This window comes from Gopherus evgoodei, chromosome 9 (genome assembly GCF_007399415.2).
Source record: "Gopherus evgoodei ecotype Sinaloan lineage chromosome 9, rGopEvg1_v1.p, whole genome shotgun sequence".
NCBI classification, from domain to species: Eukaryota; Metazoa; Chordata; order Testudines; family Testudinidae; genus Gopherus; species Gopherus evgoodei.
Genome location: NC_044330.1, coordinates 33214961 through 33322053, shown reverse-complemented (window position 1 = coordinate 33322053; position 107093 = coordinate 33214961). Strand labels below are relative to the sequence as shown.

Sequence of the window (107093 nt, the reverse complement as noted above, 5' to 3'; positions counted from 1 at the left end):
AATCTGACTAGGTGTTGGGCTGTAGGCCAACTTTCTAGACACACACCAGGAGTATTGCCTTAGCTCTTCAGTCCATGATACAGGCTCCATTGTGATCAGAATCACCATTTCAGGTTAATATTCCCCTTGCCGGTCATGTCTCCAGCCAGAGCTGTAATTAAGCATTTTAGCACATGGGGCTAGCAAGCATATTTGTGCCCCCTCAAGGTGATGAGTGGGGTGACATACAAGGTCACAGCCACCCCAGATTTCTGCCTTCCATTTATAGACTATCAGTGTTGGAAGGGACCTCAGAAGGTCATCTAGTCCAACCCCCTGTGCAAAGCAGGACTAATCCCCAGACAAATTTTTGCCCCAGCTCCCTCAATGTCCCTCTTAAGGATTGAACTCATAACCCTGGGTTTAGCAGGCTAATGCTCAAACCACTGAGCTATCCCTCCTCCTAGCACAGAGGTTTTCAAACTGGAGGGGGTACCTCACTAAGGGGATGCCCCCCACAGTTTGAACATTATTGTCTCCTGCCAAGAGCAAGGACATAATATCAAAAACCACTAGACAGATTTTTCTACCAGTTACACCTATGGATGTTTTTCTGTACTGTCACAATTTGCTACTTCCATTCTCATTGGCCAAGGGATAACACATTTTGATGGATGGGTACATCTGTCACAATTTCCTACCCCTGGACCAGAAGATGGGAAAGGTGAAAGGTAGCACAGGGCATCAACCATCCATCACAATTTGCTACGCCTAGACCAGTGGATGACACAGGTGAGAGGTAGCAAATTGTGGCAGATGGTTGACACATAACCATGGTGCACCACACTCAGAACGAAGCACGTGGCACTGGCCACTGTTGGAAGACAGGTTACTGGGCTAGGTGGACCTTTGGTCTGACCCAATATCGCCGTTCTTATGTTTAGTCAAAATTACACTAGATTTTTGCCTTTGAGAAGGATTTAATATGAGATAGCGTACTGCCCATAGTGAATATTTGGGAACCAAGTTCTACACACAAATAGTGACATGCGAAAAAGCACTAAGAGCTTGATTGAAAGGCAAAATAACAGTTCAGAAAGGCAATCGCCATTGGAGGATCAAGTGAAAATTAAGACGTTTTGATACCAGGCCAGAAAATCAGTCAGACTGGAAGCCACATGATCCAGCAGAATATACTTGTGCTATAAAAAGAAAGAAAGAAAATTTAGAATTTAAAATTCCATATTAAAAATCACAGTAAAAACATAGGATGCGCTATACTAAAAATACAGATGTCTGGTAAAACTACTAGCAAATATTTACTTATAAATATTTTTAATGATTATTTGCTATAAAATATAAATTAAATAGCACAATGACATCCATCTGCACAATGTTAAAGGTAAATGATTAAGTGTTAAGAGTAATGAGCGTAATAAAAATAACATTTAAAAAAGTAAACAATTAGGTGATTCAGTGAATCACAGCTGCAGATAAGACAAATTTGCAAACTGCTAGGAAAGACTTTATGCAGACAAATTAACTCACAAGAGATTCTTTTAAACAAAATTTGTGAGTTTTTGGGGATGTATGTAAAATATTTCACTGAATCAAGTCTCCTTTATCACCTCAGCACGTTATATCAGACAGAGAAGAGCTGCCATGTCAAGACGACACCTTGTGCCTTTAAGGACACAGCCCCAGGGAAGCGTGTGCTGAAATGTACTGTCCTGTGAGAAAGAAATGAGATGTCCCTCTGCCCCTACTCTATCTTTGCAAAGACAGTAGCTAACCCCACTTTTATCTCCTCTGCCCCTCCCTGTGCCAGGGTTTTGCTCTCTGCCAGCACCTGTACCCTTGGACTTAACCCCGGCTCCTGCTGTTTCTTCCTGATTTTGCCCCTCAGCTTCCCCTGCCTCCAGCTGTTTGACCCCACTGGCAGTCAGTTTCTGCCCCCTGCGCAGACTCTGCCATCTGCCCAAAACTCCTTTAACCTCTGTGAACAGATTTTAATCCCTAGTGAAAGAAGCAGCTACAGCAGCTGTTACTAAGCATGCTCAGTATGAGCCAAGCAGTGCACTCAGAGCCCTGCCTGCCTGCCATGGTCCTAGCACTAGGGTGAGTCTGCTCCAGCCTGGCCTGTGATCCTGCACCCTGAACTCTGGCCAACACCGCTGGGCCTGATCCTGTGGGGGAGTGGAGCTGATGCTGCTGGGCCAGGTCCTGCATGCCATCCCATTTTTGCATCCCCTCTGGCTCTGTGCCCTGAGCTGCTGCCCTGCCCTAGTTAAGGCCCTTTCTCCAGCCATTAGCTGTTTCTGGGCAGGGTCCCTTTTCCCATTCACCTCTGAACAGAAGTTTTAAGTCTATCCAGCCTCTTGCCTTATACTGTGATGGCCCCAGAAAGCCAGTCTACCTAAAGGCTACCAGCTGGACTGTGCTTTCTCTCTGAGGACACTGACAGTGTTTTTACCAGTGATCCTACAGCTCTGTCTCAGCAGAGTACATTTATTTTAAGGACAAAAAGAAGCAGACTGAGAAAACATAGAACAGCAGCAGCAACAACAAAATAACCACAACAAAAGTTCCCTTGTGTATGCTAAAACCTTACTAGAGATCACCCATCAGTCTTAGGGGCCCAAGTAAACCAAAGTCTTTCCAATCCTCCTACAACAGCTGGACACCCCTCCCCCGCCCCCTTTGGACAGAGAGCTCTGTCCATTTGCTTAATCAAAACAAAGGCTCCGTGTCAGTTCAAACTCAGCTTTTTATACCAAAGCCCCTTCTTTCTTTGAGTCTCTGGAAAACCTAGTTTAAATCAGTATATGCAAATACTCGAGGGGGTGGTGGTTTTCTGGAGCTGTTTACAACCTCCAGGGTAATCACCCCCCACCTCCACTGTTTAAAGTTCCTGGAATAGCTGTGGTAACCTTCTCCCATGGAGTAGAACACATTCATACATAAACCAGTCATACATTTAAAACAACGGCTTCCAAAGATACTGCATGGGAGTGTAACATCTATCTCAGCCAGAAACAGAGGTGGCTGCCCCCTAGCAACTATAAGAGCCTGTCACAAAGGGCTGCTCTACACCCACTGTTAGTGCCTGCATAACTATTTTGGTTGGGAGTGTGTGGGTTTGTTTATTTTTTCCAAAGTAGCTATATCAATATACCACCTAGAGTGATTGCAGTTAGAACAGTATAAAAAGTGACTTGCAGCAATACGTTATTCCCTTTCCCGTATGTGATTAAGCTATACCTCCTGTGTAATGCATGCATACTGAGGGTATTGTACTGTTTTTTTTAACCAGTACAGTTAAAGCGGTACAACTTGTATGTATACAACAAGACCTAACACAAAGCTACTGGGCTTCTTTTGCTCAGCTGGTAGAAAAAAAAACGGTTACCCACCTTTTTGTAACTGTTGTTCTTTGAGATGTGTTACTTATATCCATTCTATTTTGTGTGTGTGTATGTTCACCTGTACAGTTGTCAAGAGATTTCTGCCTTAGTAGTATTCATAGGGCCAGCTGCAGTGCCCCCCAGAGTTGGCATGCTCATGCAGCAGTATATCAGGCACCACTGGCCCTACACCCTCTCAGTTCCTTCTTGCTGGCAACTCTGACAGAGGGTAGGAGAGCGGGTAATAGAATGGACATGAGCAACACATCTCAAAGAACAACAGTTACGAAAGGCTAGTACAGGGGTCGGCAACCTTTCAGAAGTGGTGTGCCAAATCTTCATTTATTCATTCTAATTTAAGGTTTTGTGTGCCAGTAATACATTTTAATGTTTTTAGAAGGTCTCTTTCTATAAGTCTATAATATATAACTAAACTATTGTTGTATGTAAAATAAATAAGGCTTTTAAAATGTTTAAAAAGCTTCATTTAAAATTAAATTAAAATGAAGAGACCCCCGGACCGGTGGCCAGGACCTGGGCAGTGTGAGTGCCACTGAAAATTAGCTCACGTGCCATCTTCAGCACCCATGCCATAGGTTGCCTACCCCTGGGCTAGTAACTGTTTTCTCTTCTTTGGGTACTTCCTCATATCCATTGCATGCTAGGTGACTCACAAGCAGTACCCTCAGAGTTAGGCTCGGAGTTCACAGCTTAGCAGCTTGCAGGACTGCCCAACCGAAACCAGCATCATCCCGGGCCCCTTGAGTAAGTGCATGGTGGGACGTAAACGTATGGACAGACCAGGTGGCTGCTTTACAGATGTCCTGGATAGACACTTGGGCCAGAAAGACTGCTGAAGAGGCCTGCACCCTGGTAGAGTGGGTGGTGATGATCGCCAGGGGTGGCACCTTCGTTTGATCATAGCAAAAACGAGTGCAGGCAGCGATCCAAGAGGAAGTCCTTTGAGCGGCAACCTTTTATCTTGTCAGCTACAGAGACAAAACTGCATTGACTTAGGGAATGGCTTGATCTTGTCCATGTACAAGGCCAAAGCCCTCCTGACATCCAGGGCATGCAGCCTGCACACCTCCTCCAACTTATGCAGCTTCAGAAAGAAGACCGGTAAGTAAATGTCTTGGCTCAAATGAAACTGAGAGACTACCTTGGAAAGGAAGGCCGGCTGCAGTCTCAGCTGGCCTTTGTCCTTGTGTAAGGCAGTTTTGAGGTGAGCAACCAAACCTCGGATACCCGGCAGGCCAAAGTCACTGCTATCAGGAACGAAAAAGGAGAGAGCAGGAAGCCAAAGGCTCAAAAGGGAGTCTGTGAGCCGCAATTGCACCAGATTCAAGTCCCATGGAGGCATGAGATCCCTAATGTGAGGGTAGAGGTGCTCCAGACTCTTAAGGAATCTGGCCGTAATATCCTAAGCAAAAACCAACCTGCCCTCGAACAGCAGGTGGAAGGCTGAGATGGCCACTAGATGGACCTTGACAGATGAGAGAGACTAGCCCTGGAGCTTGAGATGCAGGAGGTAGATTGAGCTGCAACAAAGCTTGCTTGGGACGGACACCTTTAATTCACAATCCGGCAGGTGAACCGCTTTCACTTGGCCAGGTAGGTCGCTTTGGTGGAGGGCTTTCTACTTCCCAGCAGGGCTCTCTGAACCTCGGCCAAACACTGCTGCTCCTATGCATTTAGCCATGCAGCAGCCAAGCCATCAGATGCAGCGCTGCCAGGTTCGTGTGCAGAAGACTGCTGTGGTTTTGGAACAGGTCCGACCTTATCAGCAGCTGGAACTGGGTTGCCACCGAGAGGTCCAGTAAAGTGCTGACCCAGTACTGGCGTGGCCAAGCTGGCGCTATGAGGATGACCTTCGCCCTGTCCTGCTTGATCTTTATGGGGATCCTGGCCAGTAAGGCACCAGAGGGAAGGCGTACATCAGAGCCCCTGACCACAGGAGCAGGAAGGCAAAGGCTTCTCTGTCTATGCCCCGAACTGAGCAGAAAACATGACATTTTCTGTTTTGCCTGGACGTGAACAGGTTCACCCAGGGAGTTTCCAACTTCTGGAAGACAGAACTGACTACTTCCGGGCGAAGGGACCACTTGTGGCGAGATGAGAATGTCCTGCTGAGGCGATCTGCCAAAGCGTTCTTGGCCCCTGGAAGGTGAGTGGCTACAAGGTAGATATTTTGCTGCGGAAAGAAGTTCCGGAGCCGGAGGGTTTCCTGGCAGAGGGCAGATGACCTGTCTCCGCCCTGCCTGTTGATATAGAAGACTGTAGCTGTGTTTTCATCAGAACCTGAACCACTATGCCCTGTATATGAGGTAAAACGGCTTGGCAAGCTAGTCGGACTGCCCTGAGTTTCCGGACACTGATATACAGAGAACTATCGTGTACTGAGATTGCCCAGGTAGGCTCCCCATCCCAAGTCTGAGTCAGCGACGAGGCTGAGGCCACAAAGGGAACTCCTTCCAGCACTAATGTGGGATCCTGCCACCAGTTGAGAGATGATGGTATGCTGTCCGGAATCCTGACCACCCAGTCCACGTGGTGCCAGATGGGGACATAGACTGATGCCACCCACATCTGTAGGAGTCTTGGGCAGAGTTGTGCGTGCCAGACACATAAGTTCATGCCGCCATGTGACCCAACAATCACAGGCACATGTGGATGGTGGTGAGCAGGTGGGCTTGCAGGCCTGAGATGAGGTCTCCCATAGCTTGGAACCAAGTCTCGGGGAGGAAGGCTCTGCTCAAGAAAGAGTCGAGAACTGCACCCAATAAAATCAATGCACTGCACTGGTGTTAGGGTTGACTTCTTATTTATTATCAGCCCTAGGTCACAGCAGGTGGAACAGACCAGACTGAGATGCTTCCGTACCAGATCTGGGGACCGACTCCTTATCAACCAGTTGTCGAGGTATAAGTAAATTTGGACTCCTAGACATCGCAGGGAAGTGGCCACTGGCGCTAGACACTTTGTGAACACTCTTGGGGCCGACGAGAGGCCAAAGGGCATTGCCATGAATTGGAAATGGTCCTGGCCCGACTGAAACAGAGGCAGTGCCAATGCCCTTGGAAAATGGAAATATGGAAGTATGCATCCTTTAAATTGAGGGTGGTATGCCAGTCATCCAGATCAAGAGAGGGAATGATAGAGGCCAGGGAGACCATGCAAAACTTCGACTTTTTCAGAGACTTTTTGAGGCGACACAGGTCCAGGATAGGTCTATGGCACCCTTTTGCCTTCAGAATTAGGAAGCGGTGGGAGTAGAATCCTCTGCCTTCCATGTTCCGAGGAACCTCTTCCACTGTCCCAAGGCGCAGGAGGTTTTCGACCTCCTGAACAAGGAGTTGCTTGTGAGAAGGGTCCCTGAAGAGGGAGGGGGATGGGAAGGCTGGTCACCTATAAAATTGCAGGGTGTAACCCGAAGAAACTGTATCGAACACCCAGCAGTCTGTTGCTATACGGGACCACATTGACTGGAAAGCGTAGAGGTGATTGAGAAAGGAGGAGGATAGATCTGGTACACTGGCTGGAGCCATCGTCCTCAGGTGCACCCTCAAAATGTCTGCTTTTGGCCTCCCTGATTTTTGGGAGGGTCAGGCTGCACTGCTGGGCAGGAAGACGATGAACAACATCTCTTAGGCACCCTACCCTTGTCTTTCCTCCTGTAGCCTGACCTGGAAGCCCCCAGGACCTGGACTGTGGCAGAGGAGGCAAGAGTGGAGGATGGAAGGCTTCCTAGACTGCTGAGGAGTATGCCGGCTCAAGAAGTGGAGGGTGACTTGGGAGTCCTTAAGCCTATGGGGCCTTGAGTCAGTTAGCTTGAAAAAAAGCCCTGTACCCTTGAAGGGGAGGTCCTGGATTGTGGCCTGCATTTCAGGGGATAGCCCAGAAGCCTTGCAACCACAAGCTACACCTCATGGCCACTGCTGACGCAACCTGGCTGTCAAGTCCGTAGCATGCCAGGTCATCTGGAGGACTCCCCTGGCCACTGCTGTGCCTTCGCTCACTAACGCAGTGAACTCTTTCGCATGATCCCGTGAAATGATTAAAGGAGTCCCACAGGTTGACGGTATAACGTCCCAGCAGGGCCTGGTGATTAGACACTCCGAACTGCAAGCTGGCCATCAAATAAACCTTTTGACCAAACAAGTCCAATCTCTTAGCGTCTTTATTCTTCGGTGTTCCGCTAACCTGTCCCTTTCGTTAACTGTGGAGACAACCAGTGATGCCGACAAATACTCAAAGCCCTTTGCAGGGACATAATATTTCTTTTCCATCTTCTTGGAAGTCAGTGGAATAGAGGAGGGAGAGAGCCAAATCATTGTAGCAATCTTGAGGATCCCTGGGTGGACATCCAATATGACCCATGCTTAGGGGGTGGCTGAGATGACGTTGAAGAGGTAGTCAGCCTCTTCAGCGACCTCATTTTCAGGCCAAGGTTTTCCGCCACCCGTTTAAGGAGACCCCAACTCTCAAGCTGGTAGGAAGCAACCGGGGGGGGGGGTGACAGACTGGTATCTTGCCCCCAGTAAGTCTCAGCGTGTTTCGCTAGCCCCTCCCTCCCCCCGCTGAGCCAGTAGCAAGGTCCTACATCGCCATTAGGGCCAGGGCCTGGCAGAGTGGGAGAGACTCTGGCTATTAGGCCGTACTGCCCTGCAGCCAGGGGCAATTCTATAGACTCTGGCCATTAGGCTGTGCTGCCCTGCAGCCAGGGGCAATTCTATAGACTCTGGCCGTTAGGCCGCGCTGCCCTACTACCAGGGGTGTAAATGCTCACAGAGGGTCTGGTGCTCCTTAAAGACATCCGCGAGACTGCTAGGGTGGGATGGCCCTGTGACCGCCTCGTCTGGGGATGATGACGAAGACTGTACCTCCTGCAGGAGGGTGTCGTCCACTTCCTTTGTGGGGAGGGTTTCCTTGGTGCCGGGGTGCAATACACCACACCGTCCTCTGCATTGGTACTGCATTCTGACTGCAGTGCCATGGATGGCTTGTCTGATGAGGCAAGGGAGGGTTGGGAGTATTGGACCGGCATGACGAAGCACCAGCATCCCCCTCAGGTTCCAATACAGCCATTTGGGAGGCCACTGTCCCTGCTGCACCGGTGCCATGGCCGGTGCCTCCTCAGTCTCCAGCACTGGTGGGGAGTTGCCCCTCCTCGGCTACGGGCTGGTCCGACCCTGACCGTTGTACTTCCGGCAACCATGGTAGGGCTGTCGAGGCCTGGGTATGTTAGCTGACCCCAGTGGGCAAGCGGCAGAGTGACAATGAGTTCATAGATTCATAGACTTAAGGTCAGAAGGGACCATTATGGTCATCTAGTCTGACCTCCTGCACAATGCAGGCCACAGAATCTCACCCACCCACTCCTGTAACAAACCCCTAACCTATGTCTGAGTTATTGAAGTCCTCAAATCATGGTTTAAAGACCTCAAGGCACAGAGAATACTCCAACTCCCATGCTGCAGAGGAAGGCGAAAAACTTCCAGGGCCTCTGCCAATCTTCCCTGGAGGAAAATTCCTTCCCGACCCCAAATACGGCAATCAGTTAAACCCTGAGCATGTGGGCAAGACTCACCAGCCAGACACCCAGGAAAGAATTCTCTGTAGTAACTCAGATCCCACACCCATATAACATCCCATCACAGACCATTGGGCCTATTTACCTGCTAATAATCAAAGATCAATTAATTGCCAAAATTAGGCTATCCCATCATACCATCCCCTCCATAAACTTATCAAGCTTAGTCTTGAAGCCAGATATGTCTTTTGCCCCCACTACTCCCCTTAGAAGGCTGTTCCAGAACTTCACTCTAATGGTTAGAAACCTTTGTCTAATTTCAAGTACTGGCGTTGTAAGTTGCCAGAGGCCAGTTACATTTAACCTTTGCTTAGTTTTTCCCCAGCCTCACATCTGTCTCCTGCTGCCCAATTTCAGATCTTCTAGGGGAGAAAAGGAAGTGCTCTTTTATTCAATAATGAATTATTGATGTGTGTGATGGTCCTCTCTTGATGACGGTGGTAGAGGAGTATCACCTAGCAGTTAGGGGTTTAGGGTCATGATGTGCAGGCAGGTTGTTGATAGGGAAGCTTAGGCCCTCTCACTTCACTGGGCTCTGACCCAGAGCCCTTTGAGCGCTATCAGTGCTTTGACAGCCAGGGCTGCTTAAGCCCAACTTGAGCAACTTCCTATCACCTCTGCCCCCTGTGACTGTCCCAAAGTCACTATCTTGGTTTAGGCGGTGCGAGGGATGTCTGCTCACTAAAAATGACCCTTCTGGCATCTGTTGTAGCAAGGTTGCTCTCCTTTCTCTCTCAAGCAGAAACTGCATCCTCTGGTGGTATGGCCCATCCTCTTGAGCCAGCTTAGTCCAAGGGCTTTTCCCTGCTGGGGTAGTTCAAACAAATAAAAGGGGATTAACCAAGTTGAAAGTTCATATGAGAAAGAAAGGGGAATGCTTTCCTCTCAGGCTGTCTCTACAGCAGATCCTCCCTTCCATCAGGGAGGGACCTTTAGGCAGCTGTTTAGGGAGAGATTTTGCCTTCCCTCAGCATTTCTTCCCTGGAGCTGCCTGCTGCAGGTCTGCGTTCTTCCCTGGGCTGCCACCAAATGAACTGCTCCCCTGCCTTTTAACTCCTCCTCCAGTTGGTGCATTTCCTACAGGTGTGGTGCGGCACAACTGGCTGGATAGTTTTTTAACCCCTTGTTGCCTAATGTGGAGTTTGTATACTCCATCGCACTCTGAAAGAGAACTCAAATATTTGTGTTATATTAACATCTTTCTACCATCTCTAAAATAGCACCAGGCTGAAATCTCCCTCCCTGCCAAGATTTGACTCTTCTTTGTTTCTGGGTGCTCTGTGTAGAGAATACAGTATTTGCAAGTGCAACAACCACCCTCCGCCCCCTTTTTTGTTAGCTGATTGTATACATCAATACTGCTGTAAGATTCCTACACTGTCTCTACCTCATATTTCATAATAATTTTACAATGCTATACATACTTCATGGCAGTTATTGGTTACGGTTTTTTGGCACTAATGGGGCTTTTAATATCACAGATGCCACAAAATCCTCAGGTGTCAGAACTGGCAGGTTATTCGGTGGGTAAAGTTAAAAGCTGATATACCTGGAAGGTCTGTTGATAGCTTTGTTATATCCCTGTGGAACTTGCTTCCTGTTTACACTTGTAGGGCCAGTTTCTTTCAACTTTAAAACTTCTATTTACCATTGCTTCTAAAGTTTCTTAATTTTATAAACTTAACCCTGTTTTAATGGAAACAGTACTTACCTTTGAAAGATGCAGTATCAATATAGGCTGCTCTTGGAGTTGAAGAGATACATGCTAGCCCCATTCAGAGTTAGGAGATAGTAAAAGTGATAAGTATTTTTTAATCTAAAAATTTGAGTTCTGGTATATATTTATATATCTATCCTAGGTACAAAAATCTATAGTTTTCCTTTAAGGGAGAACTCTATCTTCATATGGTAATTTCGATGTCACCAGAGATCGGTGGCAGTGTTCAGCGGATTGGCAATGGGAACCCAGCTATCTACACCTAACACTCAGCAAGCGGTGCCAGTCTGTTGAGTAGGTCTTCATGCTGGGGAACGTTGGCGTGCCCGTAGCGATCCATACCAGCTCTCCAGTGACCAGTAATGGGGCTCCTGAGACCTGCATCTTGAATTGCCGAAGCGGTGCTGCACACTCGGAGAGCGGCTGGGGTGCTCGTGGCACCGGGGCTGCAGCGACAGGCACATATCTGCCAGTGTGTGCGATCGCCTCTTCTAGTCTGGGGACTGACCCTGGGAACTTGGATGGGCGGGCTGATCCATGCCCGAGGCATAGTGGCTCTGCACAGGTGAGCACTGGTGGGACACTCCTTGAGGTGAGAAGCGGTGCCACACTGATGGGGACTGTTGGAAGGGTCCCAAGGTGGGTTTGCCCCTGGAATGGGGTACCGCTGTAACCGGCGTGGATGGCACTGGTAGGGACAGGATATACTTAGTGGCCTGTAGTGCCTCTTGTGTAGACAGCATCGCCAGGTGCTGAATGCCTATGCTGCTCTCCAGGGTGGCGGGTGTGTCCTGAAGTGGACTAGTCTGCTTGGTAGGAGTTGGGGCCTGACCTCCGTCCAGATGCAAAGAGCCACCCCTCGTGGGTCTTTGCTCTCCTCCAGCACTCTCCTTTCCTTTATGGGATGAAGAAGGTTCCCGCTCAGCCCTTCTTTGCTTTCTAACCGGTACCACGGAGGTGGATCAATGACGGCCTGTGGACGGTGCTGGAAGCGCGCTCCGCGCTAGGAGAGGAATCCAATCTGGATGTCTTTGATGCCGGTGCAAGTGCCAACTCCATAAGGAGCGCTTGAAGACGAACGTCCCTCTCCTTCTTGGTCCGAGGTTTAAAACTCTTACAAATGCAACACTTGTCACTCAGATGAGTTTCCCCCAAGCACCAAAGACAGCTACTTTGGGGGTCACTGACAGGCATATTTTTTTGGCAGCAGTCACAGGGTTTGAAGACCAAGGAGCAGGGACTCATGCCTCATGCGTAGGCTAAATCCCATCGAGGACTTCGAACTAACACTAACTACGCTAAGGGAACTAACAACTTTTAACAACTATATACAGCAAAAAATTTCACAATGAGCAATTGAGAGAGAAGCTTGCTGAGACAAGAGAACGTTCCAGCACCATCACTGGCGGTAAGAAGGAACTGAGGGGAGGGGAAGCTAGCAGTGCTCCTTATACCACGGTATACACACGCCACTCCAGAGGGCACCAGAGCTGGTCCCCTACAGATACCATTAAGGGAAAAACTTCCGGCATTGGTGCATGTGGTGAGCACACACACCTACAATGGAATGGACACGAGTAATCACTCAAAGAACCACCAGTCATTTTTTTTATATATATCTGCAAGTACCTGAACCCAGTCTCTTTCAACACTTCTCCATCCTTGATGGCTCTCGTCAAGTCAGGACTCTTAGGTGGCCATTATCCTAGCAGAAGGATTGTCACCCGGGTTTTCAATCCTCATATCTGAATCATGTGGGCCAGTAAAATATTCATAAACTTGAATATGGCATACCAAGTTAAAATATAAGTACAGATAAAATATAAGTATAGACTGGAAATATTTGCCATTTGTGCTTTATGACTGAAGATGCCCGATTGATAAAAAAAAAGTAGAAATTACATAAGCTTTTCAAACTAAAGAAAAACCTATGCCTAAGGAGGAATCTAAAATTCAGTAAACAGTAAGGAGTGTGTGAAAAGCCTAGCATTTTCAAATAGAGGTTGATGTAGATGAGCTAGTACAAAGTCTTCACTGCTGGAACTGAAGTAAAACTAACATAAATTAATGAAATGAACTCCAAAGAAAACAGTCTGGAAAAGGGGGTGGACTTGGAAAGTTTGAAGTTAACTCCAAACCCACAATCTTCTTATACACCTCTACCCCAATATAACTGACCCGATATAACACAAATTCGGATATAACATGGTAAAGCAGCGCTCTGAGGGGCAGAGCTGCTTTACCATGTTATATCCAGCAGCGGGACTCGGGCAGAGATTTATAGGGCTCAGGGCTCCCCACAGCAGCTGGAGCCCTGGGCCCTTTAAATCACCATGGGAGCCTTGGCGCCGCTACCCCAATATAACATGGTTTCACGTATAACGCGGTAAGATTTTTTGGCTCCCGAGGACCGCGTTATATCGGGGTAGAGGTATATTATTAATATACAGGCATAGCAATTTGTTATGGATACATATTTCTGACAAAAAATAAAATAGATAAATTTGAGACCAGAGTCATACTAATAATCTTTGTTTGAAGTATCTCAATGCAAATTTTATTCATTTGAATCCTCAGTATGTTAAAAATCTATTCTTAAAAGAAGCTAAAAGCAAGTAGTCCACATAGATCAAGAGCTAAAAAGTTTTAATTTTTTAAAGAGTGTTAAGATTGGAATACATTTTGCAGCTGAGCGACTCCTGACAAAAAGGGGGTATAATGAAAATTATTAAAGACTCTTAGTGATAGCTAGATGCTGCTATAAACTGTAACTATGTTATATGCATTATAATTTGTATTCCATTTTTTAAAAGAGTAACACTAAAGTATGTCTTCAAAAACAAAGTATGTTTGGCTCTGCTTTAGCACAATATAATTTAATAATGATGGCTTAGAAAACATTAATACATACTTTAAAAAAATAGGATACAGTATGTAATTGCTTTTAACTGCTATTTGTATTAATTAACAACAGTACAATATCACCGACTTTTATTACAAAATTAAAGATTTGTTGAGCAGCATATCAGAGAAAAACTGTTGGCTATAAAAATCATGAAATGAAATGATTTCATGTAGTACTGATCCACCATATTTATATTTAGACTTAATATAGTGCCTAAGCTCTAGGTACTGTACAAACCAACACACACCATGCACAAAAAACTGGTTACAAATATAGATTCTGTCTAGTCAATTAACATGTAACATATTAGCTCACAGTCAGCAACACATATCCATACATAAAGTACCCATATTAAATGAAGTCCACCATAAGTGATAAAATCCCACATGCAATCACCTTGTTCATCCAAGAAATGCCCATTGAAATAGAGTTGCCTTGCAGCATGCCCTGAAGGTTAAGAAATGCAGGCTTTTTCAAGCCAAAGGAAGGGAACTGAGTTCCAAAGTAGAGAACCCTTCATGGAAAATTCCCTGACAATAAGAAAGACAGCTAAATTCTGCATTGGGTTAAGTTTGTAAGTGATCTCAAAGTGTATTCCAATGCAGAGCAAATTATAGTAATCAAATCTCCATTTGACAAGGCAAACAAGAAGCATCTTTTGCCACATCTCCCCACCTTTGCTCACCATAACTGGGATAAGCGTCCTTAGTCCCCACAGACCATCAGTCATCTTATACTCCACAAATGGCAGTGGCATTCAAGATTCTTGTGGATCCTCACATCACCAAAGGGACATGGGTGCTGCAGCTGATCAACAGGTATAGCAAGGAGGATATGATGGGTCAAAATGCAGTAGTAAGTAATCTAACAGAAGTAGGGAGGATGTGTAAACTCCATTAAAAAAGTGTTGATTTAATTTTTATTATTCTATAAATTTGAAGGTTTCATTAATACGGTCATTTTAAAAAAACGAATTCTTCCATTAGTATGATGTCTGGTTGTACCAATTCAAGGAACGTTGTACTGCTTTTGTCCAATTATCCATGGCAAGTTTGTATTCTCCAGAGTCCCTTTGAGGCTCAAAAACAATTTCAGTTCGCCTCAGTTTCTTTAGTTGTTCTTTGTCAGTCCAAAACCCTGTAAGTACAAAGTTAATCCTAAAGCTTAACTGCAAATATTGTGTTGGGAACAAATCCATACAATTGAACAATAATTACACTTAGGAGCATGGTGAAGATAATCAGGATTTTCCTAATTCATCCCAGTAACTTTCTTTATAAAGTAGGTGAATATTTTACATTCTGAAACAATTCCAATAGAATCCATTTAACTGAAATGCTGAGAGTGTATCTACTTAACTGTGATGGTTTCCAAGGAACAGATTTAGTACATCAATGTTCATTTATGTTCTGTCAAGATTAGGAAAATGAGCAAGGGGACAATAGGCCTCAGCCATGGGTGGCCTCTCAATTAGGAGGGACCAGGGGAACCAAGGGCAACACTGGTCATTTTCCTGCTTTCTTACTTAAAAGAATAGATAAATGGCAAATCATACTTCATGTTGCCTACAAGACTATGTAAAATATGCAAACAAACAGTTCACACCTATAAATTATATACTGAAGGGCCCTTTGTCTACTTCAGGCTGTTTCCTTACTCTGTTTTATCTGCAGAATAAGTCTCACCTTAATATATGATTTTAAAATATTGTAATGTTTTGTACTAGGCACATTTTAAAAGCCATTTAATAACACAAACAGCCATCAACAAAATATATTCCTATGGACCTCCATTAATAAAGACCATTGCTTAATAGACACATTTTGGTTATCATTGGAGCCTGCTTAATTAAATAGATTGATCCTACTTTATTAGAGCTGAATTTTTTCTAACAGTCAATTCACTTTATACTATCCCTTTTGATTATTACTGTCAAAATCTGAAGAACAAAAGAGGATTTTCTAAACTTATTTTACACATTTAGATTGTAATCCTGAAAACATACATGTACTGTATAATTTAAACTGACATCATTGGGACTACTCATGTGCATAAATTAACCAAATACATAAGTGTTTGCAAGACCAGGGCATTAATTTGTGTAAGATGCACTGTCCCATTAAACTGGTTTTATATATTTTGCCCCATCCTCTCTCCCCTCTGTTCCATCACACACAGATGTACGAATGAAAAGCACAATTTTATCTTGGATTTCCACAATGACAGTGAAACTGGTTAACTGAATATTTAGGGACAATTTATTATCAAAAATTAAAGAATGACAAAGTCATGTACAAGTTCTGCTGATCTATTCGTAGTCTTGAACCGTATGCATTATAATGAGAAAAAAAGTCAGCAAATATTTAGATGGAAAGTTTTTCAAAGAATACACATACCTAAAGCAAGACCTGCTAGAAAAGCAGCTCCAAGACAAGACATATCTGTGTTTACAGGCTTGTCTATCTTCTTATTAATTAAGTCAGAAGTCATCTGCATGATAAAACTATTGTTACTGACACCTCCATCAGTGCTGTGTGGGAGCAAACAAAGGTAAAAGGTTGAATTTAATAAAAATATTTAGCATCAAATGTTCAGAAACAACTTCTGGGTTTGCATACAGATACAGAAATCTGTCTACTACATTGTCCATTTTATGTGTGAGCAGAGTTACAGGTACATATTTTGAGGCCAGGATAAGTCCTCTTGGGGAAAAAAAATACAGCCTTTGAAGTCTGAAAAAAATAATTTGAAAAAGCAACTTGTATTTTTAAGATTTTAACACAACTTTGATTTCAGCCTCCTAAAACAGTACAATTATAATCCTGATTGAAATGTTAAGACTTATGGTAGAACATGGCTTTTACATGCTGTAGCCTGAATCACAGAACATTCAAGAATATCCTTTAGGAAGTTCAGTAAATTCAGTTTATGTTCAAAGAGCTAGAGAGGTACATTTTCTTGTAATTAGTGATTCTTTATTGGTGTTCTAGCCTATTCATTCACAGTTGCTGCCTTCTGTAGAAGCATAAGAAGTAGGCTGCAATCTCTCCATCTCCTCTCTTTACTTTCTCCTAAATGCCTTCGTATCATAGGCGTTGTCTACAATAATGAGGTAAGTTGATCTAAGTTATGCTAGTTACGTAACTTAAGTCAACGTAGCTTAGCTCGACTTACAGCAGTGTCTACACCACACTATGTCAATAGAAGATGATCTGCTAGTGATATAGTTTTGGCCATTCGTTGAGGTGGAGTACTGAAACTGATGGGAGAGCGCTCTCCCATCGACTTACTGCATCTTCACCTGCTAAACTGATACCGCTGCATTGATCGCAGCGGTGCCAAGTTAGCCCCTACCAAAGACAAGCCCTGAGACCTTGCTTTCCAGCCAAGGAAAACAGGCATTTATGAACATTGACCCTGTATTAGCTGAAGAGAGTTACTAGAGTTACAAGGCATTCCTTCCTCCAGGAGCACCAGGGAACAAATAATTAAACTATAAACAATTACCGACACTGTCACACAATGAATTACTATACCACTAGACTGCCATACTGCCAATTGCTTAGCCACTTTCCTATTATTGACACTTATAGTTAAGGTTGCCCAATACTTCCCATTAAAAGACCTTTTTTAAGTTGCTATTGTCTGCAGGACTTCTGCCTCATTTGTTGCAGAAGTTGGAAGATGTGTAATGAATGAGGCAGGTGGCTGCAGGAAGAGAAAAGATGGTATCCTGGTTAAGGCAGCTGAATGCTGCACTGGAGAACTGGATTCTACCCCTGCGCTATCCATATGGTCATACATAGAAGCTGTGCAGGGCTGGAGTTACTATGTGATGATGGACAAGTCACCTAAATGTTGTTGGTTGCCCACTAACTGCATTCCTCATTTTCTGGGCGTCCAATATGAGACACATGGGAGCCAGGTGAGCACTCAGATCTGCAACTTAAGTCGATGAACTGTGCTTTAAACATACAATATGCTATAAAAATGCTACCAATTCTGGAAAATATTTACACAGGGAAATTAACAGGCATTAGTATACCAGTATAATTATACTGCTATACAATTACTCTTGTGGACACTCTTATTTGGAATAATTGCAGCCTTTTTTCAGTTTAGCGTATGCTGCTTCAAAAAGGAAACCCAAAAAGCAGTCAGTTATTCCAAATAAGTGTTTACAAGAGTAGCAACAACAGTATTATCATGTTGGTATAGCAACGTAAAAATTCATTTTCTGGTGTAGACAAACCCTCAGTTTCTCATCCATAAAATGGTGATAATACTACCATCTATTCTCACAGAGGTGCTGTCAAACAAATTCATTCTTGTTTGTGAAGTACATCAGATATTATGGTGAGAGCATCACAGAAACACCCAGGAGGGATTTAATAACTTTGTATTCAGTGTAGGTTTGAATGGTGTGCTGAGGCCACACACAACGAGCAGGTAAAAATATTGAATTATCATCTCACTTAGTGAATGAAGCAGAGCTGCTATTGAGAAAATAGTAAAATTGTGTAATTAAAGACTATCATAATATATACACACAAGAGGGGGTGAATTAAGGTTATACAGGCAACCTTAATTATGGCAGATAGTAAAGCAGAGAAACTGCCCACCAGCATGGAAAGGGTTAAAAAGAGCCTTTGGGTCCAGCTAGCCCCACCCTGTTACACCTGCAGCCAATGCCAGGCTGGAAGGGGAGAAAAAAGGAGGGAGCCTGGCTCACTCTGCGGCTGACTTGCAAAGAGGCAGGAGCAAGCTGCTTCCCTACTTGAGGGAAGGATCACTAGCTTGCCACCCAAGGCAGCCACCAGGAACCAAACACTGTATTCCTGGCCAAATGAGATGGAGAAAGAGGACTAGGAGCACCTGGGCCTAAGAGGAACCTGGGTGACTGAAGCACAGAGACCTGGGGGTGGGGGTTCTGACCCCACGGAACTTAAGGCTGCCTTACCCAGAGGAAGCTGGGACTGTAGTAGGATGTTGTCTAGGGTTCATAAGGGGCCATTACTAGAGACAAGCCACCACAAGAACTTGAATTATAGGGGCCATGCACCAAACTCAAGTGGCAGCAGTAGAAAGTAGCCCAGGGCAGTGGACACAGACTTCCCGCTGGGAGGTCCCCTACTAAGGGACTGACTTACACAGAGCCCTAGGCTGGGAGCTGGTAGAGTGGGAAGGTCCAAGTCTCACAATCCTCTTGCCTTAAAGACTGACACACCTATGCCACAGAAGTGGGGAGCAAGAAAAGCACTCCAACCACTAGTCCAACTAGTCCTCAAAACTCCCTGTTGCATGGCATTTCCTAAATTGTGAGTGCCTGACTTTGCAATCATAATGTTTTTCTAATGTAGGGTTTTTCTGTAATTTCCTAGGTTTTTAAAAAAGTAAAAAATGAAAATAAAAGAAATTCCAACATGAGGAACAATATGATTCATCAGCAGAATTACATTCTTCATAGCCACAGCACAGATCTCTGCCATTTGAGCAGCAGCAGTAGGTTGTCATGCTCTATTTGAGCAGCTTTTAGAGGGAGATGAGGCAAACATTTTCTCAATGGGTTTCACAGCTGTTGGCTGACAGCAGAGAAATGTGGAGACAGAAATTCTGGGCTCTATTTCAGGATCTGAGGGAAGTATACTGTCGTGGTTACAGATCCTTCTGTCCCATCTCCTGCCAAACCTTAACTCTTTTTCTCCTGGCTCATCTGGCCTGTCCTTGTCCATGTCTCTCCCCACACACACACCCCAGCTCCTCATCCCAATCCCCATCATACCTCAACACTGTTACCCCACTGCCATGTCCCCTTTCACCACCCCACAGACCCAGCTGCTCATGCTGTTTCCTCCTCCTTGCTGCTTGGGTGCCTACAGAGAGACCACTGAGAACACAGAAGAGAATCTCTCCCTGCTCTCAGTTCCTGGGTGCAGCACAACAATGGCCCCTGGCTGCTGAAAGGAGCAATTTCACAGAAAGTTCTACTCATCCTTCAGAGCCTTAGGATAGAGTAGGCCCAATACAGATGGATTCTTTGGTAAATTTGTTACCAAACATTAACCAGTTTCTACTGAGCACGTGTGAAATGAGGTTTTCAAAGGCTCACAACCTGGACAAATTTGGACAAATTTTCCTGGAGATTGCAAAAGGCACATCTCTGACACAAGAATGATCCCCTTGCCAAATTTCAACTCCTGCTCCAAAGCGAAGAGGTCCTACTGGAGGGGTTCCCAAACTTTTTGCCAGCACAACCCCATTTTAATTAACTATTTCCTTCTAGAACCCCAGACAGCATGAAGGAAGCCATTCTGACAAGCAAAATGGTGTCCTCCACGTGTCTTGACCTGATGCACATGGTGCTTGTGAGGTCATGCTGTATAAAAGATGCCATTTTGCTCTTCCAAATGGCTTCCTCCATGCTATCTGGAGTCCTGGAAGGAAATTAATTACTTGAAATGGGGTAATATGTATGGTATGTGTGAGGTCATGCTGTGTGGAGGATGCCACTACAGACCAGAACCGTGTCCCCCAAGCATCATAACCTGACCCCCAGTTTGGGAACTGCTGTAATACAGTTTCTCTATGAAAGAATTTTTAACATGACCAAAGCAAAGTATTTTCTCCTAACCTCATGCTCAGAAGTTACAAAATTTTTTGCTGAAAAATTTAGTCTGAGGCAGATAGCCAGCATGGAAAATTTCAGCTAAAATGGTTACAATTAGGCAAAATTATAAGAAACTCAAAAAAGGATCTTATGATGGAAATTGTCAGGCAACCCCAGTTACAGGTGTCACTACCCGGACCCCGTGAATACTGCAGAGAAAATTAATAGAACAAAATTTGTTCTGACTTCTATTAAAGTAAACCTCTGAGTGAAAGTTCAACACCAACTCATACTCAACAATGCAGATTTAGAATCCATATCACTTTTGAAGTTACGTCAACAGGAACGCTACACTTACCAGGAATTGAATAATAGCCCTAATGGAATGTTCACAGAAAGACAAACTGAATAACAAAGTTCTAGAGCATGTGTGTTTTACTTGAACTCACAAACACCAAACAAAATTTATGATTTGTGATATTAAAAATAATACAAACATACCGAATATTTGTAAGTGGAACCCGCACCTCTTTCACAATGGTATCATACAGCTGTTTGTTTCTTTAAAAAAAATTTATAGAAATTAATGTATTTATACATAATGTGTATTCTAAAAGCTGTTCAATATCTATACAGTATGCAAGGAGATTATATGACAAAATGTGACAGCAGTTTTGTCAAAATTGCCTTCGACAATTGACAAGTTCCCAGCATGGACTGAATGATTAAAAAATAAACGGAGACTGGTTTCTGTTATACACCATTATGATAGTAGTCAGGTGGCCCATCAGGATCAGGACCAACTGTGCTAGGCACTGTATAAGGAGATATGGTTCCTGCCCCAAAGTGCTTACAGTTTATTTAAGGTAAGTTAGAGCAGGTGGATGCAACATAAAACCTTAAGAACTGGAAATAGAAAAAAACATTAACCATAGCTTCAGCAAAAAAACCCAGCACCAGCTGCTCTTTAAAGGGAGACCGTCAAAGCTACAAAAGGGAGGTTACTTACTGTAACTTGAGTTTCTTTGAGATGCATATATTCCACACCTAGGTATGCATGCACACCATGCACCTGAGTCCAGAATTTCTTCAGTGTCCACTGACCCGCATGTATACAGTAACTCTCCTCATGCTCCCGACCAAGGGTATAAGAGGCAGTGCTGGTTAACACCCCTCCATTTTCTCTTCTTACAACAATCCAAACAAATCTGAAGCAGAGGGGATGGAGGGTGGGTAGTGAAATACTGACAGAAAACACTTTTCGAAGACCCTCCACTTACAGTAAGTAATCTCCATTTGTTCTTTGAGGGATGGTCCCTATGGTATATTCTACACATGGGTGACTGTCAAGCAGCGTTCTGACTTGAGGAGGGTCCAAGGAAACTGGCAGCAGTTTTAGTACTGCAGATCTACGGCTGCATCCACCTTTGCTGCTTGAGTTAGAGCATAGTCTGACGTGAAAGTATGGATGGAATTCCAAGTCGCTCCTCTGAAGATATCCTGCAGTGCCCTTGTGGTGATATGCTCAGGAGGGGGAAATTGCTATTTCTGTAGCACTGCAAGATGCATCCTGAAACCCATTTAGAAATCCTCAGAGGATACAGCTTATCCCTGCGACCGTTCTGCCAAGGCTCCTGAGACTTTTCTTGGATTTGGTGGGCAGTGAAAATCATGTCGGTTGTCCTGTGGGATGGTCTAAAACTGCACTGAGATTCCAGCAATATTTTCTCAGCAAGGGGAAGTAATCAGACAAGAGGATACAGGCAAGAAACTTCCCTGCTGTAGATAGCAAGGCAATGCCTTGATAGTTTCCACACTCCAACTTATCTCCTTTCTTAAAGATTTTAACAATGTTGGCATTCTCAGGTCTCACAGAATCTTCTTATTATACCAGATGTGAAGAAAAAGTTTGTGGAGCATCCTTACCAGCAAAATCAGGATTTTTACATGGCCTTCATCAATTTGACAAAGGCTCTGGACTCAGTCAATCATGAAGCTCTGTGGAAGTTGCTGGCCAGATTTGGCTGCCCTCCAAAATTTACTAAGATCCTAAGGCTTTTTCATGATCAGATGACTGCCACTGTTCTCTATAATGGCCTGGAGACAGACCCTTTTGTCATCAAAACTGGAGTTAGGCAAGGATGCATTATCGCCCCAATTCTGTTCTCCATCTATGTAGCAGTCATTTTGGTCCTCGTTAAAGATTACCTCCTCAGTGGAGCTGACTTTCAATAGAATAGATGGGCAGCTTTTTCATCTTCGATGTCTCCATTCAAAAGTATAAAGTTCACAGAGTGTCCATTACTGATCTTCAATATGCTGATGACTGTGCCATCCTCATGCACACTGAGGCTGACCTTGGATCCACACTGATTTTTTTTTTTGCACAAGCTTGCCAACACCTACAACTCTCACTCAATATTAAGATGAATAAAGTGCTCCATAAACCTGCTTCAGGCCTTACACTTGACCTACTACAAATCATCATCGAGGAACAGACTTTGGAGACAGTCAAGCACTTCTGCTACATCTGTAGCCAGCTTTCTCAAAATGCAAATATTGACAGGGAGATCCAGCACAGGATCCAGTTTGCGAGTGCTTCCTTTGGGAAATTGTTCTGACACATTTTCATGGACCGTGACCTACCAAGACACCAAGATGGCTACTCCTTTATGGATCCGAAACTTAGGTGACCCATCGACACCACCTCAAGAGTTTGCAGAGGACCACCAATGATGCCTTCAGAAGATTCTTCGCATCAAGTGGGAAGATTGCAGCACTAATGCCAGCATCCTCACTGAAGCCAATGTCACCAGCATTGAAGCAATGATCCTCATGCACCAACTCTGCTGGGCTGGACTTTGTGTGTGGATACCAAACTCTCGCTTACCGAAACAAATGCTCTACTCTCAGGTCACACATGGTCAGAGATCATGTGGTGATCAGAAGAAAAGCTACAAAGACACATAGAAAGCGTATCTCAAGAAAAATTATGTGGATATCACAAGCTGGGAGGAGCAAGCCACCAACTGATCTCAATGGTGCCACATCCTCCGTCAGGCAGTGGTCCACTTTAAGGAAAAGCATCTTGCCTTTGAAGCTGAAAAGAGAGAGAGAGAAGGAAGGAAAAACAAACAAAATCTTTCTACCAGCAGGTAGCTGACCCACTAGAAAAATGTCTACTGTGGGCAGATCTGTGCTTCCAGGATTGGACTTCCAAGTCATCTCAGGACCCATATGTAAATCTGTGGTAGAGATCATCCTTGAATTGCGAGATCGCCAATAATGATGATCTGACAAGACAACAAAGAGTCTTGATTTTCTAACGGGTTTTGTTCTCTGCAGGTAGAATGCCAGAGTATGCCTGACATCAAGAGAGTGAAATCTCTTCTCGGAACAAGCATGAGGTTTTGGAAAGAATACAGATAAGTGTACTGATTGACGTGGAACTCAGACAAAACCTTGGCAAGGAATTTAGGGTGTAATCTAAGGGAAATCTTCTTGTAAAATTCTGTATAAGCAGGGTCTGACATCATGGTTCACAGCTCACTGACCCTTTTCACCAAAGTAATGACTACTAAAGAATGTCACCTTAATGGGCCGGCGGGTCATGGCACATGTCGCCAATGGTTGAAGGGTGGGCCCGAGAGTGTTTAAAGGACAAAGCTAAGGTCCCATTGAGGTGTAGGTTTAGTGACCAGGGAGAAGGTCCTGATCAAGTCCTTCATAAATCAAACTGTGATCAGGGGTATGAAGATAGAACAACCTTCCACCAGTGGGAGAAGGCACTAATTGCTGTTAGGTGTACCCTTAGTGAACTGAGGGCTAAGCCTGCGATCTTTAAGAAGAGGAGCTAGTCTAGGATAACTGGAATGCCCACAGTATCAAGTAAATGCTGGTGGCAATGCACCCAGGCCAAAAATCTCTGCCATTTAGCTAGGTAGCAGAGTCTAGTAGAATCCCTCCTGCTTTGGGTCAGAATTTCCTAAACAGAGGCAGATGCTGAGTGTTCTATCTCTAACGTCCATCCAAACACCAGGCTGTGAGGTGGAGTGAGCTCAGGTTGAGGTGCTTGATTTTTTTCCCCGTACTGAATTAGGAGACCTTGAAATGCACAGATCCTGATAAGGGGACATGTGGAGATTGTCAGGAGCTCTGTGAACCAGAATTGTTTGGGACGGTATGGTGCTAGGAGGATGATGATGGCTCTGTCATGCCTATGACTTGTAGTCATAGGGGGATGGGAGGAAATGTGTATCTGAGGCTGTCTGTTCTGGAGAGTATCACCTTGAGTGTCTTGGCCTCTGGCTTCTCTGGGGCAATACATGGGAAGCTTTCTGTTTGTCTGGGATGCAAAAATGTCCCCTAGCAGAGTCCCTATTGTGTGAATATGGTGGTTAGGACTGTGTCATGCATCTCCCATTCGTGGTCTGCAGAGAAGCTTCTGCTTAATCTGTCTGCCAGGGAGCTCTGAACAGCCAGGAGGTATGTGGCCTATACAGTGATGACCTCTCATACACCAGTTCCAAAGTCTGATCGCTTCCAGGCAGAGGGGACAAGATTTCATTCTTCTCTATTTATACAGACCACTGTGATGATGTTGTCTGCCATTATTTGTATGTGGAGTGAGTGTGTAGAAGGCCTTTCATACCAGTCAGACCACTCTTAGCTTCAGTAAGCTTATATGTAGCCTAGACTCTCCTGGCATCCAGATACCCTGATCACTGTGGCAGTCCAAGTGTGTGTCCCTACCTGTGAGGGAGGCATCTATCATGATGGTGGCCGTTGGTATGGAAGAGCTGAAAGGAGTTCCTACCATGACTTTGTTCAGGTTGGATCACCAAGCAAGGAAGGTGAGAACTCCAGAGGAAACGGTGACTTTGGAATTGATGTGATCCCTATTTGGTCAGTAAATCGAGTGGAGCCAAGCTTATAGACACCGCAAGTAGAGTCTGGTGAAAAGTGTCATGTAAGTGCATGTGGCCATGTGGCCTAACAAGGAGAGACACTGATGTACTGTAGTTCAAGATTTGCAGGTGATGAGAAAGATCAGGCTGCTCATCGCATAAAATATGCCTGGAGGGAAGAAAGCTCTCGCAGAGACTGAGTCTGGACATGCTCCTATAAAATGTATTGTCCTTGCAGGTGACAAACACCTAAGGTGGCAAGGAGGCTCTGAAGAAACTCTGTTGCTGGATATGACTTCTTGGAGAGATCAGTCTACCAGGAGCCAGTCGTCCAGGTATGGAAATACTTTATATCTCTGACATCTCATCTGGACCGCTACCACTGGGAAAACTTTAATGGTAGCTCCCACGGGAATCAATGCCAGATGTCCCTGAGGAGGTCATAACTGGAGGGGTAATAATGCCTTGTCTGTCAGGGGTCCTGTGCCTTTGCAGAGATACTGATGCAGCTATCTCCTCCGATTCCAAGGATGGTTCCATTGGTTGGTACCAAGGTGCTCCTGCCTGATGGATGGAGATGGGATCTCTCCTGAGATAACGGTAACGGTTCCTCCCCTGGGATAAAGGCATCTCTTAGGAGAGCAGGGCCAGAAGAAGTGGAGACTGCATATAGGGAAGGAAGATGTCCTCTGGTGTTACAAAGGTCTCCCTAGAGCCCAGAGTCTGAGGAGTTCCAACCGACACTCAAAGATTCTGGTTTGTCTGATGTGGCCTGATGGTATTTGTATTCACAATGATGAATCCGGACATGCTCTCAGAGAAGGGACTGGAGAGAGTTTATCTTTGCCCCCTGGTTACCACAGTTACCAGCAGATCCTTGTTTTTCTGGGCCTTATCCTGCAGCCTAGGAGTCTTCACTGGAGCTGGTTCCGTCCATATGCGACATCTCACCCAACCTGGACTGGCTTGGGAAGGAAACAAGTTTCTTCTGGACAGTCTGTTATGGGGGATCAATCCTTCTGCCCAGGCTTGTGTTGGAGGAGAACTGCTAGTCAGCTAGTACAGGGGGTCTCGCGGGCTTGAGTCAGACAGAGCCTCCTCCATCAGGGACTTTCTCAGCTAGAGCTCTTGGGCCTCTCTAGTTCTGGGTGGGAAGGATTTACAGATAATAAACATCACGGAGATATGTGTCTCATCCAGACACAGTAGAGGTACCAGTGATGCTCATTGCTGATTGAGGAAGAGTGAGGGCAGGAGACTCACTTCTTGAATCCTGGGACCCTGGGCATAGTCCTGGGATCAGGGAGGATGTCCCTCCACCTGGGGAGTGGGGGTGGGGATATTCTACTCTATACTAAACTATATACTATCTAGAAATCCTAAGCTAAAATATAAACTATTTACAATTAAATTTTACAGATTCTACCACAGTGGAGGAGGACACGATTCCAACTCAGGCCATGTGGTGATAAGTAGGAACTGGGAGGCATCAACCCATATTTCCTCTTACACCCATGGTCGGGAGCACAAGTAGAGTTACTGTGCCTGTGCAGGTCAACGGACACGGCTTTGAAGAAATTCTGGACTTGGGCACACAGCGCACATGAGTACCAATGTGTGGAATAAACATACATAAGGACCGTCACTCAAAGAAGTAATTTAACTTACCCAAATAGTTATAGGGAAAACCATACATCTCAAAGGAAAAGATATATTTGAAACTTTTTTTGCCAGCTCTTTGGATGAGATTTTCAGCTTTCCATGTATGCAAAAGACACATATCCCAATTCAGCAGCTAACATATCTTCTGTGTCTCTCATGTATTTTTAAAATGCCTATCACTATGTTATATAAACATGGAGGACCTAAGAATTATCCCAGGAGCCTGCAGCTTCATGCCTACTTAAAATAGATTGAGAGTGAAAAGAGGCTTACTTTCCACATAAAGGGAGTGAGGAAACACAAGGGCAAACTTCTGGCAGAAGACAGATTTTGGACATGCAGAGGAGCCAAGTCCATTTTAATTTGAGAACTGTTATGCTGGGTCAGTTGTTAACAAAAATTGTGCCCCTTGATAAATATACAAAACTTCCTGTCAGTGTCAACTAATATAAACTACCACAGTTAACATTTTATAAATTGCTAAGTCCATGCATTTATGTAACAAGTGATTATCTGACTTCACACACTGAGTGACCAAAATACAGAATAATTAGATGAGAGGAAAACAGAAATCCTAAAGATAATGAATTAGGAAAGACTGCACTCAATACCTAAAAGCGATAGATTCCAACATAGCTCGTATAAGATGATTTCTGGTAGTGGAAGGTTTCAGCCCCATAAAGGAGGCACATGCACAAGGGTCATTCACAGGAACCTAAAATAAAGGTTTGACAATAAAATTAATTACTGAGTTATATTTGTAGCATTTTTAAAAAGGATACAAGTAGTAAGCAAAAATAACTTACACATGACAATTACAGGAAGCATAATGAGAAGAAGAAAATTAAGACAATATGTAAGCATTGGACAGTCGTTATTTTGCCTATATTTCAGAAAAATCAGTTTTCAAATCAGTTTCTTTCAGTACCAAAAAAGTTTTCAATTATTGCATTTATTTTTCCCCCCAGAATTCTATACACTAAATATCACTCATTGGTACTACCTATTAAAAATATACATAGAGTACACATCAACTTAAGTACAAGTATCTTAGATAGAGTACAGTATTATTAAAATGGGGGGGGGGCTGGAGGGGGGAAGAATTCACTGACTTTCCCCAGACTTTTTGTACAGAAAAAAATTAATATAATACAATAGCCCTGAAGAGGCTAGTCAATTTAAATTACATAACATAATTGCACTAATGTTTTGAATGGCATAATGATGCAACAAACACACTAATTCTGGCTGTCTCATAAAAAAGTCATCGCCTTTTGTAGGATGACTGGCACATTGGTTTTTGCATCCATCTCTGCTTCACTGTTTTGGTGGATTTGAGTGACAGAACGTCACTCTACTTGCCCTTAAATGCATTAAGACAATGTTAAATGTTTTTTCAATTTAAAAATAACACAACATTTTAAAAAACTTTACAGGATTTTTATTTAGTTCCTATACAGAATTCTGAAGCAGCCCTAATTTTAATCATATTGTGACTGCAAAAAAAATGGAAGACACCAACAAAAAAAATAAGGAAGTATAAATTACTTTAAAGTAAAAATATAAGAGTATGCATATATGGCGGAAACTGGGAATGCACTAAAGCCCAATCCTCACAGGTGCTGAACTCCCAAATATTCCCACAGACTTTGATAAGAGTTGTTGATGCTCAGTATTTAGAAGGATGTAAATGAAGTGACAGCCCAACTCCCAAATGAAGGCTAGTATGTTGCACGCTGAGACTCAGTTCAGAAATGAGTTATGTTTAAAGTCAGTAAAGAATATATTCAGTTCTCCAGTGAACAACCACCTTTTCCAACTTGTGGAATGTTTAACCCAACTATACTAATAATAAAAGGTTCCTTGTTGACAAGCTTGTAGATTGTCAAATATAAGCAACTAACTAGAAAGGAAAGGAATCATGATATATATTAAAGGCAAATGTCTAGAGGACCAGAGTTTTATTCACTTTGTTTAAAAGCTTTATTTTCATTTTTATAACATATCACACATAATATATATGTATGACTTACACAAACTACAGAATGAAGATAAGATGAGGGAGTGATAATAAATGAAGGAAATATTTTAAATTTGTACAGCAGGAATACTTCTGTCCCATGATGAGAAACGCGCCACATCATAGAAATGTCATCCAAGTTAAGAGGGGAAAAGCCTTCTCCTCATTCTCATAATAGGAACTGTCAGAGAAACATTTGACTATCTAGGAAATGAACACATTGCCTCCATAACATGTCCAGCCCCTGCTATCCTGATATCTACGAAACCTAACCAAGCAATCAAATTTAGATTACTGGAAGACAATTGGAGCTAACCTGTACAGCAGGGTAGACATGTCATGGTTGAGCTCCAGAAGTGCTTACTCCATGTCAGGTGCCTACTTCGTACCATATATCTATTCTCTCTCTCTCTCACACACACATACACACTCACACACACACACACTATAGCTATAAAGAATTCATGATCGTATGATGTGGTATAAAAAGTTGTTTAGGAAAACGTTGTTGCTATTTTTGAGCCAACACAGCCATCACGCCTGAGTAAGTTTCTCAGTCATCCTGATTAAGTGATGATCAACCTGTATCATCATGTATTCTGTATGTCATATGTTACAGAATAGCTATTTTAGAAACATTTAAGAGTTGTTAAAATAATTCATTTCTTTCTGTAAAGTCACAAGTCCAACTGTACAAGGCTTGTAAGGAGCCATAAAAAAGTCTCTAAAAATTGCCTAAACTAGCATTTCTACAGTGAAAAATATCATGACTTTGAGATCTGAAGCCCTTCTTGTGCTGGGAGTTCTGGATCCTAAGAGATCTTTTATTCAGTGGTGTGGAGTTCCCATTTCGGCAGGGGTAATTTTGGGGGGGAAATGGGAAATTGCAAAAAATTCTTGAGAAGAAATGAGTTTTCACACAAGTTGATTTAAGAAATTTGTAAAATGTTGGGAGAAAGCTCCTATCTAATTCATTTTAGATATTTATATGGTATTAATTGCAGAGAATAGGACGACAGGGTTCCTCAAAAAAACATTAGTAGTGATATTTTAAAAGCATATAACGTTTAGGCCTTAAACTATCTGGCAGCATCCCTTTAAGCTTTGCAAGTGGGTAAATATAAATGTTTGGTCTACTCTACAGACCTATAATTGGTACAACTATGTCGCTGGGGGCGGTGGGGAAGGAATCCACACACCAAGCAACATAGTTATACCGACCTCACCCCCCATGTAGACAGCGCTATGCTTCTCCTGCTGTCATAGCTACTGCCTCTCAGGAGATGGATTAACTATGCCGACAAGAGAGCTCTCTTACATTGGTGTAAAGTGTCTTCATTAAAGAGTAACAGCGGTGCAGCTGGATGGAGCATTTTAATGTAGACTTGCCCAAAGCAGAACACCACCTCTTATCACATCAGTTGTATCTGCATGCAGGCCATCCTGTATTACCCTTTTTGGCATTTTAAATAACAACTTGCAATTTCTTTTGATTTACACAAGTATCAGAAGACATCTAAACTAAGCTGACGCTACCAACAGCCTCCAACATAACTCCCAGAAGAATCTCCATACAAATCTCAACCTCCATCGAGTCTCTCTCTCTCTCTTCAAAAAGAGCCTGAGTAAGATAGGTGTGCTACATAACATGCTCTGAATCTCAGCAGAGCCACGCAATTCCAGACCAAGTGAGAAACAGGTTTTATAGCGAGGGACCCTCGTAGAGAACACTCCAGTACCAGCAACCGGTGTTAAACTGAGAGCAATCCAACTCAAATGTCTCTACTGACTAAAATGCAGCAGTAGGCATGGGGACGGAGTTAGTCTCCCAGGTAAAAAGTCCTGAACCACTGAGGGCTTTATAGATCACAAACAGCAAGTTAAACTTCACTTCAACAGGAAACTAGTGCAGATTATAGAATTCTAGTGTCATGTGCTCCCATAAATCCACCTTCAGAGGCTATATGCTTCAACACCTATGTTTTCAGGCTGATTTGAGGTGAAGCTCCACATAGAACACACTTAACTAAACCAGCCTTGGTGTGACAAAGGCATGAATCACTGTAACAAGGTCTGCATCCAAAAGAAACAGCTGCAATCTCGCAAACCAAATGCAGATGGACAAAGTATTCTGGGACACCAATGATATGATAATCCAATAGCTACTGAGGATCCAATCAATACCACTCAATTGTGAACCCAAGTCACAAATGGCATGCCCACCTGCATTACTAAAGGAGGAAGTGATAATCTTTGTGTCTCATCTTGCAGCTCCTCCCCATACTTCTTAGTGTCACCTCAATCTTAATTGGGCTGAATTTCAGCCAACTAGATCTAATTTATGCCCCAACAATATTGGGCAGGTGAACAATTGCATTGACTGGGTCAGAAAGGACCAAGATATAAAAATGGGTTGTCATTAGAGTACTGAAAACATGACTGCCCCATAATTCCTCACTAATCTTTCTAACAAGCCCCTACCCACATGGAACAGATTGGGAAGACAAGTTGAAATCTTGTTGAATTCAATATGACAAGATCTTTAAGGAGGAGAATCAGCTCCCTCACAATACCCTCTGCGACTATTCAGCCAGGATAGAATGGAGACAGTCAAGAGCAGCAACATCCACTTCTGCTGCAGTCAAGCTATCAACTCTCCACAATCAACAGTATTGAAAACACCCACCATATGCAACAATATCAACACACACCAGATCTTCACTCATTGATAAAAAGAAATCTAACAATGCTGCCAGTGCCATTTCTATCCCATACCCAAAGCCTGTAACTAGATCATCAAGGGTCTAGGTATTTAGATCCTCTGAGAACCATCTCATCCCAGCCTTCTCTACAACTTTGACGAAGAATTGGAGATGTGATAGTAGCCGATTGTCAATGCCAACCGTGGATTTTCTGATCAAAACCTACATTATAACTGCTTCCTTAAGAAAAGCTGGTACCATGATGTCTCTAATATAGGCACTGACAATCTTCACCAGTAACAGACCCAGTATCTCCCTGCTGGTCTTTAACAGCAAGGAAGAAAAGATGCATGTTGTGGAATTAAGAACTCCCAACATCTCTAGTACTTGAGTAATACAACCCTAAAAATTCATAAAAGATTAAGTTTGTGTCCTCCTCAAGATTCCTGTCTGCAAATACAAAAACTTAGCAAGAATCCATAATATTTTACCCATAATGGAAGGAACTCAAATAAGCCACCAAATGAAGGCATCTGAGGGCTTGTCTACATCACAAAGTTGCAGCGCTGGTGAGGGGGTTGCAGCGCTGCAACTTAGGAGGTGTACACATCTGCAGGGCATCACCAGCGCTGCAACTCCCTGTTTGCAGCACTGGCCGTACTCCCATTTTGTCTCGGGTGTAGAGGATCCAGCGCTGGTGATCCAGCGCTGGTAATCAAGTGTAGACACTTACCAGCGCTTTTCTTGACCTCCGTGGAATAAGCACGTATCCCAGCATACCTGAGGAAGCCTCTGGTAATCAAGCAGGTCTCCTTCCCCGGTTTGCTCTCGCGTTCCCCGAACCCCCGAGCAAGCAGGTCTCCTTCCCTGCGGTTTGCTCTCGCGTTCCCCAAACCCCCGTGCAAGCAGGTCTCCTTCCCTGCGGTTTGCAGGGGGGTTCGGGGAACGCGAGAGCAAACCGCGGCAAAGCTGGTCTCCTTCCCCGGTTTGCTCTCGCGTTCCCCAAACCCCCGTGCAAGCAGGTCTCCTTCCCTGCGGTTTGCTCTCGCGTTCCCCGAATCCCCGAGCAAGCAGGTCTCCTTCCCTGTGGTTTGCAGGGGGGTTCGGGGAACGCGAGAGCAAACCGCGGCGAAGCTGGTCTCCTTCCCCGGTTTGCTCTCGCGTTCCCCGAACTCCCGTGCAAGCAGGTCTCCTTCCCTGCGGTTTGCAGGGTTCGGGGAACGCGAGAGCAAACCGCGGCGAAGCTGGTCTCCTTCCCCGGTTTGCTCTCGTGTTCCCCGAACCCCCGTGCAAGCAGGTCTCCTGCCCTGCGGTTTGCTCTCGTGTTCCCCGAATCCCCGAGCAAGCAGGTCTCCTTCCCTGCGGTTTGCAGGGGGGTTCGGGGAACGCGAGAGCAAACCACGGCGAAGCTGGTCTCCTTCCCCGGTTAGCTCTCGCGTTCCCCGAACCCCCGTGCAAGCAGGTCTCCTTCCCTGCGGTTTGCTCTCGCCTTCCCCGAATCCCCGAGCAAGCAGGTCTCCTTCCCTGCGGTTTGCAGGGGGGTTCGGGGAACGCGAGAGCAAACCGCGGCGAAGCTGGTCTCCTTCCCCGGTTTGCTCTCGCTTTCCCCGAACCCCTGTGCAAGCAGGTCTCCTTCCCTGCGGTTTGCTCTCGCGTTCCCCGAATCCCCGAGCAAGCAGGTCTCCTTCCCTGCGGTTTGCGGGGGGGTTCGGGGAACGCGAGAGCAAACCGCGGCGAAGCTGGTCTCCTTCCCCGGTTTGCTCTCGCGTTCCCCGATCCCCCCTTGAAGCCGCCCAACAGCGCTGCAGTGTGGCCACATCTAACACCACTTGCAGCGCTGGTTGCTGTAAGTGTGGCCACTCTGCAGCGCTGGCCCTATACAGCTGTACTAATACAGCTGTAACAACCAGCGCTGCAAAATTGTAGATGTAGACATACCCTTAGATTAACTAAGCAGCCCATTTCTCAAAATAAATCAAGATCTTGTGGACACTCTGGTGGAAACAAAGAGCCCCTTTCTTTGCCTTTTCCCAGGAGTGCTTTAGAGATGGGAGTAAGATAAGGAGGCTGAGATTCTGCTTTTTAAAAAATAGACTGTGGGAATAACAGTGTGGGGTGGGATGGAGAGGAAATGGAGTGTTGAGGAAGGGGGCATGGGATGGGGAAGAGAAGGGGATAGGGGAAGCAGGAGCAGGGAGAAAGAGGCAGTGGGGAAGGAAGGAGGTGGGATGGGGAGGTGATGGAGTGGTAGGGAAGGGGGATAGGATGAAGAAGAGAAGAGGGCAGGGCAGGGATCTGCAACCTTCGGCCCGTGGCCCACCAGGGTAAGCTCACTGGTGAGCTGGGCCGGTTTATTTACCTGCTGCATCCACACGTTCAGCTGATTGCAGCTCCCACTGGCCATGGTCCGCTGCTCCAGGCCAATTGGGGGCTGCAGGATGAGGGATGTGCTGGCCGCAGCATCTTGCAGCCCCCATTGGCCTGGAGCAGCAAACCACAGCCAGTGGGAGCCGTGGTCGGCCGAACCTTAAAACGTGGCAGGTAAACAAACTGGCCTGACCCGCCAGGGGACTTACACTGGTGGGCCACGTGCCAAAAATTGCCAATCCCTAGGACAGTGGAAACGGGGGCCCCACATGCGGCTCCCCTTAGCAGCAGCTGGGGCTCCCCAGTTAACTAGACCCATCAAACCCTCATCCTGACAAGTCCCACTTCCCCTGCATTTGTACCACCCCGATGAGCCCTCTCCAGACACCCTCCCCACTGAGCCCCAACCATGTACACCTAGACCCCCACCCAAATGAACCCTGTAGATAAATCTCTGTACTAAGCAGCTTCACATAACTTTCATATGACTTTGTATTATGCTTCTTCATATAACCCTGTATTAATCTATTTTCATGCAATTTTGTATCAAGTCCTTTGATATAGGAACTTTGTATCAGATCCCTATGTAGAAAAACTTCTAGAAATCTTTGTGTTAAGCCTTGGTATAATAGCCCCTAAGGATAGTTAAAGTAGAAGAAAAATGTCTTTTTGCTAGGAGTAGAATAAGATTCCCCCTCCCCACAATCCCTTAATCAATTGCTGTGTTGAATGAATGAGGTGTGAATGAGCAAGGCGTGGAAGGCGAGTACCTCCAGACTGCTAGTTGGAGATGGGATGGAAGCCAGACCCAAGAACAATAAAACTTGTCAAGTGGGATCACTAAAAATAGCAGACATATTGACGGCCTGGGGGTGGAGGGTGAGGGTTAGAATCAAGCACCTTCTTTTGGAAACACCTTCTTTGAACAGCATTGGGACAACACCCAGAAGAAAGCAGCACAAAAGACCAACTGACACAGACACAGATTTTGAATCTGGTACAGATCTGCATAAGAGGGAGACTGCTATAAATGTGATGTGTCTTGCAGAGGACCCCGGGTCTCATCTTGTCACCATCAGAGCATCGATCTGGATCGGCAGAAGCCCAGCTCCACCCCTCCCCTATCTAACTCACCTGGCCAGTGAAGTTAAGGGGAGCAACTAATTGGTAACAACAAGACAGAGTGTGTTTGTGTGTGTGTATGTGAGTGCATGAGTGTAATATAGATCATATGCATATGATACAGTGTTGATTGATGCCACATTCATTGGTAATGCATGCGTTTGCCTTTTTCCCCCTGAAAAGATCCTGTGCAGTACTTTAAGTACAACAACCCCACCCCTCCCCTGCACCTAGACTCCTCCCCGCCGCTGAGCTCCAACCACTTTCACTTGGTCCCTCCTGCAGATTCCCATTGCCCCTGTACCTGGCACCTCCCTGTGGCAGAACCCCCACTGAGATGCCTGCACCCAGACTGCCCCCCACAGAACCCTCTTACCCCCATCTGGATACCCCCACACCAAGTCCCTCTGCACTTGGATCCTGCTGCCAGGCTGAGCCTCCCTGTCCACATCTGGTGTGCTTGGTGCAAAAGGGGCAGGGCCCTAGGTGTTTCTGTGGCAGGGTCAGGCTCAGTCTCACTGCTAAGTCCCTGTCCCAGGGGGGCAGGGAAGGCTGCAGGGTATTCTCCGACCTCCATGCAGCCGGTGGCCTGTGCTCCCCACTGCCGTGGTGGAGCTTCCACATTTATTTATTATAAAAAAAATTCAGAATTTTAAAATATTATGCACAGAATTTGATGCAGAATTCCCTCAGGAATATGGAGCACTGTACAGCTGTGATGGCAGGATTGTGAAGGGGGTGCTGGACAGTAGGGGATCTGTAGATGGGGGAGCTGGTCAGGGGGTATGGTGTGCAGGGTGCTGTGCAGTTGTGGTGGAAGGTCAGCAGGAGGGATCTCTAGGCAGGGGGTGCTGGGTATAGGGATCTGTGGAGGAAGTCTCTGGGTGAGGGGGCACTGGCATAAGGGCGGGGCAGTGTGGAAGGGGCACATTGGCAGCACAGGGCTGAGTGGGCCAGTGTGCGTCTAGCAGTTTTGGGTTTGTAGACAGTGCCCTTGTGCTGGGCTGAGTGGGGCCACTCCCACTGTGTCTCACTGCCCACAACCGGTCCCTCGCTCTGCGGACCGCCCCCCATCACATGCCCTATTTCCCCAACGGGAGCCCACAAATATGTCTGGTGTCGGGCCCACAAAAAGTTAATCCAGCCCTGCTCAAATGAACTCATACACAGATACCCACCCTATCAACAGGGGATGAACATTTTACACAAAGTGATCACACTATATCTGACCTATCAGTCCTCATCCTCAAAACGAGACATCTTCAAAAGATAAGCCTGAACTTAAATCCATAATTCTGCAGGACACTAAAAACCATGGATTTAACTGAGGGCTTGTCTACATCACAAAGTTGCAGCGCTGGTGAGGGGGTTACAGCGCTGCAACTTAGGAGGTGTACACATCTGCAGGGCATCACCAGCGCTGCAACTCCCTGTTTGCAGCGCTGGCCGTACTCCCATTTTGTCTCGGGTGTAGAGGATCCAGCGCTGGTAATCAAGTGTAGACACTTACCAGCGCTTTTCTTGACCTCCGTGGAATAAGCAGGTATCCCAGCATACCTGAGGAAGCCTCTGGTAATCAAGCAGGTCTCCTTCCCCGGTTTGCTCTTGTGTTCCCCGAACCCCCGAGCAAGCAGGTCTCCTTCCCTGCGGTTTGCAGGGGGGTTCGGGGAACGCGAGAGCAAACCACGGCGAAGCTGGTCTCCTTCCACGGTTTGCTCTCGCGTTCCCCGAACCCCCGTGCAAGCAGGTCTCCTTCCCTGCGGTTTGCTCTCGCCTTCCCCGAATCCCCGAGCAAGCAGGTCTCCTTTCCTGCGGTTTGTAGGGGGGTTCGGAGAACGCGAGAGCAAACCGCGGCGAAGCTGGTCTCCTTCTCCGGTTTGCTCTCGCGTTCCCCGAACCCCCCTTGAAGCCGCCCAACTGCGCTGCAGTGTGGCCACATCTAACACCACTTGCAGCGCTGGTTGCTGTAAGTGTGGCCACTCTGCAGCACTGGCCCTATACAGCTGTACTAATACAGCTGGAACAACCAGCGCTGCAAAATTGTAGATGTAGACATACCTTCAGACACTGCTTTTACACTCTGCTGCCTACTACTCTCTCCTTGGTCCCAGGACTGCAGAGGTGTTAATTGCCCACTTAAAATCAAGTGGTCTCCTACAACATGTCCGACCCCTTTTGCGTAACAATCTGTTCCACCTTGCATTTAGCTTGAACATTCTGGTTACCTTCCCCAGACCTGATGAAGAGCTCTGTGAAGCTTGAAAGCTTGTCCCTTCCACCGACAGAAGTTGGTTCAATAAAAGATATTATCTCACCCATCTTGTGTGTCTCACATCCTGGGACAAACACTGCTAAGGCATTAGTGCAAATAACCCCTCACTACAGCTCTGCTCATCCTCCCAACGCAATTTAAAATGCTGACAACCTGCACAGCTTATCCCCCAAACAAACAAACAAACCAAGTAAGAATTGAGAGTGGGAAAGAGGATGTGGGAGGGCATACAGAGTTTCTGGCCTGGAGGGAGAAACACACACAGCTCTTGGTATGAATGAAGATTTAGAGACCCTGGCATGTAAGGAAAGAGGCGGGGGGGCACACAGAATACCTAAAGGGGGGAGATATAAAAAGCACCTTGCAGGAGGGGAAGAATGGGGACAATGGTATGAGGGGACAGGAGTATGGAAGGAGAACGGAGGATCCTGGTATGGGGGGGAATGCCAGGAAAGGGGGAGTTGTAGGGAATACCTGAAATACAGGAAAAGAAGAGGGTAGTGCACAGGGAGCTTGTGGGAGAAACTGCAGAATGCTAAAAGCCCCTGGTGTGTGCAGTGAGCTCAGCCTGCGAAGCAACCCTTTAGTATATTTTAACAAGACTGAGTTGTGCATACTGAGAACTACAAGAAAACAAATCTACAGTTTTAAAAATTAAATCCGTATGCCACATAATTGGTTAAACAGTCATTAGTGCTATGCTTTAAGGCCCCAATTCAAGAAAGCATCCTTATTCAGAGAAGTTCTTAAGCACGTAATTAATGCTTTCTTGAAACGTGGCTGTGAAAATAAATGATATAAAACCAATAATTTGAGTCCAGCTCAGTTCTTTGGAAGAATAGGCTGGTGGTCAAGGCACTGGACTGAGATGCAAGACATCTGGGTTCAGTTCTTGTGAGAATGGGCAAATCACTTAATCTGTCTGTAGGTCAGTTCCCCATCTGTAAAATGGGAATAATATTTCCCTACCTCACGTTTTTTTTTTTAAGAGGATACATTCATTAATGTTTTTAGATGGTCAGATACCACAGAGGCCCTCAGATACCACCATGATGGGCATGGAACAAGAACCTGAACAGAACAGAATAGATACCATGATAATGGGCAAATTTACAGATATTAATGTTTAAGCAGGACACAAAAAATCGTGTGTGTCATATTAAGGATGGTATTTTTACCTGCAAACCACTAAAAGATGGAACAAAACAAACTCCTTCAGAATCAACCACACTTCGTGCCATCCTTGCTGTCTCATCTACACTGGTGAAAAGATCTGTAGGGGTGCACATAAAAAAGGCAACTGACTACATTATTTACTTTGACTTTTCTTAATAAATTATTACAGTCAAGATTCCTAAATTAAATATTCCACCTAGCACAGATTTTGTTTTCTTAATATTTCTTAATTTCAATTCCATCATCTCCATGAAAGAGAACTATCCAGTATCAAGAAACCAAATCTACAACCATCCTCAAATATCCCTACCACTCTATAGCCCATTCATTCTCAAAATCTTGTATCAAGAATAATTCCTTCTAGTCAGAGAAATATGTATGGGATTTGTGGAAGCTAATAATGCTACTCTAAGTAAGCTGGAGATGACGCTGAGAAACATAAAAGGATGCTGTAGCAGGGTGGTTATTCCGCTCCTGCCCTGAAAGGCTTAAAAACTGCCCTGGAAGGGGGCTGTGGCTGGAGGAAGCAGATTTTAGGCTGGGCTGATTGAGGGGAGTGGCTGCTGCTGACTCAGCTTGCCCTATAAAGGCAGAGAAGCCAGGGACAGACAGAGAGTCTCCTTCTGCCTGTAGAGGGAGAAGGGCCTGGCTGCAGGGAGCTGAAGACAGGGTACCCGAGAGGAGCAGGGCTGGGAAACTCCAGCCTGGAAAGCCCCAGGCTGTGGCCTGGCATAAGGCCAACAGGTAATGGGGGTTGCAGAGGGCAGCCCAAGGCAGCAGGTCCAAACCCAACCTTGCCAGTGATGAATAGGCTGATATTGCAGTCTGCCCCAGGGCATGGGGCTAGACGATGACTGGCAATAGCCTTATACTGAGGTGAGGCAGGGATAGAGGGTGAGGGTTCCCCTGGGAGGGGAAGACCCAAAGAGAAAGGGGTTACTGCTCGGGGACAGCACCCCAGCTAACAGGGCACTGGGGTCCTGGGAGGGACAAGGGGGCCAGAGGACAGGCAGATAACCGGCCTGCAGAGGGTGCTCCGGAGCTGGAATGAGATAATTCCCGGAAGTCACCAGCAGGAGGCATCGCAGGGGTCAGTCCACACCTCTACAGATGTCTTCCCCCATAAGCTGTAACTGCCTGCCAAGATCCAACAAGACTACAGGCCAGATCCTTGGCACCCTGTTCTAATTACACTGTGGGGCTTACACAGGGCATGTCTACCCTTACCTCCGAAGCAATCGATCCAGCAGGGGTTGATTTATTGCATCTAGCGAAGACGTGAATCGACTGCCGAGCACACTCCTGTCAACTCCAGTACTCCACTGGAGCAAGAGCGTAGGCAGAGTTGATGGGGGAGCATCAGCAGTCGACCTATCGCAGTGAAGACACTGCGGTAAGTAGCTCTAAGTATGTTGACTTTGGCTACGCTATTTTCATAGCTGAAGTTGCATAACTTAAACCAACTTAGCTCATCCTCCCCTCCCCCCAGTGTAGACCAGGCCACAGTGCCAAGCAATCAGAAAGAAGCCTTAACTGGACAGCTGGGGATTCCACTGGTGGGAAGGAATTACTAAGTGGTCTTGTCGCTTCACATCACACATTCCCAATCACCCAGCACAGATTACATCATGGGAAGAAGGGGCATGGCTGGGGAGCCCTGTGAATTGATAATTCCCAGTTGGGATAATAGTCTTTAGGGCTGCATCAAGTTACAAAAGAGACTAAACAGAGGGATTGGAAATGTGGCTTAGCACCCCTTCCCTCTTCTCCTTGCTCCCCGAATCTCAGGTCCTATACCAAGCGTAGCTTGGCTAAGAACTGAAGATCTGGCCCTACAATCAGGAACTGAACAGAAGCCTCTTTTATGGTAGTACAGATTACTGACCACTAGGCTATCTGGAAGTCTATGGGCATATCTACACTAGAAACTGAAGTCGACCTATGTTATGTCGACTTACAACCACTGTAGTAATTACTATGGTGGTTGATGTCCATACTACTGTCTTCTGTCCTCATCAGGAATGCTTCCACTGAGTTAAGAGAAGCAGTATGGGGGGCTGAGAGTCCTGGTGTTAGAGCAGCAGCCACGATCTTCGTGGAGAGTTGGATGGTTGCAGCCTGGCTGGGAGCAGGGAGCCCAGGGGCTGTCAGGCTCTAGCTGGTGCCCCTCCTCCACATCCACCCCCATGACAGCCTGTTTTTTTTTGTCAATTTCATTGCTCCATGATGGAGAAACTAGACTACTTATCGATTAAAGAAAACAAATGGAAGCTTAATGCTACGAACAGGAGCCAGCTAGAGGACCCTATAAAGAAGCATCTTACAGGGTTAATAGTTGTATAGTATTATACAATTGAAAAGCCACTTACCTAACTCTTTAGCCCATTTTATGGTAGAGCCAGCATCTGATGCGTTGCCTTCAGCTAAAAAGACCACCTCTTTCCCAATCTTCCAACCAATCAGTGGATACAGACCTTAAAATTTTGCACATGCGTGCACACACAGACACACACACAACAAAAGAAAAAGTAGTGAAGTCCATAAATTGCTTCCAGAGAGATTAAATAAAACACAATTAACAAAAAATCCTTAAATTGTAGTTGCAACTTTTGTTCACTTCCTTTACAAAATTCAACTTAAATGTCAGTACTATAGCTTGAACATTTTGTGGGGCCTTAGAAGAAAATATTCCACAAAAAATTAATGGCAGAAGTAAACCAGACATGAACAATAGCATATTTTTAATAAAGGAGAAATGCAACCTAAAATCAATTTAGACACTATATCTAATTATAAAAAAGGGCACTAAAAGAATAAAAATAACTACTAAAAATAGTTATTTTGAGAGCTTCATGAAACAGTTTAGGATTTTAAAAAATTCAGATCCTTATTAGAAACAATAAGAAGTCTTAAAGCTGTTAAATTCTACAATTTAAAATATACACATATACTGTTAAAGCTATTTAATATGTACGCATGCTTTTCTTTAATTACAGAAGTTACTTTAACACAATGATTTCTAAAGGGATCTGAATATTCTGAATCCTAATATATAAATCAGAAGGCTTGAGCCTCCAAGCAAGAAATATACAGAGATACTGAAACATAAAATAGCAGTCCCAACTGAGAAAAAAAACAAGCAAACGGTCTCATTCACTGAAGGTACTCAAAGAGTGAAAAAAAAATTTCTGAAAATTTATTTTTCAATATATGATTCTATGTAAGAGAAAGTTTCATAATTTGAGTATCAGAGGGGTAGCCATGTTAGTCCAAATCTGTAAAAAGCAACAAAGAGTCCTGTGGCACCTTATAGACTAACAGACATACTGGAGCATAAGCTTTCATGGGTAAATACCCACATATGTCTGACAAAGTGGGTATTCACCCACAAAAGCTTATGCTTCAATATGTCTGTTAGTCTATAAGGTGCCACAGGACTCTTTGTTGCTTTTCATAATTTGGCCTCCCTGTGCCCACAATGGCTCTTGCAAGCCAAATGTGGCACTGTACTGTGTGATTTGCCTTACACAAAACAATAAAAATCCCATTTTAAAGTATGTGTAAGTGTATAAAACAAACAGCATGTATTTATGCACCTACAACATGATAATTCAGTCTGTGTTGGAGTTCATTTCTAGCTAAGGAGTGATTCAGGAAAGATGGGTCATTGTGTGAGAAGGACACAGTTGTGCTAATAACAGCTCAAAAAGAACAAAGAAAATGCAGAAATACAAGGGAAAATATGACATGGGTTTACATCAGTTCATTTGAAACTATAATGTGTTTCCAAGTGCTGCCTGCTGAAAGTATGAAGCCTTCAAAGCTGTTGTGACATTTGTAAACTAATCATACATGAATGAAGATAAACCTGAGGGTTTTTTTTTGTTTTCAGAGAAAGCTTAAAGCCTTGAAAAAACATTAACAAGTCTTGAATACTTAAACTGGTAAAGTCAACACATGCCTCTCATTTGATAGCTATACAAACTGTGCAAAGTATAATGCACGAACCATTACACAGACTCTCATTTTTTCCTTTCTGTTGAGGTCTGGACTCACCCCTGGGCTGCCCTCTGCAACCCCCAGTACCTATTTGCCTTCTGGTAGGCCACAGCCTGGGGCTTTCCAGGCTGGAGCTTCCTGGTTCCTTTGCCTTTCCCCAGCCCTGCTTCACTCAGGTACCCTGTCACTAGCTCCCTGCAGCCAGGCCCATCTTCCTCTACAGCCAGAGGGAGACTGCTGAGCTTCTGGCTCACAGCCCCTTTATACAGGCCAGCTGAGTCTATCTGGGGCGTGGCCACAGCTGCGGCCATTTCCCCACTGAGCCTGGGCTGTTCTCCCAGCCTGCCAGCCCTCTTGCAGGGCTGGCTCCAACCCCATCAGGGCTGGCGTGGGTCATCACTCTGCTACACACCCTCCCCCTTAAGAATCTACGGGGGTGAGGGGGGGGGGAGAAGATGATCCCTATAGCCCCAACTTCCCTCTCAATTGGGCCCTCAGGGAATCCTTTTCCTCCAGCAGGCCCTCCACCGTCTGGAGCAACCTGCTTCCTACCTCTAGCATCTGAGTCCCCACCGTAGACTTCCCTGGTCCTACGTGGGTTCCCACTTCTGTTCAGTTCCCACATTGGCCCTCCTGACCCCTATGTGGGTTCCCTTTTTAAGGTGGGGCCTCTCTGCCCCAGCCCCTTTCTCCTTAAGGGCCTCAGGCTTCACCACCCCTTCCCTAGGACTGGTCTCAGACTCAGCCTTATCTCAGGCACTCCCCATTTCTGCCTCAGGGGGCAATCCCTCTTTATGTGGCCCTTGGTGTGGCAGTGGAAGCACCCTCGGCACCTTCCCCTTGCCACGGCCGTATCACAGCCTGTTTGGGCCCTAGCCATTCCCTCTGGGCTGGCCCGGGCCTTGAGAGATGTCCCAACTTCCCACAGACACAACAAGCTGGGGGCCCCCCTGTTACTTTTACAAGGAGAGCCTTGTCTGGGTGGGGCCTCCCTGCCCCTACCCAGTAAGGACACTCCCACCTGAAGTGGCCCTTTCGCCCACAGGTGAAACAGTTCCTAGCCCCAGGCCCCAGCCTCCCGCCCTGGGTGCCTGGTCTCCTATACAGTCTGGGTGCCCACCCCCACAGCAGCCAGAGCACCTCTCTGTGCTGCTCGGCAAGACGGGCCACCCAGGCCCTCCAGTACAAGTCTCTTTTCTCCACCATCTCGCCTCAGTCTCTCAGTATTGCAATGTGGCCCAATCTGCCTAGTCCTCGTTCTTCCCCTTGTGTTAGGTGTGGACTGCTCATGCCCACATTCTCCATCACGTGTAGAGGTTTGGATTCACCCCTGGGCTGGCCTCTGCAACCCCCAGTACCTATTTGCCTTCTGCTAGGCCACAGCCTGGAGCTCCACGGCTCCTCTGCCTTTCCCTAGCCCTGCTTCACTCAGGTACCCTGTCTTAGCTCCCTGCAGCCAGGCCCATCTTCCTCTACAGCCACAAGGAGACAGCTGAGCTCCTGGCTCACAGCCTCTTTATACAGGCCAGCAGAGTCCATTTGGGGTGTGGCCACAGCTCTGGCTGTTTCCCCACTCAGCCTGGGCTGTGCCAGCCCTCTCCCAGGGCTGGAGCCAGTCATCACTCCGCTACACTTTCCAAGAGACATGGTTTCAAATGTTAAAGGTCTTCAAGCAATCACCAAACTGCAAACAGTGACTTTGTCAAACTACACTGTTTCATACTTTATTAGTGACACAACTGAGGATGTCAGAGAGCAACTACTTTCAAAATTGAGGGAATATGTCCACTTAGCAACTCACCTGGTGGCTCTGATATTGCATAGCTTTTACTCTGTGAGGTGGCTGAGTGACTGTTAAATTGAAAAAGACACTGTTCTGTAAAGCTGTGCCAGAACACATATCAGGTGAAGTATTTGAGACAACTCAGGGGACAGTCAAAGATCTGCACATGGGGTGGGAATTATTACAAATCACTTCTATAACATTATAATCTGCACAAATGCAGCCAATCCAACAACAGGTGACAATTGCATCCTAATCACATAAATCCAAAACTCTGCACCTAATGATTTCACTATTTCACATATAGCCAAGCTCCTGCTATTACGGTGTCTGAAAATCTTCATCAGATGTTTCATGAAGCTGCTAAGTAGTGAACGTCATCAAAGATCATCCAGTGAATTTTTTAATTTTTGCACTCCTCTAATGACATGCTTCTTTCACCAGCAACAATTTCACACAGAAGTGAGGCAATTCTCAGGAAATAAAGCACCACTCAGCTTTTCAAATTAAGAGCAGGGGTTCAGAATTATTGACAATCTCCCCTTGCTGATTGATTCAGTAATTCATGGCAGATGGCAAACAACATATTTTGCTGACATTTCTGGATGCTTAGTTGAGCTGAACGATTCCTCTCGGGACAGAATATGAATGTTCTGTCCATGCACAGTATAAATAAAAGTAGAACCATTCATCAAAATATTTGAAAAAACTGGTCTTCCTGAATACCAAGGGGAAACTGGGGAGTCACCATTTCTTATTTCAGACTTCTTCAAAAGAAGGGACTAGCAAATTGAGAACGACAATAAACTCATAAATCAGCATCTGAGAGATTAATTTCAAACCCAGTTTAGGAAATACTTTCTTGATGACTCACAACAGGGATCATCAACCCCTTCATCCAATATACCATTGACTCAGCACTGCAAGTTAAATTGAGAGACCTCTTCTATGACAAGCCTCTGCAGCTGATTTTCACTGAAGGAGGAATATACAAGCATTAGTTTAGAAACTTCATCAGTCTCATTTTCATCTTTTTATCTCTGCTAGTCAAGCTTCTCTTTGGTGGGTACAATAAAAATTAAGCACACTCATCATCTTTGATCAGCAATGCCTTAAACCTCTATTCCCCTAATTCAGCTTCTTTCAGAAGCAAGACTGACACATCTATAACTAAAATGGACTCTTTAAGACCGTACACCACAACACTCCCAGCTATCTCCATGACACCAATGATTTCCTGAGAAAACTACAATGCACTGGTGATCTTCTAGAAAACACCATCCTAGCCGCCATGGATGTGGAGGCTCTCTACAGAAACATCCCACACACAGATGGAATACAAGCTGTCATGAACAATATCCCTGATGATGACAGTATTCTTGCCAGCAAGTTAAAGAAGTATTGGCTGGATGATTGGACTATAAGGTGGATAGAAAGCTGGCTAGATCATCGGGCTCAATGGGTAGTGATCAACGGTTCCATGTCTAGTTGGCAGCCGGTTTCAAGTGGAGTGCCCCAAGGGTCGGTCCTGGGGATGATTTTGTTCAATCTCTTCATTAATGATCTGGAGGATGATGTGGACTGCACTCTCAGCAAGTTTGCAGATGACACTAAACTTGGATGAGTGGTAGATACGCTAGAGGATACGGATAGGATACAGAGGGACCTAGACAAATTAGAGGATTGGGCCAAAAGAAACCTGATGAGGTTCAACAAGGATAAGGGCAGAGTCCTGCACTTAGGATAGAAGAATCCCATTCACTGTTACAGACTAGAGACCGAATGGCTAGGAAGCAGTTCTGCAGAAAAGGACCTAGAGGTTACTGTGGACGAGAAGCTGGATATGAATCAACAGTGTGCCCTTGTTGCCAAGAAGGCTAATGGCATTTTGGGTGAAGTGATCATTCCCCTGTATTTGACATTGGTGAGACCTCATTTGGAGTACTATGTCCAGTTTTGGGCCCACACTACAAGAAGGATGTTGAAAAATTGTAACGAGTCCAGCGGAGGGCAACAAAAATGATTACACATGACTTATGAGGAGAGGCTGAGGAAACTAAGATTGTTCAGTCTGCAGAAGAGAAGAATGAGGGAGGGATTTGATAGCTGCTTTCAACTACCTGAAAGGGGGTTCCAAAGAGGATGGATCTAGACTGTTCTCAGTGGTACCTGATGACAGAACAAGGAGTAATGGTCTCAAGTTGCAGTGGGGGAGGTTTAAGTTGGATATTAGGAAAAACGTTTTCACTCAGAGTGGTGAACCACTGGAGTGGGTTACCTAGGGAAGTGGTGGAATCTCCTTCCTTAGAGGTTTTTAAGGTCAGGCTGGACAAAGCCCTGGCTGGTATGATTTAGTTTGGAATTGGTCCTGCTTTGAGCAGGGAGTTGGACTAGATGACCTCCTGAGGTCTCTTCCAACCCTGATAGTCTATTATTCTATGACACAGCACAACTGGTTGCTGAGCTCTGTGACTTTATCCTCACGCACAATTATTTCAAATTTGGTGACAATATATACCTCCAGACCAGTGGCACTGCTATGGGCAGCCGCATGGCCCCACAATATGCCAACATTTTTGTGGCTGACCTGGAACAACGCTGCCTCAGCTCTCATCCACTCATGCCCCTTCTCTACTGACACTACGTTGATGACATCATCATCATCATCTGAACCCATGGGAAGGAGACTCTGGAAGAATTCCACCATGAGTTCAACAGCTTCCACCCCACCATCAACCTCAGCCTGGACCAATCTACACGGGAGGTCCACTTCCGAGACGCCACGGTACAAATAAGTGATGGTCATGTTACCACCACCCTATACCAAAATCACCCTGACCGCTACGCCTACCTTCATGCCTCCAGCTTCCATCCCAGGCACACCACATGATCCATTGTCTACAGCAGGGGTCGGCAACCTTTCAGAAGTGGTGTGCCAAGTCTTCATTTATTCACTCTAATTTAAGGTTTCGTGCGCCAGTAATACATTTTAACTTTTTTAGAAGGTCTCTTTCTATAAGTCTATGATATATAACTAAACTATTGTTGTACGTAAAGTAAATAAGGTTTTTAAAATGTACAAGAAGTTTCATTTAAAATTAAATTAAAATACAGAGCCCCCCGGACCAGTGGCCAAGACCCAGGCAGTGTGAGTGCCACTGAAAATCAGCTTGTGTGCAGCCTTCGGCACCCATGCCATAAGGTTGCCTACCCCTGGTCTACAGCCAAGCGCTGAGGTACAACCACATTTGCTCCAACCCCTCAGACAGAGACCAACGCCTACAAGATCTTCACCAAGCATTCTCAAAACTAAGATATCCACACGAGGAAATAAGGAAACAAGTCAACAGAGCCAGACGTGTACCCAGAAGCCTCCTGCTGCAAGACAAGCCCAAGAAAGAAACCAACAGAACTCCACTGGCCATCACCTACCAGCTTAACCCTCTTCAACACATCATCACATCATCAGTGATTTAAAACCCATCCTGGACAATGATCCCTCACTTTCACAGACCTTGGGAGGCAGGCCAGTCCTCGCCCACAGACAACCTGCCAACCTTAAACCACACACGGTACCCACAAGGCTGCTGGTTCTTCGAAGAAGAACTGGAGGCTCTTGGTACTGGAGAAGTGCAAAGTACTAGCATATGTACCAGACAGGTGAGTCCAGAGATCTGTCAGTACCATGGGCATGAGCTACAGTAACAGTAGCCAAAGGAGGTGATGGCACCCTGAGTTTCAAACACTCTGTGAGGGAATCCAGACAGATCTCAAGCTGTCTTTTTCAGTACCACTTCAGAGCTCTTCTTGATGCCATGGTCTCCTGTGGGTACCGATTGTCTCTCAGAGCCCGATATTTTAGGGTCTATACGCTTAGCAGAGCTCTCAGTGCCTAAGGACCCAGCAGCCTTGTGCGTACCATGCTGGAGACCAATGGGAGCTGATGACTTAGACTTCTTTGGAGAACTCAGGGTACTGTCTTTGGAAGACTTGAGAAGAATCTTAAGAAGAATCTTGATCTTCCCGTTAGATGTCCTTGAGGAGTGTGGCTCAGAAACAGAAGAGGCAGCTGACTTACTCAGAGACTGGTATATAGGGGAGCACTCCTGGCCTGCATCAGAGGCTGGACGCAAGCTCTCCATTGTAAGGAGTTGAAATTTTATTTCCCTGTTCTTTCTGTCTCTAGATTTTAATGCCAGACAGAAGTTGCACTTTTGGGAAATACATGTTTCCCCCAAGACAAGGGATGCAGTGGGAATATCCATCGCTCATCTGGATTCCACATGGCACAACAGGCAATGCTTGAATCCAGGAAAATGGGGATACCTTTGGAAAGGGCAAAACCTTGGTGGAGAAAAGGAAATATCTAAAGAGCTATATATCTAAAAGCTTGTTTCTTTTTGTTTTAAAAAAACCAACTAATACAACTATTACTAAGTACTAACTACTACAATAAAGTAACTACAAAAGCTAAGAGAACACAGTCGGGGCAAAACTCAACTTGGACAACTAGCTAAGGATCCATCTCAAGGTGGGGTGGTTGAGAAGAAACTGAGGATAGTCAGCCATGCAGTGCTATATAGCAACAGCATGGTGCACAAGACAAAGTAACATGCATGTGTGGGCTGAACAGATACTGCTATGAGAAATCTCTGACTGAAGGTGCAGTGGGTGCAAGGACACCTAGAGTGGAGCACCCATAGGGACGCTACTCGAAGAAGAAAATGCCTTTCATTCCTTATTTATATATCCAAAAGCAGCACAAAATGGACAGAAAACCTAATTTTATCTCTTTTGCAGTCACCGTTAAAAAACAGGTAAAAAAACATACATGTTTAAATGACAAAACTTACCTGAGCTAGGTGTATGAAGATGGTTCCCAGTGTTAACGTCCCAAAAGATCCCCGTTCCCATGGTAAGTTTAACATCTCCTTCATGAAAGCAGCATTCTCCAAACATGGCTGCCTGCTGGTCAGCTACCTACAGTGCAAACAAACATACAAATTACTAACAGCGACTAAATTTTGAAGCACAGCATTTCCCTCATCTCCCAATACAGATATTTCACACTTTAGAATGCACATTTCCCTTTCTGAAACAAATAATAGAATACAAATTTTTTTATCCATGGCCTTTTTGATTTTCAAGTCTCTTCTTCTGTTTATGTTAATCTTAATGGACCAAATTCTGCCATCTTTGCTCACACTGTTGATTTCAGTAGTACTATTAGCAGAATAAGGTACTACTCAGTCAATGGCTGGTACACATCACATGGTAAGTGTGTACTTAAATAGAATATTGCTTATCATCTATATCTGTTAGGAACTGGTATAAAGAATAAGCTAGTTCTAAACTTTCTGAGAAGCTAATGGATAGGGCCCTATCAAATTCATGGTCCATTTTGGTCAATTTCACGGGCATAGGATTTAAAAAATAGTAAATTACATTATTTCAGCTATTTAAATCTGAAATTTCACAGTGTTATAATTGTAGGAGTCCTCCTGACCCAAAACGAATTAGGGGGAGGGTCAGAATCGCAAGGTTATTTTAGTGGGAGGTGCAGTATGGCTATCCTTACTTCTGCGCTGCTGCTGGTGGCGGCACTGCCTTCAGAGCTGGGCAGCTGGGGAGCGGTGGCTACTGGCCAGGAGCCCAGCTCTGAAGGCAGAGCTGCTGTAAGCAGCAGCACAGAAGTAAAGATGACATGGTATTGTATTGCCACCCTTACTTCTGTGCTGCTGCCTGGAGAGCTGGGCCCTCAGTCAGCAGCCGCCACTCTCCGGCCACCCACCTCTGAAGGCAGCAGGGCAGAAGTAAGGGTGGGATGGTGTGGTATTGCCACCCTTCTGTTCTGCTGGTGGCAGGATACTGCCTTCAGAACTAGGTGCCCAGCCAACACCTGCTGCTCTGCAGCCACCTAGCTCTGAAGGCAGCATAGATGTAAAGATCGCAATAACATGACAACCCTAAAATAACCTCGTGATCCGACTGTATCTTCCTGTCGGGCCACAAACCCCCAGTTTGAGAAATGCTGGTCTCCCCTGTGAAATCTGTATAGTATAGGGTAAAAGCAGCACACAAAAGACCACATTTCACAGGGGGAGACCAGATTTCACGGTCCATAATGCATTTTTCATGGCCATGAATTTGGCAGGGCCCTACTAATGGGCAAGGCTCCCTGTTCTAAGCAGCATATCTAAATAATTATCCTTTATCCTACATAAATTATAAACAACAACTTATCCTCTTCCAAGCAATCTCCCCCTGCTGGGAAAATTAGACCCACAGCATGAGGGTGGCTATGTTTGGTTACAAAGCTTTTTGAATGTACGTTTTTAATACAGTGGAGAAATCTCTAAATTCCAGGCTACTCTAGGCAACTTGCAATTATTTTATGCCACAACAACCACTCTAGTTTTTGAAATATTGCTTCCTGTCTCCATTTTTTTTTTATGGCCTAGTCTACACAACAGGGTTAGGTCAAATTTAGCCACATTAGATCGATTTAGGTCCACACAACCAACCCCGTTCCATTGGCCTAAAACAGTCTTATGTACTCCTCCTCGGCGAGGGGAGAAGCACTAAAATCAACCTTGCTGGGTCAACTTTGGGGTAGTGCAGACACAAATCGATGGTATTGGCCTCCAGGACCTATCCCAGAGTGCTCCATTGTGACCGCTCTGGACAGCACTTTGAACTCTGATGCACTAGCCAGTACACAGGAAAAGCTCTGAGAACTTTTGAATTTCATTTCCTGTTTGGTTAGCGTGGCAAGCCCAGCAGCACAGATGACCATGCAGTCCCAGAATTGCAAACAAGTTCCGAAAGGGAGACTCTGGATCGGATTGCTGTATGGAGAGAAGAATCTGTGCAGGCAGAACTCCAATCCAAAAAAAGAAATGCAAATAAATTTGCCAAAATCTCACAGAGCATGTTGGACAGAGGCTACACCAGGGACACAGAGCAGTGTCATGTGAAAGTTAAGGAGCTCAGGCAAGCCTACCAAAATACAAAGAAATCAAAGAGTCACTCCGGGTCAGAGCCCCACACATGCCACTTCTATGAACAGTTGCATGCCATTCTAGGGGGGGACCCTACCACTATCCCACCACTGTCCATAGACACCTGCAAGGGGGGGATCTCACAGAACACAGAGGAGGATTTTGTGGATGAGGAAGAGAAGAAGGAGAAGAATGTGCAGCAGGCAAGTGGTGAATCCGTTCTCCTGGCAGCCAGGAACTTTTAATCACCCTGGAGCCAATACCATCCCAAGGCGGGATCCCCGACCCCGAAGCTGGAGAAGGCACCTCTGATGAGTGCACATTTGTAACTATAGTACAGGGTTTAAAAGCAATAGCGTTCATGGTCACCTGGTTGAAATAGGGGAATTTTTGTAAGGGAACAGTAAAATGCTGGGCTGTATGTGCTTGGCTAAAAGTGATCATCCCGGAGAATGGCCACGAGACAGGGAGGGGAGAAGGGATCATCCCAGAGAATAGCCACGTTGCAGGGGGAGGGGCTAAGGAATCATTTCAGAGAATAGCCATGTGGTGAGGTGGGGGTAGGTGTGTGCTGCACATCTACCCAAATACTGCAGCTCCTCCCTTTAAATGTGAAACCCAACCCACATTGCTTGCTCTGGGAAAGGAGGGCGCTGCAGTTTGAAAACATTCCCACATATTATGAAGGTGTATGAAGCCAACCCAATTTTACTCTCTCTTTTTATCTTCCCCCAGGCGCAAATGTTTCTATGCTCCCCCATCATCTCCGTCTCTGCGATTATCACAGATTAGAAGGTGAAAAAATGCACTAATGATTACATGTTTTCTGAGCTGATGCAGTTCTCCCGCACTGATAGGGCACAGCTCAATGCATGGAGGCATTCAGTGGCAGAGGCCAGGAAAGAATCGAGTAAGCACGAAGAGCAGAGGCAGGATGCGATGCTGAGGCTAATGAGGGAGCAAACAGACATGATGAAGCATGTGTTGGAGCTGCAGGAAAGCCAACAAGAGCACAGACCCGCACTGAATCTACTGTATAACCACCTACCCTCCTTCTCATGTTCCATAGCCTCCTCACCCAGATGCAGGGGGGGAGGCTCCAGGCACCCAGCTATTTCACTCCAGAGGATGGCCCACGCAACAGAAGCCTGTCATTCAAGCAGTTTGATCTGTAGTGTAGGCAATAAACAACGCGGCCTCGTCCTTCCCTCTTCCCCCACCCTACCCAGGCTACCTTGTCCGTTCTCTCTTTTTTTTTTTTAATTAATAAAGAAAGAATGCATGGTTTCAAAACAATAGTTACTTTATTTCAAAGGGGGAAGGGTGGTTGGCTTACAGGGAATTAAAAATCAACAAAGGGGTCAGGTTTGCATCAAGAAGAAACAGACACAGCTATCACACCGAAGCCCGGCTAGTCATGAAACCGGTTTTCAAAGTCTCTCTGATGCGCAGGGTGCCTAGCTGTGCTCTTCTAATCGCCCTGGTGTCTGGCTGCTCAGAATCAGATGCCAGGCGATATGCCTCAACCTCTTGCCCCGCCATAAATGTCTCCTCCTTACTCTCACAGATATTATGAAGCACATACCAATAACAATGGGAATGTTGGTTGCGCTGAGGTCTGACCTACTCAGCAAACAGCACCAGCAACGCTTTAAACGTCCAAAGGCACATTCTACCATCATTCTGCGCTTGCTCAGCCTATAGTTGAACTGCTCCTTACTAGTGTCCAGGCTGCCGGTGTAAGGCTTCTAAAGCCATGGGAGCAAGGGGTAGGCTGGGTCCCCAAGGATAACTATTGGCATTTCAACATCCCCAGTGGTAATTTTCTGGTCTGGGAAGTAAGTCCCTTCTTGCAGCTGCTTGAACAGTCCGGAGTTCCTAAAAATGCAAGTGTCATGCACCTTTCCTGGCCATCCCATGTTGGTATCAGTGAAACGTCCCATGTGATCCACCAGTGCTTGCAGCACCATTGAGAAGTAACCCTTGTGGATTATGTACTGATTGGCAAGGTGGTCTGGTGCCAAGACGGCGATATGCGTTCCGTCTATCACCCCACCCAGTTAGGGAACACCATTGCAGCAAAGCCATCCAGTATGACCTGCACATTTCCCAGAGTCACTACCCTTGATAACAGAATGTCAACGACTGCATTGGCTACCTGGATCACAGCAGCTGCCATAGTACATTTGCCCACTCCAAACTGATTCCCGGCTGACCGGTAGCAGTCAGACATTGCAAGCTCCCACAAGGCTATCGCCACTCGCTTCTCAACTGTCAGGGCAGCTCTCATCTTGGTATTCCTGCACTTCAGGGTGAGAGGAAAGCAACTCTCAAGAGTTCCAGGAAAGTGGCCTTACGCATGCCAAAGCTTCGCAGCCACTGTGACTCATCCCATACCCACAACACTATGCGGTCCCACCAGTCTGTGCTTGTTTGCCTGACCTAGAACTGGCGTTCCACTGTATCAACAAGCCCCAATGCCACCATGATGTCCCAATTGCCACAGCCCATGCTTTCAGGAACATCTGTGCCCATGTCCTCATCGAAATCCTCCTCGTGCTGGTGTTTCTTAGGCTGGTTCTGCATATATTCCAGGGTAATGCACAAGGTGTTTACAATGCTCACAACAACAGAAGGTGAGCTGAGCAGACTCCATGCTTGTCATGGTATGGCGTCTGTAGGGGAGCAGAGTTGCAGCGGAAGCGGTGGATGACGATGGTTAGCACCACGCAGATTTCTGACAACTTGTAGAAACTTGTCATTGAGACTGAGATCATTTACAAGAGCAGGAGAGCGGAGTTATAGTGGAAGCTCTGGATGACGATGGTTAGCAGTCCTACTGCACCGTCTGCTGACAGCAGCACCCAGGACACAACAGCAGCGGTGATGGTGAGCTGAGCTGAGCGGGTTCCATGCTTGCCGTGGTATGGCATCTGCGTGGGAAAAAGGCACGAAACGTTTGTCCAACGTTTCTTTCATGGAGTGAGGGATGACTGACGACATGTACCCAAAACCACCCGCGACAATGTTTTTGCCCTATCAGGCATTGGGAGCTTAATCCAGAATTCCAATGGGCGGCGGAGACTGCGGGAAATGTGGGATAGCTACCCACAGTGCGCTTAGTGTGGACATATGCAATCAACTGTATAAAATCTATTTCTAAAAATCTACTTCTATAAAATCGACCTAATTTCATAGTGTAGACATACCCTCATACTTCAGTTTTCTCATTTAAATAAAAATTATATACAAGATGATTCCACCAGAACCAATTCTCCACTTACTAAGCAGCCTACTGGACCTCTGCAACAACTTCAAGTAAAAGTTCAAAAATGGTGGTTTTAAAATAAATCAAATGTGAAGATGAATAACACCATCAGTACATTATATCCCAAGTCATTTTAATATTAAATTCAATCAAAATCTTAATACTGTTCAATTTATTTTATACAGTCCCCAATTTTCAATATGCCACTTCATTTTTTTCTTCTTTTTTTAAATACTCAACATTAATAACAAAGGGGTTGTAGAAGCACTCAAGGGAAGGTTTGATGTTTTGGCACCCAGCAAATGGGACAGTAGGGGCTTTAAGAATCCTGGAAGGTAGAGGTGGTGGTTTGTGTTCCCCTTTGTGGGTAGGGGTACAGCTGAAGTTTTGGAGTCTTTAATTCCTATTTCTCTGATCCCACCCAGCTACCACCCTTATTGCTCTTATTATATCCACAATTGTCTCCAACAATAATGGATAAATAAATTACTTTGAGAAGGATATCTCCAACTAACCAGCGAAACAGTTATAAAAGCTGACATTTAAACTGGCTTCAGTGTTTACATTCCATTGAGATGAATGGAGCAGTTGTTGGATGTCATTTTTACATTTTATTTACATATAGGTTTTCTACAGCGTTTGTTACTGTAGTACAGTATTATCCATGCTTTATGTATGGGGAACTAAGGCACAGAGAAATTAAAGCCCCAGTGCTGCAAGGGAATCCATTAGCTCAGACCCTTTTGAACCCATGTGGAATCCCAATGGAGTTATGCTGGGTAGAACCCATTGCAGGATCAGGCCCTAAATAGTTGGCCTAGAATACCACCATGATCTCGTAAGTCCTACTTCAGTGCCTAACAACAAAGTTACGTTCCCTCTCTGCACGGCTTGCTTCACAACTGTAAGGGTTAGAAACATTTCCTTTGTTCTAAATGAAAGCAAAGATTTTGGAGCAAAATTTAATAACCAATTCTGCAGTCATGGAATTTCAGAAAACACAGGACATAAACAATAAACTAACAATTATAAACACAGACATATAAGAGTATATTTACATAAAATAATGCTACTCACTCAAGTACAAAAAAAAAATCATTGAAGATTTTCACTCACCAAGGCCGCTATTGGAATAGGCACCCCAAATATTTCAGCATCAACTGAACCAAAGCTGTGACTTAAATAAATATTAAAGAAGTCACTGCACTGAATTGATAATTTTGAGAAATTAAAAAATAAAATTTTAAATAAGTCCTCAACGTACTGTGATAAAGTTCCTTTGGGGGGAACCCAGGCCCGCCCTCTACTCCGGGTTCCAGCCCAGGGCCCTGTGGACAGCAGCTGTCTCAAGTGCCTCCTGGAACAGCTGCGTGACAGCTACAACTCCCTGGGCTACTTCCCCATGGCCTCCTCCCAACACCTTATTTATCCTCACCACAGGACCTTTCTCCTGGTGTCTGATAATACTTGTACTCTTCAATCCTCCAGCAATACACCTTCCCACTCTCAGCTCCTAGTGCCTCTTGTTCCCAGCTCCTCACATGCATGTTACAAACTGAAGTGAAGTTCTTTTTAAACTCAGGTGCCCTGATTTGCCAGCCTGTCCTAACTGATTCTAGCAATTTCTTCTTAACTGGCTCCAGGTATCCTAATTAGCCTGCCTGCCTTAATTGGTTCCACCAAGTTCCTACTTGTTCTGGAACTGCCCCTGTACCTTACCCAGGGAAAAGGGATCTACTTAATCTGGGACTAACATATCTGCCTTCTAACACTCTCCTGTATCCATCTGGCCTGATACAATACACATCATTCAGGGGTTACTCGTTTTTTTTTTTATTTACAGAAATCATGAAGCTGTTTTACCTTTTTCTGGTATAAAATACCAATTTGGATCTACGAATCAGACAAATATGTGCAAATACAAATATTTATAATTTAAATTATTTTTGGCTTCACTTAACATATTACTTTTTAAATGTCTGCAGAGATTTTTGTGACCTTTTTTCAACAATATTTAATTTAGTTATTAGATGTTACATTTTTGTTTAAGATTCTGCCTGCTTACGTACTTCGTGTCCTCTACCGGAGGATATATAGACATCGGTATTGAAAATAATTTGCTCAAAACAGAACTCCAACACATCTGAAATAACAGAGAAAATTAAAAAAGTTAACCAGTCTCAAAGAACAATCTACAATGTTATGTTAATAGATTCATACCTGAAAGGGATCAAAAACTCCTGTTGAACTGGCATTTGAATAATCTGTAGCATACACAGAACCTAGCAACAAAGGAACAAATAAAGTTTTAAATGCCTAAATATTCAGAGAGAGCTATTTGAAGCAAATATATGTACTACAAAGAGTCTGATGGCCTCTATTTAGCCCAAATTCACCGGTCTGCACGTCCAAAGACATTTTAATTCCACCATGCTGTAAAGAGAGGGATTCTATCTCAATCTTCTGAAGTGTCCAGATAATGGCCTTATTTTTTCTGCATACAGTTGCCCAGAAATGGAACGACACATTCCTAGGCTTGGTAAGCTAGTCAACTGACCAATCAAATGATGTCAATTGACTGCCTATTATCTAACAAAAGTCATATATTACCAAATATTTCAGCAACAATACCCTGACGCAGGTAGTAGCCTACCTTTTTGACTGTATTTGCTGTTTCATCTGTTAGCAAGCCTATCTAAATGTCTTGATCACTCACTTTACTACAAGTTAATGTCACCAGTTGGGAAAAAGATGAATTAACTGAAAGTTGATCTAGAAGATTCCAGACAATCAAGAAGCTCAACATATTGTGCGTGTGTGTACACACACACACACACTCACGTATACCAAGCCATCAATGTACATGGCAGTTTACAAATTACATTAAACAAGTTAAAATACACGGTCCCTACCCTGAAGAGCTTCCAACCTAAACTGACTAGACCAGGGGTTGGCAACCTTTGGCACGCAGATCACTAGTGTAAGCACCTTGGCCAGTTTGTTTACCTGCCATGCCCGCAGGTTCGGCCGATCGTGGCTCCCACTGGCCGCAGTTCACCACTCCTGGCCAATGGGGGCTGCGAGAAGCCGCAGCCAGCACATCTCTTGGCCCGCACTGCTTCCCGCAGCCCCCATTGGCCTGGAGCAGCGAACCACGGCCAGTGGGAGCCACGATTAGCTGAACCTGCGGATGCAACAGGTAAACAAACTGGCCCGGCCTGCCGGGGTACTTATCCTGGCGAGCTGCATGCCAAAGATTGCTGAACCTTGCACTAGACAAACCTACTGAAATTAACTCAGAAGGCAGTGAGAGAAGGTACATGGCCATTAAACCTCCTCTCCTAAAACAAAGAGACTAGATGCACAACCATTAAGCTGCTTGGAGAATTTGCCTGCTGCCAATTTAACATAAATTCATTTAAAAATTATTTTTAATGGCTATGTGTTTATTTCTTTAATTTTGTTTTTCTCTTCTTTTGTAACTGTTCAGTCTTGAATGTTTACATTTAAATGCTAACTTAACATTATTAAAATAAGTAATTATTATTCTTTCATTTTTAGAACTTCATTTAATTGTGTTTTACATTTTTCTGAGTTAAAATGACCGAGTTAATTAACTTGGTTTTGTAACAGTCTAAGACTATGCCTACTGGAGACCATAAAGTCTTACTCTTTTTTGTTACTGTTCTAATAAATTAGTGCTTTAAAATATTTGACCATTTATAACGCGACCCAATATAACAAGAATTTGGATATAACACGGTAAAGCAGCGCTCCTGGGAGGCAGGGCTGCATACTTTGGTGGATCAAAGCAAGTTCAATATAACGCAGTTCACTCATAATGCAGTAAGATTTTTTGGCTCCCGTGGACAGTGTTATATCAGGGTAGAGCTGTATTTGACCAATCAATTGACCAGGTATTTTTGGACCAGTCAAATGCCCAATCCTAGTTATTCCATCCATTACCATATTAATTACTATATCTCATGATTACAGGGCTATGTCAAGGCTACATCATGGGCAGCCAGACCTACTGATCAGAACTGGAGTCCACAGTCAAGAGCTGAGAGTCAGCATACTAGGACATCAGAAGCAGAAGTCAAATTGGAGTTGAGAACCACAGGTCGGTAACCAAAGTTAGGCTGGGTCAAAGGCAGGAGACCAGAACCACGTCAGAGGTCATGAGCCAAGACAAGTCAGGACACCAGGAAGTCAAGCCAGGGGAGCAGGAGCAAGCAGCACAAGGCACACAGTACAGAGCAGAATGGATCCCAGTAGTTCAGACAGCTTCCTGTTCCTATCTTAAGTAGGGCCAGCAGGCCAACTGGTTGCTTTGGGACTTCACCAATAATACATCAGAAGCAGAGCTTCAAACTGGGGCTGGGCTTCATGGGTCCTGGTTAGCAGCTGTCAGCAGACTGCCAAGTGGAGAGTTGAAGTATGGCTGCTTCTGTGGACCTGGGTTCAGGGCTCGTCGGTTGTGACAGGCTAGCTGCACCTCCCTCCCCTTTGTGGTCTCTCTGCGTTCCCTGACATGTCAAGCCTCCTAACCTGGGATGGACTCCTATTCTTAGAGTTGACCCCAGGCTAAAGTGGCCTGCGTAGCCACCATTCTTACCTTGCAGGTCTGACTGAGCTCAAGCACCTGCGGTTCTTCCCTTAGGGAGTCTATGACCACTGGTCTTAAAACTGTCTTCTTAAAATAAAAGTATTCTTTACATGCACAATAGGAACAAAGCTTTCAGATTAAATGTATTTTTAAATAAAACAGTCTACAAGCATGTCTATCTTACCTGAAGTCTTACTATCTTCTGATGGCAATCTAGGCAAGCCTAATATCTTCAAACACTGCCTGTTCAAACATGTGTCTCTGACTGGTTCCCCCAAACAACTACTGTCTCCTTTTCTTGAGAGAGTATCCTATTTTAAACTCTGGTTACCATTTTGTTCCTTTCTTTTTATGGGGCTTTTCCTGCCATCAAAGCTAACCATTTTAGCAATGTACCTTAACTCCTCAAGTGTTTGCTGAGAGGTGGCTCCCTTAAGTGCCTCTTTCCTTTTTTTTCTATTTTTTGGGACAGCCCCATACTGAGTTAAACCAATATATTCATACAGCAAATATCCCAATAACCAAGCCAACATTCAGCATTCATAAGTAGCCCCAAATCCGTAACACCTAATGTGACAGTTGGGCTCTTGGGAATAATGTTAGGGGAATGCATTCAACATCCATGTGTCCATGTGGAGACAGCTGAGGTAGCTGTCCCAGTTCACAGAACTGCTGACACACCACTGGTGGAAGAGGAGATGGCTCAGGGTGGGCACTGGCAGCTGGTTACTTCTGGCAGCGGGCAGTGCTCCACCCCTGCTGCGAACCCTCCTGCTGTGGTAATAGGTAAACATTATGCTCTTCTTGAAACAGGAGAGAAGGATCACCCCCTACAGTAAAGGAGGAGAAGCCTCGTACCCCTAAGGCTGGGAGGTCTGCTGCCACCACTGAAAATAGGAAACGTAGGGTAGTGGTGGTCGGAGACTCTCTGCTGAGAGGGACGGAGGCGCCCATCTGTCGCCCTGACATTTCATCTTGGGAGGTATGCTGCCTGCCAGGGACCCGTATCCGAAATGTTACAGAGGCATTGTCAAGGATTATCCGGCCTTCTGACTACTACCCCATGCTACTCATCCATGTGGGCACAAATGATACTGCAAGGTGTGACACTGAGCAGATCAAGAGTGACTACAGTGCTCTGGGAAAACAGGTGAAGGAGTTTGGAGTGCAGGTGGTATTCTCTTCGATTCTTCCTGTCAAAGGTAGGAGCCCGGGCAGAGACAGATGCATCATGGAGGTGAATGCCTGGCTGCGAAGATGGTGTCGCCAGGAGGGCTTTGGCTTCCTCGACCACGGGATGCTATTCGAGGAAGGACTGCTAGGCAGAGATGGTGTTCACCTTTCAAGGAGGGGAAAGACCCTATTTCCACACAGACTGGCTAACCTAGTGAGGAGGGCTTTAAACTAGGTTTGACGGGGACAGGTGAGCAAAGCCCACAGGTAAGTGGGGAACATGAAGACCTGGGAGATGGGTCGGAAACAAGAGGGAGCATGGGCTATAATGACAGAGGGAAAGGAGGGTCGGGGCAAAACTGGGAGGCAAGGTCAAACCAGTATCTTAGATGCCTATATACAAATGTGAGAAGCAAGAAGAACTGGAAGTGCTAATAAATAAGCACAACTATGACATTGCTGGCATCACTGAAACTTGGTGAGATAATACACATGATTGGAATGTTGGTGTGGATGGGTATAGTTTGCTCAGGAAGGATTGACAGGGGAAAAAGGGAGGAGGCGTTGCCTTATATATTAAAAATGTACACACTTGGACTAAGGTGGAGATGGACACAGGAGACAGAAGTGTTGAGAGTCTCTGGGTTAGGATAAACGAGGTAAAAAACAAGGGTGATGTCGTGCTAGGAGTCTACTACAGGCCACCTAACCACAGCTGGAAGAGGTGGATGAGGCTTTTTTTAAACAACTAGCAAAATCATCCAAAGCCCAAGATTTAGTGGTGATGGGGGACTTCAACTATCCAGATATATGTTGGGAAATAACACCGCAAGGCACAGACTATCCAATACGTTCCTGGACTGCATTGCAGACAACTTTTTATTTCAGAAGGCTGAGAAAGCTACTGGGGGGAAGCTGTTCTAGACTTGATTTTAACAAATAGAGAGGAACTCGTTGAGAATTTGAAAGTAGAGGGAAGCTTGGGTGAAAGTGATCATGAAATCATAGAGTTTGCAATTCTAAGCAAGGGTAGAAGGGAGTACAGAAAAATAGAGACAATGGATTTCAGGAAGGCGGATTTTGGTAAGCTCAGAGAGCTGATAGGTAAGGTCCCATGGGAATCAAGACTGAGGGGAAAAACAACTGAGGAGAGTTGGCAGTTTTTCAAAGAGACGCTATTAAGGGCCCAAAAGCAAGCTATTCTGATGGGTAGGAAAGATAGAAAATGTGGAAAAAGACTACCTTGGCTTAACCACGAGATCTTGCATGACCTATAAAATAAAAAGGAGTCATATAAAAAATGGAAACTAGGTCAGATTACAAAGGATGAATATAGGCAAACAACATAGGAATGCAGGGGTAAAATTAGAAAGGCAAAGGCACAAAATGAGCTCAAACTAGCTATGGGAATAAAGGGAAACAAGAAGACTTTTTATCAATACATTAGAAGCAAGAGGAAGACCAAGGACAGGGTAGGCCCACTGCTCAGTGAGGAGGGAGAAACAGTAACAGAAAACTTGGAAATGGCAGAGATGCTTAATGACTTCTTTGTTTCGGTCTTCACTGAGAAGTCTGAAGGAATGTCTAACATAGTGAATGCTTATGGGAAGGGGGTAGGTTTAGAAGATAGGATAAAAAAAGAGCAAGTTAAAAATCACTTAGAAAAGTTAGATGCCTGCAAGTCACCAGGGCCTGATGAAATGCATCCTAGAATACTCAAGGAGTTAATAGAGGAGGTATCTGAGCCTCTAGCTATTATCTTCGGAAAGTCATGGGAGACGGGAGAGATTCCAGAAGACTGGAAAAGGGCAAATATAGTGCCCATCTATAAAAAGGGAAATAAAAACAACCCAGGAAACTACAGACCAGTTAGTTTAACTTCTGTGCCAGGGAAGATAATGGAGCAAGTAATTAAAGAAATCATCTGCAAACACTTGGAAGGTGGTAAGGTGATAGGGAATAGCCAGCATGGATTTGTAAAGAACAAATCGTGTCAAACCAATCTGATAGCTTTCTTTGATAGGATAACGAGTCATGTGGATAAGGGAGAAGCGGTGGATGTGGTACACCTAGACTTTAGTAAGGCATTTGATACAGTCTCGCATGATATCCTTATCAATAAACTAGGCAAATACAATTTAGATGGGGCTACTATAAGGTGGGTGCATAAATGGCTGGATAACCGTACTCAGAGAGTAGTTATTAATGGCTCCCAATGCTGCTGGAAAGGTATAACAAGTGGGGTTCCGCAGGGGTCTATTTTGGGACCGGCTCTGTTCAATATCTTCATCAACAACTTAGATGTTGGCATAGAAAGTACGCTTATTAACTTTGCAGACGATACCAAACTGGGAGGGATTGCAACTGCTTTGGAGGACAGGGTCAAAATTCAAAATGATCTGGACAAATTGGAGAAATGGTCTGACGTAAACCAGATGAAGTTCAATAAAGACAAATGCAAAGTACTCCACTTAGGAAGGAATAATCAGTTTCACACATACAGAATGGGAAGAGACTGTCTAGAAAGCAGTATGGCAGAAAGAGATCTAGGAGTCATAATGGACAACAAGTTAAATATGAGTCAACAGTGTGATACTGTTGCAAAAAAAGCAAACGTGATTCTGGGATGCATTAACAGGTGTGTTGTAAACAAGACACAAGAAGTCATTCTTCCACTCTACTCTGCGCTGGTTAGGCCTCAACTGGAGTATTGTGTCCAGTTCTGGGCACCGCATTTCAAGAAAGATGTGGAGAAATTGGAGAGGGTCCAGAGAAGAGCAACAAGAATGATTAAAGGTCTTGAGAACATGACCTATGAAGGAATGTTGAAAGAATTGGGTTTGTTTAGTTTGGAAAAGAGAAAACTGAGAGGGGACATGATAGCAGTTTTCAGGTATCTAAAAGGGTGTCATCAGGAGGAGGGACAAAACTTGTTGACCTTAGCCTCTAATGATAGAACAAGAAGCAATGGGCTTAAACTGCAGCAAGGGAGATTTAGGTTGGACATCAGGAAAAAGTTCCTAACTGTCAGGGTAGTTAAACACTGGAATAAATTGCCTAGGGAGGTTGTGGAATCGCCATCTCTGGAGATATTTTAGAGTAGGTTAGTTAAATGTCTATCAGGGATGGTCTAGACAGTATTTGGTCCTGCCATGAGGGCAGAGGGCTGGATTCGATGACCTCTCGAGGTCCCTTCCAGTCCTAGAGTCTATGAATCTGCTCAGATTTGAAACACATTTTGTTTAACCAGAGCTTGCAAACTCACCTTTGGTGAGTTTATATAACAGCCACGTGTCAATTGTTCCAAAGCAGCAGTTATTTTCATTGGCTGCTTGTTGTACCTGGAAAAAAAAAAAAACACAAGTGTGTTCAGTGTGGATGTGAAGAAAGGGATACATTTTCTCTCTCTCCCCCCCTTCCCCATTTCCAAATATTTAATTGGGGGACAATAATATGCATGTCTCCAGAAAACAATTATCTAATTGACAATATTTCCTCTGGGAAAGGGGTATTAATCACAGAAAGCTCTAGTGCCAGGCACTTCACTGTACCATTTCTCCTCTGCAGCACAGCAGACCAACCCCTATCCCCTGGCTGCCTGGTCTACACTACAAAGTTAGGTTAACATAAACTGTCTTGCATCAACCTAGTTGTGTGCATGTCTACACTTAAATTTGTCTCCCAGCAACATAAGTAGCCCGTTAGAGTAACATAGTAACACTATCTCCCCAAGTGGCATTTAGCCATAGTCGATGTACTAAGGTTGATGCAATGCTAGTGTAGACACTGTCTGACTTACATTGACCAGAACAGTCTTCCAGTAGCTGTCCCACAATGCCTGACACTGACCGCTCTGGTCACAACTGTGAATTCCACAGCCCAGGGGTCACAGAGACCAGAAGGCCACCCTGCTTTTCAAAGCACTGAGAATTTTTGAAATGCCTTTTTCTGATTGTCCAGCTAGACAAACATACCTAGCAAATCCCCATTGTTGTGTGCAACTTGCCAACTGACCACCAGCTACATGCTCCAGATCAGGGATAGGCAACCTCTGGCATACATGCCGAAGGTGGCATGCGAGCTGATTTTCAGTGGCACTCACAGTGCCTGGGCCCTGGCCACCGGGCCGGGGAGCTCTGCATTTTAATTTAATTTTAAATGAAGTTTCTTAAACATTTTAAAAACCTTAATTTACTTTACATACAACAATAGTTTAGTTATATATTACAGACTTGTAGAAAGAGACCTTCTAAAAGGTTAAAATGTATTACTGGCACGCAAAACCTTAAATTAGAGTGAATAAATGAAGACTCGGCACACCACTTCTGAAAGGTTGCTGACCCCTACTCCAGATACACTCCAGCTTGGAGTAGACAGAAGATATTGCATCTCCTGGGCCTGTGGGGACAATAAACTGTACAAGAACAGCAATGGCCCAGCTGTATAAATGTGAACATCTGCAAACAGACTGCACGGGGGACGCTGGAGGAGGAGTATGACAGGGATCAGCAGATTGCCGAGTTAAAGCATAGAAACTTCATTGGGCATACCAGAAGCCCAGGGAGGACAACAGTCAATCCAGTTGAGAGCCGCAGACCTGCCACTTTTACAAAGAGGTGCATGTCATACTTGGCAAAGACCCCGCTACCACCTAGCAGACCACCATGGATATCTCTAAGGAGCCCAGGTCACAAGCCCCTGCCATGAACAGTGAGGATGAAGAGGTGGTAGAGGAGGAAAAAGGAGGAGCATGGCGGATATGTGACTGGGAGGCAAGTTGCTGGGGGACTTCAGCTATGCTGCAAGCCAGGAGCTGTTTGAGACTCCACCACGGGCTAGGCAGGCCCGGCAGTCGAGCCTGATGCATAGGAAGGATCCTCGAGTAATTGTGTAAATATATTTCCCCTTATAGTGATGGCGCCCCCAACTTAGTAAGACATAGTTATTGGCTTTTCATTAATTTACTCATACAAGAAGAGGTAGCAGTACAAATAAAAGAGGCAGCGTTGTTATTTGCTTTTAATTCTGCTATACAGTTAGGCCATGTAGAGCAGTTTGTTTATGCACATTAGAGATGTCCCTTTAATCCTCCTGAGAGAGCTCAATGAAATTTTCATGGAGGCACTCCTCTGCCAAAGGTTTCTAGGGATGACACCCTTATTGAACCCCAGACCGCAGCAGGCTGAGCAGGCCGGTGGGGTAAAATCAACATTTTAATTTAATTTTACATTAAGCTTCTTAAATATATTGAAAATCTTGTTTATTTTACAATACAATACTAGTTTAGTTATATAATATATAGACTTGTAGAGAGAGACATTCTAAAAAACATTAAATTGTATGACCGGCACGCGAAACCTTAAATTAGAGTGAATAAATGAAGACTCGGCACACCATTTCTGAAAGGTTGCTGACCTCTGTTTATACAAAGAAAGCCTGAAAATTATTATTTCCCTACTTCCTTCTTTAAAACTAGAAATTCAGATTTTGCTTATCCTATTTTTCTTGAAAGACTCAAAGGACAACCAGAGAACTTGCAGAATGACCAACTTATTTAATTTATTGAACTTATTGAAAAGGGAAGTGATTTTTTAAGTCAGAGCTTTGGGGTTTTGTGTTTTCCTATTTGTTTGTTTGTTTGTTTAAATACCAATTACTAGGGAATTCTTGGGAGAAAATAGGTCTTTAACTGAAGACTTAGCATCCTCCTACTCCTTCAATAAGTCCATATCTGAAAGAGCCAACAAGTCTACCAACAAATCCAGGGAAGACCATATTTTACATTCCTGATATTTCTATGCTAGAACAAACATGGTAATAGATAAAAAAATTATAACAACAACTTGTAAAGTCTTCCTTATTTATTGTAAAACAAAACAACCAACAAATGACACTCCCATTTCTCTTTTTTAAAAAAATCTGAAAGTAAACACACTGATACATTAAGTAAAGAGAAAGAAAAGGAAAAAGCCAAGTCAAGGAACAAAAACAGGAGACACAGTGAGTTAATTGTTCTTTAGAAGGTTTGGTGCTAGCATAATATAATACACAGCAATGTTTAATTTTACATATCTGGAACTGACACTATACACCATTAGTCAAGTATTTAAAATTACATAAGTAATTACTGAGTAAGTGGAGACCCTTGTTTGTTGACCACTATGTTATTGATTTCTGGAAATCTGTAAGCGTTGGGATAAGGCAGACTGGAAACGTAACACTGTCGAAGATAAAATACAAATATACCACATTCTTACACAATAAAGTGCAATTCACTTTAAAATAAATTACAATAAAAATGTTGTATAATGTTAAGATTAATAAATCAAAAAATGCCAAACTAGCAATATGATCATGTTTTGTAGGACGGACTACTCGTGAGTAATTACACACATGAACAAGTGTTTGCAGGCTCATGGGAAAGTTTGTAAAAAGATACGTAGATCATAAGCCAACATTAGTTTGTTCCAAATAGATATGTTTCAGTGTTACATAATAGAAGACATTCTCTCTTTCCATTCCCTTTGAGGGAAGGAAATAAAGAAAGCAAAAACCAAGCAGATAACGATCAAGGAAAGTCACTATTGCTATTATGTACCAAGAGTATTACTCCCCCCCCCCCGCCCCACAACAACTTCTTACCTCAGTTATATTTTGTAAAACCCAGGACAGCCTCAAAGAGACATGATGTGTTGTGAAAGTCAATGAACTAGCAATTACATATCGATCGCTCCAAGTTAAAAAGTGAAGCATTGTAGAGATAACATGGATTACCTATTCCAAAAGAACAGAAGTTATTTAAATGTTTTTGACCAAACTTTTGGATTTATCTCTTTTAATCTTTTGGTCAAATAAATTTAAGGATAATGTACACAAATCCATCATACACTGACAGATAATCTCCTGGGCAAAAATGAATTCAGATATGCAGGAAATTCTTGTAGAAGATATTTATGTATTATCTGGACATTTCATAAACTTTAATATAGCTTCAAAAAAAACTTAGGGGAAGGATTGTCTTAGTTGTATTTTACAGATAGATAATGAGACACAGAGGTTAAATGAATTGCCCAGTGTCACAAAGGAGATCTCTGGCAAACCAGGGAATTTTACATCTTATGAAGGTGCCAGTACTAGCTTTACAGGTAAGGTTGACTTCAACTTTCCACATAAAGCAGGGACCAATCTTATTTGTTTTTAAGAACCCATATGCTCCAAATGTACAACACATAATCAGAAGAAAGAATGAATATTCTAAGTACAAAAATCTCAAAAACCATACCGACAAATTTAAATTCTGAGCCAAAATAATCATTTGCTAGCAATGTTAACATGTGACATATTAATAAAACAAGGGATTCATTTACTAGATTTATAGGTAGATACAGAGTGTCAGTGTTTAATTTCTTTGCTTTTGTGTCCTGTCATTTTGTATGCTAACCCTATTATTTTTTGTTTAAAATTGTAAACGACATGTAAAGTCATTTATTGAAATTATGTACTGGGGCACTTGCAATATTTATCACATATAATTTGGGTAAATGAAAACAAAAACAGTATCTAAGCAGCATACTCAATGAGCAGCCATACCTTCAATATGAGACCCCTGTTCCAGGAATTTACGAGAGCAGCAGCTCTTAGGTCTTGCCAGCTTATGAAATTATGAAATGGCTTTCCTGTCTTCCTGAAAATCAGTAAGAAAATAGGATTTGAACATTTCAATTTGAAGCTAAAGCAAATATATTGCTAAAAACAAAATTATATTAAAGTGTTTGAAGAAAGAGAATGTTTGTTAGCAATAATTCCTAAAGCAACTGCATAAATTTCTGGTGGTTTTGAGAAATTAACAGGCACTTAGACACCATTGTGATGAGTGAAGTTCTTAGCCAGAACTGTAGCTCTGGAAAAAGAAAAAGAAAAAAAGGACACACACTTTTGTAAAGCGTAATCAAGAACAAATCAAAAGTTTGGCAGCCATAAAACTGTTTTGAATTGCTATAAATTGTATCTGTACAAACAAAGCAGGATGTGGCTTATGCTGACTGCTCTGAGGCAAGAGCTGGAGAGTTTGGGGATTTGAATATTGAACTGAATGAGGGTCAACTGTGACTGCCAGCAGTCTTCAAATATGTGAAGGCTACTATAAAGAGGACCGTGATCAATTGTTCTCCATGTCCCTGAAGGTAGGACAAATAGTAATGGGCTCAACCTGAAAGAATAGCAATTTAGATTAGATATTAGGAAAAACTTTCTAACTATAAGAGCATTTTAGCTCTGGAACAGGCTTGCAAGGGAGGTAGTGGAATCCTTATCATTGGAGGTTTTTCAGAACAGGTTGGGCCAACACTTGGCAGGTTTACTTGGTCCTACCTCAGCACAGGAGGCTGAGCTTGATGACTTTGAGGCCCTTTCCAGCCCTCCATTTAGATGATTCTATGATTTCCGTAGTTTCTCCTGCTGCCCACCATATATGCTAACTGTACTTGAAAGCCATGTTGAAGAGTTAACATGTACAAATCTGTCAAATGCCATTCAACTCTAAGTACCATGGCTGCAAAAGTGAGAAAATGGAACAAAGAGTGAAGAAAAGGACAGACCTGACACAACAAAAATAGATGAGTAACAATCTACTCTAGCTTAAAATAAAAATCCACAGCATCTGATCATGATGATGCCCCATAATAATGAACAAAATAAGCTCATGAAGTAACATTTAGAACTTCTCCCTCACAGATTTAAGAAAATACAAGACTGTACTGGATTTATACCTTCTTCCAAAGGTGGAGTCAGATTATAAAAGTCAGGTTCAATTTATTATCTTTATTATCATAGTGCCTAGAAGCACCAGGACCAGAATCCCATCGCTAAATGCTGTGTAAACACAGAATAAAATAAAAAAGAGACAGTCCTTGCCCCAAAGAGATTACAATCCAAGGCTTGTCTACACTTAAAATGCTGCAGCAGCTGCGCCACTGTAAATCTTCAGTGAAGATGTTATCTACACCAGTGGGTGGGGTTTGCCTGTTGGCACAGGTAATCCACATTCCCAAGAGGCAGCAGCTAGGTCAATGGGGTTAGAGCTGAGTGATGTAGTTATACAGGAGTGTGGATTTTTCAGACCCAAGTGACAGTTATATCAACCTAATTTCCTAGTGTAGACTAGACCTAAGTATGATACGAGACAACAAATATAGATGGACAGATGGGGGAGTACAAGAAACAATGAGACAATACTGCTATGAAATACAGGATTCCAGAAAGCAAAATAAGAGAATGTATGTGGCTCAAATTCTTTGGTCAAAATTCAAATCATCAATCAAGTTGCACCCAGCACAGAGCACTTTAAATCAAATAAATATAAATCATCTCATGTTTTAAAATTCATTGATTAAAATCAGAGCTGCCTAGCCATGCCTCCACCTAGGAACAGCAGGGAGACGTAGCCCAAGTTGAGTGCCCCTGGATCCAGCACTGTGAAATACCTCCCACACCCCAACCCTCTGCCCCGACCTCCCTCTTGCACCCAAACTACACCCCTTCCTATGCCCCAACCCCCAGACCTGCACCTCCTCCTGCACTCCAAACCCCTCGTGGACATTCCTCCGCCTAAGAGTAGCAGAGACATGTCATCACTTCTGGGGAGCCATGTGGAGCCAGACAGGGAATCTGCCAGCCCCAAACCAGACTTTCTATGAAGATTAGAAATGCCAGTTTATAGCGCTTTCCAGTTGGTACAAGGCCAGATAACACAGCTTTTACTGTAGAACTATTCAGGTGAGTAAAATTACGTACTGTTTAAATGTTTGCAAGAATCAAGACATTAATTCTCAGTATTCTGTTTTTTTGCTTATAGCAGTCTTGTAAACTGCAAATAAAAGATCCTGCCAGTAGATGCTTTAAAAAATAAATCAATCAGATTCGTAATTTAGCTAGTTAAAAAAATAATCTAAAATTGCAAAAGCAAAAAGTTTTAAATTGGTTTGATAAAGCTGTAAACTGATGGCCCATTAAAAGGGAATCCACTTTCCCCATGGCCATCCCAGAGACTTCTCAGAGAGAGCATGTAGACAATGGAGACTGCCTGACCAATAGGGGATGCCTGAACCCCACATCACAGCAGGGATCTTTTAAGCAGCTGGGAGAATGTATAGAAAGAGAAACGATGACATCATCCCTTGGCCTCTCTCCCTGCCCAACTCTACACCTGGAAGAACATCTGGAGGACAAAAGACTTTCTACTGAAGGAGTCTGGTCCCAGGCTGGATGGGTGTTCAGTCTGTGTATTGAAGAACTGTAAACCTGATTGTAACATCTGTCAGGGTGAGAAAAGCTGTTCGATTCAACTCTTTCCTAGACTAAAAGTTTAGGATTTAGAATGTGTATTTACTTTTTATTTTCTTAAAAGTAACTACCACTTATCACTTAAAATCTATCTTTCTGTAGTTAATAAACTAAACTAAAGTGCTTGGGAAATCTACTCAGCTTACAAAGGCTTGTGCATTTCCACCTTCGTATGAAGAAGTGGTGAACTAAGTAATGAACTTAAACTGGTCAGGCTGCTGACCAATACAAAATGGTACAGATCTGGGCTGCAGGACTGTGGAACTGGAGGGAATTTACTGGAGCCTCTCTACTGATGGTTCATGAGAGACTAGGAGATCATTCATGTAACTCAGTTGCGTGTCCCTGCCTGTGAATGGCTGTATAAGTGCAGTACCTGCCCGACGTTTGTAGCTTCACATCAGTATCACAGTGTGAGGAGCAACCCATGTTGGTGGGTTTGGAGAGCTCAGCAGTCCCCCAGTCCAGGCTCACCCCAGGGATCCTGTCACACACTGTTATTGTGAACTTTTTAATACACATGTAACAATTTTCAAAAATAGGAGCCTGAAGTTAGGTTCATAAACCTACATTTAGACAGCTACAGGCAATTTTTTCAAAAGCACCTAAATGACTTAGGAGCATGTGTCTTATTGGCTTCAAACTGGTGGAGAACAGTCTGGTTAAAGTATTTCCACTTTTTAACTTGTGGAAGTTCAATATATCAGAAGGTGGGTTTGGTTGTGTGGACTGGCCAAACCCAGGACCTGAATGCCTCCACCTCTGGGATCTATGCTCCTTTATGTGGTTTTCCTAATGTCTCAAGGGAAGATACTGTTCAAAGAGCATTGTTATGTGTTAGTGTTGTCCACCGTAATGGCACCTCAGAGGTTTATACATCTCCAAGGACAGACGGGTTGCCCTAAAATCTTTGAAGGAGCACACTGTTATGTCAGTTTTGTCCAAAAAAAGCAGCAGTCCATTGAAGGAAAAATCCTCTATTGCCTGTTGTACATTGAGAGCAATGCTCGAACTTTGCACCTTCCCTTGGTCACTGCCAAGGCATCTGTGATGTCTAGCATGGACCGTAGTGACATCTTGGCAACCAAGCAGCCCTCTGTAATAAACTCCCAAAATTCCTGCCTGGAGGTTTCAGGCAGCTGGTGTGCAAATTTAGACATGGCTGACAAATTTACTAAGTCATGCTTGGACACCATCCCACTGGCTGGCAATCTGCATTTGTAGTCAAGAGGAGGCACAGATTTTTCTACCCTTTAAATTCATCTTGTTGAAGTCCCTGTCCTTAACAATGGACTTAAACCTACCGTGCTGAGCCCTGTCATTAACTGCAGTTACAACAAGGGAATTAGGGGCCAGGTGGAAGTAAAAACCCTCAAATCCCTGCACCACTACAAAGTAGTATTTCTCCAATCCCTTCGCAGTAGGTGCAACGGTGCCAAAGAACTTCCTGGTGCTGAGAAGGTCCCTGGTGCTAAGCTCACCACCAGCCTCACTTCAACAGTCTGCAGCATGGGAATGTCAGGATGCGGTGCTGATGGACCCAAGGGTTTCAGCAGCCTGGCCAGACAGTGGAGCAGTAAATGTCATAGCTCTGGCAAAATCCTGGACCAAGGGAGAGCTTGGGACCTCATCTCTTCAGAGAGATGCCAGCTCGAGCACAAAACAGAAACAGTCTGTGAACCCAAAAGTGACCTCAGATCTGACATGGGCCTCAGTGCCGAAGCAGGCCTCATGGCCTGTTTAAGAACGTGCTGCTTTAGGCAAAGATCTCTTGCCACTGAATTCCATTTTGTGAATGACTTGCAAATCAAACACTGCTCCCTGATGTGGGGTTCGCCTGAGCAAAGCAAGCACCTCATCTAGGGATCATTATTTAGGATCATTCCCCCCACACAACAGGCAATGGTTAAATCCTGGTAAGGGCATCTGTGACAGATTTATGTTACCAATTTGCCTGCGGCACCAGATGATAAGGCTGAAGCCGCAAGATCGTTACTGGAGGAGATGGAGGTGCACACCAAGTGACTAAATTTTAAAGCTTTATTAATAAAATAATAAAATAACAGCAGAGTGTTCTGGGGGTTCCCCACGTCACTCAGGAGAAGGAAGAAAGTGTTAGTGCCCCAATTCCTAACCCACTGTCCTACTCACACATGCACTACCAGGGCTGGCCAAGCCTGGGTGTAATGTACGAAGAAGGGGAAGAAGAGGTGGGCTGGAGTTCTGTCCCGTGCACAGGTCATCCAGGATCCGCTGTTGATCTCCGATTTGCTTCGGCTCTCAAGAGGGTTTTAAGTCCTGGGATCTTTTGGGAGCGTTTTGTGAAGGGACCCGTGTCCCCCGTGCTCTTTGTACCAGACCAAACTGGCTTTCTATAGCCTCGTCAGCGTTCCCAAAACAAACCAGCTTCAGGGACATGAGATGGTTGTTTTTCCCCTTGCTGGCCTTCACCGTCTCAAGTGCCATGATCTTGGACTGGAGCTCATGTCTTATCTTTGGACTGAGCTGAGAACTGAGGCGTTCAGTTAACCCGTTCTCTTCTCCCTTCCTCCCCCTTCAGCCTCTCGTAACCTGCAAAGGAATCTTCCACTCCACATCACACATTTAACCTTCCCAAAATGCCTTGTGATGCCTGCAACAGCGTTAGCAACATACAATGCTGATCTGCCTCCCCAAGGCACCCCTTGAGGGAGAGGAACACTGGGTTGTGACACATCACCAGGGAAAAACTTGACTAAATCTGAAAAACAGTAGCACCATGATACTAACTGTATACAACTAGAATAAGTCACTAAAAAGGACAGAGGAATCATGAGGTTAAGAACCACACAGAGCTGTGACACCAGCTACAGGTGGAAAGAAGAAACTTAGGGGAGTTGGACCAGCACCACCTCATATAACCAGGGGAGGGGATATGTCCATGAGGTGCAAGTGCCTCCCCTTTACAGATAAAGCAGAACCTCAGAGTTACGGGAACCTCCGGAAAGGAGATTGTTCATAACTCTGAAATGTTCATCTTCACCTCCTACCTCTCAGTGGCTGTCTCACAACTGGGGGAGACGACAGGCAGCTAGTTCTAACCCCTGGCTGGAAGGATGATGAGTGAGGCACCCTGGAGCACCTCGGCATAAAAGTGGGCACACAGTGCAGGCTGTGGCCCTTTAAAACTGAGCTTCTCCTCCAGAGCAAAGCGTGCCACCAGCAGCTCAGGCAGCTCACGCTCCAGACCAGGCTTTGGCCGCAAAAGCAGCAGCTCCCACCTCAGCACCAGCAGCTTCCTTGCAGCATCAGCAGCTCGGGCTGCAGTAACTTCTTTCCCAGACTCAGACTGAGCTTGCAACCTTGTCCCACTCTCGACCAAAGGGAGGGAAGGTGGTGAAAATAGCACATGCAGCTTAAAGGAAAGAAGTGCACAGACCCCAGCAACTGCTCCTGCTCTGTCTGCTCAGGCTGCCTTAGGCTGGCAGCAGGGGCTCACAGCTGTGCCTGCGAAGCTCAGTGTCTTTTATCTCCTAGCTGTAAGTGGCTGCCCCACACATGGGGATATGGACATGGGGCCCAGATGTGCCTACCTTTAAGATGCAATACAGGCATAGTACAGTACTTGCCTTTTTTTTTTTTTTTGTCTCTGCTGCTGCCTGATTGCTTACTTCCAGTTCCACATGGTTTCCGGTGGACCAGTCAGTCCATAACTCTGGTGTTTGTATCTTTGAGGTTCTACTGAACTGCTGGGCAAAAAATTCTCCAGCTCTGATGGCTGGGTGCATACACACCTAAGTGAAATACATGGCTGCATCTACTCAAGGAAGGGCTTAAAGCAATGCTTTGATGATTACTGTAATTCTGAAGGTCAAGAGTATTTTTTATTCTGTTATAGGCAAACAGATATTTTAGCTAGACCCTTATAGGAACTGAATCATGAATAGTTTTCTGAAAACATCTGTTCAATGTGCAATGGCAATTAAAATAGCTAACAGAATGTTAGGAACCATTATGAAAGGGTAGATAAGAAGACAGAAAATATCATAATGCCACTATGTAAATCCATGATATGCCCACACCTTGAATACTATGTGCTGGTCTGGTCACTCCATCTCAAAAGATATACAGTATTAGAATTGGAAATGATATAAAGAGGGGCAACAAAAATGATCAGGGGCATGGAACAGCTTCCATATGAAAAGAGATGACAAGGACTGGGACTGTTTAGCTTAGAAAAGAAAGGACAACGGGGGATATGAAAGGAGTCTATAAAATCCTGAATTGTGTGGCAAATGTGAATAAGGAAATGTTATTTCCCCCTTCATATAACACACGAATTAGGGGTCACCTGATGAAATTAATAGGCAGCAGGTTTTAAACAAACATAAGGAAGTACTTCTTCAGACAGTGCATAGTCACCCTGTGGAACCTATTGCTAGGGAATTCTGTGAAGGCCAAAAGAGTAACTGGGTTAATAAAAGATTTTGATAAATTCATGAAATGCATGTCCATCAATGGCTATTAGCCCCACTGATGGTCAAGGATGAAATCCCATGCTCTGGGACTGGATAACAGAAAATGGGTCACTTGATAATTGTCCCATTCTGTTCATTCTCTCTGAAGTATCTGCCACTGGCCACTGTCAGAAAACAGGACATTGAGCTAGATGGACCATTGGTCTGACCCAGTATGGCCATTGTGTAATCCCTTCTCTCAATCTGGGATTCAAGCAATCATTTGACACCAAGCATGTCAGAAACAGAACAAGCATTTTATAAGTAGGTAATTTCCCTCCTCCTTTCTAAAAGATTAAGAGTAGCACAGAACAACATATACTGACTTATAACATTGAAATATAAAAAGAATTGTTAATGGTAATATTAAGACCTTTGATAGTAATATTTTTAATGATTTGTAATTGTGTATAGTGAATGAGTACAGTTATTAAGCAGGAAGGGAAACAAAAGAAGCTCCAACAGGTGAGGGAAAGTAGCAGGGAACATCCTTTCCTACAGATGCTGTCTCCTGAATCTCAGCTAGAAATGTTTTCCAAGGGAGGGACTGACACTATAAAAAGGGAGACAAAGACCAAGGCACCCCTCCTTTCTCTCTCTTTCTGTCCGTCGATTCACTGCACGAGAAAGGACAAAAGGAAGCAGTAATTGAACTGGAGAAGGAGTCCTGACCTAAGAAATGTGGTCAATAAGATTGCTGAGAGCATATGGTGAAAAAAACTTTGCTTTCAATTTAAGTTTGTTAAGTTACGGACCAACTGCATTTTATCTTTATTTTTCTTGTAACCATTTCTGATTTTTATGCCTCACTTAAAATCTCTCTTTGTAATTAATAAAAACGTATTTTATTGTTTTATCTAATCCAGTGTGTTTAAAGTGTCTGGGAAAGTCCATTTGTGGTGGAAAGTTATGTGCATGTTATTTCTATTAAAGCATTAACGGATTTCTATTGTCCAGGAGAAAGCTGGGCAGTATAGGACAAACATTTCTGGGGGGAAATCTAGGACCAAGGTTGTTTTGGAATCACCCTGCAATATAATTAAGACTGGTAAGAGCCAAGGTGTGGCTAGCTGGCTGCAGCACACACACAGACATGGCTAAGAGCATCTTCTATGCTGGAGGCTGTTTGTGAGCAATCCAAATGGGAGGCTACAGCAGCAAAACATTGTAAAGGACATCCCAGGTTAGAAGGCAGAGGTGACACACCTACACGAGTCGAGATTGTAGTCTGGGTATGTCACACCCAGAAACTGCAAAAACAGCTGGAAAAATACAGAAGTTGGATAACTGAAGCTTGTGCATACATAACTGTTACCTAGCAGCTCTGTGTTCTCCCCCCTTCCCCGCCAGCCTTTGCTTGATCCAAAATTGATCGAGACTTACAAAAAGCAATGAAAAGACAGGGAGAGACACACCTAAACCCCTGGGATAAGGATGACAGGATTAAGGAAACTCCTCTAGCCTCATTTGCCTTGAAGATGGGACAAGGAGGCATCTCCATCAGCATACAGAATGGAGAACAGAGATTCCAAGGCAAGAACCACACAGAACTAATAGACTCATAGACCTAAAGGTCAGAAGGGACCATTACGATCTTCTGGTCTGACCTCCTGCACAACGCAGGCCACAGAATCTCACTCACCTACTCCTGTAACAAGCAGGAGTGGGTGAGTGAGATTTTGACCTATGTCTGAGCTACTGAAGTCCTCAACTTGTGGTTTAAAAACTTCAAGGTACAGAGAATCCTCCAACAAGTGACCCGAGCCCCATGCTACAGAGAAAGGAAAAACCGGTCTTCCAGGGCCTCTGCCAATCTGCCCTGGAGGACAATTCCTTCCTGACCCCAAATATGGTGATCAGCTAAACCCTCAGCATGTGAGCAACACTCACCAGCCAGACACCCAGGAAAGAATTCTCTGTAGTAACTCAGATCCCACCCTATCTAGTGTCCCATCACAGGCCATTGGGCATATTTAGTGCTAATAGTCAAAGATGAATTAATTGCCAAAATTAGGCTAACCCATCATATCATCCCTTCCATAAACTTATCAAGCTTAGTCTTGAAGCCAAGTATGTCTTTTGACTCACTGCACCCCATGGAAGGCTATTCCAGAACGTTACTCCTCTGATGGCTAGAAACCTTCGTCTAATTTCAAGTCTAAACTTCCTGATGGCCAGTTTATATCCATTTGTTGTGACCGCATTGGTACTGAGCTTAAATAATTCCTCTCCCTCCCTGGTATTTATCCCTCTGATATATTTATAAAGAGCAATCATATCTCCCCTCGCCTTCTTCTGGTTAGGCTAAACAAGCCAAGCTCTTTCAGTCTCCTTTCATAAGACAGGGTTTCCATTCCTCGGATCATCCTAGTAACCCTTCTCTGAACCTGTTCCAGTTTGAATTCATCCTTCTTAAACATGAGAGACCAGAACTGCACACAATATTCCAGATGAGGTCTCACCAGTGCCTTGTATAATGGTACTAACACCTCCGTATCTCTACTGGAAATATCTCGCCTGATGCATCCCAAGACCGCATTAGCTTTTTTCACAGCCATATCACATTGGTGGCTCAGTCATTCTCTGATCAACCAATACTCCTAGGTCCTTCTCCTCCTCTGTGACTTCCAAGTGCTGCATTCCCAGTTTATAACCAAAATTCTTGTTATTAATCCCTAAATGCATGACCTTGCACTTTTCACTATTAAATTTCATCCTATTACTATTACTCCAGTTTACAAGGTCATCCAGATCTTCCTGTAGGATATCCTGGTCCCTCTCTGTATTGGCAATACCTCCCAGCTTTGTGTCATCCACAAACTTTATTAGCACATTCTCACTTTTTGTGCCAAAGGTCAGTAATAAAAAGATTAAATAAGATTGGTCCCAAAACCGATCCCTGAGGTACTCCACTAGTAACCTCCCTCCAGCCTGACAATTCACCTTTCAGTATGACCTGCTGTAGTAACCAGTTCCTTATTCACCTTTCAATTTTCATATTGATCCCCATCTTTTCCAATTTAGCTAATAATTCCCAATGTGGAACCGCATCAAATGCCTTGCTGAAATAGAGGTAAATTAGATCCACTGCATTTCCTTTGTCTAAAAAATCTGTTACCTTCTCAAAGAAGGAGATCAGGTTGGTTTGACATGATCTACCTTTTGTAAAACCATGTTGTATTTTGTCCCAATTACCACTGACCTCTATGTCCTTAACTACTTTCTCCTTCAAATTTTTTTCAAAGACCCTGCATACTACAGATGTCAAACTAACAGACCTGCAGTTACCTGGATCATTTTTTTTTTCCTTTCTTAAAAATAGGAACTATGTTAGAAATTCTCCAGTCTCCAGAAATTCTCCTGAGTTTATAGATTTATTAAAAATCCTTGCTAATGGGCTTGCAATTTCATGTGCCAGTTCCTTAAATGTTCTTGGATGAAGATTATCTGGGTCCCCCGATTTAGTCCCATTAAGCTGTTTGAGTCTGGCTTCTACCTCAGATGTGGTAATATCTATCTCCATATCCTCATTCCCATTTGTTATCCTATCATTATCCCTAAGCTCTTCATTAAAGACTGAGGCAAAGTACGTGGTTAGATATTGGGCCATGCCTAAATTATCCTTAACCTACACTCCATCTTCAGTGTTTAGTGATCCCACTTCTTTCTTTTCTTCTTATTTATATGGCTATAGAACCTTTTACTATTGGTTTTAATTCCCTTTGCAAGGTCCACCTCTACATGGCTTTTGGCCTTTCTCACTTTATTCTTACATGTTCTGACCTCAATAAGGCAGCTTTCCTTGCTGATCCCTCCCATCTTCCACTCCTTGTAGGCGTTCTGCTTTTTCTTAATCACCTCTCTGAGATGCTTGCACATCCAGCTTGGTCTACAACTCCTGCCTATGAGTTTTTTTCCCTTTCTGGGACCAGAAAAGCAGGGAAGCACTGCATCCTGGAAGATCTCTGCTCCAGATGTTAATGAACCCACACCTACACACACCCAGTTCAGTAGTTATCAGACCAATTCCCATAATAAATCCTTTAGTGGTATCCAAAATAGTGAAGCTCCCTAATTGTAAAGATTTTAGAGCAATACTGTGACTGCATGAAAGGGATTTTTGGTAGGGATCTTTAGTGAGATAAGGGAAGTAGAGATGGCTGGGGGAAAAAACCTTGGCTGCTCGCTTGAGACAGGAGAAAACCAGCAGGTTAGAGAGATGGGTAATGAAGAAGGGGAAATGCCCCTGGAAAAGGAGGTGCTCTAAGGGAACCAACTCCAGGAAACAGCCCCAGGATTGGAGCTGCCAGACCTTGGCACTCCGCCGGTGGTACCATGTGAATGCTGGAGTCCTCCAGATAGACCTGATCCTGGCTGGCCATCAGAAAGAGTTCATCTGTCTTGTTGGGAGTGGTGAGCATTGTGTGTACGGCGTGTGCATTCTGTTTTGGTAATTGTTAATAGGTGGAGAATTGCTGTGTGGGGCTCTTTCGCTGGTGGGACATCCCGTAAACCCGCAAAAGATTACACCCTGAGTCCACAAGGAAAGGGTGTTTGCTCGGAGACCATGGAGGAGTAGATCCCAGAGCCCCATGGAAGTTTAAAGTTAGGTGCCTTTCACCTGGAGCCCTATGAACTGGGAAAGGGTGGAGGTGCCTAAATTAAGAGGGTTATGCCTTGAGCCCTAGGAACTGGGTAAAGATGGGTACCCCTAGAGTGTGTAAGTAACAGAGAATTTTGTGCAGGTAACAATTGGGCCAGTAACGTACAGAAATTTTTCAGCAAAGGAGCACTCTTTAACACACACATGGGATGGCCCCTGCTTTATTGTGAATCAAGCCAGCCCCAATGTTTATCAGGTAGAAATCCTGAATGGAAAAATTGGGAAACCCTGGCGGAAACGGTTTCATTTCTCACAGCTCAAAGAATGGAAGGGTAAACCACCTAACCCATAAGGAATAGCAAACTGTCTTCTCCATCCTACCAGTCACCCTCGGTGGCTAGCAAGGAGGAATGGCTTGGAGCCGTTGGAAAATACGCGTTGGGTAGGCTTGTCAGTGCCTACCCCAATGTTGAGGTAGGAAAAGGCCAGAGAAGCCCTCGACTTATTACGGCCACCCCCATGTAGGTCACTGCTTCATGTTCACCCTGCAGTACTGGTCCCAGACTCTCCTAGTATATGGGGGGGGGGAGTTTGTTCTCTCTTCTCTGCCCCCTCACAGGTCCCGAACATGAGCCATGACATCCCTCCATTGCATCAGCATTTTGCTGTTCATAAGTGTCTGGAGTCTGATGCTGTCCAGGTTCTATGCTGAACCTGTGATCCCTCTGAAACTCTGGAGGTGCTTGCCAGCTAGAGCCCAGGAAGTAAAATCGCTGTGCCACATGCATGGATTCTATGGCAATGGAAGCAACCCCCTGTCCCTGCAGCATTGCTACCAGTTTTACACTGCCAGCAACTCCTCGAGTTGCCCGTGGGGAGGCATTGCCAATTGCATGCATAGTGCCACCAGAGAGTCACTCAAGTTTTGTTATGAAACTAAGACCATACCAGACTCTGTTCCATTCTTCTGTAAGCCGCTGTGGTCTCGAAAGGGATGTATACCATCAAACCCAACCAATGATAGCATCCCAGGCGGTGGACGGTGCAGAACAGTCCTGGTTTTCTTCGCTGTTTGGGAGCAACCATTCCCCTACATGTCCTCATTGTTGTCAGAACCCAGACACCTCGGTTACCCGAAGATGAACTGTAGCTGTCTCTGATCATGCCAGCAGGCAAGAATATCACACGGTTCCTCATAAACTGGGAACTGCCAACCTGGACTTTAGCTGGACATGACTTGATTCGGCATGGTCCTCCAGACTGGGTAGTTCCATTAAAGGGCACACATTGTGACAAGCTCGTGCCAACAATTTGGTTTAAATTCTGTGGGCACATTGCCATTTCGGAGGGATTCCATGAGCCTGGATTGTACAGAATGGAATTGGGCCAACAACAAAAAACAGCTTTAAGTTTTGACCTTCTGATTACAAACCTCATTCCCCTCCACATTTAAAAGCTCCAATTTCAGAACCCCATGCGTTAAAATTGGATCAACAAGAACATTTGGTTCTTTAACCTCAGACTTCTCTGAAGGAAATTCAAATCCAGTTAAAAGGCATGAATATCTCTCATATAACACCTGTATGCGCACCTTTGATTGGAACTAGCCATAAGAGTTGGGATGAATGGGTAAGAATGTGGCATGGGGCTCACTATGTAAATAGAGTAAAAAGGGAATTAAGTGATTGGATTGCACCTGTAGGAATAGGAATTTCTTTAGTTGATGCTGCAAACATAGAAGTTCTGGGTAATAAACTATCATATGCCACCAAAAATACAGGAAAGATGGGAACCCCATTAATAGTATCTTTGAAACAGTTAAGTGAAGAACAGCAGTTAATAAGTAAGGTATTTCTTGGGTGAAAAAGACTCATAGGAAAAGATGAAGAGTTAATGTCTGGTGTACAGTCCCTCCAGAAAAATGTCTCATTGACCACAGTGTGTGAGCAAGCTCAGGCTCTAACCCAGAACATAATCATGGGAATGCTTCAGCAAGCTATAGCAGGGCAAATTCCCATGGAGGCAATCAGCATGATTCAGCCCCATGTAACGGAGGAAGAATTAGTCCTCTGGCCCTGGTGGAGACTAGTTAATGCTTCATACAATCACCATCAGCGAAACTTGCAGTTATTCCTGATAACTGTGGCAGGCAAAGAAATTAGAGTAATCCACCCAGTAGTCCCACTGGGACTACAGATTAATGATAACTCAGTAACATACTCCAGAGATCCTAACACTTGGGCCTGGCAGAAAGATAATGTGTGCAACACAGTAAATGTAAAGGGGTGTAGGAGAAAAGAAGGTTTGTCCTATATCTGTGAAGACCAAGCATTGGAGGAACATGATGAAGGCTTCTTCTCACAACCTGGGAATAAATCTCACTGTTCCTTCGATGTTATCCAGAAAAAGGGGTCTGTTTTAATCTATGTTGGTAAAGCATTCATGTGTATAAGAACTGTGTGGGAAGCACTGCATGATGGAGGATCTCTGCTCCAGACGTTAATGAACCCGCACCTGCACATACCCACTCAGTAGTTATCAGACCAATTCTAGTAATAAATCCTTTATTGGTATCCAAAATAGTGAAGCTCCCTAACTGCATAGTGAGCTCCTTCCAAGGACCACCACCCAAAGTCAGGAATGATCAACTCCCATGGTCTAGCTGAACAACACAACTTTGGTATACTTCCTTGTTTACACAAACAAATGTAGTGTTCTTTCTTGAACCACTGTTGTTGCTAGTGTGAAAATAGAATGAATTATATAGTAAGAATAGAAAGGATTAAAGAAATGTTGTCTGTACCTTTAAGCAAAGTTGTTGTAATGTTGCAACCAGGTGTCAGGAATACGGACATTAACATAGAACAATTGCACCGTTTAAGGGCAATTGGTGAAGCATTAACCTTAGATTGATAACAGTTAGTAAGGAAATAGGATATGCATGCTGTGCCCCAGGTGAATTTTACTGTTTTGATTTCTTTGTCCCTTTGTCTAAATTCCCGCTCTTTTATCTGTATAAATAAGACTGTTTGGGCCTTGCATGGCCACTCACATATTCTGAATGTTATTGGCGGAGCGCTGCGCTAATAAACAGAGTGGTCTGACAAATTGTGAGTCCTGATTCTAACTTTGACACTAGATGACCTTCTGAGGTCCCCTTCCAACCCTGATAATATATGATAATAACTGTTTGGCTCCCCTATGTTTATTCCATGGCAATAAATAACTTTTATGATTAAGCTGGTTGCTTCTCTCCCCCACCCCTGCCCACCTTCATGGGGTTTTTTTGGTTTCCTCATTGCTCTGCAGCAACACTCCTTGTACCTAACCTAAAAGATCCCTGCAGTACCCAAAAATCCTGTGGGATTTGCTCATCAAGTGGGTTATTACTATAACAGTTGTGGGGATAGAGACATGCTGAACCTGGGACATATGAGAGTGGCAGCTTGGAAGTGCTGCTCAACCCAGTCTGCTGAGTCCCAGGGCATAGAAGGGTGGCAGACTGAAAGTGCTGCTTGACCCAGCCTGCTCAGGCATGCTCTGTTTCAGTGTGTTGCCCATGGCATATGAGGGTGACTGCTTGGAAGTGTTGCTCAACCCAGCCTACTGAGTCCAGGGATATATAAGGGGTCAGCTTAAGAGTGCTAATTAACCCAGTTCTCTCAGACACACTCTGTTAGTGTGTGTGTGTGTGCGCGCATCTGATTCTGAGGCTGGAAGAACCCAGCCCTGGAGAACCTAGGTCCTGCAGGATAGCTCCATTGGGAGGGAACTTGCAGCAGGAAGAAGTAGAGTAACCCTAATAAATGAACATACCCCAAAGTAACAGGTAAAGCTAGTAACAGTAATGTACGGGTTTCCTAAAATCCAAAAGGTTGATATCTTAAAAGCCGATTGGATAAAGGTTAAGTCATCTGTAATACAGAACTATATAAAAGAACATAGTCCCAAACTGGAGAAACACTGGAGTAGAAACTGAAGAATGAGACTCAAGGATCAGACTAAGATCAGAGAAGGCAAGGACTATCATGGAAGGTGGAAGAACTTCCAGGGCCCCAAAACGAGCTCATTTCAGCCCATTTATCAATTCTGTCTCATCTGTTGTTATCTGTCCGGCATTAATGTATGTCCAGACACTATAAAGGGACAGGTTTCAGAGTCTGTATCAGCAAAAAGAACAAGGAGTACTTGTGGCACCTTAGAGGCTAGCAAATTTGTTTCAGCATAAGCTTTCGTGGGCTAAAGCCCACTTCATCAGATGCATGCTTCTGAAAGCTTACACTCAAATTTGTTAGTCTCTAAGGTGCCAAAAAGTACTCCTCGTTCTTTTTTTTAATAAAGTGACAATAATTCTGTCTGAAATGATTAAAGGTAAATTGGATGCACTTGTGACTCAGTGTCTCAAATTTTACCCTTAACATCTCCAATAGCAATATCTATGCCTGGATTGTGCAGTAATAGTTTTTTTTGTTTTGTTTTTGTTAAGGAGTTACCCCCTCACCAAACAAATCTTTTCTACAATTAAAAAAAGTCACACCTTATTCACTTGGCTCTTCATGACATACTAGACACATCCATAGTTCTTTCACATACACTGTTCTCTAACTCTCTGGAAGAACTGGGTAACAGTCAGGAACACTGCCTACAGAAAGTAAATCAGAGTATATGCACTACACAAACATCTAGCTGTATACCTAAACTGAGTAATTGCATGATTTTATTGCTGTAACTTTTGTCCTTCCCTCGCCTCACCTCCCTTTCTACTATAGGTTATCTTCACTCTCAGTGCTCATATAAAGTTGGGTTGTATGCTCTTTACAGAACAAATAAAAAACCTAAAGTGCTTACATTTGTAGGGCAAATCAATACACTTTTGCAACATGCATTCATTTTAACCTGCACACGCTGTACATACTTGTTCCATGTAATGAAAGTTCCTCTCTGTGTTGAGATGCCAAGACCAGCAATTTGATTCATTTGTAGTCCTGCAGCTAAAAGCAAAAATATATTTTAAAAGTTGAGAAATCACTTTTATGCTAATATTATAACATAACACAAATATACACCTTATGGAAAGTTAGGAAATTATTCAACAAATGTAATAAATACTGATTTTTACCCGTTGGACAGCTAAACAAGTGACATAGCTGCTGAAATGACCAAGTACATAGCACAGATCAGTAGAGCTAGACCAATTTGTTCCAAAATAGTTGCACACACAATCCTGGATTTTACAAAAACAACATCTGCACATTGGCCCTTTCATTGCCTATATTTTTATTAGGCAATCCCTGTAGGCCTATTCAGGAAGCACCAAGAGGGGAAGACAACTACGGTGCCCCCATGGCAGAAGTAATGAGACTTTCAATAGGGATGTTCTAGATACCTTTGGGAACATAACATATGCTAGATGAAAGGCAAGAAAGTCCTATAGATAAACAAAATCACTTTTGTTTTGCATGGACAATGGAGAGGCTTCACCCTCACAATGTAGGTCTTATTGATATTATTAGTTTGTGGAAGCATTCATACAGACAAAGTATCCCTGCCCCATAGAGCTCACAAATCTAAGAAAAAAATGATTTGTGATCTCTGAGCTACTGAAAGGGACTTCATATAACCATTCAAACTCAAGAAGACAGAACTCTTTAAATGAATATTTCTAGAATTAAAAGCAAACATACTAAATGTGGTCTAAATTTTATATTTCGTAAATGAATGCTTTTATAAAATCTTCTAGAAATAGAACTATCTCCACAATTATCTTTTCTAAATTCCAGTGAAAACAGCTGTTTTAAACAAACTTTTCCTCAGAGTTTAAACCCAAACACTGCAACTTTAATAACCTGAACATGCAGCTGACTTCACTGATTTTCATTTATGCTGAGAAAAATAAATCAAAATACAGAAAGTGAACAAAAAGCATGACTAGCAACATGCAAACTGGATTTTAATATAGTATTAGTAATGTAAGAAGTGTCTGTTTACAATATATGATTTTTAAGTTGACAATGTCCCTTTACATTTAAAAAAAGTTAAATTGTAGAATTTCATATTTGCTAAGTGATTTACTAATTTTGTATAACCACCTTTTTTATTTTAAGTTCAAAATTAGTGTTCCAGAAATTATACAAATGTTTAAGGACTAAATTTGGTCTTCACATACCCTGAACGGCGCTTTGGTTGATTTCAAAGGGACTTGCATACAAGATTCCAAAGGCTGAATTTCGCCCAAAGGATATGTTAAGAAATCCCATTTAAACTGGAGGACTATAGAGAGTGAACCAAAATTAGTACTAATTTGAGATTTTTATTGCTCTCTGGTAAGTTATTACTGAAAGCTTCATTAAAATAACTAAATAAGGGCCCAATCCTGTAAACACATGGTCATGTGAAAATTTTCACGTATTGTTATTTAGATGCATAAGGGTTTACAAGATTAGGTTGTCAGCCAGTCCTTAAGGTATTTTGTAGTTTCCTATTCAGCAATATTAATACGTTTTCAGGAGATGACACGTTGCATAAGTACAAACATAACTACTAGATTAAATTGTTTTAGTTAACATCAACTACTAGTCTTTGGTTTCATGAATGATTACCTTGTACTGCCTCTTTTATTACATCCATGAACTGAGTCCACAGAACTTCAGGATCTAGTTCAACCCAGCCAAGATGAGGATAAAGTGTTTCTACCTGTTTACAAGAAGTACAGTATTACTATGAACAGTAACAATACTATGAGTGTCAAGGCTCCTGCAGTATACACAATAGGGACCAGTATACAATCCCACTGTAACTCCACTGACACACTGGAGGAATATTATTATAGATGGCTCTCATCCCTTTACATTTAAAATGTTCCCTTTAATAAGCCCATAATACAGAAGGGTTCATCCCGAAAGCTTTAACTGGCCTTCCTGCTTACTGAAGTGGAACAAGTAGGATCATTTAGGTTTCTTCTTTTTTTTTTTTTTTTTTTCCTTTTAGAATCTAAAATCTAAAGGTTTATTCATAAAGGGAAAAAGGTAGAGATGAGAGCTAGAATTGGTTAAATGGAATCAATTACATACAGTAATGACAAAGTTCTTAGTTCAGGCTTGTAGCATTTAGGTTTCTTGCTAGGCAGGAGAAAATCCTATCCTGACTGTGTTAATGTTTTCAAAGCAGAAATAATTAGTTTTTGTTGCACTCCAGCAGGAAGGAAATTCTGCTCAGAAAGCTGAGGAAGAAGGTATAGAAAGGACTTTAAGTGTAGTCTTTAAGTACAGTCTTAAATCAAACTTGCAACAAATGTAAATGTTTAACAATTTTTTTAAAGCCACACATATTAAAAGGGATCTTTTATTTCTAAACATCTGCTCATTTATTTTATCATAATTATGTTGTTACTTTACAACTTCCATGTAAAATTGGGAAAGGTAGATAACACATGCTTTGTATATTCTTTTAGATTTTGTTATCCTGGATCTTCTATTTTTCCCCTGCAAATAACAATATTCCATATTTTAGACTGATTTAAGCCAACCGGAAGGAAACCATAATTAAAATAAATTATTTTAATCTTGTTTGATAGTTTTACTTATTAGTTATTTTCCTAAAGAAAGATTTATTCTCATTTGTTGGTATACATTGATACTTCTTTTTGCTAACCAGGAGGATACAGTATATCAGTACACATTTATTTAAAACAACAATATAGTTTAACATACATCTATTCAGATTCAAAATTTAAAAAAAAAATTGTTTTGGTTAGAAATTGGTGAATGACCAAATTTGCGAGGCCTTCTATTCAACTTGATGGCATTTCTGTTTGTCTGTAACATGATGACTTCTGACCACCACATCCAATGAATTACATTTCTGGGAATGATCCAGGTCTCCATGGGCAGAACCCTGTTGATTTTGGGGAAAATCAGAAAACTGGAATGGTGGATGTGTGGATCCTCCCATCTAACAACTTCAACCACCTTTGACACCAATTAATGCCTACCCTCTCAGATCATCCTCCCAACAGAGTTTAACAAGTTGACAGTCTGAATGCTGGCTGGTTCCAAGGGGGTGGCGAGCAGGGCAACTGCCCTGTGCACCAACTTCCAGGAGGCACTGGACCACTTTATTTCTCATCCCCTTGACAATTGCGGGGTCACTGAAGACAATTTCTGCCCTGGTCAGCAAAGTTGCTAGGCATTCCTGCCTGAATGACTTATCTCTCAGATAGAAAGAAGAGAAATAATGATGGGGGAAAAAGGGGCACGCTGAGCCATGGAGGGAGGAAGCATGGGGAAGCTTGGAATGGGGGCCACACAGAGTCCCTGCTTGGGAGGGTGAGAGGGGGCACATACAAAGTCCCTGGCATAGGGGAAGGGGGCACACACAGATCCCCTGGTAGGGCGAGAATGTAGGATCCTGAAATGGGGAAGGAGGGGGAAATGGGGAGTATAGGGGCAAAAGGGAATGGGGGACATATGGGCACACAGCCGCTGGCATGGGAGAAGTGGAGGCAAACAGAACTTCTGCAATGGTACGGGGTGAGAGGAGATGCACAAGTCCCTGAATTCGAGGGAGATAAAAAACTGGCACCCAGAACTTGTGGAATGAAACGGAGGAATGCAAGAAGCCCTTGGTGTATGTAATGAATTTGGCACAAGACTACACAACCCCTACTTTACCTGGTGATGATTCATTTTTTCAATGTGATTTGTGTCAAGCTTCATTTGGATAGAAATTGGAATTCACTTAAAATGCACAAAAATAACATTTTAAAACGGTTTCTGTATCTGCAGAAGCTACTGCTGTGAAAAACTTGTTTAGCACTTCAGCAAACTCTGGTTCCTAGTACTTAGTCAGTGATTTCTACCAGTTCAGTAGTTTGCCTTTCTTTAACACTTCAGTAGCAAAATTTTTTTTATTCAATTTAAATGATTCTAGAGATTATACTAAATTTAGGCCTTAACAGATTGTCAATTTAAAATTCAAATATAAACAGGTTTTTTTTTTAAAAAGGAAAATGTATTTTTATCAAAAAATTTGATTTAAAATAAAAAATCCAATTTTAAAAAAGTCTTGAAATCACTGATTTTTGTCTACCCTGTTCATGGCCTAAGAACAAGAAATGTTGTGGGGTTGGTTTGTTTGTTTTTAGTAGACTAAAAAAAGAAAAAAAAATGCCACATGAAATAAATAAAAATGACAAACCAAAACCTTCACTTACAACACGTTGAAAGTAACAAACTTTGAGTCTTATGTCAGTTTTGAATTGTGAACCCTTTCTGAAGGTCTGTATAGCTTAAAAGAAAGACTGCCCAGAACTTTCTACATACAGATTCCAATCACTGAATTCAGAAGCATGGTACCCACCATATTCTAAAAGGTTCCCACAGTCTCCACACACTAGCTATGAATCACCTCCATGAGGGACATGGTTCCCAGTGCTGGTGCACTGCCTATACTGGCATGTTACATAGTAGAAACTTGCAGTGCTCGGGGGGTGTTTTTTCAAACCCCTGAGCGAGAAAGGTGTAGCGCTGTAAAGTGCCAGTGTAGACAAGCCCCACGAAATGTCCATACTGTACTTTCTGCAGTAATGTTCTCCAAAATGAGAAACTTACAACACGGTGTTGAGTTCAGCATTGCATGTTGAGTTGAGTGCTGTTCCAAACCAGCCTACACACCTTCGCTGATGTATCTCAATCCTAACTTAATAAATCAGTGTGTGTTGATCTTGTACTGGGTTTAGAAACCAAAAACAACCCATTTTACTAACCTCTGTGGCATTTCTGTCATGTACACAATTGAGTATGAAGACAAAAAATAAAATTAAAAAAAAATCACGAAACTTATTTGTGAGTCAGTCCCAGTCTGCACTAAAACAGACATTTTCAAAAATTGCTTCATTCAGCACCATCCAGAGTAGTCGCAAACATGTAAAAAAAAAAAAACATTTGAAGATAGTTGTGACCAACCTATAATGATTGGCGCTCCCATCTACACTGTTTGCTTAAACCAGCTTTAAAACACACACGCCCCCCCCCCCCCACACACACATAGATGTGGCCTTAAAACAGGAACTGACAACCCACTAGAGTGCTTCTGAATTATAACCATGGAAAATTAAAAACAAACTTTAGCACACCATTTTCAACTGCAAAACACATGAAAGTGCTTTTATGGTAACTGTTTAACTGAATTACCACCGAACTGTTACTTCATGTATGAGGGGTCACAGATGTTTTAACTGCATTAGAATATAGCTACCAGCTCAGCACTTGAGCTGTACTGCAGGGTTCTCTCTAAGGACTAATAAAAGTTATTTTTAGTGGGTATTAGCCAATTTTGTATTAAAGAAAACTACAAAAAACTCTATCAAGAATTAAACTGAACATTAAATAGCAAATCCAATGTCTATACAAAATTTTAATACTAACATGTCTAACAAAAAAGCTAACATGATATACATTTTTCAAATCAAGGACAGATAAAATTCTCTCTTCTGTTTCTTTGGAACTTAACACATTTGAAGTTCACCTTACTACTAATTCTATCAGTATATTATTGGTAGACTAAATTAAAAATATAAAAGGCTACAAGATTCTTGCATCCAAAGTATAGGAATGTTCGAAGGAAACAATAGGCAGTTTTTATGTCTAATACTGATCTTTGAGCCGCTCCTGTGACCAATATAATATTCTATTTAAATGCTTATACTGCACCCCAGTCACGTTCATCATCATGACGTATCTGCACTCAAACTCTGTGAAGAAAATATTAAACAGTAGCCACTAATTCAGAGTATAATTTAATTATGCTACTTTGCAGTTATGTAGCACCTCTCATTAAAGGATGTCAAAGCACTCTGCCAACATTAAGCTTCACAACACAACTGTGATGTAGACATTATTATACCTGTAAAGTAGAGAGTTAAACTGAGGGAGAAAGATACTAGATAACTTGCCCAAGATGAGTTAAAAAAAAAAATCTTCAGAGTTGAGACAACAACCAGTGCTCCTAACCCCTAATAATCTCCATACAAGTGCATACTACTCTCTTCCATCTTCCCAAGAAAGGACTTTTTCATCATCAAAATTAATGTATTTCAGTATATTCTCTGGCATAATATAGTAGGATACCCTTGTCCAGTCTTGCTCCAGAACTAACATGGCTACAGCCATTTTCTGGCTGCTCACATTTTGATGTGACAATTACCCAGAGAGTATATCAAAGATGAAAATTACACTAGTCTGCAGTCCAGGATTTCCTATACTCAATCTTCAACCAATTACTGCTGAAGGAATTCTATGCCAAACAATTAAAAATTCTGCATGTTTTAAATGTGGAGGCTCCAGTTCGGCTGTGGGGAGCAGAGGCCACTGACTGCATGGAGGTGGGAGATCGCCATGTAGCGTAGCCCTCCCCCTGCCCTGGGACACAGACTCGGTGGTGAGGCTGCACCTTACCCTGACGCACTGCAAGGGCCAGGCCTGCCCCAGAAACACCCCAGGTCCTGCCCCTCCATACTATGCACACCAAGATAGCACGTGAGATGGACAGAGTCTCGTACATGTGCCCAGCTCTGGCCCCCAATCCAGGTGTGGGGCAAGCAGGCTCAGCCTGGCAGGATCCAAGTGTGATGTTGCACTCTATACAATTTTATGAAAATATGCTTATATAACTGGAACATGCATCATGCAAAAGGTCTCTTGTAAGGTATCATTACAAAGCTTATAATCTACTGAGTGTGATCATCCTATTTGTATAAATGTACCACTCTTGTATCTGAAACTAGAAATATGAAATACAACTCTGAGGGCCTATTGTAATTATGCAAAGTGTGGGCCATGAATGGTGGTTGGGTTCTTAATGACTCCCATTAACCAGGCAATTGACCTCAGATGACTCTGCTCTACCTGTAAGTCTTCCTGTATACCTGTGTGCTGGCAAGTGGGCATGAAGTCTTACAGTGACATGTGATCATGTCACCTGAACTGGAATCCATTTTTAACCTGGTGCTTTTCCATTGAGAGGAGGGGTGCGAACCCAGAGGGACAAAGGATTCCTGCCTTATGCAAAAGATATATATAAGTGGGTGGAACAGAACAAAGGGGGAGGCAGCCATCATGAGGAATCCCCTAGCTACTATCTGAGCTGGAACAAGGGCTGTACTAGAGGAAAGGATTGTGCACAGATTAGGAAGGTGTCCAGTCTGTGAAAAAAACGTATCGAATCATCTCTAAGACCTTGTCTACACTTCAGAGTTACAGCGCTGCTGATGGCTTTACAGCACTGTAATTCACTCCCCGTCCATGCTGGCAAGGCACATACAGCGCTGTATCTCCCTGGCTACAGCGCTGGTTGTACTCCACCTCCACAAGAGGAATAAAGAGTATAACGCTGCTGCAGCAGCACTGGGGTGCCAGTGTAAACAGGGAATAATCTTACTACGCTGTAACTGACCTCCGGAACCTTCCCATAATCCTAAGTAAACAAAGATAACTCTCTTTGTTTTGTTGTGATGCCTCTGTTTGTTTTGTTGTGAACTGGGGCTCCTGGAGCTGCTTATCAAAAAAACAAACACAGTTACTGTTTGCTGTGAATGAGCTCCCTTCGGAACACCCACAGCTAGTGTTTGCTTGAAGAGAGGGGAAGGAAGGGGCTTGAGGACAGAAGCAGCACGGCGGGCGGGGGGTCCGTTTCAGGGAGGCTGCTTATCTGGTCTGTGAGGAAAAAACAAAGAGGACTATTTGCTTTCAGTGAATGGGTTGGAACTTGCAAGACAGCTGCTGACAGTGTTGGCTCCAAAAATTCACACTCTCTCTCCCCCATGCTCCCTGTCACACTCCACCCCACCTCCCTCTTTTGAAAAGCACGTTGCAGCCACCTGAACACTGGGATAGCTGCCTATAATGCACGGCTCCCAATGCCGCTGCAGATGCTGCAAATGCGGCCATGACAGGGCGCTGGTAGCTGTCAGTGTGGCCAGATTGCAGCTCCTTCCCTACTCTGCTGTACGAAGACAGGTTTAACTCCCAGTGCTGTGTAGCTGCAAGTAGCCATACCCTAAGGGTGAGATTTCCTGTATTTAGTAGTACTACTGTACTAGATATAGGCCATGGCTACACCGGTGCTTTACAGCACTGCAACTTTGGCGCTCAGGTGTGTGAAAAAAACACCCTCCTGAGCGCTGCAAGATACAGCTCTGTAAAACCTCAGTGTAAACAGTGCCACAGCTCTGGGAGCGCGGCTCCCAGTGCTGCAAGCTACACCCGTAGAGGATGTGGAGTACGTGCAGCGCTGGGAGAGCTCTCCCCCAGCGCTGGCGCTGCGACCACACTCGAAACTTCAAAGCAAGTGTACCCATACCCATAGACTTGCGTGTGTTATTTTATTTTGCTTTGGTAATTCACTTTGTACTACTTGGAACAACTTAAATCCTACTTTCTGTATTTAAGAAAATCACTTTTTAATTAACTCAGAGTATGTATTAATACTGGGGGGGGGAGGCAAACAGCTGTGCATCTCTATCAGTGTTATAGAGGGCGAACAATTTATGAGTTTACCCTGTATAAGCTTTATACAGGGTAAAACAGATTTATTTGGGTTTAAACCTCATTGGCAGTTGGGCATCTGAGTGTTAAGGACAAGAACACTTCTGTTAGCTGCTTTCAGTTAAGTCTGCAGCTTTGGGGCAAGTAATTCAGACCTTGGGTCTTTGTTGGAGCAGATGGGCGTGTCTGGCTTAGCAAGACAAGGTGTTGGGGTCCTGAGCTGGCAGGAAAAGTGAGGAAGAAGTAGTCTTGGCACATCAGTTGGCAGTTGCCAGGAGGGTTTCTGTGATCCAACCCGTTACACCAAGCGTGGAGGGGCTTAGTGTGGGGGGATCCAGGCGTGTGGCAATCTGGGTGAGGGTGGCTCAGTGGGGTAACTGGATGCAAAGGGGCTAATTGGGGGGTTCCGATGCAACGTGAATTGGACTCTGCATGGGGCATCCAGGTGAAGGTGGCTGGGGCACAGCCAGGCGGTCCAGGTGCTGGGAGATTGGTAGAGTGGAGGTCCAGGTGCAGCTGGTTGGGGCTCAGTGGGGTGGGGGTCCAGGTGCAGGGGGGGCTCAAGTGCAATGTGTGGTCTGGGTGCAGGGGTGGTGGTGGGGGTCCAGATGCAGGGGGAAGAGGCTGGGCGAGGACACAGATGCAAGCCGAGGGTGAGGCTTGGCAGGAGGGCCTGGGTGCAGGGGGTGAAGTTTGGTGGGGTGGGGTTTCAGGTGCAGGGTGGCTCAGTCAGGGCGATTCTGTGTGGAGGGTCTGGGTGCATGGCGGTTGGGCAGACAGGGGAGCAGCTCCCTGTACAGTGACCCCTCCCTCTGCGACCGAGGAGTGATGGAGGTAAAAAGGGGGTAGGTAGTGCAGAGCTTCCTGCAGCCAGGGGAGGTTTCTGAGGTGGGTCTAACCCAGTGCCAGCTGCTTCTTGAAGTCCCATCCTCCACAGCCCAGCTGGGACTAGCAGCTGAGCCTGTGAATGACTGGCTGGGGCATCCCCAGCCTCGCACCAGTGACTTACCTCTCTGCCGGCTGCTCCAGGCACTCAAAACAGTATGCCCGCACTGCCTGGGAGGGACATGTGACTGCTTGTGACTTTGCTTTTTTTCCCTGTCAGAAAGTCATTTTTCTGTGGGGAAGCAAAGAACTGCAGGGGACATGAATTCTGGACCATGGATCAGCCTCCAGTGAACACACAGCACTTGTTTCTAGCCCTGATAGTTAACAGACATGAAAAATAGTTCATTTGAGAACAATCTTGGTTCTCACTCACTTGAATTTTAATTTTATTTTAGCACCCACTAGCTCTAAAAGAAGATTGAGCTAGAGACCAATGCTTTACACAAATTCACAGATGTGGGTTTGTTTGTGGCACAAAATTCGAGGCAGTTAAATTATTACAGTGGTTTTAGCAAAAAAAGCAAATAGCAAAGGTAAGTGAACACACGTAAGTTTTGCTAGCAAGCAGAGGGAACATACAGTAACTCCACACTTACTGTCCTCTCGTTTAACGTTTTGATCTTACGTCCCTTATAGAACATGCTCCATTTAAAGTTGTGCAATGCTTCACTATAACGTTGTTTGGCTGACTGCTCTGTCCACAGGTGGCAGCCCAGCATTAGCTCTCCTAGGCCCCCACCCCAATGCCTCCCACCCGCCAGCAGACCCCACGGATCAGCATCTTCCCCCCCCAGCAATCAGCTGGCTTGTGGCGTTCAGGAGGCAGGAAGGATGACTCAGACAGCCAGCTCCCCGGCCCTCCCCTGCCTCCTGAATGCCACAAACCAACTGATTGCTGTGGGCAGGAGGTAGGGAGGAGCGAGGAAGCACTGTGCAGGGTAAAAGGGCTTGAGGGGGGAAGAAGAGGTGGGTTAAAGGTGAGGGCTTGGGGGAAAGAGGTGGCATGGGTGGGCCAAGGGTTGAGCCCCCACCCCTGGTGCTTGCAGCTACAGTACTGTACAGTAAAAACAAAAAAAAATTCACTGGAACCTAACACCCCTCCCCCCCATTTGGATTTGCTTAACATCGTTTCACTTAAAGTTGCATTTTTCAGGAACATAACAACAACATTCAGTGAGGAGTTACTATAATTACGTTTTGCCAAGGATGGCCCAGTAGCCATTTGGTTGGCTTAAAAGTTTTTTTTTTTTAATAAAAAGACTGCTCTGACTGTAAACACCAACACTCTCTGGAACCAGATGGTCAAATCCCAGCAAGCTCTGTCTTTATAAGAGATAAATGGAGTAATATGTAGTTTAATATATGTGTTTCATATACATGTGGTTTGTTATGTGAAGTGCAAAAGATAACAGGATGAGAGTTTAGAAACCAAAGGTCTGTCTGCTCTGCATGGATATAGCACAAGGGTGGCCAAACTCAGTGACCCTCCAAAGTACTGCATATGATAATCTTCACAAGCTCGAGAGCTGACAAGGCTTCTGCCCTGCGACATGATGGTGGTGCTGCGGGGAGGGCAGTTTGGGGGATTCTGCACTATGGTGTCCACCTGCCAGGACTCGGGACTTCTGCCCTGTGAGGAAAGGGGTCTCAGAGCTTCAGCCCCAGGGGAGAAGCGTGCTGGAGCGAGGGGATGAAGCCCCACTCCTGTTAAAGTGGCCAGGACCCATCAGACACTTCCTCCAGGGTTGAAGCCCCAACTCCTCCCCAGTCTGGTAGGCAGAGAACGGGGGAGGAGGGAAGGGCGTGTGGGGCTCTGCGAGCCGCATGCAGCTCTGCAGCTGCGATTTGCCTACAGCACATTTAGTAAAAGAAGGGGTTTTACCAGGGCTTCCGTGGCTACAACATCCCTTCCCCACGTACAACACGCTGTGTTTCGCTAGCCCTAGCGCACATCTGTGACGTGTCTGGGGCTCCTCCGCAATAAAACACGTTCTACGCAAGCTAAGCGATTTTACTAGGGTTGGAAAAACGCTGAATGAAGTACATGCAAACGCTGCCGCCAGACACTAGAACCGGAACAAGGCGCATTGAACCCGGCCATTAGCACATGCTACAAACGCTTCCTTCCCCGGAGGGAGAGAGGCGGGCTCTGCTCACCTCGTACCCGAGAAACCCCTACAAGCCTCCCCATCCCCTCGCGCAGCTGCCGCGCAGCGGGAGGGCACAGCAGGCTGCCGCAGGAGGCGCGGAGGTTGCCCGGGCAGCTCTCCCGCGACCTAGGAACGAAGCTGGCTGAGGGAGGGTCTCAGCCACCGCAAGAAGTCGCGTCCCTCTCCCCGGGGAGGCAGAGTCTGTCCGCGCAGGGGCGGGGTGACGGTAAAGCCCCGACTCCGAGGAGCTGCAGGGGGGCAGGAGCGCGGGTTACACGGTGCCCGGAAGGGGAAGAGGAATAAGGTCCCCATAACATGTGCTAGAGGGTGGAGCTGAGCCCCCTCCCCCCCCCAGCCGCTTTCCTTCATTCACCTTCTTGCTGCTGGAGCCTCTGATTGCCGCCTTCTTGTCGTAGACGTGGCAGCGCAGCGTCGTGCTGCCCACATCGACCCCCACCACATAGGAGGAGGAGGCGGCGGCGGCGCGCGCCAGCCCTTCCTTGCAGCGCGGCATCCCCCTACAGGGCGGCGGTTGGCGCGGGGCGGGAACGTGCTGACTGAACCGCCTCGGTTCACCCTGGCGCGAGCGAACCGCAATCCCGCAGCGTCCCCACGCCATGGGCGGGCCCAAGGGTGGCCTGGACGGCTGAGGGGGGAGGGCAGGAACAAGCAGAGTTCAGAGCAGCTGCAGCTGGCTGATCGAGGCGAGCGATGGCAAACGCTGAACCCAACCCAGCCCCCCGAACGAGGACTGAGCCGAGCCACCGCTGGTACTTTAATACATAAAGTAACTGAAATCCCTGAGCTGAGAGGCCGACTACTAATAAGCCACGCGTGTTGAAGCCCGTTCTGCACCGAGCAGGCCACTCTCCACCCCTTCCTCCAAGGCCGCACGTGCGCCCCACTTCTTCCCACCCAGCGCCTCTGAACAGCTGATCAGGGCGGGCTGGGCGTAGGGGAAGGAGCTGAGGGAGGGGCTGCCTGTGGGTGCTTAGCACCTACCTTTTTTTTCCAGCCTTGGAGCATCAATGGACTTGGTTCTTATGGTGCCCCAGCCAAGCCTCATGGCAGCATAACACAGGTGCAAAAACTCACATCCTGCCAATTTTTCCTTCCCATCCCCAAATTCTGATGCCTAATCAGAGGAGGAGTAGAAGCTCCTGATACAGCAGTAAATCTGGATGTTAATAGAGCCTGACACTGTGGCACACGTGCTGCAAAGCCCCAGATGCAGCTTGTGATCCAGACAGTGTGTGGCACAAATCTCTAATTTACCCCACAAATAGAGAACAAGTGTGGATGCTGCTGCTACTACACACAGCAGTCTGACAAATGCCCAGATTTGGCACCTTGAATCTGCCAGGTTTTAGCCCCTAACTCCCAAAATACAATTAGCCACTCTTATTGCACTTTAAAAATCTGGACACTGATGTGCTCCATCCCAATAGTGCTGCAAAAACTCAGGTCTGGATCCTACCAGCTTCATCCAAATTTTGCCCACAAACCCAGTATAATATAAATCAGAAATTAGGAGCTGTAGAAAATTGATAGTGGAAGTCAAAGGACACAAGAAGAAATCTGTGGCCACTAGAGTCAAGGACAGTAAGGAGATTTTAAAATATGTTAGGAAAAAAAGAATTTGACAATGGTATTAGTCCATTACTGAATCATAGAAGATTAGAGTTGGAAGACACCTCAAGAGATCATCTAGTCTACCCCCCGCTCAAAGCAGGACCAACCCCAACTAAATCATTCCACCCAGGCCTTTGTCAAGCCAGGCCTTAAAAACCTCTAAAGATGGAGATTCCACCACCTCCCTAGGCAACCTTTCCAGTGTTTCACCACCCTCCTAGTGAAATAGTTTTTCCTAATATCCAACCTGGACCTCCCCAACTGCAACTTGAGACCACTGCTCCTTGTTCTGTTGTCTGCCACCATTGAGAACAACCTAGTTCCATCCTCTTTGGAACTACCCCTTCAGGTAGTTTAATGCTGCTATCAAATGTCCACTTGCTCTTCTCTTCTGCAGACTAAATACGCCCAGTTCCCTCAGCCTCTTCTCATAAGTCATGTCCCCCATTTTCCCACAGTCATGTCCCACCCTAATCATTTAGTTGCCCTTGCTGGACTCTCTCCAATTTGTCCACATCCTTTCTGTAGTGGGGGTCCCAAAACTGGATGCAATACTCCAGATGTGACCTCACCAGTGCCAAATAGAGGGGAATAATCACTTCCCTCGATCTGCTGGCAGTGCTCCTACAAATGCAGCCCAATAGGCCATTAGCCTTCTTGGCAATAAGAGCACACTGTTGACTCATATCCAGCTTCTCATACACTGTAATCCCCTGGTCCTTTTCTGCAGAACTGCTGCTTAGCAAGTTGGTCCCCAGCCTGTAGCAGTGCATGGAATTCTTCTATCCTAAGTGAAGGATTCTGCACTTGATCTTGTTGAACCTTATCAGATTTCTTTTGGCCCAATCCTCCAATTTGTCTAGGTCACTCTGGACCCTATCCCTATCTCCAATATATCTACTTCTCCCAGTTTATTGTCATCCGTTAACTTGCTGAGGGTGCAAGCCATCCCATCATCCAGATCATTAATTAAGATGTTGAACAAAACCAGACCCAGGACTAACACCTGAGGCACTCTACTTGATACCAGCTGCCAACTTGACATGGAGCCCCTGATCTCTATCCCTTGAGCCAGACAATCTAGCCAGCGTTCTATCCACCTTAGAGTCCATTCATCCAATCCATACTACTTTAACTTTCTGGCAAGAATACTGTGAGAGACTGTATCAAAACTTTGCTAAAGTCAAAGTATTATCATGTCTACCGCTTTCCCCATATCCACAGAGCCAGTTATCTCTTCACAGAAAGCAATGAGGTAGGACAGGCATGAATTGCCCTTGGTGAATCCAAGTTGACTGTTCCTTATCACCTTCCTCTCCTACAAGTGCTTCAAAATGGATGCCTTGAGGACCTGCTCGGTGATTTTTCTGGGGACTGAGGTGAGGCTGACTGGTCTGTAGTTCCCCGGATTCTCTTCCCTTTTTTAAAGATGGGCACTATATTTGCCTTTTTCCAGTTGTCCGGCACTTCCCAGGATAGCCACGACTTTTCAAAGAGAATGGTCAACCGCTCTTCAATTACATCAGCCAAATCCCTCAGCACCCTCGGATGCATTGCATCCAGCCCCATAGTCTTGTGCATGTCCAGCTTTTCTAAATAGTCCTTAATCTGTTCTTTCACCGCTGAGGGCTGCTCACCTCCTCACCATACTGCGCTGCCCAGTGCAACAGTCTGGGAGTTGACCTTGTCTGTGAAGATCAAAGCAAGAAAAGCATTGTCTACTTTAGCTTTTCCCACATCATCTGTCACTAGGTTGCCTCCCCATTCAGTAACGATCCCACATTTTCCCTGACCTCTTTCTTGTTGTTAACTTACCTGTAGAAACCCTTCTTGTTACCCTTCACATTCCTTGCTAGCTTTAACTCCAGTTGTGCTTTGGCCTTCCTGATTACACCCCTGCATGCTTGAGCAATATTTTTATACTCCTCCCTAGTCATCTGTCCAAGTTTCCACTTCTTGTAATCTTCCCTTTTTGTGTTTAAGCTCACCAGAGATTTCTCTGTTAAGCCAAGCTGGTCACCTGACATATTTGCTCTTCTTTCTGCACATTGGGATAGTTTGTTCCTACACCCTCAATAAGACGTCTTTAAAATACAGCCAGCGTTCCTAGTCTCCTTTCCCCCACATTTTAGCCTCCCAGGAGATCTTTCCCATCAGTTTCCTGAGGGACTGAAAGTCTGCTTTTCTAAAGTCCAGGGTCTGTATTCTGCTGCTCTCCTTTCTTCCTTTTGTCAGGATCCTGAACTCAACCATCTCATGGTCACTGCTGTCCAGGTGCCACCCACTTCTACCTCCCCTACCAATTCTTCCCCGTTTGTGAGCAGCAGGTCAAGAGGAGCACAGTCCCTAGTTGGTTCCTCCAGCACTTGCATGAGGAAGTTGTCCCAAACACTCTCCAAAAGCTTCCTGGATTGTTTGTGCACTGCTGTGTTGCTCTCCCAGGAGATGTCAGGGTGATTTAAGTCCCCCATGAGAACCAGGACCTGTCATCTGGAAACTTCAGTTAGTTGTCTGAAGAAAGCCTCATCTATCTCATCCTCCTAGTCTGATGGTCTATAGCAGATGCTCATCATGACATGACCCTTTTTGCTCTTGCCTATAAACTTAACTCAAAGACTCTCAACAGGCTTTTCTCCAATTTCATACTGGAGCTCTGAGCAATCATACTGCTCTCTTATATACAGTGCAACTCCTCCACCTTTTCTCCAGCACCTGTCCTTCCTGAATAGTTTATACCCATCCATGACAGTGCTCCAGTCATGTGAGTTACCGCACCAAGTCTCTCTTATTCCAATCACATCATAGTTCCTCGACTGTATCAGGACTTCCAATTCTTCCTGCTTGTTTCCCAGGCTTCTTGTGTTCGTGTACAGGCACCTAAGATAACTAGCCAATTGCCCTACTTTCTCAGTATGAATCAGGAGGCCTCCCCTGTTTCACCCTTCTCCTTGTGTTTCCTCCCAGTATCCCACTTCCCCACTTACCTTAGGGCTTAGGTCTCCATCCCCTGGCAAACCTAGTTTAAAGCCCTCCTCACTAGGTTAGCTAGCCTGCCTGCAAAGATGCTCTTCCCTCTCTTTGTTAGGTGGATCCCATCTCTTCCTAGCAATCCTTCTTCCTGGAACAACATCCCATGGTCGAAGAATCCAAAGCCCTCTCTGACACCACCTGCGCAACCATGCGTTTACTTCCACAATTCGATGGCCCCTACCTGAGCCTTTTCCTTCAACAGGGAGGATGAACGAGAAAAAACGGTTACTCACCTTCTTGTAACTGTTGTTCTTTGAGATGTGCTGTTCATGTCCATTCCAACCAGGTGTGGGGACACCGTGTGCACGCCAGGCAGAAGATTTTTCCCTTAACAGCATCCGTAGGGTCAGCCTGGGTGCCCCCTGGAGTTGCACCTTCATGGCACCCAATATAGCGCCCTGCCGACCCTCCACCCCCCTCAGTTCCTCCTTGCCATCCGCTCCAACAGAGGGGTAGAAGGGTGGGTATTGGAACGGACATGAACAACACACCTTGAAGAACAAGTTATGAGAAGGTGAGTAACCATTTTTTCTTCTTTGCTTGTCCAACCAGGTGATTCACAGGCCAGAGTCCAGGAGGTGGGGCAGAGTCATCCACAGATTGGAGCATGGCTCGTCCAAAGGCTGCGTCATCTCTGGCCTGTTGTGTGATTGCATAGTGCATCATAAACATATGTATCAAGGACCACATTGCCACTCTGCAGATTTCCTGGATGAGGACCTGAACCCAGAATGCAACTGAGGAGGCCTGAGCCCTGGCGGAGTGTGAAGTGATTGGTGGAGTGGGCACCTTCACCAAGCCATAACACTCCGGAATGCATGATATGCATGATATGATTGGAATGAGATGGAGAGACCCTTCATCCTGTCTGCCACTGCTACGAATAACTGGACAGATTTTCAGAACAGTTTAGTTCTCTCTACATAGAAGGCCAGCACTCTGCAGACATCCAATGAGTGAAGCCTTCACTCCCTGTCTCAGGAATGTGGCATAGGATAGAACACTGGGAGGAAGGTGTCCTGGATGATGTGAAACTGGGAGACAACTTTAGGGAGAAAGGCCAGGTGTAGCCTGAGCTGAACCTTGTCCTTAAAGAATACTGTGTAAGGGGGCTCAGATGTAAGGGTCCTGGGTTCCAACACTCTCCTAGCTGAGGTTATCACCACCAGAAACGCTACCTTGTATGAGACATAAAGCAGGGAGCATATCACCAGTGGTTCAAATGGAGGGTCCGTAAGTATGGCGAGGACAAGGTTAAGGTCCCAAGCTGGGACAGGCTGATGTGTTTGCGGGTAGAGTCTGTCAAGGCCTTTGAGAAAACGGCTGACCATAGGGTTCACAAAGACTGAGTGGCCGTCTGTGCCTGGATGGAAGGCTGAGATGGCGGTCAAGTGGACCCTTATTGATGACATAGAGAAAGTCCATTGTCTAAGATGATGCAGGATGAGCCCAGTATAAATGGGATCAGGGCAACTGTCGGCAACTGATGGCACTTCTCCGACCAGAGAGAGAACCTCTTCCACTTGGCTAGGTATGTTGCCCTTGTGGAGGGCTTCCTACTGCCAAGGAGAACTTGTCTGACTTGATCAGAACAGGATAGTTCCATGGCATTTAGCCATGGAGCATCCATGCAGTGAGATGGAGCGACTCTAAGTTTGGGTGCCAGAGGCGGCCGTGATCCCGCATGGTCAGATCCGGGACCAACGGTAAGGTGACCAGGATTGCCACAGACATTTCCAGGAGCGATGTGAACCCGTGCTGGCATGGCCAGGCTGGAGCTATCAGTATAACCCGGTCTGGTCCCTTTGGACCTTGAGGAGCACCTTGTGGACCAATGGTACTGGTGGGAACGCGTAAAGCAGATGGTCCCCCCACAGGAGAAGAAAGGCATCCGTGATAGAACCTGGGCTGCGATACATGAAGAAGCAAAATAGTTGACCCTTCCTGTTGCTGTGTGTGGTGAACAGGTCTATCTGGGAAAAGTCCCAGAGATGGAAATTTGAGCTCATTATATCCAGCCGGAGGGACCACTCGTGGCCATAAAAAACTCTGCTGACACTATCTGCCAACTCATTCTGTATCCCGGGGAGGTATGATGCCTGCAGGTGCTCTACACAAGTCCCACAGCATGAGGGCTTCCTGGCACAGGGGAGAGGAGTGTGCACCCCCATTTGTTGATATAAAACATTGCCATGGTGTTGTCCATGAGGACTGATACGCATCTGCCTGATGTGTGGGCCTTTGATTAGCCAGTCGTTGAGGTATAGGAAAACCTGTATCTGGCGCTTGCACAGGAACGTCCCAACGACTGCCATGCATTTAATGAAAACGCGAGGTGCTGCTGACAGGCCAAAAGAGAGGACAGTAAACTGATAGTGGCTGCTGTTCACCACAAATCTGAGGTAATGTCTGTGAGGTGGAACTATTGCTATGTGGAAATACACATGCTTCAAGTCAAGGGCGGCATACCAGTCCCCTAGATCCAACGAGGGGATAATGGCGGTCAAGGACACCGTGCAGAACCTGAGTTTCTTGACAAACTTATTGAGCTCCCACAAGTCTAGGATGGGTCTGAGGCCACCCAGGGCTTTCGATATTAGGAAATACCAGAAATAGAAGCCCTTGCCCCTTTGGTCCTGATGAACCTTTTCCACTGTCCATACTGAGAGGAGGTAGTGCACTTCCTGAATCAGAAGTTGCTCGTGAAAGGGGTCCCTGAAGAGGGACAGGAAAGTGGGGTGGAAGGGCGGAAGGGCACAGAATTGGATGGAATATCATAGAACCATAGAATATCAGGGTTGGAAGGGACCTCAGGAGGTCATCTAGTCCAACCTCCTGCTCAAAGCAGGACCAATCCCAACCTAAATCATCCTAGCCAGGGCTTTGTCAAGCTTGACCTTAAAAACCTCTAAGGAAGGAGATTCCACCACGTCCCTAGGTAACCCATTTCAGTGCTTCAGCACTCCTAGTGAAAAAGTTTCTCCTGATATCCAACCTAAACCTCCCCCACTGCAACTTGAGACCATTACTCCTTGTTCTGTCATCTGGTACCACTGAGAACAGCTCTACCATGTGGCGCACCCAACGGTCTGAGGTGATACAGGACCGAGCATGGTAGAAAGGGGATAGACGGGATGAGAAGGCAAGAGGTGATGGATGCAGATCTTGAACTGGTGAGCCGTCCTTGACCGCACCTTCAAAAGCAGGATCTGGGGCTGGCCGAAGCTTGGACTGGCCAGAGCTCTGCTCCAAGTAGGGGTGCTGCCTTCTTCTACTCTTCCTATTTCGCCTACGAGGGGTGTCCTGGTGGTTCTGGGGCTGGTAGAACCTGGACAGAAGCTGTGGTCTGAAATGCCTACGCTGGGTGGCTGGTGTGGAGCCCCAAAGATCCTAAGGTGGCCCCAGAGTCCGTCAGAGTATAAAGTCTCTTATCCATTTTTTCAGAAAATAGGGTCAAGCCTTTGAAGGGGAGGTCTTGGATTGTTTGCTGGACCTTATGGGACAGACCAGAGACCTGCAACCAGGAACCCCTTCACATTACAACCCCCATGTCCAGTGTACATGACGCTGCATTTCCTGCATCCAATGCCACCTGTATGGAAGCTCAGGAGACCAGCTTCCCTTCCTCCACTAATGTGGATAACTTAGTGCAAGAGTCCTGCAGCAGGAGCTCTACAAACTTGGCCATCGTTGCACAAGTGTTGTGTGCATATCTGCTCATGATGGCCTGCTGGTTTGTGATGCAGAGTTGTAGAACCATAGAATATCAGGGTTGGAAGGGACCTCAGGAGGTCATCTAGTCCAACCCCCTGCTCAAAGCAGGACCAATCCCAACCTAAATCATCCTTCCTGCTGAACAGGTCGACTCTTTTCACCTCCCTATTTTTAGGGGAGGGACCCTGGAAGCCTGGGTGCTCTCGCTGATTGGCTACATCAACTACCAGCAAGTTGGGGGATGGGTGGGTATATAAGTGTTCATACCTCTTAGAAAGGACAAAGTACATCCTTTCATTTCTCTTGGCTGTAGGGGCCAGAGAAGCAGGGGTCCGCCACAAAGTCTTAGTCTTGTCGACTATGGTCTTTATCACCAGTAGGGCAACCTGCAATGGAGGGCATGAGGAGTTCACAACTGGGTCCAATTCCTCCACCACCACCTCTGCCTGTATGCCCGGGTTTTGGGCAGCACGTCATAAGAGCTGCTGGCATACCCTATTATTCTCCAGAGCTGGGGCCGCTGATGTTCTTGCAACCACTTCATCCAGTGAGGATGAGGAGGAGAAGCCTGGCAGCGGACCTTGCTCACTTCCTTCAGTGCCCCATGGATCTCTCGGCACGTGGAATTCCATGGGGTGCAGTCCTGGGGCCGCTGGAGGTGGAAGTATTGGTGCTGCAGTTGGTGCTGAAGCTGCTAGATCCAGCAATGCTGATCTTGTTGATGCCGGTGGAGTCGCAGCCGAAGCCATCGGTGGTGCTGCTGATGGGAGGATCAGTGCCGGAGCTGTGGTGTGTAACAGCTGTGCCAGTGCTTCAGTCGGTGGTGCCACTGCTGGTGGTGCTTGTGAGGGGACGAAGGATGCTGATGACACTGACGCCAACCGGGACCTCAGGTCCCTGACATGTTCCCTGGTTCTGGTGTTATGCCCAGGGTGTCCAAAAGGGCCATTGAGATGATGGCTGCCACTGCTGAGGCCACGGTGCTGGGTAGGGCTGTTGGCTATGGCGGGATCTGGACCTCCTGCTCCTGCTCCTACTGGAGTGATAGGAGTCCGCCTCCGAGGTCTCTGAATAGGAGGACCACTGAGTAGCTGTGACCTGGGCTCCCAGAGAGTGGTTCCGAGAGGCCAGGGATTGGTGTGGCTCCTCTGCATGAGTGGGCTGTGCCGGGGAGAAGTGCGCGTGGGATGGGGATCAGTGCGCCATCAGCGCTGCTTTGCCCCTTGACTGGAAGTGGGGCTGCACAGTCACTGGCGACTTGTCCCTCCTCTATGGGAGGAACATCAGGTCCTTAGCTGCCTCAAATGCCTCCACCATAGACGGGAGCTGGAGGTGGTCACCTTGGCGATCTGGGGACTGTGTAGGGATCAGACTCGACTGAACCCCAGTCGGGGTAGGAGTTGACGAAACCCTTGAGGGTTGTGAGGTGCTTGTGGATGCCACAGGCCCTTTAGACTTTGGCGGGGGAGACCGACCCCTCTCTGGCCTTTTCTTCTTTAGCAGTACCTGGGACTGAGAGCGGTGCCACACCGAAGATGGCTTTTTATGTCTAGAGCCGTGGCAGTGCTGAGGGGCCTTAGGGTCCTTGTTCGGCACCCGTTCATGCACTGTCGGCACAAGAGCACTGTGGACCGATGAAGAAGTACTCAGCACGGGTTCTGCGGACCCGGGGTCAGAATGTGGTCATAGTGCCGCTTCCATCAGCAGGATCTTAAGTCTCTGCTCCTGGTCTTTAACGGTCCTAGGTTGGAAACCTTTGCAGATCCTGCACTTGTCCTTCTGGTGCCTCTCCCTGAGGCACCACAGACAGGAAGAGTGTGGGTCACTCTTGGGCATAAACTTGCCAGAGTCCTCACAGAGTTTAAACCGTAGGGACCCAGACATACCCCAGAAGTGAGGAAGACATTGGAGGGGGAACCCCCCAAACAAAGTTAAACTACTACAAACTATTTCTAACTAACTATTTACGCTATTGTACAGAAACTACAGAGAAAACTGCCAAAGCGCTTGCAGCAAGAGCGAGCAATGTTCCAGCTAGCTGTCACTGGCAGTAAGAAGGAACTGAGGGGGTGGAGGGTTGGCAGGGTGCTGTATTAGGCACTGTGAAGGCGCGACTCCTATATCCGATCCTACGGACGCTGTTAAGGGAGAAATCTTCTGTCTGGCGCGCACACACCTGATCGGAGTGGACATGAACAAGCACTCGAAGAACAACATGACTTTCACCTCAAACTCCTTCATCCTTCTTCCCAGAGCCACATAGTCTGCAGTGACCTGTTCAAGGTCATTATTGGCAGTATCATTGGTGCCCACATGGAGAAGTAGGAAGGGATAGCTGTCCGAGGGCTTGATCTGTTACATCCTGAATTCTAGCTCAAGCAGTACACTTTTTGAGTTTTCCGGTATGGGCGGCAGATGGATGACTCCGTCCT

The 107093-nt window shown here is 44.8% G+C and overlaps 1 protein-coding gene across 5 annotated transcripts; it reads right to left on the bottom strand.

Annotated features, from left to right (window-relative positions):
• Positions 1–999: 999 nt before the first annotated feature.
• Positions 1000–96829, bottom strand: GK5 (glycerol kinase 5). 5 transcript variants are annotated; one of them, XR_004002039.1, is made up of 17 exons: positions 96659–96829; positions 86306–86399; positions 84622–84697; positions 67857–67950; positions 66909–67040; positions 63532–63607; positions 56705–56766; positions 56554–56627; positions 55601–55661; positions 49069–49195; positions 40803–40907; positions 38436–38530; positions 27386–27489; positions 20707–20766; positions 15995–16128; positions 14284–14735; positions 1000–1181 (listed from the first exon to the last, which is right to left on the bottom strand). XR_004002039.1 is itself a non-coding variant. In XM_030575884.1 (16 exons), exons 1-16 carry the CDS (start codon positions 96797–96799, stop codon positions 14581–14583), a joined length of 1590 nt encoding a protein of 529 aa, XP_030431744.1. In that variant the 5' UTR covers positions 96800–96829; the 3' UTR covers positions 13278–14580. The 5 variants fall into 5 exon arrangements, 4 of the variants coding, with proteins under 4 accessions (XP_030431745.1, XP_030431746.1, XP_030431747.1 ...); XM_030575884.1 differs by lacking the exon at positions 1000–1181 and having other exon boundaries at positions 13278–14735; XM_030575885.1 differs by lacking the exons at positions 1000–1181; positions 20707–20766 and having other exon boundaries at positions 13277–14735.
• Positions 96830–107093: the final 10264 nt, after the last annotated feature.

Bases quoted from the DNA above. Each gene is read 5' to 3' on its own strand.
- GK5 (XM_030575884.1), bottom strand. From the start codon at position 96,799: ATGCCGCGCTGCAAGGAAGGGCTGGCGCGCGCCGCCGCCGCCTCCTCC. The intron at 67,951-84,621 runs GTATGTACAGCG...ACTGATTTTCAG, and splicing joins ACTTTCATTACATGGAACAA to GAAGACAGGAAAGCCATTTC. The intron at 20,767-27,385 runs GTATTGAGTGCA...TTTTTTTTAAAG, and splicing joins TTGGAATCTATCGCTTTTAG to AAACAAACAGCTGTATGATA.